This window comes from Lampetra fluviatilis, chromosome 50, assembly GCF_964198595.1.
Source record: "Lampetra fluviatilis chromosome 50, kcLamFluv1.1, whole genome shotgun sequence".
In the NCBI taxonomy this organism is placed as follows: domain Eukaryota; kingdom Metazoa; phylum Chordata; class Hyperoartia; order Petromyzontiformes; family Petromyzontidae; genus Lampetra; species Lampetra fluviatilis.
The window spans coordinates 8,894,355-9,023,155 of record NC_136324.1 but is presented as its reverse complement, the minus strand read 5'-3'; the positions used below and the strand labels follow the sequence as shown (position 1 = coordinate 9,023,155).

The window sequence follows — 128,801 nt, the reverse complement described above, 5'->3', positions numbered from 1 at the left end:
AACCACCTTGGTTTTATTGCTGAGAGGGAGATTCGAGTACAGTAGCTATACTTACAAAATGACAGTCGGGTTTTTTCTTGTTGTAATTTAGTTAAGTATTATAATAATTCACAGGCCTTTGTCAGTCGACTGCTGGATGAAAGCCACCTCATATGAGCCTTGTTTGACCATATTTCACCCTACATGCTTGGTGAAGACCCAGGACCTTTGCAAATATCTCTTGCTACTGATGTTGGCAATGAATGGGAATTTGAGGTCACTGTTTTCATGGCACAGTGCATTAACCACTGTGCCACTGCAACACCACACTGTTTTAGAAAAATGTGTGATTTGTGCTGAATACGCATATAATGTTCACGCATTATTTAATAATGTGTACAATACTGCACATTATTATAATAACTTATCAACAGATTATGCTTACATGTAGGCTGCAACAAAATCTGGACATGGTGAGGTTCTGTGACGACAACCCTCAAAGGTCGAGTCATTGCTGGATCTGACAGAAGGTAGGAAGCGATGGCGAGGTGTCATGGCATCAACGGCATTGGCCGTGATGCCCTCTCTTGTAGGTTGTAAAATGCATCAACAGACACGTGCGGATAATTGTAAAGTTGGATGGGGCTGAGTATCAATGGGGATCCATGTCCAGTAGCCGAGGGGCCATTGAAGGCCATTTAGAGGGAAGCGCATTAGGCTTGACTTCCCTATACACGTGAGGAGCACCTTCTCTCTCTATGTCCTCAATGTCCATATGCCCGGGTGCTCGGCATATGCATTGTCAGTGGTGAGCATTAGCTAATGATACACGTGCGTACACATTGTAAACATGAGTGTTTTGAGACTTTTCTGAACAAGCAGATGCAGCATTCCCAGCAGAGTATGCGTCCTTGCAAAGATGCAAGTTTCCAATTATTTTTGTTGTTGTAAAATTTACCAGCAAAGAGTCAATTTGGATAAGCCAGAGATTATAGTGCATAGCGTATCAATGTAAAATACAATATTAGCGAAGTCCGTGTCCTTTGTCAGAGTCTTATTTCCACAGACACTGTACCGTGTTCACGGTGTGCGTAAGTGAACCGTTGTATGAAGAATGAGTTTGCGGGAAAAAAATATATATATTTATGAACATTCAATTTACGAAGTTTCGCGTTAACGCAATTGACAAATTATGGACACTTCAATCAACACAATCGAATTTCCGCGTTAACGAAATTTCACGACGGCACGCGCCATGAGATCAAACAAGAAGCGGCTGCATCATCCATCCGTGACAGTGTCATGGTACCCCGACAGTGCAACGGTAACGCATCCAGATCATCTTTCCAGTAATTCCAACATGCAGATAATTTGCTGAGTTCCCTGTAAAGGTAACACTTTTTTTTTATTACTATTTAATCGTTTTAATATTTGTATGTGTATATATGTTGAACTTCTTTTGCACCGTACGTAGCTCATCAAAAGTGATATAGGTGTATAATTTCAGGTGAGGAGTAGACTTGGAAGGACTGTCCAAAACATATCCCTACATTTCATATCAAATAATGGGAAAAGTCATTGCGATTTACGAAATGTCGTCTTAAGAGTGTTTTATTGAAGAACGCATCACTTTCGTAAAATCTAGGAATACTTGTACTGCATATAAGATTTTCAAGGACAATTTAGGATTTTTTTCTAGGATTTTCAGAATTTCAAATGATTTGTGATATGGAAAAAAGAGTAAGTGATGTCGTTTCGTCATATAACAAAAGTGATATCACCCTTTGGCACGTGCCACCACTTTCTGTGGGAAAAGCAGGGAAGTGACCTAATAAACAATATTACGCTATTTCCAGTGACGTATTTCTTATAGATGAATCTGAAATAACAAAAATCGGATTACCCAGCATCCTAGTTGGTCCAACGTTGATCCAAAATTTCCAATCACAAGCTCTGACCCCCCCCCCCCAAAAAAAAAAACATGCTTCAAATCTCTTTAAACTATTGTCAGTGTAGTGCGTATTTAATGTGCCGCTGCACTCTGATGTTTATCAAAAAGTATATTTAATTAAGTAGAACGTGTTATCTATATTTATTTAAAGTTGCACATTTTGATGTGACGTCACATTTCTCAACCCCCCCCCCTCGTCACACATCGTCACAAATGTCTGACCCCCCCCCCCTAGCTGCGTGACGTCATTTATGGAAGGCCCCAAAACCTGGAACATTCTAATCACGCAAGTAACGATACACCAGCCCCCACCAGCGCCACTTACCCTTACCGAACCTCTGCCTCCTGCGATTTCATCGTCACGAGTCGATTCATTAAATTATTATTTTTGTCTTTTTTTTTGTCCCCGTCTCACATGTTCTCTCCTGTTTTTTGGCGGCGCGTTCTGCCTTGTTTGCTCCATCTAGTGTCACTTAAATCGCTAACTTTTGGGTGCTTAGACGCACGAATAAAACCGCGCATCATGAACACAATAATCTATTCGAATCGTTACGTGCTTCATACGGAACATTCCAGCACAGTACATTCTCAGTGTGAAGGTTGGCACCTCCTACGGCAGAATAGCCTTCAGCATAATGCCACCCCAGACCTATGCCCTCCATTTTTTGCCTCCCACCCATTAAGGGGCCGTCCATAAATGACGTCACGCACCTAGGGGGGAGGGGGAGTCAGATATTTGTGACGATGTGTGACGAGGGGGGGGGGGTGAGAAATGTGACGTCACATCAAAATGCGCAACTTTAAATAAATATAGACAACACGTTCTACTTAATTAAATATACTTTTAATAAATGTTTTCTCCTACAACATCAGAGTGCAGCGCCATATTAAATACGCACTACAATGACAATAGTTTAAAGCGATTTGAAGCATGTTTTATTTGGGGGGGGGCAGCTTTGTGACGTCATATTTGAGGGGAGGGGGTCTGACTTTTTGTGACGCCGTGTGACGAACGAGGGGGGGTCAAAAATCGTCAAAAATCGCGTGACGTCATTTATGGACGGCCCCTAACCCGCTACATCATACCTACCACACAGCACTTATTCTCGTCATCTACAGTACAGCACACTACTGCGTTTTAAAGGTTGTACTGGGGTTTATGTATTCATGCAACCCAGCGTGGTGACATTGCTCCACAGGCGTAAACTGAAAATTAAGAACACTGTGTGCTTGGAGAATGGATTTTCGCAGGCGTGGTAAGGGAGAGACGAAAAAAAATCACGCACCGAGAAAACGTGTTTGTGAATGCAACACGTGCTTCGTAACGTGGTTAGACGATTTACTGCTGCTGCCTGGTGTCACTGCTTCAGACAGTGGCCAAGACTTTAAATATCGCGCACATTTCATAACAAAAGCGGGCCTAAATATAGGGGAGCCGGCGTGCATGAGCCGCTGCGATGGGAGCGAATCAATGAGGGCTTGTGGGGGGGGGAGAAGTGTGCGAGGTCCCTTTTAACATTTCTGGTATTTAGTCAGGAAGTAGGAGCTTGTGACAGGCAGGCACAGCGTGAACCCCCCCACTGAGCTGCGCATGACATTGTGGTGGCTGTTGGTTCTGTGTGGGTGTGTGTGCCTGTGTGCGGTGAAAGTGCGTGTTTTGGGTGTGTGTGTGTTTTTTTGACATTGTGCACTGCTGTATGTATGTACACACATGTTTTTTTGACAACAATGCTTGTAAATTGGGAGGCAGAGTTTGTGTTCATCCTTAAAGGAGAACTCTTATTTTGGGGGAGCCACTATCCGAGATCCTATTTTGTCTGCAGGGTTATCCATGAAATGTATGCCACTTATCCACCGGATAATTGTAATTTGACACTAAAGCCTAGATTTAAAAATAATTTCTTTAGAACTGATTTTTGTGTTTAGTTTGTTGTCTTTCCCCTGCACCTCCGATTAGGACGGTTGGATACATACGGTGCAAAGAAATCCAACATGTTAAGCCCAATTAATTATCAGTTAAAAATGCATGAATAATTGGAGTCGCAGATAAAATGGTAACAGATCAGAGGAGTTCTGTACTTTTCAGTGACATTATTTGTTTCGTCATTTGTAATGATATATCTGTGTGCATATATTCTTAAACTTTATAAAGTAGTATTCAATGGGACTGCAAACAATGTGTACATCATTCTATTGTGCACTGTAGTATATATGCTGGTTATGTTACAATAATTATACTGTGTATAATAATAATCATCATCAGTCATGGTCAGGGGTCGGCAACCTGTTGTTCCGGAGTCGCGTGTGGCTCTCATAAGGACTTGCTTCGTGACGTTATTCATTGTGGACCACCGTATCGTATTCACCACCGCAGTGCATTGTGGCTCTTGAAAAATTGAGTTTTTTTTTTACCGAATTCGATAAAAAATGCATCTCCTTGTTATTTTGGTGGAAGATCCCTGGTGATGGTCAATCCACTGCTGGATGAAGGCCTTCCCCCAAGCCTCCACCATTTCTCACCATCCTGCGATGTAATCACTCAACAAGCTCCCACACACGAGCTGATAATACAATACGGTATTAAAATACTTATTGTTGCTACATTGCAGAATTACAATGTTGCAGTCGCTGTATTATTTCCAGGTCATTGTATTTGTGTTTTATTCTCGCAATATTAGAGGCTATCGTAGTTCTTGGCTCGGGACCACCAATAGAGATGAGCTGCTGCCACCAACAATTATTTGTGCAGGGAGACACTTGACCTGACTTTGACTGTGACTGCATTATTTTTTATATTTGAACCGCGTGTGTCTCTCCCACATATGCAGCGCACATATTGCTAGATTACACAAGTGGCTTATGATGGCAGCTGTGTTGACACAGAGTAGATTGGGAGACACCACAAGGCGGTCTCTGCAGATACAATGAAATGAGTGTTTGTTTGAAAATGTTTGTTAACACTTGTGAACACAATGCGTGCCTGAACACTGCACACATCATATTACTGCAATATACATTGAAAATCCAGGAACCAATAAACGTTGATCTGAATGTACTATTTAAAGCTTACTTTACATGATCGTGTGGCCATACCCGAAAACCTGGGTTGTGTGCTGAGTCAAACGCAATTCGGTCAAGCTGTGCCTCTGATACTAATTTGCATAAAGTTGGATTTTCATCTCAGAACATGTTGCTTTGCACATGCATAACTAAGTGAGGGTATGCAGTAGATTGGCTGTTTTTTCCCCATGATATCTTGTGACCTAAATATTTCACATTTGTGTACATTTTTAGTTTATATTTTGTTTTGGTCCGCAAACTTTTATTTTGGGTTAAGAAATGTCCACCCCATCCCCTCCCCCCATTTCTATTCCACATGTGTCATGAAATTAAGAACTGTCCACTGTGGAACCGTGGCTTGCAAGTTCATTAACCTGGGATAGAGGACAACCCCAGAAGATCACAGGAAAACTTCTAGAGTAATTGCAAAAAGGCCTTTCTATCAACACGTCAATAAATCCAAGTATGTATTTGGACACCTTTAGCTCTAAAAAGTGATATGACAGAAAGTGTTTTTATGAAAGTTTATTTAATTTTTGGCCAATAATTTGTGACTGGCTGAAACCATCAAACTCGCGACGCTTGAGAACCTGGTTTAATCACGGGTGGCTGACTGGATTCAAATGCTACATCTCAGAGCTCTCAGCGAGTGCTCTGACCTCTGAGCCACCCAGGCACACCTCGTTCATGGGGATTGTTATTGATTGAAAAAAGGCTTGAATCAGAAACCCCGAAGGTGTCACTACCGCCATGGATTGTGTACGAATACGCGATCATTGAAACAGCAATCTTGAGTTGACATAGGTTTAACCTTTAATACAGGTACTGTAACAAATGGGTCTAAACCGAATCATTATAAACTCACCACAGTCAAACGATAGCGTGTGGAAACCAGGCTTAATGCATATTCAAGGATGAGGCTGTGTGTGAGGCTGTTGATATTCCTGGCAGTGATGTCCATTGATATATGGGTGCCAGGCACTTACCGCGTGCCTGCATTGATGCCAACAATTGCTGCCAGCTTTCCCAAATACTGGGATAGCATTTGGGAATATATACTTTGTTGAAAAGCGAAAGCTGGCTCAGTTAAATTTCCCCATCCACAGTGACGTATTGCATACTACGCGCTCAAACTCAAACCACTTTGCTGCAGGAGTGTAGTCACAATAGTTATTGTGGTTCAGAATGTGCGAAATAAGTTGACATATACTGCAGTAAATATGGGAATATCAGCAAATATCTGCATTCAAATTCGAATTAGGCTATCGTGAAAATATTTAGTTTTATAGAGATTAATGCATAAGTGTGCTGTGTTCACAACGTATCACACTGTATATTCATGCGCTACTGTATTAAAACAGCCTCATGCATGTTTATGTAACACCAACTTAAAAGTCAACCAGAGTAAAACCCCATCAAAGGTAGAATTTATGACTTGGAAATGCAACGCCCGTGAAAAATGTGCGTGTGAATGTAAAATGTTGTGTAATTGAGTTGCACAGTGCCACTTTATTGATAAATAAAATCCAGGAAATACGAGTCCTTATTCCGATAGGGTTGTATTGCTCAGTGGATCTGTGCGCACATGTCGCTGTGTGTGTCAGATTCTTGAAATTCAATGAAAGTGCCCGGCTGAGGCAGCGTGCCACACTCAGGCTAATGAGACAGAACAGCAGTGCGAGGCGTTAAGAGCAAGATGTCTGGCCACAACAATTGATGACACTGAAGTGACATTTAAAAAAAAACAAGAGGTTAAGTTTGCATTACAGTGTTGTATAACTGTGTGTAGCAACATACAGTATACAGGTCGACAAGAATTTAAAATGAGGACCACACATAGTTCGGTCAATAACAGCAATCGAAATACAAAGACAACCAACCAAAGTTCTGGCCACACCACTCCGTCATACATGTGTCTGGAATAGAATTTATAGGTACTCAGTACAGAACGTAATTGTCCCAACAATCTGTTGGAGATCTCTGCGTATGTTCAATGCGATCGTACATTCACTCACAGTATGGATACATCAAATACGAATCAAGTATGATTCACTCTGTAACCAAAATGCTGTCATGGCTATATATATACACAAGTGACCAAGTCAGCAGGCTTTAGCTACTGTCTATTGGCGTTAGTATCATAATTCACAGAAGGTAAATTGCTTTGTCCACTGATAACGGCCATATAGAGTAATCTAAACTTGTAGTACATGACTTAAACCTCGAACTCTGGGCTGACCCTGGCCGATAAGGGAAAGCAATCAACCATGCTAAAAAAATTGGGCCCCAATTGTAAGTATTTGTTACGATTTTTCTAGTAATGAATAAAGCACAGACTCGACCACATTTGTCCCCTGATTTTAGCTTTTCATCACTTACTGGGACATCACTAGACTCGTATAAGCAATCTTAGAATGTACATGAATCGCTCCCATAATAATCACTCTGTACATAAAAACGCGTGTATTTATTTGTATGTATATCGGAATCCGCGAGATTATGCATTCATGGAAATTGCCCGTGAGCTTCTGTTTATGCGTTGATTGACCAAGTATGAACACCACATGCTGCTACACGGGTGTCCCTGCTTTTCTCGCCACTCTTGGTAACAATATACATGTCTGTAACACACACACACATAATATTTACCTGTACACTTCATGCGAACAGCAATGGGCAGTGCTGTATATATATGCGAGGGTGTCTGCTGTGTGTACACCCAAATTGCCGTAACCTTTATAGGAGCATTATTACAGCCGGTTTTAAACGTCTTGCATTTCATGGGGGAGACCTGGGGGGAAAGCTAGGATTTATTCTACACGTTTGCAGCAGCAGCAGCAGCAGAACGATTATGTACTCCATAACACAGGTTTTTTGGCGGGGGAGAGGGGTTGTTAGATCGTGTAAATATATAAATGTGCCGTTAAACCCGCCACCACCCGACACAGCCAATTCGTAAGGTTTGCCACGTGCCACATTCGCTACTAGGACAGCACTAACCGCTGATGATGAACTACTACATTGTGGCCCCTGCCTTTGGTGGTGGGTTTGTCAGTGGGTGTGCTGATGTCAATTCGGGCGGTGTTCTCCAATCTCTCTGTGTGTGTGGTGTGTGGGGAGCGGTAGTGTTGTGGTTAGAGCGCTGCGGCTAACCAACAGCAGCGACGATTATCTGAACCGGTCTTGCCCCCCCCCCCTAGGTCGACTCAGCCTCGAATAAGTACCCGGTGCGGTGTGTAGTAAACATCGCCACTGGGGGAGACAAAGGCGGCCGGGTGTGGTTGCTGGCCACCCCTTCGTGTGCCGTTCTGGCCTTCTTCATGAAGGTGTTCGCTCACGGCGCCTGCCCCCCCCCAGTCTGTCCAGGCTACACGGGAAATCGTTGTCTCTGTGTGTGTGAACGTCTCGCGTTGTCTTTGAAATCATTTTTATGTTAAGCCGACAGGGGGTAATCGGTTTAACTACGTCAATTTTGCAAGGGATATCTGAAGAAACAACAGGATACGTTTTTTTTAACCTCACGCTTGTGCATTTTAGTTTAGGCGCCGTTGACAAACCCACTGTTGCCAGGACTATGAGCGCGTTCTCCACAATCGGAGTCATTGTTGTCAATCCACTGCTGGATGAGAGCCTGTGCGGGTTATTTGACCATACTTCACCACTCTGGGGGGGGGCACTGACGCGCAGTGTAACAATGGCTCTGGCTGCACTGCCCTCTACTGGGACAGTCAATTGGTGGCAGGAACAACAAAGACAATTGGCCACAATTGGGAACGTCTCGTTTCATTTTTTAAGTATCATTTCCAAATGCCTCCCATGACTTAACCCTAGCCCCCCAACACCAACCTTAACTTTAACCCTAGCACCGTAACCCAACTTTAATCCTGACCATATAATTGAACTCTAGTTAGAATATCGATTAAAACGCTGTTCTCAAAAAGAAAAGCATTACAAACGTGGCAGTCTAAATTCTAACACACAACGGGGGAAATGAATGTGTATATCCAGGACAACTGTAGAGGCTGTACTGTACGACAGCAATGGAGAATTGTGCACGTGGTGGGACTGAAATGCCGGACATGGCAGGCGGGCTGTAGTGGTGGAACGATGGGCGAGGAGGGCTGCTTTGTAGCAGGGGAGGAGAGGCAGAGACATGGGATGGGAAGACGGTGAGATGGGTTAGGTTGGTTGTAGCAGAGGGGGAGGAGAGGCAGAGAGATGGGTGGGAAGATGATGAGATGGGTTAGGTTGGTTGTAGCAGGGGAGGATAGGCAGAGAGGGGGGGTGGGAAGACGGTGAGATGGGTTAGGTTGGTTGTAGCAGGGAGGGGGGAGAGGCAGAGAGATGGGATGGGAAGACGGTGAGATGGGTTAGGTTGGTTGTAGCAGGGGGGAGAGGTAGAGAGGAGGGGATGGGAAAACAGTGAGATGTGTTAGGTTGGTTGTAGCAGGGGGGAGAGGCAGAGAGATGGGATGGGAAGACGGTGAGATGGGTTAGGTTGGTTGTAGCAGGGGGGGAGAGGATGAGAGATGGGATGGGAAGACGGTGAGTTGGGTTAGGTTGGTTGTAGCAGGGGGGAGAGGCAGAGAGGAGGGGATGGGAAAACAGTGAGATGGGTTAGGTTGGTTGTAGCAGGGGGGAGAGGCAGAGAGAGAGGATGGGAAGACGGTGAGATGGGTTAGGTTGGTTGTAGCAGGGGGGGAGGATAGGCAGAGAGAGATGGGATGGGAAGACGGTGAGATGGGTTAGGTTGGTTGTAGCAGAGGGGGAGGAGAGGCAGAGAGATGGGATGGCAAGACGGTGAGATGGGTTAGGTTGGTTGTAGCAGGGGGGAGGAGAGGCAGAGAGAGGGGGGATGGCAAGACGGTGAGATGGGTTAGGTTGGTTGTAGCAGGGGGGAGGAGAGGCAGAGAGAGAGGGGATGGGAAGACGGTGAGATGGGTTAGGTTGGTTGTAGCAGGGGAGGAGAGGCAGAGAGAGGGGATGGGAAGACGGTGAGATGGGTTAGGTTGGTTGTAGCAGAGGGGGAGAGGCAGAGAGATGGGTGGGAAGATGGTGAGATGGGTTAGGTTGGTTGTAGCAGGGGAGGAGAGAGATGAGATGGGAAGACGATGAGATGGGTTAGGTTGGTTGTAGCAGGGGGGGAGGAGAGGCAGAGAGATGGGATGGGAAGACAGTGAGATGGGTTAGGTTGGTTGTAGCAGAGGGGGAGGAGAGGCAGAGAGGAGTGGATGGGAAGACAGTGAGATGGGCTCTGGCGTGCCAGATTTGAGGGAGACAGAGAAGTGGTGGTGGTGTGTGGCGAGGGAAGCCAGTGAACTGGGGTTAAGCTCGTGTGGCGGGGGAGGAGAGAGAGAGGGGGGCTCGGAAGCCAGTACAGTACGTAGTGAACTGAGGTTAGGCTGGTGTGGTGGCGGGGGAGTAGAGAAGGGGATGGATAGCCAGTGAATCTGGGTTGAGGCTGGCTGTGGCGAAGAAGGAGAAGAGAGACAAGAGGGCATCTGGCGTGGCGGAGAATCCAGTGAGATGGGATTAGGCCGGTGTGGCAAGGGGAGAGAGGAGAGTGGACTGGCAATGTAGTGGCGTGGTGAGCTGTGGGTTAGGCTGGGTTGGTGTGGAAGGGGGAGGAGAGAGAGAGAGGCTGGTAAACAAACAGGCTTTCCGCTCTAGCGGACGCGCTTTCACAGCGAAATACGAGCGCCCTCCACATCATCACGCCAGCGCTGTGCTCAGCTCCCCGCCCAGCACTGTACTCACTCTATTTAATCACGTCCCCCTCCACCACAGGCCCGCAGTAAATATTAACTGAGTGTGCCGTGTGCTTAGGCGTATGATGTATGGTGATACCAGTTGTGCGTGGTGTTGATTTGTGTGAATGTGTATCGTGAAAGCAAGGGGACGTTGGTGGCAGAATGGAGTTTAATGCCACCACCCCCCACCACCACCACCGCAGCTCTTGAGAGTTCCAGCCGGCTCGAGTTTTTGACTCTCGGTTGTTAGGGATGGGTGGCAAATGTGGTCTTACGGCTGGCATTAGTCTCCCCCCATAAGGCCTTCCCGGTCTAAACAGGAGAAGCTGGTGGTTGAGGTTGTTGCCGACGGCCGAGTAAGGGAGACAAAGTGGGCTAGCTGTGTGTGGGTTTGAGGCCACACGACGCACGTGTATTTTAACTGTTGTTATCGGCCCTAATAGGCTCACTAAAACATGGTGACGATTGTGTTAAAGGGGTCGTTTTGGTCTTATTGTTTGATAACGTGGTGAGTTTACCAAAAAATGTTTATCACAATAATATGAATATGTTACGTTAGTACAGTATGTTCCACATTTCAGGTGACAAGATGGGGAGGGGGGGTGACAGTGATTCGTGCACGACACCATGAAACCAGTGTTTGCTTGAGCTCGATTCCCAGCCATGGCTATCACAGAAGCAAGCTTTATCTGAATTGATGGCACCATCTGCACCAACCAGCACTGGCCAGCCTGGCGAAGTATGGCCAAACAATACGCAGCAGGCCTTCGTCCAACAGTGGATCGATGAAGGGCAAAAGTATGACAATTATATATGGCAGATGACTTTTGGGGCATGAAACCTATGGCTCTTAAAATTGGTGTCCAAACCTCAATATTTTGTTTTATGTCCACAGCCGAGTCAACCAATGAACTGCACGAAAACCCATTAGACTAAATCTGTAATTGCACTCAGCGGTGAGGAGTCGCCAAATACTCATGTCAACATCTTGATAGCGCCATCTAATGGGCAGATAAATTGACCAATTGAAACAAATTGATGCAGGCCTGCAATTGTTTCTTTCCAAGGCTGTTCCCTCATGGAGATAAATGACCCTGCTGTCTTGTAAGGCAGTGCTGCAAATTGAATGACGCACCACTCTAAATTTGAGTGAGCACTGAATGAAAAATGTAAAACTCCTTCAGTACAGTATTTGGGTTATGCTGTATGCTGATGTGTTTTTATGCTGTCATATATGTGTGTGTGTGTTCTCCTACGTGAATGAAAAGTTGGCAAGCCAGGTTGTCAAGAATTAGATTTCACGGAAACTTACTTCTCTCTACTGACCTGATGAGCCTGCTTGGAATCCCCAAAATGTGTCCATCTGCCATAAACTGTGGACTCTAAAAGGCCCTCTGACATAATTTGCAAGAGTATGTATGATGTCACGGTGTAAATTAGCAACCACTAATTAAAACATATATGCTGTATTAATAACAATTATCAATTCATACTTTAAATATTATCAATCTTGCAAGAGTTGATGAATCTTAATTAGCGCTCAATTATGGGACAAATTATGACTTGGTTCGTGTGCTGGTGGTTTATGGCAAGAACGCATGTTGTGCTGGTGTTGATTGAATGTACTCCATGTGGGGGCTTGCTATTGTGGATAAATTACCGCGTGTACAAAATGTTTTTCATTCAAATATTATTACGTCCTTTTACCACCTTACATTTTTTTTTAAACCTCAATACTGTAACATTTTCAATTGCATCTGGCTCAATAAAGGAAACTTATTTTTTTAATCCACATATTTACGTGGCACATGCATTTTATTTTGTGGCATTCGTCTCAATGGTGTGAATGTATTTTAGAAACCCACATTTTAATTACACGCAAGGGTTAACAGTACAGTACACCCTAAGCAGCAGCTACATATAAAGTGCACGCATGTTGACATCCCTGGACTCTCCATGTAGATGCTACAGCAGTGCCTAAGTTAAGCTCACGCTGGAATGAAAAATGAAGGGCAATGCGAGTACTCGACCGCATTCACGCAAATAACGTAAAAACACAAGGCCCACAAAGGCTACACAAAGGCACCCCACACACACAACAACACACACACACGGGCCTCTGGTCGCAGTGGCGCCATTGCAGCCTATTAAAATAAAGCACGGCTAAGATGGACGCAGCAGCAGCAGGCAAACACTCGTGCCGATGTTTCTCGTGGCTTTATTCGCTTCATTCCGAGGGAATGCTCGTCGTGTAGGATGCACGAGCGAGTTTGTTGGTGCGAGGATGAGGAGAGGGGAGTGCGGTGTAAGCCCGTTTGAGTTTAGTGCGGAATTGAGGCCACGCTAATGAGCGAACAACCGCCGCGCTACCCTGGAATGCGTGAATCGCCCCGCGCAGCCACCCCGCCGCAAATAGTGCGGCCCCTGTTTGCCTTTGTGCGGGGGGGGGGGTGAAGCCGTCCCGCCCTCGCCGCGCTTTTTTCATTTTGTTTTAAACCGCAAAGACGTTGTTTGTGTGTGTGTCCCTTGCGCGCGACGAGCGAATGCCCTCGCCCGAGCGACATTCGGCGGTCAGGGACAGCGACGGAGTTTGGAGGGGAAGGGGTTAGGGTGAGCGGGGGACTTTGTCGCGCATGGATTCGGGTTTCCCCCCCCCCTAGCTACGCGCGCGCGCGCGGAAGGATACCCACCCAACCTCCCTTCCCCCACCCCCACCAACGGAGCCCAGAGCCGCATCACCGCCTGCGATAACACACGGAGCGGCCCCCGGTGCGACGCGAATCCCGGAGCGCGGATCGGCGCCCAAAATGGGGCACTCGGATCTGGCGAGCGCACAATCGTCAACAACAACTCTCACACAGACAGATTCGTGCGGCGAAATCATCGTGGTCGTCGCGGGCTGTTAGTCGCGAATCAAAGGACGGCGAGTAGAATCATTTTGTAAGTGGCGGCGGTGAGAAAGAGGGAGAAGAAGGGCGGTGCTAAAGCGAACCGGAATCCTGGCCGCCCCGAGGGAGCGTCGATCCGTTCCGGCTCTTGCGCGCCGCTGTTTTTAATAATAGAAGTACAGTAATGGATAGGAGTAGTTGTGCTCTAAGTCCTCATGCCAGGCGGCAGGCCAACAACTCGCTGCATGGACTCCTCTTGGGGTCGCCTCGTTGAATCGCGCACACGCGGGAGGGACTTCGCGACGACTAGCAGGGGACGGGAGAGACGCCACGCAGCACAGGCTTAGTCCCCCGTCCGTCAACGAAGGCGGTGATATGTAAAGTTTAAAGGAGGGGAGAGAGAGAGGGGGAACAAGAAGGCGGGCTCGCAGAGAAGGCGGACAAAAGCGGCGGACGCCCCTTTCTCTTTCACGCGCCTCGTCCCTCCGTCCCGTGCGACCCCCGTCCGTAGGCACCTCTTGTTTAGTGTCAGACGCGAGGAGATCGAAACGACGAGGAGAAGGAAGAGGACGAGAGGGAGACGAGCAAGAGGAGAGGAGGAGGAGCAGGAGGAGAGACGGTGGAGGACGAGGAGGCATGGCCGCCCAAGTGAAGCTGGTGGGCGGCCTCGGGCGGGACTCTGATCGCAGCCCGCTGCTCGGCAGGGCGAGCGCCGAGCACCCGGGCGGCGCGGGGGAGCAGCAGCAGCAGCAGCAGCAGCCCACGTCGCTGCTGCTCTCGGACGAGGCCACGGGCAGGAAAGTGCGGGCGGGCGCCGAGCAGAGCGGCGACAACAGCGGCAGCAACAATAGCAACAGCAATGGAGACCAACAACATGGAGTGCGGGCCAAGGACGGCGGAGGCAGCAACGGCAGAGGAGGAGGAGGCGGTGGTGGTGGCGGCGGCGGTGGTGGTGATGCCGGTGGAGTTCCCGACACGTCTTCGTCATCGTCCTCGTCGTCGTCTTCGTCGTCCGAGAGGGAGGCTGGGGTCTCTGCCACGGAGGCAACGGGGCCTAGTGGGCCGCATCATGGCGGAGAGACCCCGGGCTCGGCTGGAAGCTCCGCCGAGCCCGGGGCGAGGGGGCCCGGCGGCCTGAACTCTCACGGTGACGGGGTTTACGGGGTCGGTGGTGGCGGGGGTTACGGCTACGACGGAGCCCGCTCGGGCTATGGGCCCGGCTTCTCGGGGGCTCACTCGCCCCGAGGAGCGGGAGGAGCCGGAGCGGTGGGGCTCAACCAGCAGCAGGACGTAATGATGATGATGGCGGGTGGTGGAGGAAGGGCGAACAGCAGCGTGGCCGGCTATCCGCACCACCACCATCAGCACCATCACCACCAGCAGCAGCATCAGCAGCACCATCAGCACCACCACCACCATCAGCAGCAGCAGCAGCAGCAACAGGGCAGGCTGATGGGCGGACAGTCGTCTCATTCGGCGCAGTCTTCGTCGCAGTCGGCCGAGACGCCAACACTGAACCAGCTGCTCACATCATCCAACCCCGCCCGGGTATACAGCGCCATGGCCGCTGGGCAAGGTCCGGGGCCGGCTTCTTCATCATCATCAACAGCAGCAGCAGCGGGAGCTTCGTCAGCAGCAGCAGGAGGAGGAGGGCGACCAGCGGCCACGGCGAGTCCTCAGCCACCCAACAAACAGGTGAGAGTGAGAGAGTTTTAGGTAAACAGAAAAACAACGACCCAAGTTGTATTTCGTGTGGCTGAAGCCCCTCGTGGTCGTAGTGATTACTGTGATGTAATGCTCGTGTTCAGGAACGGCTCGCAGAGCCTGGTGACCCATTTTTAAGAGTGTCTTTCGTTGATATGTTCGTCGAGTTTATTAGTGTTATCATTAAAATGCGTTGATTTGCATGTGGGGGGGGGACACCCCAAATTTACTCGGAGGAAACCCAACCAACCTGCTGTCTACATGGTAGGTTTTACACCCTCAGAGGTCCGCACACACGGGTTCACGAACCCTCACTTTTATGTCTACGAGCCGACCACCCAAGTGTGTATGGCTAACTCGCACGTCTCTGCGTGATCCACCAACCCTTGCCTCCGAAAGCGCCGGCTTCGAACACGTTATCTGCTAACTGCGGTGGCATTGGGAGCACGCGCGCTAATAAACTCAAAACGCGACCCGAAATAAAAAGAAAACCCCCCGATGTCATTAGGCGACGTTCCGGGCTGTGGCCCTTCATAGCACACAGATGGGAGTTCGTCTCACAGACGTGCGCCACCACCGTGGTGTGGCGGTGGTGGAGGCAGCAGCAGCAAGCAACGTGCTTTGCTCCAAGAACAAAGGGGGACCCCTCTGACTTTTTACTGTCTCTTGCTTTCGTCGTCTGCTCGTTCGGGCGGCCTTATAGGCTCATTTCTCCCCCTTTTAGGCGATTTGCGGTGGCCCTGGGTGGGATTTGTGTGTGTCGGTTGGTGGAGTTCGCGTCGTGGTTTTTGTGTGCGCTGGATGAGCCCGTGGAGGTTTGAAAGCGGCGTGAGAGTTTGTCCCACCGCCACTAGCTCCCTTTGGCCGCGCCGCGCTAATGGTGATGGTGGCTTGCCTACTGCTGTATTCATTGGGCCCTCCATGTGCGTGGCTGGTGTGTTTTTTTTTGGAGGGGGGATTAAATTTGTTCATTTCGTGGCTGCTTTTTTCACCGAGTTGTCACTGGCGTCAGTTTTTTTCATGTTTTTATTTACACGGTGACTGAGATCGTTGTCGAGTTCATCCGTCCAGATATGAGACATTTTTTTAAAAATGTTGCATCGATAAATGTGGTCGTGAAAGTCGCAACAGGAAAACAAATAATATTCGAATCTGTGTGTACACGTTCAGTGGCTACGATGAAAAACATGAATGAATGCCATTCGGGCCTTAAGTGTGTGCACGTTAATAAAACTGCTGTACACAAGGTTGCACTCTTTTCGTTATCCATCAGAAACAGTACGGTAATACAAAAAAAATGCATGTTGACTAATTGAGTGCCGAATTATAGAATCAAGAAGTGCACCCAAATAAGTCAATAGACTTTAGAAGCAGACGAAATGAAAATTAACGTAATAGCTAAAAAATGTAAGTATGTATCCCAAGTGATTTTCAGACATCAATGACGTATAAAAAACATTTGCCCTGTTATTAAATGGAATTAGTTTTTTTCAAAATTCAGGTTCTGTATACATTAATGTATTCGTATGACCGATTTCCGCACTTTTTTCCATCGAAATAAACGTCTTTTAATCCAACAACAAAAAAACTAAGCCAAAATTTGAAACCTAGTGATACATTGGACTCGTCGTGATGTGCAAGCCGTGGGGGAGATCCCTCGTGTGTGAGTGAGGGAGCGAGCAAAGGGGATTGTTTGTAAACACAGGCGAATATCTGAACTTGATTGAACTAATGCACAATGGGGCACACGTGGCGCTGACGACTGCAACGCCCCTAATGGGATGAGATGCCTCAATTGCCGCTGCAATTTTGAGATTGCCACCAAGGGTGCTTTAGGAATATTTTGACTGCACATGGGGGCTGTGCACAATGTTTCCATTAAAAAGGAAGGTTTTTTTATGGCGGGTATTAAGACAAAAAATTTGTTTCCACACAATCAGAACCAATTTGTTAATGCTATGTTTTTTCTCAAATTTTAAGGGTACGAATTTGTTTTGATATTCAGTCATGTAAATAAAATGAATGCAGTATTGGTTCTTGCACGGTTTATCTAGATTGGTTGCTGTTCTCATCCCAATGGCCTGTTAAAATCTTTTGCCCCTTCTTGCAAGTGAAAAGTCTCCCTGGGTCAATGTAGCATGAAATGAACATCCAGTACTACGACGTGGACTCCGGGTAGAATTTGGGTTCTGGTCCCCGGAAATTAATGTGCACTAGTAACACTGGCTCAAACTCGATTTGAAGCTTTCGTGATTGCAGGAATTACTCTTTGGTTCTTTCGGTAAAGTCACGTAGAAAGAAAATAAGTTAAATAAAGAGTAACACTGGCTCGCTTTGCATTACATAAGTGCTCTCTTTGCCTTTGGCCTTTTACCCTATTTCCCCACTGGAGTCACAGCCCAAAGAGGATCACGGTTTGATTCCCAGGCAGAACAGTTGTTACATTTTGGGCGAGCTGCCTTATGCACCATTGCCCCTGCCTACTCAGCTGTAATGTGGATTAAGCTAGAAAAGAAGTGTATGGGCATATCGCTTCATGTAAGGCGTAGCGTAAGCAGCATGCAGTCCTATTTCAAACCCAGTGTGTGCAAGAGTTTGGTAAATGTGCCCTGTCGAGGTCTTCTATGGTGTATTTCGCACACATTTTTATTTTGGCCTAATGGACTGGCTTACACTACTGTAATTGTAATACACTAGTAGATGTGAAACGTCAACCACGTGTCTTATAGCATCTTAACATCAATGCTGAGGTCCACCATCCAGGAACCAAGCATGCGGTGCTGCCATTTTCTCGTGTGCCTGGTAAGTCGCCGGTTGCTTGTTTGGCTGGACAACTTTCAGAGAGGGGAAAGGACGAGTTTGTAATGTCCCTTTTCCACTGGTACATCCGAGCCAAGGTGGTATTCCACTTGCTGTTAGCCCTGCTGTGCCGGAACTCTACTGCTTTGCTGGCCTCACAAGGCATCTGAATCTGGCTCTTGGTCGAGCAGGGTCAGGGGCGGGCATGATGACACATTAATTACCTGGGAAATGTAAACACAAATTAAATAGCATCGTTGCATCATGTACATGCATCCAAACACATTATGTGAAGTCGGCGGTATGGCTAGCCTTCTGCAGTTGAAACGCATCCTATCACCCCCTGAACTACACTCGGCTGGCTTGGCGAGGCTCTGGCACGGCTTGGTTGTCCAGTGGAAATGACGTATACGTTGCCCTGTAAAACGACTTAAAGTGTGCTGTAGTTCGTACCTCAATGGCATTACCATTGCCCCCTCTAAATCGGCGCCTCTTCTGAGACTGGTTGAATGAGCCAGGTTCATCTTAGACGTGCGTGGTGATGAGTGTCCAGCATCATTCGCGTTGTCATCGTTAACAGGTCACCAACTTTTCTGATTTCATATGTTCTGAACAATTGAGAATTTTGCACACCTACACCTAATCAGCAAGACAAAAAACACCTTTTGCTCATTTAATGCTTGTTATGTGTTGAGTGTACATCACATTGTGGAAGGAAGTTTTTGGCACATTATTTGAAACGTGCTCAACAATGCACTTTCACGTCTGGACCGACAGAAAGCTGATGTCTTGTCGGTGTTTATCACGCGCAAGCGATTTGTTGAAAGCCTTTTCAGATGTCCAGCACCCATGGGTAGCACTGCAGGTAAGAATGCACATTAAAATCCCATGTAACAACATTCGAGGCTAATTTTGCAAGTACAGTACCGTAAGTGATTTCCATAAACAAAATCCATTGTTACAGAAAACTATTGAAGTGTATATTTAGCTCCAAGCCTATTTTCATTGGTCCAAAAAGTTCTTAGATTGACAGAGCTACCCATGATTGGCTGCTCTTCCACACATCAAACAACTTTATAGTCGCAAGTGAAAACATTACATGCTTTTCCTTGTTGATATTTCACTTTTTTTTAGTAACTCTTACACGCTTCCTGATTCTAATGCAGTGGCTAGTAAGGCCTCTGGAAGTATCTATCTTGCATCCAAATGTTGACAAGTAGATTCGTAAATTCTGGGTTTTTTTTACATGACATTTGGTGTCTGTATATATGTGCCTCTAATATGTCCAGCTTACTTTCGAGGCGAGGCTGGCGTGTTGAATCTCACTTAAGCCTTAAAGCAGTGTATCCAGATTCAGAGATAAAACTACAAGTTTTATTCAGTCCAGGTTCACATTCTTGTTTGATTAGGCATGCATCCTTACATGCATCCTTAATGAAAATAGTTTGTAGTTGGGATTGGTTTTAAAGTTAACATTTTGGAAGCTCTTAATTTTGTTTTTCATTTTTCAGTGTTTAGTTTTAGAAATTCTCAGTTTTGATTAACAGCATGAATTTATCAGCAACTTGTGCTTTAAAACAATTAGCAAAGACTGCGCTTCTTGATGCGCTTATTATATTATTCATGATGTCATTTGTATACTATAAAAAATGAATGTTCAAACGACTTGACAATCTTGGCCAATCAAATGGTGTAAGGAAACACCGGCGTGACTCCACCGAGATGTTTATAATCGGGATGTTTGGGTGGGTGCAAGCTTGTGCAAATGACCTAACAAAATTAAAGGATTGAACTTGGCTTCTAATGCGGGTTCAGACCAACTAAATACGTTGAGTTGGTTCAATTTGCACACTAATAAACAGTGCCCTGCCCCGTAATGCATTTACAAAAGCAGTTGGTATTGAACATTTGTTGCGCTGTTTTTGATTTGAATTGCATTACTGAATGTGGCGAACTGTCATTTACATTTACCAAGGGCAATGTGTTTGATGTAATAATATTTTCTATAGGTTGATTACCCGATGGTGGAGGATTGTGCATAATTCAGTATTTCATACCTGGACGTATTACACCAACGATGTGCAATAACAAATCCTGCTTGTTACGATTTCTACCCTGTGGCCATTCAAGTCACCAGAAGTATGGCGAGGTGGGGGAAAAATGTTATCGCCCAACTGAATTGATGATGCAGGTGCAGTCATGGGATCATCATTACTCGCTGCACTTAAGCACTTTCGAAAATTTGGAATTAATTGTTTGTCTATTCTGGACAATAAAATTAAAGGTATATAGTAAGAATAAAAAATCCACAAAATGTCACATGCATGTTTGAAAAAATGAACAATTTAGTGTTGATAATGGACACATTTGCTGGATACACTGCATATTTAAAATGCACTTAATTTTGCGTACATTAATTATACTCGACAAAAAAAAACTAGGATGGCGCCTATTTTAGGTGTAGTCCTGGATGGGCTCTGCAAGCGCACGCCATTTGTCAACGTGAAGGAAGCCGATGTCTCACCTGAGGGGAGTACTCCTGGGGGTTTGTGCCGACTGGGGAAGGGGAAGGTGTTGCGTTAATTGTTAGTGGCGAAGGAAAGCTTGTGCGAACCGACAATTTAGGCACGCATGCCGTTAACTCTCACCGGGGTGGTTCCGGAGCAAAGAACTTGCCTCCTGAAGGCGAAGAATGCTTGACTGCCGCTAATTCACAAGCACATTTTTTTTGTTAATTCACATTAAGTTCACGGCCTAATTAGCTATTATATCAGGAATGCAAAACCCTCCTTTTTGAAATCCAGGAATAACTCGTCATCATTTTGATGTAGGCGAGAGAACACAGCTCGTGGTCATGGGCAGGTCAGGCAGTCACTCCGCTGGGGAGAGTTCAATACAGCTTTCAGCATTTCACACGTTTTCCTTGTTTAATAATACTCGACGAGCCTTTTACAATTTGCCTGGATATTTTGGATGTTACTTGTGCATACAGTTGGTCTTGGATGCCAGCCATAGAGCGGTGTATTCTAGTAGGTGCAAATTGCTCGCTTCAAAAAAAGGAATAATGTTTACGTACCTCACCTGGTTAGGACTACCCATTTAATATTTTGAGCTGCAGTAGTTATTCGTTTTTCTGGGCACCACGTAGAAGTTTGTAGTTTCATCTGCTTGCATGAAAGGAAAGTTAGCCGAAGTTGTTTATCTAAAATACGTGGAACGCATGTTTTTGCTCTCTTTTGGTGATCGCGCTTTTGTTAGCGTGGGACCCAAGCTATGGAACGCCTTGCCACTTGAAATCAGGAAATCGGAGTCGGTAGATTTTTTTAAAAGTCTGCTTTGAAAACCCATGTCTTTAAAGTGGCCTTCCCTCTTCAGTTTGGTCGGTTGCCCTGGCTCTGTTTTTGCTTCTTGCTTTTCATGCATTTGCTCATAGGGATCCTAGGATGGAATGCGCGTTATACATTTTAATTATGTTGATTTACAAAAACGTGCGCTTCACAACGCACCGGTAGGAAGTGACTGCCTGTGAATGATGGACAGCTTGAGGCTTCCTTTGTAGTCTTTTGATTGTTGACAATTACTGGTGAGCAGTGACCCCGACGTTGTTAAGAGTCAATAAGGCAACGGGCCCCGCATTATTTGGTGTTTATTTACAATGGGGCTTATGACGGCCCTGCTTGAATGTGAAATGTTAACAGGCCAGCTGACCTCTATAAATATTAGACTGGTGTCAGCCTCGGCAGTAACATAATATGAAAACAACCTAGTGCCCCCCATGTATTTCACGACTCGTGCCCTTAAATAGATTTGGCATGTGGGGGTTTACCGGCACAACAAATACAACAAAAAGAAAAATGGGAATATAGTTCAGTATTTCGATTTGAACCATTTCGCTCGGACGATATTTCCGTTCACATTATCGTAGACGTTCACGCATTTTTATGACGACTAACAACCAGATTTGCACATTCAGAAATCTTTGGCCTCCCCCCTCTTACAAGGAGCCTCGAGCCAGCTTGGACCTTAAACTGATTTCAAATGCAAAATGCATGTCTGGCGCGTCTTTGCTTCGTAGCCTGTGGCAGAGTGGGTTTCGTGCCAGGCTATTATGACGTCACTCCATCCTTGCTCATCACAGCCGTAAATGGCTTAATATGTGGACTTGAAGCAGGTTAAAAATATATAAAAAAAATAGTGCAGTTTTACACTGTATGTGTTAGGTAAATCGAAAGCATTGTTGTTGACATTAAGTTTTGAGGTTGAGACTGGCTTTGTGTGCCATTTAGTTGCATTAAATTTACTCCTTTTTGAATGTTACAAATACTCGATCGGAAAATTATTTTCGTATCCCCACATTGTGCGCAGTTGGAGTGGGTTATTGCATTGCCATCTTTTGGTCGGGCTCTGCACTCTGGCGGGCTCCCCCTGCTGGCTCGCAATATTTATTTCCCTGACTCTGCAACTGTCACCCATTTTGTGCTCACAGATGGGGCATGACCGAATCAAGGGCAACCGCACACATTTTAGGGCAGGATAGTGGCGTTCGAAGTTTTTAAATGACCGTTTCACGTGGGTTTGTTTTTTTAAGTTACTGCCCAATGCTATCGAAGTGTCTTTAAACAAATTAACGATCGTGTGCATTTTTTTTTACGAATGGGGGAAAAAATGACGTTAAACATAACGACACGAAAATAAACGTGAAATTGTAAATTTATAACAATGTATCGTGGATTGCTAATAAATGTATGTGCGGGTGCCTTCAAAACCTCTAATGTATAAAAAATGCCTAAGCACTCGTACTTGTCAAGAAGAGCTGTTGGTGTTTCTGTACGGATCAGGAGGGTTCTTCCTGCTAATGACAGGTTTAGCTGGAAACGGACGCTCGGTTTCTGTTGGTCTATCTTGGGGCATAGCCACGTTCGTCTTGAATTCTCACAACATTTATTTTCCATTTCGGTTTTTTTACAGTGATGTTGGCAGGTCAGTATTCAAAGCATGATGCTTTATTGGTCATTGTTTTAAATGCCAAACAAGAACGGGACATGTGCTGAAAATGGAGACTTATAAAAAACAATCTGTCTCCCCATAATCTCTTCATTATTTATAGGCCACAAAGTGAAGCTGGTCCATCAGCCGAAAACCCAGAATTCAAAACATGATTTCACATTCACGAATGGATGTACGTTAATGCGGAGTGGTATGCGTTAGAAATACACATGGGTTACATGTGCTAATATCTGGTCAACACCAGCTAATTTTAAAACCTTTTTCCCTTCCATACCACTCGCGTAGACTGCACAGAACTGGCGTAGTTTTTTGTTTGTTTTTATTTTTGTACTGGCAGAGGTAGCAGGAAAAGCCAGGTTTTTCGCATAGCGAGCCATCCCCTCCCTATTCCTCCCCTCCGTAAACAGCTCCTTGGGAATTCCAAAATATTTGTGACTGCAACAGGAGAACCGACTACAATCGTAAATGAGAGACTGGAGGAGGCCGGACCTGGGGCGGGTCGCAGCATTCTAGCAATTTCGGTAGCTTAAAATATAAATCTTGAGATAAGCAAATGAATGGGCTCCTAAAGTTGGACATATACTTCCTTCTGCTTGTTGTAACTGGTAAGATTCTCCGGATTAAAGGGGGCACGTGCACGAGCCTAATCTCTCACCCCTGCGCATGTGTATCTCCACGCCTTATTGCCCGACAGGTGCCGGTACAACTTATCCAGTGCCACTTGCCAAACAAAACACGTAAACATTTTTTCCCGATAATGCACGCCCTTGCCAGCGTCGGTGCAGCCCAGTGGAAGAATAGTATGTGCCTGTGGATAGTGTTTAAAAAGAGAAAATCCATTTGGGCCCCGGCTAAACTGTTTTTTGTGACCGTAGAAACTTTGGAACACCATAATTGATGATTGCTTGCTCTCGTAGACGATTGGCTGTGTAAATGAAGTAAGAATGCGTTATTGATTTTTCAAAGTGGCCGCCCATTCATTAGGCCCTGAAGACAACGGGCCAGGCTGCCGAAATTCAATAATGAGCCAAGTTGGGCATCGCACTGTACACGCAACTGGCTGTGCTCCCAGCGTGACATAAACTTTCCACCCCTCCCTTCCACGTCTTCTTGCAGTCACGAAGAAAATGTTGGGAGTTTGATGTTCGGTGCCTTCATACATTTTGGAGAAGAAAAAAAACGAGGAGCATAATGAAAATATGAGTGTATTACCCTAATCGTGCACTTGTTCAGTCTGGCCATGGCAGAGTTTATTCCTCCGGAGACGTAATGACCCCCGCTGAGATTTGTTACTGCAGTTTGTGTTAATTTTGTTGGAACCTTGTGACTTTTCAGAGGCTATTGCTGCTCGACGTGTTCTTTTTTTTATACATGCCGCGGTTAACCCATTATAATTGTAATCTAATCTGGATCGGATGTTTATTTCCCCGAGTCAAGCCCCCGTTGAGCTTGAGACACGTAATTGACAGACGTGTCAGTCCAGTGCTGGATGAAGAAAGCCTTATCATTCTGTTGGTCAGTGGCGGTCATTACCATACTTGACCACACTGGTCAGTGTGGGGTAGAGGGGGGGCCTTGGACTAAGGTGCTATAGAAATCCATAAGAATCAGAATATTTATACTGGAGGAATGCGATGAGCTATAAAGCTCTTATTTACAGATGTCCAGTCGGGGCGGGTAAGAACGTTACAACAACAAACAATACAAAAACATGATAGTGTGCAAAGTACAACAAAAGTAAACATCACCCAAACACAGACAAGTAAAACTAAACCATCCCCATACTATCGGGCAAAGCCCACTGAGGTATTACCTTTTTCAGAAGCAACCTGGCCACAAATGATAGCTCATATATAAGAAGATAAGGACTCGTTCAGAAACCACTCAAAACTGAGGTTAGCCTTGGCTGGGAACCTAAGTTGGGTTGCAAGGTTCGTAGTTCTGGGCGCTAACCCACTGCGCACCGCCGCGTCACGGTTCACCCATTGCAGAGAGGATATTCTGTGGTCCCCCCACATCATTTTGTTTGTTCGTTTAAATTTAATGTAGCATCTGAGAGCCACTAGGCGGCACTCTTCGCAAGATGTTGTTTACTGTTTTTTGTACGTCTTTGAAATACGGTGGGACTCCCCCGCCAAAAATGTCAATTGTCTTTTTGGATCCGGATTGAGCAATTATAGAGGGTTTAATAGGGAAATAAATAGGGAGCATATGGCATTTAATGTTTAATGTATACAAGCATATGGTGTGTGCCAGTGGCCCGTGCGTGATTGAAGTGAACGGTGTTTAATTATATACCATGTCTTCAAACACTGTACGAGTGGCTTAAAATAAATGTTGAATTGGTGGGGATTTGCAAAACGTTTCCATTTAATTAGCCTCCCTTTGCAAGACAGATCTGCATGGGTTGTCACCTGGTTTTAAATAATTTTTTTAGCGAAACTTGCGAAAGTTATTTATTTGTTCTTGCCCACGTCCCGCATGTAGCCCACGATGCCTGCGTTACCCAGAATACAATTGTGCAAATGTGCGTGGTTTACGCATGTACGTTTGTATGTATGAATTTGACGACTTGAAATGCAAAGCTTTTTGGTTTACTCAAACAAGCTAAACATAATGTATATGGGGGGTAGAGCAGTGCTCGCATTGGTTAGGGGCAGAGGTGTGGACTCGAGTCATGTGACTTGGACTCGAGTCAGACTCGAGTCATGAATTTGATGACTTGCGACTCGACTTGGACTTGCATAACAATGACTTTGTCCCACCTCTGGTTAGGGGACTGAATTATGAACTCGACGAAGCTGAGTTCGATTCCCAGGGACACCCATACATTGTTGGTAATTGATATCTGAACTGGTCCTGGGCACCCCCCATTTCCCCTTGACCGGCATGGTGAATCATGGTCGTAACAACCTTGGACGATGGCGTGAGGATGCCTTTATCCAGTAGTGGTTATCAAAATTAATGTTGTAGTCAAACATTCTTCGATATATATATGCTCCATTGCATGCAGCAATGAACTAAACTAGAGATTTCTTCCCCGTTTCAGACTCGGTGGAGGTCAGAGGTCAATGGCATATTCTCGGGTATATGCCGTGGGTATCTGGGTTCCGATGATAGCCGAGCTGCGTTGGCATGTACGTTCAAAGCGTCCTCATTATTTTCTGACGTTTGTAGTGGGCATTGGCGACATCTCCCAAAGGGAGTGTCGTGAGTGTCGCATCCCTTAAGCACACAGCCATGCTCGACACGAATCTATCTCCGATAAATTACATCAACTATATAACTCCATAAATTTGCGATATTGTCTTCTTAGTATTAATGGCAGTTTTGCTTTTACCTTCTCTCCCACTATAGTACACCGTGTACGCCCAGTATGCTGTTTACATCATGTCATGAGGTGAAAACGATTGTTTGGAACTTTTATTTTGAGCACTGTGCGTCACCTGTGTCAAGAGCACAGCCTCGGAAGATTACATCACGTAACTATTTCTGAATCCCTTCAATAGACCCTAATCCGGTCCTGTGTGGTACATCTTGTTTGTTAGCCCTTTAAAAGAAAGTCACATGCCAAAACTGAAATGTATAATCCTTAAGAGCTGGAGTATGTAAAATTGAGTGACAGACCAATTGAACTAGATTTTTTGTTGTCATCTGGACCACGAACTTGTTACACGTACGATAACCAGTTTAAGCACTGGGGTAGCTAAAATTTGGACTTGTACACTGTGAAGCGGATGTGCCTGCTCCATTATCCGACTTGTTATTAGCCCCCTGAGCAGCCTGTCTTACCTCCTTTTTGAGTTAATTTACTAAAATAAAACAACCCAAATGTAAACAAACCATAAAATGCACCCTGTAAAAAAATTGCTATCAAAGCAGCAGCAATAACACTGCTCGTTTTTTCCCCATGCACCCTAACGTCGGGTGTGGCCAAAAGACTTAATTGAATGATTGGTGGCTTTCCCACGCAAATCCCATTAAATATATTGGCCAAGATGGCCTTTGGCAGGCATGAAAACCTGGACTGGCTCATTTGGCTAATTAAAGTGGAATTATTTCATTTGCTGAAAGTGCTCCTTGTGCTACAAACAGATTTGCCTAATTGTGAATTAATTAGCTCAAGACATTAATTTGTCAGGAATTATAATGTTCGTATCCCTTCAGTATTTGTGTGTGTGGTACACTGCATAATGAATTTGGATGAAAATCCCCGTTGCTAGACATAAAACGAGTAAGTTGTTTATCGTAAGGGTCTCTCCTCTAATAAAACGAGTGATTAAAAAGTACACCATATCTAAAAAAACATTTCACACTGTCTCGCCAATATTAATTGAAAATTAAGTGATGTGAAATACGTTGGGTGAATAATTGTCAACCTTAAATTGGTGCTATTTCTTCTTGAGTCAACGTCTCTTAATTCCTGAAGTCAGTAATTTAATATCATTTGGTTGAGATGGTCAATACACGGCAGCAATGTTTTTTAGAATTAATAATACGTGTTGCCTGGCGTCGTGTAGTCTTTGTTGGCACTTTGTGCCAAGAAGGAGAAAGTAACAAACTGCGAATGCCCCCGTGTTTTTGGTTTCCGGAACTAATTTCACCTCCTTTGGCAGCGCCTGTGCTTCTTGCACGGTCTTGTTAGGGTGTTAGGGCCTTTCCTCCTGCGGATGGGGCCCCCTGCTGGGCCCTGATAAGTGTTCATCTTCACCTCGACCTGCTCATGTGCTCTTTGGAGCCCGAGTTTAGTAGAGCAGAGCAGTGTGGTGTTTTTGTTGGCTTTGTGTGAAATTTTCTGGCTTTCTTTTGGTAACTAAATCAGCCCCTGCCTTCAGCCCATTATCACGATATGCCACATCGGTACCCTGACACTTTTGTTGGGAAACATTTGTTGAAGGAAAATATGAATGTACCACCATTTCCCATGTGGCCACGTTATCAGTTCTTAAATAATCTTAAAAAGATGGTTGTGCATCACTGCAATACTTGTAAACTAATAGATTATTGTGATTGCCATATACTGAGATTTTGGAGTTTGTCATTATTAATGTTTTATACTAATATTACCGTTTTTTTTATGATATACAAAGGAAATTAACAACTTCAGTTCATGACATAGGCATGTAGTGATTCGGACATTAAAGTTTACTTTTGAGCTCAGTGTATGCTTTTCATTGAATTGGTACGTGTAGAAATCGATGACAAGATGTAGGCAAATGATAAGTTAATTTTAGGATACTGAAACGAATTACAATATACTGGATGAATAATAAGTTTGCAGAAACAAAATAAAAATTATGAAAAATAGAATCCATATAAACCCGAATCATGGAAATTAATCAAATTGTTGTATGGTTGAATTATTACATCTCTAGTTAACAAAAACATCAGTTTAATTCGGTGCATTTTTAAAGGCGTTGTTACCTGTTGTAGTAACACTTTGCTAGCAGTATTCCAAACTAAATGGCATTGTAACAGAGCAGAGCAACATTATTGCGTCTGGAATTGTAATAGCTTTGTTAGAAAAAACTCGATTGCGATTAAAACATCCTCCTGCTTCAGGCAAGAAACAATATAGTTGTGGTTTTTATCCCAAGTGAAGATGTGATAAAGAAACCTATGGAGTTAAACATAAAAAAAGATTAATATACTTTTAGATGTGCTGAATTTATAATTGTATCCGCTTCTTTGATATAAATAACGTAGCCTTGTTTGTTTAAGCTCCACAGTTTTTTCAGTATATCACGCCTCTACAAAAGGTTTGAAATGCTAAATATTTGAATGTTATATTTTGTCAAGTAAATTTTTTTCTTTGTGCTTTTGGAAATTGTCATTTCCTGTCGTTGCGGTGTGTGCCCTACTTGCAATAAGGAGTTACATTTTGTCATAAAAAAATAATTTAAAGGCTCTGCATTAAAAAATCTTAAATTAACTTCAATATATAAATCTCAAATGTTAATTTAAAATAAATCAACTTTTTAATTGCATACTTTGAATATATTGCTTCTACTTTCGCCATCCAAGTTAATAGGACTAACTCTAATCCTTAATCACACTGCTGTCTTTGGTTCACACGTTCAGAGCACAATTGAACGTTTCTGGGTTACTTATTTTTACATGGTCATCCTTGCTGGTTGGCGGTGTTCTAAATGTTACAATTATTGAAATACATCGAATACTCAATCCATTGTGGGTGGAATGTGTCTGATAATAGTTTAACACGTCGGCTTTCACGACAGGTTTTTTGGGTTAGATCGTGTATATATAATAGTGTCGTTAAAACCACCACCCGACAGCCAATTAATTAGTGAGGTTTGGCACGTAAACAGAACATGCCAATTCGTTATTAGTACAGCACACCGGTGTGTTGGAGAGCAAATCCACAACATTTACAATCTGAGTACGACGTTTGGCCAGTAATTATAGCTAGCATCTTCAGGCGGCCAGCCACATTTTTGGAGAAATCTTACTGGAATCTTGATTTGAAGCTTTCGTGACTGCAAATGTTGGAAATGTTGTTGATTTGCTCTCCAACACCGGTGTGCTGTACGTGAAAAACCTTACTAATTGGCTGTTTCGGGTAGTGGCAGGTTGAAGGACATCTATATTTAAGCGATCTAACCCAAAAAAATTGTATTATGGATGTCTGATAATAGTTTACAAGGATGAATAAATAGAATGTGCCTGGGTAGATGTTATTTTTGGGGTTAGATCTCGTAAATATGCAAGGTGAACATGTGAGCAAACCTTACTTAATTGGCTGTCGGGTGGCAGTGGTTTAATGACGCATTGTATATTCATGCGATGTAACCCATGAATAATATTGGTCGCGAAAAATCCCGGCGTGTTTAATACCGGTAGATGTTAGCTGTGTAAAATTAGTATCAGCTGCTCCGCATATGGGCTATTGACTTTTAAGTGGGCTCCGTCCGCACGTGGCGGCTGATGTTGACACGCATCTTGACAGCGTAAACAACCCTACTGTGCATTTGGAAACATAAACTTTTGTCGGAGGTGGGAGGGGTTGGTGATCATTTTGTCGGTGAAGGCGGCGAGAGAGAGATGAGCGTGCGTGGTTTCTCTTTTTTTGTTGGTTTCGCCGTCTGTGTCACCTCGCTCTAGCCAAGGGGAGCAGACTTGACAGACAACGGCGTGAACATTAATGTTTACACAAAAAAATGAATGAACACAGGGGTTTTTTTGGTTATAGAAAATACATGATTGAAATACAATAGGGGGGGGGGAAACCTTTCTTGACCCCCCCCACTTCCCCTCCGGTTATAATCCCACAACCTCGATTCTGAGCACGGCAGGCTGGCTTTTCCACAAGATGCGTTTTCGTTGCTAGAATCTCAACCATCGTCGGTTGTCAGTCGGGTAGTGTTGGTGGAAGGGGTTGAGGGGGGGGGTTGCAGGGGGGGGGGTAGCCATGATCACATACTGCTAGATGAATAGGATTTGCAATGCTGATGCGGTTGTTCGTGCGTGGAGGAGGCATGCCATCCCTCGTACGGGTCGCCACAATGTCGCCGCTCCCATCTACGGGCTCGGCTCGCTCCTTCCCTTCCACACACCCCGTGCGTTGCTCTGAATCGAGTGCCTGGGAGCTCCTAAAATGGCGGTTGTGTTCACGGTGTGACTTGCTGCTGCTGCCGCTGGGTGGGAAGAGCCGGCTATGGGGCTGCCCCCTATGAATGAGAGTGAGAGAGGCGGGGGGGGGGCAGTGTGTGTGCCTCCCGTTAAAACGCCGAGAGCACCCGACCATCGGGGGGGGGGGGTACTGGAGCGGCCGGGGTTTTAAGGACTGGTGATGGTGGGCTTGGCTGCTGTTTTTGTTGTGCGCATTTGTGGGGAGCGGTGGTGTGGTGGTTAGCGCGCGCTGCGCTACAAACCCTGGGCGACCCGAGTTTGATTCCCGCTCACGGCCAACACCAGTGGTGATTATCCGAGCTGGTCCTGGTGCCGAGTGCGGTGCTGTAAACATCGCCATTGGGGAGACAAAGGCGGACGGGCGTGGTGCTGGCCATCCCACCCCCCTCGTGTGCCGTGCCGGTCTTCATCGGTGCTACTCGCTAATAGCACTTGCCCCAACAATCTGTTAAGGTTATACGGGGGATCTTTGTCTTCGTTTTGTGGTGTGCGCGCTTGTGTGACTGCTGACACACCACACACGCTGCCATTTTCACATTCTTTGCTCTGTGTTCCGGCCAGGGGGGGCAAGCGTCGTCACACAACCGCGAGCTCTGAACTTGTTCTTCCCCCACCCCCCCTACGGCTGGCTGTTCTAAAGTACTTAACAATTGCCGTAAATTATTTTTGTTGTCCAGCTCGGTAATGTCACAGCATCGACATTGGTTGTATTGATATTACTGTAGGTGATTTAATTCTTGCTTGCTGGTTGTTGATATCGTCAAAGCTTGGCTATTGGGGTTGAACATCTCTTAGAGGCAGACAGACCTCCGTGTGGGTCAATATTTGAAATATTATTTCATTTATATTCAGGAATTAGACTGTAGTAATTGAGATAATCACGGCGCTGTACGTCTTGTCGGAAGCAGTGTGTGTGCGCGCGTGGATAGGTTTGAAACGTTGGGTAGTGTTGCTGGTGTGCGTTGGTGCGTGTCGCGAGTGGCTTGTGACATGCCTTGTTTAATTGAGCGCCCGGTTTTTTTGCACAGACGTTCACCCTTCGTAAATATGCAGCCAAACTTGTTTTCTGTCTTCTTCCTTATACCAAATCACTGCCCCCTCCCTCCACCATACTCGCAGCATCCTTACCTCCCCCACCCCCTCATTGGCCAGACTTGAGGAATTTCTCATCCGTGTCCAAACAGTCTTTTCAAGCGCACGCGGCAGAACAATGAAAATGAAAGGGTTAAGCCGCCACGCCGATGGGCTATTGTGTTTCAAGCTCGGTGCAATGTCCAGCGGTGTCTGAGAGTCCCCGGGGCTGTCAAGTTTCAGGCAGTGGGGTTGGGGGAAGGGCGGCAGAACACTCGACCTTGGAGTTATGCAGATTAGCCACGCGGCGGCCGCCGGCTTATTATTTTGCTGGAGTAGTGGATGGCTCCAGAGGTGCTGCATTCTTGGCACGGGGTTAGACGGATGGAGAGGTGGGAGGGGAGCCAAAGGGGGGAAGGAGGGAGAGAGAGGCTGGAGCAATCGGCCTCTGAGAGATGGTGATCGAGCAGGAAGGAGGGGGGAGAGAGAGCACAAGCGGGAAGGAGGGGAGGGCAAGTCAGATGAATTACAGACAAGCATTTTGAAATCCAATATCCATTGCCGTGGTTACTATACACATTGAGGCACTCGTAAATTCTCGGCAAAAACTACCGCTCAAACTCGCGCGGCCGTTTTTATTGTGTGGTTCCTTAATCGAGCATTCGGGGGGGTGGGGGTTAATTTTGTTGTTGATCACGCGATTCCACTTGACTCTGGCTTCGCTGGCCTAAGATTTTTCGACGCACACATGCATTGGCCATTGAGCAAGAGACGTGAAAAGGAACCACGAGATGCGGACACAAATGCATTAGTGTGCAAATGTTGAGTGATGGACACACGTGGATGCACAATGACCCAGGCGGGGGAGTTGCTTTGGGGCCCACCTGAGATGGGGAGAGAAGCATAAAGAGACTTGGGAGATATAGAGTAATGGCCACACAGAGGTGGACAAACAGACGAAGAGCTACAAGAGAGAAGGGCATAACAAGACGCTGATGCAAACAGAAAGTTGCTCCACCTATTGACCAATATTGTGTGGGGAAAATGTGCATAATTTGAAGTGGATAATTTTGGTGTGAGCGAAGGGATGATTCTGGAGCCCGGTTAATGTGTGGTTGTGTTTTTGCAATGATTGTTGCTTATTGAACACAAGTGGCAACACACTGGGCATCACAACAAATGTAGCATACATTGTGCGTGGAATCCTTTTTGAACGTTAAATTTCTTTAATAGTTTGCAATTCTACTGCAAAAGAAAACGGAAGGAAATCTGAATAGTGCACAGAAACATGGAGAAAAGCATGCTTGCAAATGACATTGAGATAAATACAGAGGAACACATTAACCAAATGAAAATTAGACATAATTGGTGCTGTATAAAAGTAACAGGGCTTAGGCAAGACGTCTCTGTCTCTTCCATCGGCCATCAAGAGATGATTGCCGTTGAAAGAGACGGTCGAAGGAGAATATGGAATGGTTGCCAAAGGAGCAGATGACCATTTGGAAATGCAGTGATGAGATCAACTCTGCTTCAGGAGTGAGATGGCTTTTGGTTATTGAGGAACCGTGTGCTGACTAAAGTTGTGAGGCCTTCACCCAGCAGTTGATTGACCATGGACTGTGAGTGCTTGGGAGCAGTATTTGAAGTTACTGCACTGCTTATCCTGTTACTTAGGGTTTGGTTCATAATGGTGATGCAGAAAACCATCGGCAATTAATATCAGAATTTGATCTGAGCCTCATACAATGACATTACAAACCAGCAATATTTAACAAAGCTCGCTGCTGATGAAACCCAACGGATTGAAACCAATTTATAGTTTTCCTGTCTAAATAAAAGCTGCTGGTTAGCATTTCTTGAAGGCCAGTATGCCGACAGACGAAGATAATTTTTTTTATTGGAAAACAATGCAGGTTTATACCCAGAATGTGCAACAACGAAATAATACATTTTTACAATGTTACTACGCTTGATGACATCTGCCTAACCCGGCAATCTTTACACAGCCAGACCTCGGATGGGACCACAAAGTTGAAACTGGTCGACAGTTGGTTTGTTTTGAACAATTCTGCTGACCGATGTTGATCTGCAGAGCCCCTACGTAGCACAAGAGGCTAAACAACATTTTAAATCTGTAGAGCAGAAATGATGGTCCTATTGTAGGTCACCTCAAACTAGAATGGGTGTATGTCAACCTTAGTGCTTGGGGAGACAAAGGCAAGATGTTAGCACTACATCTTTGCTGTCCTCGTAATAGGTGGTCATGTAAAGTACTAGTGTGTGCAACGGTCTCTCTGTGCCCCTACCATGATGTGTTTTTATTAAACGTGAATGTTAAGTGACAGTCGTGCAAACCACTGGCCTTCAACACCATTGACCCAGGCAAGATGCCCCTTGAGGCTCTGAACATAAACACCACACCATGTTACTGTTTAAGATGAGTGCCTTCTAGAAGATTTTAAGTAAATTCTCATTCATTAATCTTGGGTGGCTTATTGTGGAGTGATGTTGTTGGGCACTTGGCACAGCATCTTCTCATCCGCACAAAGGGGTAGTCTGCAAGCGCTTGTTAAACGCGCCTCACTTTGCCCACCCCAGTAGTGCTGCCAGAGATGTCAGCCTCATTGCAGGATAGTGGTGCTGTCAGGCGCTGTTTAATGAAGCCCATCGCATCACTACGGTTAAAATTGTGATTTCACGTTGTAAGCATTCGTGCTTCCGCAAGACCGTTTTGGACCCTGCTGGGGAGACAAAAAAGAATGTGTGCACGCATGCAGAAACGAAAACATAAATGAGATGCATCCCAGTTGTGCCCTTGAAGGCTGTTCAACAAACATCTCACCACAGGTGTACCGATATCGTGCGCTTTAATAATCACGCGCAAGTTAAATATTTTTGTATGACGCTTCTCTGTTGCAGGTTCTGTTGGCTGCACATGTGAAGATGTCGTCCCAAGCTGGCGGGAGTGGCCATTGTTACAGCGTGTGTTTTCTGTGCTGTCTCCATGTGTGTGCGCAGATGGGAGTGATGGACTCCATGGTTGCCAAAAGAGCTCCTCCATACCCAGGTGGAAATGGGCAGCAGCCGCCCGGCACCTTCCCTGACCACGCTCAGGTACGCCGGAATTGCTTAACGCACACAGGTTTATTCACATGAACGCAGTGTTCCTCTTGATAATGATCATGGCGTGTTGGGAACGCTGCTTGATTTTTGATAGAGGGAAGTTGCTCTCATGAGATTTATACTTTGACTTAAATCGTGTGTGGACTTCAGTAGATGCTGGATTTAGCTTGCAGCATTATTATAAGTAAATTAATTAATTTGGGTAGTGCTGTGGTTAAAGAGGAAGTGAAAATTCTGGTTGGTGTTGACTCAAACTTTCACACCACAATGTACAGCCTTTTATCAGTCCACTGCTGGATGAAGGTCTCCCCATGCCTTGTGGTCATCGGAATTTGACCATACTTCACCATGCTGGTCAATGTAGATTGAAGAAGGGGGGGTGGTGCCCAGGAGCGCTTCAGATATTACTCGCTACCAAGGTTAGCCGTGGCAAGGGAATCAAACTGTATTCTTGGTTCTTTCGGTAAAGTCACGTAGATGGAAAATAAAAATAAAATTTTATTTGAAATTAAAGCAAAAAACCACGACGTTTCAATCGCAACACAAGCGGTCATCTCTCCGTCTGATGAAGGCCGCTTTTGTTGCGATTGAAACGTCGTGGTTTTTTGGTTTTATTTTTAATTAAATTTTTCTTTTCTATCTACGTGAATTTACAGAAAGAACCAAGAATATGAATTCGTGCAGTCACGAAAGGTTTAAGTCGGAATCAAACTGGTTCGCTGAATTCATAGAGCAGTGCGCTATCCTGAGCGCCACTGCTCCACCGCTTTTTGATGGTTGGCTACTTGATTATAGAAAAACATATTTTTTATTTTTGGTAATTCCACAGTAGTTGTTTTATGGTTCGACTTGTCACCACAGCAGGAATGTGGTAGTTTCCCCATTGGCTCAGGCCTGTAACCAGGTGTTGCACACTACTTGCCATTTGTTGGGCCTTGCTTGGAATGAACTGACTGGCTGATTAAAGCAAGAACTACTTTTGACTTTTGACGATTTGATTACACATCATGGGCAATTCAAACACATTTCTTGCGTATAAAATTCTTATCTTTCCAGGTAGCCTTGGGGTTCGCTCCGTCAACTGTGAAAAACAAACATTTTTCAAGCACTTGCCAAACCCCCCGAGTTGCAGAGCCCACCCCGAGGTTGGATAAAATTGGCAGGACATTGAGTGGGGGCTGGTGGTAAAGCTGCGTGTGGCGCGCGCGCGCGTGTGTAGGGTCAGGCGTACGGTGGCCCAAGCCCTGGCTACACGGGGCAGGGCCAGTACGGGCCTCCGGGTGGGGGTCCACACCGCTACGGCTCGACGACCCAGGGCATGCCATCTCGGCCGCCTGGGCCTGGCAACCCCATGAGCTACCCTCACCAGCAGGTAAGGGAGCAGTAGGGAATGGTAGAGTTTTGAATGCAATAATGCTCTTTACTTACCCAGGAAAATCCTTGCAGAGTCTTTCTTTTGAGCAGTGGCCTGCATTGGTTTGGAGGCTTGGATAGTTATTTGAATGAATGTTAGTAAAACCACAGTTTCTGAGTACAGTTCTGTCCTGCCATCTCTTAACCACCTCACATGTCCAAGACTACAACATTTAGTATTTCCAGAGACAGTCTCCCATCCGAATACTAACCAGGATCAATCATCTTTAGCTTCCGAGATCTTGACGATATTGGGCTCATTCAGAGCGATTTGGCCACATTGGTGGAGGTCTAGCCAATACCTCTGCGTGTTGTTACGGAATGCCGCTGATTTCCAGCAGACTTCTGAGTGCAAGGCCTGGCGCACGGGCAGGCAAAGGCTATGAAAGAAATGGTTGGAAAATGAGGGGCAATTGCCTCCCATGCATTCAGATGAAATTGCTTGCACAGGCTTGAGGATCGCTTCCATACGGAAAAGTCAAAATAAGCATTGTATCACGTTTGTTTTTTATTTATTTACGTCTTGTCTCTTGTATGAGCAGGCTTTTTCATTTCAGGGGGCCCTTTGAGGTCACGTAAATCGAGTACTTTTCGGTGGGTGGCTTGGCTTTAAATGTTTTGACATTTTTGTGGAATTGGCTCTTTTTTGCAAATGCTTTTTGGGAAGACGCTGAAATGGGCCACCGTGCGGTGTAACCTTTTTGTGAACGATTGTGTGGCTGCTCGAGTATTTCCCGTGAGTCCTGGCTCACCGGGATTTTTTTTTCCGCGAAAATAGTCGGCCAATCGCATCCGATTATCAGTGGCATTGCCGCATTTTTTTTAAAGCAAAAAAAGGCACGCGCAAAGGAATGGCAGAGCTCTTAAGTGGTATCCTTTTACATACTTAATCCGTTTCTTGCATATTTATGTTTGTCCACGTATGTTGGTGTGCATTGACTGCACGTAATTTCGGGCTTAACTGTTTTGCGTGACCAATTAGGGAGTACTGCTTTATAAAAAAAATGTCTTGATTTTTTTACCAGAATTCTTCGGGGGGAAGTGGGGGGGGGGACCATTAAATTAACTGTGTTCGTTTTTTCGTGGCAAGAAGGCGTTCGAAGTGATCGGCTTGTGCTCGCTCACCTTGGGGTTCAAGATTCACCAGTTAACGTACATCGTGAACATTTGGCTAAACCCGTTGCTCGTGGAGCACCGTTGTTAGAGAGATAAACCCCTCCGCTAATTTTGTGTGGACCTGCATGACCTGACACTCAAGTAGACCATTGTGTGAAGAATTACCCACTATTAGAGAAATTGTCAAAATCGTTCCTTCCTGAACACTTGTAAGGTCCAAAGGGCTTCTCCCCGAGACAGAAGCAAGTCGTCTGAATAAAGCCACTCTTGAGACAATATCCGGCAGACGTGCACTGAAAACATTCAGTGTATCCGCCATCGCAAACTTTCAGATTGCTCTTTGCTTTGGAGCATTGTATTATATAATGCCAGGTCACCGGTGTAATGTTATTAATGTGTGAAAATGAGGGGGGGGAGGAAGAACTTAACTACAGAGTCTACATAATAATAGGTGATGATTGTGTCCGCGTGTCTCCGACAAAATGTGAAGATTGTTGTTAATGTCCTGAAAAAAGTTGCCTATTTTGCAATTGACCTGTGCCTAATTGGATATCCCTTTCCTCGGAGCAATGCTGGCTTCATTTACACATTCCCGACATCTCGACCACATTAGCATTTATTTATCATGCTTTGTTGCTGTGGCGCTATGTTTTCTCTTCCTGGAGTATCTCGCCCCTGCTCGTATTTTTGGGCTGCCTTGACCATCGTCTGGGAAATGATGCCATGTCACAGCTAATTCGATTTTACGAGATAATGGTTGAAATTTAAAAGGTGATTTTGAGGTGGGGGAGCCTCTCTTGCCATGCGATTCGCTGCTCACCACTGCGGATGAGGGGGTGTCTAGATTTTGACAGGAATTCTGACTTGTCCTAGTTTACATTGAGTGTTATTTTACCTCAAACACAGCTGTTGCAATCATTATTTATTTAAAGTCTAATGAACGCATGACAAAATATTTTTTTGTAGACTGTCATCTTCGTGGTCTTTTTTAGTCACCGCTTCTTTAATCTACTACTCGCTTCCAGCGGCTATTCGGTGTTCATAAATGAACAAATGATGATATTAAAGCAGTGAACACCGATGGAGATGAAATGTTGATAATCATTCACATCCCCATCGATTAGTTGAATCGTCACGATTTAGAATTGCGATTCAATTTTAGAATTTTAGCAACATTTTTTTGTTTTTTGTGGCAATTCCAGAAGCTGCGGGGGGGGGGGGGGCGGACATGAGCTAAATACATTCAATTAATGAATTGAATGATTGATTAGGAATTGATTTTAGTCTGAATTAATACATCGTAATATCACTGAGACGATGCCAATGATGTTATAGTTGGTGTGGCTTGTGTCGTTCTAACGGTGGCTGGTCAATTACATGTGGACATCCCTTTGTGTCTTCCCCTGCAGGAGATGGTGTCCCAGTACAACCAGCAGGGCATGGGAGGCAACCCACAGCACCGGCAGCAGGGCTACTACAACCAGCCACCAAGCCACTACAATCAGCAGCAGCACCAGCCATACCCGCAGAGCCACTACAGCCAGCAGACACCCACCCAATACAACCAGCAGCCCCACATGCCTCCAGCCCACTACAGTCAGCAGCCTCCTGGGCAGTACGCCACGCAGCAGCAGCAACAGCAGCAGCAGACGGGGCACTACAACACGCAGCAGCAGCAGCAGCAGCAGCACCAAGGGCAGTACAACCAGCAGCCGCCGGCGCCGTACAACCAGCACGCGCAGCAGCCGCCAGGACATTATGGCCAACAACCCCAGGGGCACTACAATGCGCAGCATCCGGCGGCGGCGGCGGCGTACGGGCAGCAGGGCTCGGTGCAGTACGGCCCACAAGGCTACAACGCCCCCGGTGCCTACAGCCAGCAGCCGCCGGGGCACTACAACCAGCAGCCGTCGGTGGGCTTCCCACAGAGATATCAGCTGCAGCCGGTGAGTGTGTGCCCGCGCTGGCCCCTTCTTGCTCGGTGTACGCGTATCGGCTCCTTTCCTCCGTTGCGGTCGTTTTTGTCTGAATGGCTCTGCGCACTTTTGTTCTGCTTCACTGTCCTTTGGCGTTTTTAGAAAGACTTTCTACCTTGGGAGGTTGCATAATAATATAGGGTAATATATGCTATATGCTTTTAAGTTAACTTAAATGTAATGTTTTCAATGTATTCGCTCGATTCTGTTATAAATTATTCCGTTAATGTGTAAAGGGAACTTCATATTTTGGATTGTGATTACATTTTTCTATATTTCTCAGTCCTTTCAGAATCATGACATTGTCATTTTCTGTTCAACTCTAAGTCATGATCCTCTTAACCTGTCTTTGTCTGCTCTGAAGGCAATGCCATCACCTGAAACCTCAACTTGTGTATTTTAAGTTGTGAAGAAGTACTTATTTATGATTATTGGCAGCCCAAGTTAGAGATGTGTGGCTGGGTGACTGTGAAAAATAAAGCATCTGGCAGATAAATTAACCTCTGTACACAGATTTTGTAACTGGCTGTCAAATTTACATCTTGTAAAAAATTGCGTGGATGAAAAAATACGTCCTCCCAAAATAGCATCCTCTCAAACAACATTATAATTTGTGATTCATTGCTTTCCGTGCCGCGGTGGCGAGATGTTCACTACTTCACCTGGTTTGTCGGAGATGGTGGGTTCGATCCGGACCCTGATGCCTGCTGTATATGTGGAGTTTGTTCTCCCCGTGGTCGCGTGGATTTTTCTCCAGGTCCTCTGGTTTTTTCCCTCCACATTTTAGAAACATGCATTTAGAGTATTTGGCCATGATGCAAGTCCACGTGATAAGCCACTTCATTGAGCTATCATTTGTGGCCATGTTGCTTCTGACAAATCTTAATAGCCGTAATAATAAGCAAGTGGCAACATCCCTATTAAAGATACTCCTCGGCAACAAAAAAAAAATACTGTAACATTACATGAATTGTAGTGAACCAATCACCTATGCAAAAGGAATAATTCCAACTTTTAAAATGGTAAGTTACTGAAAATAAACAAACGGGACCATTCTGACTCGCATTAGCAAGTTTATTCTCCACTACGAAATAATAACCCAGTGAGTACTTCTGAATGAAACAGTTGTGCTTAATGTATTTTGTGTACGCACACACCACACTTCACTTCCTTCGTGTAAAGAAGGGGACGGGGATTATATTGACGGCCGTGTGTTTGTGTATGATACTTTTAAGACTTCTCTCTGAACCTTGTTGGCAAGCGTTTACACGTTGCGTTGTCTTGGTTCTGGTCATTATTAACCGTGAAAAAATGCCATTCACAAAAAATTGTTTGGCACTGCTGCTGTGGATGTGGCTGGGACACAAGCGGGCTCGCACACGTGCATCGTTTGCTTGTACATTTGCAGATGATATTATTACAAACCCATCCCCAAGGGTACATTATCTTTGTACTACACCACTAGTTTTCTCTACACGCTTACATGTGGACGTCCTCCAAAACTGACGAGCTGCAACGCCCATTAGGTTTTCTTTCGAGGAATTCCTCCTGAAAACACTTTTATTATGGGCTGTGAAGGAGAGCCATTGCCTGAAACGTTGCCTGTTGTATACATTTCCTTTTAAGGCAGTGTTATTGACGAATATAGTTTTTTTGTTATTTGTGCTTGTGCACTACTGTCAGCGCAGCATTGCCTCATATTTTGTTTAATTTCACACTTAATTATAGCTGTTGGGGGGTGGCCTATGTGGCTCAGCGGACACCAAGGTCTGCATTGCTGGGAAACCTCGGTTTGACTTAAGGTGTGATTCATTCAGCCTTAAACCCAATTCTTATTTGTCGTGCTCAAAGTCAAGTTTGGGTGGCTTTCAATCTTTAATTGTTTCGATTTAAAGCTTTCGTTATTTTTATAGTAAAACCCTCTCAATCAAACTATTTGGGGGAGCGCCTTTCTGGTCATGGGGGATAATGACTATCTAAATATTTGCAATGAAATATTTCCAATATAAAAACAAATGACTACTGTACAGTTTAATTTGACTCCTTTGACCATGGCCATGAAGCAGAGGCTGCTTCTTATGGGCTTGCAGAGTTAATTTTTTTGTTAAATGTCAAAAATTAGAGCGCGCGTGAGAGCTTTAAGCAATTCGCGTGGATGAGCGTGACGTTCAAGAGCCCCCAACGGGTTCACTGAATTCCATATAACAAATACACCCCTGTACACGTGTGGTTTTAGAATTGCTCGCGCACATGTGCACGCCGTTTCCACCTGCTGCGCGCAACGTAATTTGGCGTGCGCGCGGCGTGTTCCGCTTAGATTTCTCTTTTTGGGGTGGGGGGTTGGGGTGGGGGCAGTGCGTTGCCCTCCCCTGTGTTTGGCGCTAGACGATTAAAACCATTGTTTCTAATTCTCATAGAACTGGAATTTAGCGCAGAAGAAACAAATTAAATCTGATGGGTTTTTTTGTGCAGCCGTTGGTAACCAGGCTGAGGCCAACAGCTTTGCTCACTTCAGAACCCGGTTTTAAGCAAAGGTGGCTGCCTGGATTTTAAACCCCAGGATTTTTGCCACACCTAGTTTGAGTCCTTTGACCTTCTTAGCTGCCCGGCCACCACAAATTCGGAGCTCTGTGTGGGTGTTATTCCGTGGTGTGTAACCGGCCTGTATGTGCGTGCCTGATTGTGCCGCAGGAGACCGGCGTGCCAGACAATTACGCACGTGCCGTGGCGGCTGGAAACGCAGGCCCCGGAAAGCCGGGCCCTGACGACCCTGCCCAGCACAGCCGGCCGCCCAGCCTGCCGGTACGGGTGTGTGGTGGGAAGCAGGGGGCATGACAGTTAACGAGACTGCTGCAGTCACAGTCCCCAGCCACCCAGATGTTACAGGGTGATCCATGCATAGATTCCTCGCTAAAATAATAATGGGAATACGCGATGGAGAAAACAAAATTATTAAGCCTCACAGCCTCGATCCGTTTTCCACCAATCTCGATGCGCTTAGTACATCTTTTAAAATAATTTTCCATATACTTAGTTGAATATAGCCGGTGTGTTTTGCTTACGTGTTTGAGAAGAACGTAAGAACGTAAGAGCGGGGATTCTACAAATGGATCGTGCTGTATTATTGCACTGAATAGGATTTAATTCCCTGTGGTGTTGGAACCAACCTTGGGTCTGTCCTCGTTGAAATAGTCGATTGGCCACTGGTGAGACAGAGGTGGCTAAGTGTGTGTTTCGAGCCACACCACATTTAACTGGGAACAACGACACTTGCCTTGAAAATCTTTAAAGATGAACTGTGGTCTTCGCATTTCGACAATTACAATGTAGCCAGTTCAAGAAAGTGTTGGTGGCCTCAGCTGCAATCAAATGTAAATCTTTTATTTTCATGTATACCTGCAGACACGCGCACTCGTTCACGACCTGTAAAACCACACGCACGAAATTGAAGCAAGTCCTGAAATTGCCAAAAAATGGTATCTCTCCGGTTGCCACTGGGAAAAGCCCTTGTCAGCCGATGTTCACCCGTGCGTGTCCTGTGGCGATAATCATTGGGTCCTTGTGAGAAAAGCAAAAGTGATGGATGTCCTTTTTAAAAAAAAAATCATTTCTGTTTTTTTTTGCCGTTTGGGCCGTGGCGAGGCCCCCCCTGCCCCCCCGTGTGTCTATCATGCGGCAGACAGACAGGCGGCCCCGTGACATGCAGGAGAATTCCCCTACTGCTTGATTGCGCCAGTGGCGGCGAGCGCAATAATGGTGGGAGCGAGGGGGGGCCCTGTTGAGACAAGAGTGGACACCCGCATAGTTGCAGGAGCTCGTACTGTCCAGAAGAGCAAAAATTGAGTGAACAAAAGTTAGGCTTGGTGTGTGAACAGTCCTCGGCGGGCTCGTTTCCCTGCCGCCTTTGCTCAAGCTAAATATCATGGCTCTTCAAACCGGGCGGCAGCCGAAATCGGCCTGACCGCATGACTGCAGCAGCTGGTAACGTGTTGGCCTTCGTGACAAGAATCGGACTTAAAATATGGCTGAGAAAAAAAAGAACCGTTTTTTAAGTCTTAAAATGATGCATTTGGACAAGACTAAAGTGCTATTAGACGTGGTGCTTTCAGCTCCCAAAGTTGTTAAAATAACGCCGACGCAAAGTTCAGAAGACGTCGCAGAGAACTCCTACCTTTAATGCGGCCGTCATGTGACAGTGATTGGCCTAATGCCTCGTTTTGGCTGGGATCCCAGTTCCACTCGTGTGAGCTTTGTGCCATGGAAGAAAGGTGTGGCGTCGGTTTGAAAGCCCACTTGCAGCCTGCTTTTATATCGGAGCCCTTTGATTATTCAGAGGCAAGGTCTTTTTATTATTTCACAACGATTGCGTTTTAAAGAGGAATCGGTTTAGGTAAGATAAGCTCTTCAGTTTACAGTGTTCCTAATCGTGAGACGATAAGTTTTCTTCCCAGCTTGGGGTCGACTCAGCCCATCATTATCTCGTCAGGGTCATTAAGATGAGAAGTCGGCGTCGGTAGTTGTCCCGTGAAAAGGCTGATCCAAAAAACGGGAATATGATAAAAAAAAAAATTACATTCTAGCTTGGTGCATTTTTTAACACTTGAAAGCGGCTGTTGAATATGTTGGTGGGGATCGGTGGCAAAGTGATTTGCACACTGCTGTGAATTTGGCAAACCTGAGTTTGATTCATGGCCATGGCTAAAAATTCGCACTTCCAACCCTTTATCAAACCCACACTAGGTATGGTTAAACAGCTCTCATAACTGACACGATATGGGGAGGCTTACAACTGGCAGTGGATTGACGTAGAGACCACTGTAAATTATCATTAGTTACATCAAATTCATCCTCACGAGGATATTATTGCAATATGTGTGCAAGTACATGTAAGTAAGTAAGTCTACTCTAAGCATTTGTTGTACCCACAACACTTGCATACTCAACGAATATCATACTAATGCTTGTGGCAGTGTCAAAAACTTGACCAGTCGGTACCCAAATAAGCATATTATTGTGGTTCCCTTGAGGAAGAAGCCAAAAGTGGCCTGAGCCATAACGGTAAAGTATAAAAACTGAAGTAGAAAAAGCAACTATTGCTGCAGTCTTTCTTGCTGTTGGCTCACAGCTGTTTGATTGGACAAACTGCCGAAGTCGACTCCAACTTATGTTTTGTGTACTCTGCCGACAGGAAGAAAATAATGTTGTTTATTTTCACTGCCTCACTTTGGAACTCTAAAAGTCGGTCAACTACGTATGAATAAAATGCAGTGCCTTCGAAGGCCATGGCTTTTCTGCTTTACGCGTAATGGTGTCGGCTTATAAAAAAATGCGCAAAATAACCGTGTAAAATTAAAATAATTGTGGAAAAACACACGAATCAGCGAGTGGAAAGAACATTCATTTTAACCCAGCGTTGGAGAATAGGGTCTCGATTCTTCCTGTATAAATAATCTATGACTGTCGACTTCAAGGAACAAAAGCTTCCTGGTTCTGATGCTTTGCCAGATACTAAATGGCACAAGGTGGCGTTGGCAGGAAAAATGTTGCACTCGTGAGGGTGCAGCCATGTTTTAAATAAAGGGAGACGTTTTAAAATTGTTCTTTTAAAGGTTTAAAAAATATATCTTACGTCCCTCCAACTAACTCGGTCAAATATCTTGAGAGTTTAAGATGAAAGCAAATGCTCTTGGCTCTTCTCATCCTTAGTATTGCTTTATCCGGCTCGTGAGACTTAATTTCTTACTTGGAATTCTTGGAACGAGGTGTATACCACTTGTGTATCACAGACGGCCTTAGGAGTTGAAATATGCAAGTCGCTTAAGCAGACCTCTTTATTTAAACTTGGGAACACCTTATATGGCAAAAACCCATGTTTTTTTCTAAGAACTGGATTCAGCTGAATATTGCGAACAACAAAATATGCTTGATTATGGTATTTAGCAAGGAAATGGACTGAGACCATACATTAACTATATTTTGGGAGTATTTAATTCGTGAGTGACTGAATTCTGAATTCTAACCTATAATATCTTAGTGTGTCGCTCCCCTGTGCGCCCTTCCCATGACATCATTACGCTCGAAGTCTTATAACAACATGACACGTCATATGTGTCATCCCATTGTATAGGTTGGGAGTTAACATCACGATTTGCATACTTCAGAGGAAAAATATGCTTGTTGTGTTCGTATGTACGTTGAACTTTTTTCGTACCGTACATAGCCAACCGTGCTAATTGTAGGTGCGGGAAAGCATTGCAGAAGCCGCACACGTGCCTGATTTTCTTCCGTGCCTGTAATTGCAGGACCTCTCCGGGAAGATAGACGACCTGACGATGTGCGGAGACGACGTGGCGGCATCACAGGGCGACTCTGGCTCGAGCCGCTCCGCTCCGTCTCCATTCTCCCCGCGCTTGCCCGGCTCGGCGGGCACCGGAGCCGGACCCGTGTCCGCAGGGGCATCTGCGGCTGCGGCGTCGGCACAGTCGCCACACACGCACACCACCCAATCGTCGCCGCACCCACACGCCGGCCCACGCCCGTCCTCCCAGTCGCCACGCCCGCTGTCGGCTGTGCCGCACTCGCCGCACGTCACGGCGGCATCGTCGCGTTCCCACTCGCCGCACGTTGCCGTGCCGCCCTCCCCGCACGCCCAGCAGCAGCAGAACGCGGCGGCCGCGGCGGCCGCGGCGGTGGCGGCGGCCGCTATGGGCCCAGCGGGACCCGCGGCGTCGCCGTCCATGTCCCCGTCTCCGCACCACGTGCCCTCGCAGTCGCCTCGGCCGCCCGCCGTGGGGGCCTCTCCTTCGCCGCACCCGTCCGTGGGCGGCCCCTCGCCTGTGTGCTCGCCCGCCGGCTCGCGAAGCGGTCCGCTGTCACCCGCAGGGCACGTGGGTACGTAACGGATGTTGTGTCCCATGGATACGCGATGCACTCGCCCGAGTTCTGGGTGGGGGCTGCTGGAGAGCTTGGTGGTCTGTATGGCGTTACCCCCACTGGCAGGGCAAAATACATGGTGTTTGCACGCAGGTGGAGGTCAAGCAAGTGGATCTTGATTATCCTAGCATTGTTAGCAGCATTGGTGTTTTTTCTCAAGGCACCCTGGTTTTTCACACATTTGAAAATACAGGGTGATCTGATTATGGATACCCCACTGAAAAATTGAAAAATTATAGCAAAAGCAACATTATTTTATATATGTCCCCCACCAATCTCAATACACTTTGTTAAATATTTTAACATGTAATATTGTTTTCTTGCCAGTGTAAGCATTGTCCAGGTTTCAAACATTATTTGACTCAACTTCATCTACACACCGCCCCCCCCCACCCTCTTCCCCTACTTTGAAAACACAAAATATTCCCCATTTATAAATAATGATATCCAGGCAGAATAGTTATTCAGTAATAAATTAGGAACTAATGTAAAGTGATTATACTGCCACATGCTGTGCTGGCTGTCATCATCCACAGTCACTTTAAATAGCACTGTTAATAATCATAATCATGGCTGTGTAGATTTTTTCACAAGTAGCCTAATTGTTTTCATGTTAACGCTCTAAAAAGGCTGTTACTAATTCTATGCTTACATTGCCTTTTTCTCATTCCTGCTTAATTAAGGCAGCATTTCAACAACGAGCATTTCGTAGCTTTCTCACCTTATAACAAAGGCTAATTTCCTGCACAGTGACAATCCACAGGATTATTCGACGTGTTTACATCGATAAAACTCATGTTGACATCGTCATCTGTGATTTTATGGATCCTAATTAGCCAACACTAACCATTCTGGTTTTTCACTGATTATATTATTGCATCTACATCCTTTAGAAACATTGCATGATGCCTACTAGGAGCAATAAATAAACATCCCACATTGAAATGTATGTTAGCTCTCGGAAGCTACAAAACAATTAACTAACTTTTTATTAAGTTAGCGTGCCGAATTTAGAACTTACAAACATAACAATTGTTTCTGCTAATTGAACAGCTTTGCTTGTGGGTACATTTGCCATTTAAATGGTTTCTGTGTGAAGGCATTGTTGTGCACATTCGGGCCTAACCGTGCGATTTTCAGAGCTCGTTTTGAAACGTGAAACTCCACAATCTGGAGCCAACTCTTCCGCTCTGGTGTTTCCGTGGCTGTTAATTGGATGTGTTGAATTTCCTTTGAACTATCATTTGAATGCATTCGTTTTGCACGTTTTTATTCTGATGCCAAATTTGAGAGCTCTCCCTAAAAACCCCACCCCCGTCCCATCAGCTTGTCGGCATTCGAATTGTAACCCCCGAGTACATTTGTTTTTTTTTCCCGAAAAGCCAGCGCTGCCATTTTGGGTGATGTACACTGCGACAGCTTTCCTCGTTATTGTTGCAGTAAATCCCCGAGTTTGACGTCACCATCTGCTCGAAAATAAATTGGGGGAGAGGCATTTTGCGAAATGTGTGTCCGCAGCACTTAAGAGCAACCAGTCCACGTAAATCATTACGCAATGCCCACCTACTGCTCGAGCCATCAATTTGGGTACGGCGTGGAATTCGCATCGAGAGCGTTCCGATGCGAATACACAAAATGGTGCCGGAAACGGCCATGCCCCAAAAATGGCCGTCTTGGCTTCACCGAAACACCGTTGATGGTAGCACGCGTTTTGCTGCTTTGTGGTTCCGTCCTTGACTTGGCGCCAATGCACTAACACCTCGCTGTCTCCTTGCTTTCTGCACCTTTGCTGCTCCTCCCTCCTTTCGTCATGTGCTTGTGCCCCCCCCCTCTCCCGTGCCACTGCCCGTTGCTAAGCAGGCAATCAGATGACCCCTCAGTCCACCGGTAACCTGTCAGATTCGGGCTCGGTCAGCCAGTCCCCACGGCCCCAGGAGCGAGGTTTGTATTCCTCGGAACTGTCTTTGGGTCGGATTGACAAGTTCCTCCCTACTGCTGCCCTTTTCTGTACTCCCCCAGCCCTTTATCCGCCCCTGATTTGGCCGATTTTGATTCACAATTTAACTAATTATTAAGCCAGTTCCCATGTCCCCCATGTGCTGCACTGTGCATTTAGCTGAACGCATTGTTGTGCACATTCAGGCCTAACCCTTTGAAAGTTAAAGTGAGATGAACTCCGATGGCAATTGAATATTTCTGCTGCACATTGAGGAGTTTATTTTATAACCCATTCTCAAATACTGCACACAAGAAACCAGAAAATGATGCATGATTCTTAATCTCTTTTTCGGTCTTGTCCGATGCCTAACCATTGCTCTCAGCCCTGCAATAAAAATGCGCATGTGGCATGTACTCTTAATGTAAAAATGTAGGTTCTTAAGTTCATAATACGTATATGCCACCATCTTGTATTGACTGCAAGTATCATATGGAAGAGCCAGTGCCCCCCCAACCAGGAGTGCGCATCCATCTTGTTAATTTTAATTTTGCGCAATTACCGTAATGGAGAGGATTGTGTGCATGTTACTTGTTAAGAAGTAGGCTAATGCATTATATATCAAAATTAGTGTGCTATTGTGTATTGGGGTGGGAATAATATTGTCATTGTTGGTATACTGCATGACCATGCCAGCAACCATCTTTCACAACACATAATTTGGTGAATGAACCTAGCTTGGCCTTCCAAGAGTGCAACGAAGTCTCAAATGAGTCATATTTTTTGGGGGGTCAGCATCTGCAAAGGTCAGACGAAAATTGGGCAGATATTCGTGATGCTGAATTTAACAACTTTAAAAGATGGGCGACTACCTTGATTGGTGCTTGCTAATGTGACGTAAATCCAATTTGAGTTCATAAAGCTTCCAAATGCAATGTTATCTTTAGCTGCTTTACAGTCGCACAACGGAATCTGGATAACAGTGAAGAAACTATGAATGGGAAATTCAAGTGATGAATTTGAAAATATATATTTAGAAATGAATGAAAAGTTAATGCAGTATTATTAATAATGAAACATAAATATTGCAGGCAGTTCATCATAAGCGGTAAACAGATGCGGTATCGAGCTTCTTGCACCTGGTATCGCAAGGCTCAGCAGGAGGGGTGCTCCGTGTCTGTGTCGGTCACGCAGGATACCCAAAGGGCTCGGGGACGCCCCAGGGAGCTGCCGGGATGACTCCGCTTTCCCCACGACCGTCCCAAGCTGGCTCGGGCTACCTGGCTGCCCCAGCCGCCCCCTTTCCGCATGCGCAGCACCAGGGGGGGCCGTACCCCCGCACGGCGCCGAGCCAGTACTACGGGGGGCAGCAGTATCCCCAACAGCAACAGCAGCAGCCACCACAGCAGCAGCAACAGCAGCCTCCGCAGCAACAGCAGCAGCAACCGCCACAGCCGCAGTACCCCGGTTACGGACAGCAATACGGGCCGCAGGGAGGTCAGCCCACGGGGCAGTACGGGCCGCCATCGGCACCCAGTCAGTTCGCCGGCGGACAGCAGCCCCCTCCTGCCCCCCAGGGAGCGCAGTACCCACCGCAGTACGCGGGGCAACAGGGAGTTGGCGGCGGCGGCAGCGGCGGAGGAGGAGGGCCGTACCAGTCGCAGCAGGGAGGGCAGTATGCGGTGCAGTACGGGCAACAGGCGGGGCCGTATAGTGGCCACGCAGGACAGTTTGGGCCTCAAGGTAAGAAACTGTTTTGCAGCTGTCTCTTCGTTTTTCACTTTAAAGTACTTTAGCTCTGTCTTGATTTAAATGACCAATAAGTCTAACTTGCCAAACTCTATTCCCCCTCATTTCGATTTGTCAATGAATAAAATGTAGTCCTCTTGGGAATTATGGGGTTTTGTTGGGGAAAAAACTATTATACCGGAGCACCCCACTCCTGAATTGACCTGGTATTATTTCTAGGTTATGGTTTAGGTTTGGAATCTGGATCATGATTAGATGCGCACAATTCATCTGCTTTGCCCACATTGCTGGGTTGGCCATGACCATGGTACCCAGTAGGAGGGGAGAGTGTTCAGGCTTTAAGTAGTAGTGCTGGGTGATTCCTGCAGGAATTGTTAAAAAATTCTACAATTCCACCATTGACGATAGCTAAAGAATGAAAACAATTCTGATATGATTAATTTCTCCATACACTTAAATGGGATGCCACCAGGGTCAGTGTGCCATCTCGTGGTGATTCTTGGAATTGCAAATAGAATTTCGCTCATTTTAATAGACCCAGGAATCGAAATTAGAATAATGGATTATGTTAACCATTTCCAACTTGTCAGAATCCCCATTCTTTTTGATGGCGATTCATATGCTTCCATTACAAGTAATGATATTCCATTTAACAATACTTAGGCTGTCATATAATCCCATTAATTAGAATGGAGATGCACGAGTCTCCATTGAAAGAAGTGGGCTTTCTCCGACAGCACAGTAATAACCTTTAGACTCCTCATATATTGTCTAAGGTACTCTTAAAATCACTGGAATTCTAGCGGTGATTCCAGGAATCTCCACGAGCTGGCTTGCTTTTGGCCTGCTAAAGTAAAAATACCGACCATTCCACAATTCCATGAATTCCACGACCCCTGTTCAGAATCGTGTTCAATTCCAGGGATCTCATCACGATTGCTGTCTTGGGATTGTGAGACTGCCCCATTACTAAATCGCATTGGCTACACCTGACAATTGATAACGGTGCAAACCTGCTCTGTTGTGTGGAGCCTGAGCACTGGAGGGGAAGCGTGTTTGGTACCGTGTGAGAATACATTACTAAGGTGTGGGGTACACCGTTGTGAGCCATTGTACTGCGTGTGTGTATTTTGTGAACAGTGTTCCCTCGTTATTCGCGAGGGATATGCTCCTTACCTTGCATAAATATACGAATAAGCTATTCAAAATATGCAAATTATCATAACAAAAAATGGTGATAACGGTAAATAAATATGAAAGTGTTCAATTTAAATGAACTTACCTTAAATTATGATACCATGCATCATTACTTTATCATCACTTCATCTCATCCCTTTTTTGCATCACGTTCTCTCGTCACATTCTCTCGTCACTTTCTTTCTCTCTCGATGCAATTCGTGTATAGTCCCAGATGCGATTTCGCACACAGGCAGAATAATCACACATAGCAAGAGGATCCTGTACACGCCTGTGCTCATGCCCGTCGCTGCCGTGCTTCTGCTCCACAGCAGTCAACGCGAGTAACTGCATGCCGCCGGGCTACGGCGGTTTCCCGGACGGGAGCTCGAGCAGTGATGGTTTGAGCCCTGGTGGCGAGGGCATGGGTCAGGCTCCGCCAGCGGGAGGCTACGGTGGCCCCGTGAGCCGCGCGCTGTCCCGTCCCTACGGCGGAAGCAACACCCCCGACGCGCAGATGGGCCTCAACGGCATGCCACCCGGGCCGCCCAACAGCAGGTGGCCGCCATACATCCGTCGTGTTCACTCTTCCTTGGTCCTTGAGATCGGCCGTCAGAATGAATCAGCTCTAGTCCCCTCTGACGAAGCGGATGAGGGGGGGTGGGGTGACTCCTGGATTTTGTTACGTGTTTAAAACATTGCCAAAATTTTTCACGTGATGTAATTGCGTGAAATGTTGGTATTTTACACGACGTTCTCAATCGTCCACACCAACGGAGGGCATAATTCCTGTGCAGATGAGCTTACAATGAATGAAAGCAACTGTAGCAGACTGATGCCTACCGTGGGAATAATACATTTCTTCCACCGAGTCAGGGTGGAAAATAGAGATGAGCATCCCCCTCCTTTGCTCGTTTGGGCATTTTGAGGATTCGGCATGAATTTAGCTGCTCGTATGTTGAACCTTTTTTGCACCGTATGTAGCCAACCACGCTAATCGGAGGTGTGGGAAATGGGTAGAGGAACTGGATTAAGGGGGAATGATAGTGTGGGGGGTGACTGCTGAATTTTGTTTTACATAATGCATTGACATTAAAAAGTAATCCTTTTACTGTACATGTGTGCGGTAGAACAAAGGGTGGTAGCATAAAATATCTATACGGCTTCTGGGTGCCTCTACGGTGTTTGTAAAATGATTTTGTGCGAAGAGTGCCAGGAAACCCAGCGGCATTTGTTTTTACAGGCAACACCATGCAGGTTTTTATTGCCTGCTTCAATGGAATACTTTTAAAAAATGTTGCATTCGTGTCTTTTGGCTTATGGACCTGAATATAGTTTTATATAGTTTAAAGTTTTGTCAAACTGCAGTATATTCACCCCATTCATGGTGTGCAGCCTTCCAGGAAGGGGGGAGGGGCATGCTTTCCAATTGATATGCCTCCACTGCATATTGCATGCATGTCCTTGGCTGGTAATTGGGAAAAGCATATCACGGCGGTTGCAAGGACTGCAGTTTGGTAAACACTTATATAGTACATTGAGTGGTATGTTTATTTTATAAAAAAAAAGACTTGTGTTCTGTGGTCTGGTGGGCTGTGTATCAATTCCATCGTTGTATTATACTCTACACACCTGTGCTCCCTGCCTTCAACCTGTCCTGACCAGCGTGGTGAATTACGGTTAAATGATTCCCTCCCACTCCCTGCGCCCCCCTCACGATCGTCACGGTGAGGGGGAGTCGCTCATTCATCACCGGATTGACAAAAATCTGTACGTTTTATATATATATGTATATTTTATGCGTTGTGCATCGCAGGGCTGGCGTGTACGAGGGCGGTGCAATGGGTCCCGGGGTGCCGCCCTACGGCCACGGTGGCTATCCCCAGCAGCAGGCCATGATGAGCCCATCCGGCCCTGTCATGCCCAACAGCCTGCCAGGTACGAGGCCGCAAATGAAACACAAGACCTCGCTGATCTCGTTAAGGAGCAATTAACCACTTCGCAAACTCCGGTCTCTCCCCGGAGCAGATTTTTGGCTACTCATCGAACAAAGACGGGTGCCGCATCGTGCGCGCTTTCAGATGCATTTCTGTGGCCGTCTGGAACACTTCTTCCTTGCGATATTAGGAATCCACCGGGAGCTATCTAGATTAAAAACCCATTTCTTTCGAACGGCTTTATATGTGTTTAGTTGTCTTTCCCCTGCACCTCCAATTAGCACGGTTGGCTACGTACGGTGCAAAAGAAGTTCAATGTATATTCACAAATTGACGGGAAAATTTGTTGGACGGTGGAAGCTTTTGTAAGCTTTGCACAAGTTAGCCATTTGCACAGGCTATGAGGTTTACCGATGTGTGTTTGTTTATTGTCAGGTTTAGAGATGTTTATGGACAGTGATATATTTCATTAGATAGTTTTTTTTTATTGTGTTAAGATTATTAGCGTTCATTTATGAATGAGTTACGATTCATATTGCCACTGTTGACATTGTTTTATTGCGCACTTCGTTATTTTGTTTTCAACGGTTTAATTACTGAGCTGACATTGTTAGTAAAAGCAAGCACGAATAACCTTCACTTTTCATGACATTTGTTTCTAATGCATTGCTTTGTCAAATTGCAGTTCATAGGTTTAATGCATTTCTAAAGATGAGTAACATACAGTGGCATAGAGAGCAGTAGCCAAAGGGATCTTGTGTTAAAATAATAACAGCAGTGCACATGTAGGGTCCAGGTGACCAAGTTGTGTCTGGATGTTGCTTCCCCCCCCCCCAATCTGCTGCTGACTGCCACATAAATCCACGATTGCTCTGACCAATCAGGAGGCTACGCGGCGCCCCCCTCTGGGCTGGCACCCGAGGCAAAGCTTCCAGCGAAAGGGAAGGGAGACAAACCTGCCAGCGACGTCAAGTCCAAGGTACGGTGCACAACCCGCCCCCGACTGGACATCTGTGAAAAAGAGCTTTCTAGCTCATCGGATTTTCCCATTATAAATATGCTTGTTCTGAACCGCCCTTTGACTCTAACTGCAGCCCCCCCCCCCATCACCACCACCACCACAACGCCCTTCGATAACAGTATTAACAAAATGAATTTCTTCCAGGTAATGCACGTTGGCCTATAAGCCGTAGACGTATAGTTAGCACTTGGAGCCCTGGAGGGCACTTCAATTTACCTGGTTTATAATAATTAAATATGCAGCATGCGGCCAAGTTGCTCGACAGATTTCGAAATTCTCTTCTTATACTTGTGGAAAAGATGATTCTTTATCCGGTAGATCCGATCCCATTTGTTAAATGGTGTGTTGGTTTATTTACCAAATTTTTTGACACATTTAGGTAATTTGGAGGTTGAACAAATGAGAATATAACTTGTTGAACAATGGCTCATGCTCTCAACTTGGCCATCTGCTGGTTACAAAAGCCTTGAGCAAGCGATATGATTTTGGCTTGTATACCGCACGGCATCAGAAGCCAAATATGGGCAAAGTTTTTCAAAAGTTACACTTGCTGTTAACCTTCAACCAAGGGTTCTTGCGATTTAAACATTGCAGCATTTCCAGGGTTACTGACAAATTCAAGTAAAGCCTAAGACACCAGGTGCATATTCAGACTTAAAAGTGATTTGTGTAATAAAGTGTAGTGCATGTCTGTTAAATTTGTAGTTTCAGTGTTTACAAGTTGCTGTCTCCAGCATATTACATGGTCTGTTTTTTTTCTTCGTAATATAAATTTTTTGGGGTTAGATCGTGTAAATATAAATGTGTCGTTGAACCCGCCACCACCCGACACAGCCAATTAGTAATGTTTGTCACGTGAACAAAATGTGTCAATTAGATAATAGTTCGGCACACTGGTTAGGAGAGCAAATCCACAACATTTACAATCTCTCTAACACACCGGTGTGTTGTACTCGTAACGAATTGGCATGTTCTGTTTACGTGACGAACCTTAATGATTTGCTATGTCGGGTGATGGCGGGTTTAACGACACATCTATATTTACGCAATATAACCCAAAAATCTATATTATGGGATGATTTTGGTCGTGACAGCCTACGTGGTTTTTTTTTCTAGACCTTTACCGGGTTCCCTTCGGGATTGCTGGTGTGAATGCCGATATACAAAATTCTGTGACTAGGGCTAGTATTGAATCAGGGTGGAGAGGGGGAGAGGTCTTTACTGTTTGTTCACAGCATTTTTGAGGATTTGACCATTTTACTCAGTGGACATTTGAAATGTACTTTGGAAGCTTTTTGGCCAAATATTTTTTGAGCAGTTGATACCACATCGTCGTAACTGCACTTGACACTTGGGCGGTGTTGGAAAATTGATCTGCAACGTGGGCTGCTTTGCCTGCGTTTATGTGACAAACAACAGGTGTGTGTGGAGGAAGAGTCTTACAATTTGTGATGTCATCATGTCGGCTTGTAAAATGATCCTTTGACTTTGCAAATGAACAGCAGAGAATTCTGATGAAACGCTTTTTTCCCGGAGGCGTGGTTTGAACGTTTTTTCGGCTGTGCCTCATTCTGCCACCAGTAATGACTTTACTCTCTGCTCTCCAACCTCCTCTTGTTCTTGTGCCCTCTTTCTCCCCTGTAATGTGGCTCGCCACTTTGGTGACCCTTCCGCCCAAGTCTTTGTCGCTGTGTGGGGGGTCTTTTGAACTGGCTCGCTAATGCCACGTGCGACTTTTGTGATCTTGCTCTTAGCGCGGCGTTCTGCAGGCCGAGATGGTCGTGCGCGTTGGGAAGGCCGTGGGTCGTGGCGCTCATAAAAATAACTTATCAAGTGAAATAAAAATTAGGGTGTTGTTTTCAGCCACTGAAACGTAATTTACGTTCACGTTGAATTAGAACTCGAGATAGATTATTGGCTCGTGTATGTTCAATATTACATCTTTGAACTTTGAAAAATAATTGTGTCATGTTTTAGTTTGATCATTCCATTTTTTTTATTTACGCTGGGATGGTGACTTTTCATTTCATACTTTTTGCCCTTTGCAGTGTGCGTCATCGAGTTGAAGTTTAAGGCATTCATTTCTGACAAATGCCTTTAAACCATTAACTGCATATATTAACGCGTTAAGTTATTGCAAGGAGTAGTATATTATTAATGTTCAATTCGTTAATGAGATCCGCTAGGTTGACTTGACCTTAAAATGAGCTTCCAGTGCGGATCTCCCCTGGGTCAGCATGACCTGAAATGAGTGCTTGCCAGAGCTCTACAGTAGTGAGCTGTCGAGTCAGCTGTGCGTAGACCACAGGCCACACTCTGCTCTTGAGCGAGGGAGAAGCAGTTGGGCTGTGCGTTATCCACGTGGCTCATGAGACTTGCATGACTCACCACTTGTTGTTCGACAGTCATCTGTTCTCCAAGCATTTCTGTGTTCGGTAGTCAATTCTTTTTTACAACTCCTCTCGGGGGCATTGCTCAAGCTGTGCACTAGGTTTCACATGGCCTCCAGTCTTCCACATGCAACATTAAACCCTCCGTAAGAATATAACGTTTCATTTTGGGGGTGCTCACTTTGTGCTGGGTGGATAGCTTGAATCGATTTGCTTTCATTAAAAAAGTGGATTCGAGCAGTTTTTTTTTACAATACTGAGAATTTTGAATTGTTCCAATTTTTTGGGGAATTATGAAAATTGCAAATCCAATAAACCTCCCCTCCCCCCTCTGCTCTCCGCACCTGATTGATGACGTCATCTTGCTATATTTAAGATCGGAAGCAGGTGGATTGCTTCATTATTCTGGAAAATTGCCCAATGATGCTAGATATAATTACCAACGAAACGTCGTACTAGAATTATAAATGTTGTGGATTTACTCTCCAATACACCATTGGGCTGAAGTAGTCACTAATTGACACGCGTTGTTTACGCGACAAATCTTACTGGCCTTGTCGGGTGGTGGGTTATGACACATTCATACTTGTGCGATCTAACCCAACAACTTTTATTATTAATTGCAAATCCTTTTTTAGACAAATTTCAGGTTTTTGTTAAAAATTAATTTCAGTCTCATTCAGGTGTGGCTTTTCCATGAGCATCGTCTCCCTCTTGATCATTGTTTTTCACCACCTTTGCTGTCATTTTAATTTAAAGCGCCGCTTTTACTGCCTTCCTCATACGCAAGCTTTTAACAACCCACACATGTGCAAATAACTCAGAAGTCAAATTACCCCCTGCCATTGACACAAAGTAAAGTGATAAAATACAAAGTTTTAACATCATAAGTCGTGTAGCTTGTTACGATTCGCAATACCAATGCATGTTGCTTAGCATTAGACACCGCTCAACCTTTTCAAACTATCGCTTGAGCAAAAACAAATTCTGCGGCTCTACATTTGGCCAAGCGCCACTTAGGTGCGGGACTGCGCGCAGACGCGCACCGCTCCTCCTCGTGAAACCCAGCGAGGTTCTAGGGCTTTGTTTTCCCACCCCCACTCTACGTTTGGGTGCCGTTTTACCCGCCACTACTGCAGCCCCCGACGTGCGCCGCTGTCTCGGCTCGCGTTGCCGCCCTGCGCGCACACTTTGGTTTACCGTTGTGTTGTCGTGTTGCGTGACCGCAGGCTAGCGGCAGCTCCCAGCCCTACCCCTTGGCACACCCGCCCGCCCCCTCCCTTAAGTCCCCCGGCACCTGTAGCCTTTCCTGCCGCTCAGCCGACGATAGCCCTGTAAGTGTGCCCACTCGCCCAACCAACAGCGATAACCCGCACTCCTGTGTGTGTGCGCGTGCATCTCGTTTGCGGCCGGTGATCCGCGGCATCGTGGTTTTCCTTGTTTTCTCTACGTGGTTTTGCTTTGCTGCGACTGTGTTCGTCCCAAGCACATGACAACGCATGCGCTTTTTTTTAATACTCGCCTAGACGTTGTGCTTGCGTGCGTATGAGAACGAGCGATGTGTGTGTGTGCGTCCACACAACCTTCTGCAGCTGGCTTTGTTGCTAAGTCACGGGTAACAATGAGATGCGGGGTTGGGTATAAGGTGGTTCTCATTTCGTAATGGAAAATAATTTCACTCTTCAGCAGATAAAGCGTTCACCTTCTCGTTTACTTAAAATACAGTCGTCCTGTAACTTGATTTTAAAATACAGCTAAATGGTTAATTGGCTGGGTGAAAGCTCAGGAAAAATATCCCTTGTGGTGTTGAACACTCATAGTTGCACTTTTTGTTTGGTGGGATAACTTCTTTGATGGTGTTTAAAACCAGCTAAGCTTTGAGGAAACCACACAAGGTCCTCCTTGCTCGGTAAACTGTAATTGACCCCAGACTTGCGCCCGCGGTCTATCGTCTGCAGGATTCACGCACTTTGAAGTGGGATATTTATTTGTATGGTTGGTGGGGGGGAGGCTGGCAGGCTGTGGGCAAGGGGTAAATTACCGTGATTGCTGCCACCGTGCTCTGGTCGTCTCCCTCCCTTCCTCTCGCACTCCCTCCGCCCTCGCATCTTGTCAAGACGATGGCGAAGAGTACTTCAATTTGATTAACAAAACAAGGCAATTCCGTTAATGGAGTGTGACCCACATTGCGTTGTACAGCTCTCATTAAATCTGAGTATAAAATTTGTACGAGGAAGAAATTCAAGCCGCCTGCTTTTACCAATGAGGAGTGGTTGTGTGTCCCCCAGTGTTTAAATGGCCGCTGGTGTCTCCTTCACTATTGTGCTTCAAGCATCCTCGGCTTCACGGTGCTTCTGCTGCTGTTGCTAAATTATTTGTATTCATTTCTTTTACCTTTTACCGTCGCTTACCGAGATTCATTTTTCCCGTTCTTGAAAGACATGGCCAGGGGAAGGGGGATGGATGGTGGTGTGTGCTTATCGGGCAACTGGAGCAGCTCATTCTTTTAATCCCAGCAAATAAAGTGCAACTGTGATGGCCGTTAAATCGCAAAAAATATTCCATTTAACAAATAAAATTGTTTAATTATTAGTTATGGCAACAACAAGCAATTCAGGTGAATTGCTTTTTTTTTGCTAGATTTAGCCTTTCAAGTATTTATGGATTCCCAGCCTACGTCCCATTTCATGAATGGTTGTGAGTGCGATCAGGCGTGTCACGTGTGTGCGTGTGCTAAGAAGGAAATCGCATTCCGTCAGGTTCATGTCTTCGAAGCTGAACGGTAATTTCTCTTCCTCGTCTGCTCAAGCTCGGGACTTGTAAACACACTCCCACGTGGAGACTGCTTAACAGTGGAGATGAAACTTGATCTTAAAAGCCGCTGCATGCTCTGTTGACACACTCAAGAATTTCAAATCATATCTTGCCATTCCTATTTTGTCCCAAAATTGGTTAAATTGTTGTCCTGGGTGTGCTGTTTTATATAGCATTTTTGCCCGTAGGCTTGAGTAATTATGTTTGTTGCTGACGGGACAGAATGCACATGATAGCTGAATCAAGTTTGTACCGCAGATAAAATCCTGTCATTTTTAATACAATGAGTCAACGCTTCCACGCTCATTGATTTGACCGTAAAGAAGGAAGTTTTTAAATCATACAAACGTCATAGGTCAGACCAAATCTTTATATCTTACTTGGTCCTATACATGTTTTTACTCTAACTTAGCAATATAATTAAAATCTAACCTGGTCTCATGTAAGTCTATGGACTTCTATCTTGACTTGTGTTTACATGTTCACATGCAGAGATAAAGAAACCCAACACAAGTAGATTTTTTGCACAATGAGAATCTGCTCATGGTTTCTTCAGGGGAGGAAATTATTTGGGTGTCATCGGTACGGTCAGTTCGTCGCTCTTCATTTCAACACGTTCACTTCATCGCATCTGTTTTGTGGCGCAGCTCTTTTGGGACGTCATTTCCCTGTCTGTTTGTTTTGTCCCAGTTTTTATAGTCTCGTATTCATTTCCCTATCGTGCATTCACTTCGTCGCACGTAGACCCTGGTGCTAACCAAAATCCCCCGTGATGTAATTTAAACTTGTCCCCCAAAAAGCTGAAGCCTAGCACCAAGGCAGTGTGTCTCGTCTTGAAACGACGTGGGCACCAAGCGGAGAACCGCCAAACAGCCGCGCGGTGAAACGTTTGCGACGAAGTGAATGCGGTGAGATGAGTCCTGGACATACTGATCGGATGGATGTACCGGCGCATAGCAGGGGGTTGAAGTTGTAGGTTTTTGCTGGGCAAGATGGCATGGGTTGGGGGGGCGTGTGGAAGTTTAAGAGGCCACGTGCGGGTGGTGGGCGGGGACGATTGACCCACAACGCGTGCGTGCGTCTGCCCCTGTTGTCGCGCAGTCGGGATCGTCCACCACGACGGGGGAGAGCATCATGCGCCTCTACGAGCTGGGGCCTGAGCCCGAGCGACGCCTCTGGGTTGACCGCTACCTGGGCTTCATGGAGCAACGTGGCTCGCCCGTCGCGCTCCTGCCCGCTGTTGGCAAGAACCCGCTTGATCTCTTCCGCCTATACGCCTCGGCCAAGGCGTACGGTGGCTTTGTGCAGGTAAGTCGGACCAGCGGAGGGGGGTTCAAACTAGTAAGTGGAGCACGGCATTCCAGGCATCTTGCCGTTCAGCCACGCATCTCACGAAAGTAGTTCATTGTCGATCGCTTTAGAAACCGTGTTTATAAGGGTTAGCGGAATGTGCACCGTTTTAACACGAGCACCATCTACGCAACACAAGCAACCGTCTTCAGGTGAAAAAACACAGCAGGCGAACTGCTGAGGCAGGAGAAATATATTATTATTTCTCCTGCCTCAGCAGTTCACCTGAAGACGTTTGCTTGTGTTGCGATCGAAACGTCATGATTTTAATTTTATTTTTCTATCTACGTGACTTTACCGAAATTACCCAAAGAGTGTGAGTAGGATATGGTACATACAATAGGGGATTCTCCCGTTTGTCCTTTACGTGGAGCTGGCCCTTCTGGCTGTGTAACACTAACCCCCCCCCCTCTTCCCACTGCCGCACCCCTACCGCACTTTTACCCCCGTCGACCGCAGGTAAACAAGAAGAAGAAATGGCGTGAGCTGTCGACGCAGCTGGCTGTGGGCACGTCCAGCAGCTCGGCCAGCTCGCTCAAGAAGCAGTACATCCAGTTCCTGTTTGCCTTTGAGTGCAAGACGGAGCGCGGCGAGGAGCCGCCACCTGAGATTCTCAACCCCTCCGACAACAAGAAGACACCCAAGATCCAGCCGCCCTCTCCGGGTACCTTTACAGCCATATCACACCACCACTGTCACCGGTGGTTGGATTCATACGTTCCGCTGAATATTTGTTTCTCCCAGAGGCTGAATATTAATTTCTCCCAAGGGAACCAGTGTTTGGAAGTTGCCATTTCACTTGGGAATATCTGTATGCTATTATTCGTTTATAACAAAGTAATATTTGTTTTGCGAGTCTCACCGTCTTTTCAAATGAGGCTAACTTTTAAGACTACTTTCCAAAAATGGTTGCTTACAGCGTTAGTTTGAACTTTTTCATACCATTTGTTTTGTCTGGACTTTTTCCCCAAGCAAACCTCGCTGTTTTGTCCTAACCTATGTAACTTGACCTAACCCTAAATAGGGAGGATTTCTCGTTGCTGGAGGAAACCAATTTTCGTTTCCCCAGTGGGGAGAGGGGGCAGTATAAATATTTACTGGCAAAAATATAATTTTACATTGGCCCTGGGTCCTCCCCCCCTCCCAACCCTCTCGACTGTGACCCAGTGCACACCCTTTCTGGCCATCCTCAGCCCAATTATAGCGGGGGTGCAAAAAGATTGTGTTAATTTATTTTTACAGAAAACCCCGACTGAGTCCTTTAGACTCTTTTTTTTTTCCCTAGGATAGCCGCTGCATTGGGATGTTCCAGCCAGGTCCATTTTAATGAGTTTGGTTTGTGTATGTGAAAACTGGAGTACCCAGAGAAACAACGCACACAGAGCAGATGTAACAACGGTCCGCACAGATGGGTTTACTGGGACCTCGTCCCAGTGAGTTTGTGGTTTTTGACAGGCGTGATCCACCAACCATTTCCTCCGAAGCCATGAATCATGAGCCTGCTCCGCCTCGCCCAATTCGGGTGCATTATATAGCACTTATCCGGGAATGTCTGAAGATTGTGGGTTCATAACGGTAAATGGTTGTGCCTCGTGGCGCCAAGGTGAGGTGAACCAATATGGCTTTTGCAGTGTTTTACTTGGGTAAGTTAGACCGGTGTAGAGTATACAGTTATGGTGACAGATGGGGGGGGGGGAGGGATTACCGCCCCCATTGTAACACAAAGTGGCAAAGAAAACAGAACACATCTTGTTTTTTAACGTGAGGATAATCATTCATCGCTTTAACTGCTTCCTCCCGTGGCATTTCATGTTTGCTTGGGTCTCGTCGAGTAACAGTTTAGCAGTTCTGTCCTGTCGGCAACTGAATGTATCTTTAAGATCACTTAGCTTTGTGTATTCAGTTCTAACTCTAGTGGTATCACTTGTGTACCTAGGTCTCCCTTGCAAAAGTGACCGAATTGTCCAAATTGGTTCTCACCTTGTGAAATGAACATAATTTAATTAGCTTTGGTCCATGGGCTAGATTAGAGGTAAGCACCGCCTCAGGTGGCAAAACGTTATTGGTATCAGTTTATTTGTATGGTCATGCAATGGTGTAGTGACATTTACTAACTTTCCATGGTTATTCCATCCAAATGTCAATTTTAGTCATTCACCTTTACAAAAAAGCTACATTTTTACCACTTTTGGCAGTGTGAGCAAGTGACATTTCTTATTCGGGGCCCGTGGAATATATTGGGGCTCACTCAGAGTGAAGGGGAAGATGCCACAGAAAATACAAACTGCTCTCATCTTGAATTACATGAACTATTGCTGTGTCCCGGGCTGTCTCACATGAGTTTGAAGCTTCTATAATGAGGGTGAAAAATAATTGAAAATCGAAGTGAGAGGAGCGATCTAGTGATGTCACTTGGGGGCGGGGGGGGCGGTTCGCACGCGCATTTCTTTCACGACCACCTCTGGCTGTCCCTTTTCAGTAACGAGGCTTCAAATAGGCCTCGGCAAGGTAAAGTAATTTACCCTTTTTACCGGGTAAAAGGGTAAAGGTAAAGGGTAAAGGTGTCGACATGCCAAGGGGTAAGGTAAAGGGTAGGGTGAAGGTAGCTCGGAAGAATTACCCGGTAGGGTAAAGGATAGCGCGAATTATTACCCGGTAAATACGGTGCCTTGTTTACCGCTAAAAGCTCCGTGGCGCAGTCCGTGGCCTCCATTTAATAAGTAATATTTAAAAAAACTTTTTTTTAAACACTTTTTTATTAAATGTACGAGTAATGGCGGAACTCCACGACTCCAGGAAGTGGCCCCGAAGCTTGCCATAACTTAAGGGACCGTGGCCAATTACAGCCAACGTCAGTTGACCGTGGACAATTAGACCCAAGCCGAAACATAACATATAAAAAATAATGTTAAGAAATATATATTTGTTTAATGATATAATATAGTATTGTTATCAGTATGATATAAGTATACGAAGTTTGCAGTCGATACCACATTAGGAAGTGGGTAGAGACGACGACAACGACAACAACAGACAGTGAGTTAATAGAAAGCGTGTAAAATTGGAATCATCGAGAGTATTCTATATTAATAAAGCGCTCTACCTAGCATTTACCGTTATAAACCTTGTTGATGTGTAGTTCCCTAGTAATTACCCTGTAATCGGGTAATTTGTATGGGGTAAGGGTAAAAGGTAGGCTCATTGCTTTTTACCTTTTACCTTACCTGCTGAAGGGTAAAAGGTAGGGTAGAGTGATTGTATTGTGGTAAGGTAAAAGGTAGGGTAAAGGTAGGCTCGTTGTTTTTACCTTTTAACTTTTACCTTACCTTACCTTGCCGAGGCCTAGCTTCAAACACGTGTCTTGGACAGCGTGGGCCACGCAGGCTGGATGCGTGCACGCAAACAGTTCTTGTTCTTTCCGGGGGTACCCCTTCCTGTGTAGAGAGTCGTGCAAATATCCACGTAACGCTGCACACCATCCTGTGACAGCAATGAGAGAGCGGCGCCTGCTCCACCATTAATCTTGCAGCCACAAAAACGCTTTGTCTGCCCCCTACCGCCCGTGCGAAACACGACGCTGTTTTGTCAGCCCGGTCGGGTGCTCTTATTTTTATTATTAATATTATTATTCGAGAGAGAAAGAATTTGCCGCTTCCCACGGGCTGGGGTTAAAATTGTGTCAGTGTGTCATTAGGCACATCACGGTTTGCCTTTCCTTATTTTCAGCAGCTGCGGCGCACAGAGTTGGCGTTTCGTCGCCAAGTCTAAAGTTGGCAACGGCGTCTTCTAAAAATAGATCTCTCCGCACTTGACCTAAAATAAGCAACCCGCTTACCCACCCCCCCAATCACATCCCACCACCTACCCATCCCCCAACCCTCGCCTCACCCCTCCCTCGTTCAATTCGCACTACACCCACACACGCGCGCACACTGTCCCCCCCCGTCCAAGATATACATCTGGCTCGAGACTCTGCTCCTGAAATGCTGTTTCTTTTTTTGTCGTGCGATAAACGGTGCTTTCTGTATTATTTCACATGCTGAGTTGGGTCTGTCCGATCGCAAGGAATGTTTCATTGAAATAAGCGATTGCCTGATTTAAAAAGTGCTCGGCTATTCCTTGCGAGATGACTTTGTTTTTTTCAAATCTCTACTTAGCTCATGTACAGTTTTTAATTTTAAGCACAGTTCTCAAAAAATGTTGCCGCGCCACAGAATAAATGGCCTTTGCGCGCAGTAGTTTGACTCGTAATTAATAATCAAAGTATTTTCGGATATTTTCAAGGCAATTCATTTGCTTCAAAGATTACACTTAAGGAGGCTTCATGTGATGTCGCTTGGCCAAACTGCATAACATATAAGATGCACGCACGCATAGGCAAGGTACTGGAGATTTAACAACGAGCGAGACACTTGAGTTAAAACGAACAGAATGCAATTACCCTTGCACTACCATCACGCGCGGTACTTGGACGGACTGCGGTTTTATTAAAAAAAAGGATCTGTTTTCTTGCCCCACTGCAGCCGGCTCCAGCTCTACGCAGGGCCCCCTGACCCCGCAGCCGCTGGAGGGACTGAGTGACATGAAGCCACCCACCCCGGTGTCGACGCCGCGGCCCCACGTGCCCCCTGCCCACCAGAACCGGTGAGGCTCTCTTGTGAGCCGGCGTTGCAACAACAACAGCAAATTAAATCCACCTCATGCGGATTTTGTTTTTCGCCATCGCGGGGGAATCATCCTGCTGATTTAGAGTTTCGTGTGGGGAGACTGCCACGGGTGGATTCGACAAAGTGTCATGATTATAAAGTCGTGATTCGATTCAAGGATCACTTTTTGCCTCTTCTGTGTTTGTTTTAATGCTTTATCTCTCCCTTGTGAGTTCTGATGGCCTTATCACCACCTTGCATTGTACTAGCCTCATCAGGTGTTTGCCAACATCACTTCCTTTGAACACTGTTAGGCCATCTATCCTATTTTACATCTTATCAATGAGCTATTGCTATTACTTTGGTCTCACGAAGCACAACAGTGATATTGCTACTAGGACCACTCAAGCAACCAACACCAATATTGGCACACATGCGATCAATCATCTTATTTTTATTTGAATAGCGCCTTGACCAACAGAAGTAGCATTACAGTTCATTTATTTGGAGTAGCCCTGTGAGCCATTCGGCTCTTGAATCGGGTGCAACTGCAACAAACAAAGACATGAACAAGAAACATCTTAAAGTGACTCTGCGCAACAGAAAAATCCAGGAAAAAACAGCAAAGCTTTCCAGAAAAAGCACCGTACATCAATGCTGTGTGCAAAAATCTCAGTGGGATGCAAGTCAAACAATAACAACCATAAGACAATCTTAGATTAATGTTATCAGTCTAACTCTGTACTACAATAAACAAATATGGCTAAACCAAAACGTTTTCGAAATCACCAAGATAAAGCTATGAAAACAATGTAACAGTAATCATAGGAACTGTGATTAAAATTTTACAATAAACGATATACATAGCATGTATGACCAAACTTTGCAGCCATAGCTGTCAGCATGAGTCACTCCATAACAGCAGGAGTATCAGTAGGAGGATCAACATTTTTCCATGCACCTTTAAAGATCAGCACACTATAGTCAAAACTCAAGATCATACTTGGCAGCGGTCATCCAGAGCAATACATTTGATTTCAGGACACTGGATAGCAGTGGCAGCTAGGGGTGTACAACTCTAGAGCAGTTTTGAGTGAAGATCTCACAGGTAGTGATCCAAGTTGAAGTTGATTGGCGATAGCATTCCAGACCCTGGGGGCATCAATAGCAAATGCCCTTCCTCCATTATTTGTACAGCAATAAGGAATGTGAAGCTGGTAAATGAGCGAAGACATTAGGTCACATTTGTTCTTCGAAACAGTGAGGAGATCCAGCAGGTAGTCTGCCGATTTTTTTGTAAGTACATCGTGAATAAATAAGATCTGATGCACGAGCCGTCGATCATTAAGAGATGTTAAGTTTGACACATTGTAGAGATCATAGTGGTGGGTCCTATATGGGCAGTTCAATGCAAATCTTAAGGCCTAGTACAGGAGAACCCCCTCTTAACAACCACCCCGGTTAACGACAAATCGCTTAACAACCAGCCTCCATAGAGCCCAGTGTGTTCGTTTATTGACCATTCCCCTGTTAATGACTGGATGTTGTAGGTATAGTAAATATTCATGCATTGATTAACCATTTTTCTTTTAATATTATGTGGTTTATAATGTTAGTATCTTCATGTATTAATATCCATTTAAATATTGTAAAGTTCGTTTTTTGGGTTAAAAAGGTTAACTTTCGTTGCTATCGGAACGAATGATGTATTTTCTATACTCTCTTAATGACCAAATCACCTAACGACTGGTTTCATGGAACAATGAACGACGTTCGGAGGGTTTTTACTGCCACCATCAGCAATCATTTACATCATCTTATTTTAACATAGTTTCTCTTTAAGCCTATTTGTAATCTTGCAGCTGATCCCCACAACCAGAATATCGGCTGTGTTTGTGTCATCGGCAGAGGTGGCAGTTTTTAATGCACGTGTCCATATTATTGACTCCTGTTCAATCTTGTGCTGCCCTCTGTATCTTCAGGTACGGTGGCATGCCCAGCAGTGAGCCATACCCTGGGGGAGCCGATCCAGCGTATCAGAGACCCTACGACGGATATCCGCCCCGGAGAGGTGAGGGCCGCAGGGCATAGTTGGTAGCATTCGATGTCATTTTATTTTTGCGTAATGGTCTGTGCCTCTTGTCAGGAGCCATTTGGAGCCTCCATTCATCTTGCTCGAATGACTTTCAGTCCTTTGTGTCCTCTGAACATAGGGCCACTCACCATTTGCATTTGTGGAAATGAGACTTCCCTATGGGGTACAAGAGCCTGCAATGACGGACGGGTGGGGGGTGTGGTGTGCATGTGTGCGCAGGTGCGGAGGGCTATGGAGGCGGTCCGGGAGACCCCTACAGCCAGGGACCAAGACCACACCTTCAGTATCCTCCAAGTTACGAACGACGGTAACAGGAGTTTGTGTTTTCATTCATATTGAGTTGGTGATTGTTATTGGATTTCAAGAAACCCGAGTGAATTAACATTGTAACGACATGCAACCCAACTAGCTTAATGCAGTTGGTTACGGAAGCTTAACCATAGCTCAGGCATACACTAGACTGATGAAACCCTTGCCTGTTTATAAAACACATTTCAAACGAAGCTGCAATTCACATCATTCAAGTCCATCTATACATATGAATTAGAAAAGCAAAACATTTATCGATAGAAATTCTTCAAGTATCGAAAACACATCTATTGAGCAGTGTGCAGTATAATCATGGTGCTCTTATTTAAAATATAGATATCCCAAAAGTGTGTTATCACTTGTTACGACCGGATTTGAATAAACGTCGATCTATAAACCTAAAGGCAAGAGATTGAACTTGAGGCTGCTCAGGAGTCCCGCTTTTAAGCAATAGGTTTTTGTGGTGGTCTTCGTGACATATTCAAATTGTGCTCAACATTTGTCGTCTCGGTTTTCACCGTGGTGCAGGCCAGAGCAGATGATGGGTTCAGAGGGTGGAGGTGGAGGGGGTGGCGCAGGAGGAGGTGGCATGGCCTCGCAGAACTCGACATCCGACCCTGGCCTGTACTCCCCCAAGTTTCCTCCTGGAAGCCAACAATGGTAGAGCTAACCAGTGTCAGAAGCACCATTAGAAACCACCACAACCGATATGCACACTGCCGCTATCATCACCTTCGTCATGATCAACACTTATTGCCGCAAGCACTACCAAATAACACCATAACCACTAGCTGTCATGATCGGCATCTACACATGCCACTATCATCATTGTCATCGGCACCCATTGCTATTAAAATTATTAAAATGCCACCATTGTTGGCACACAATTGTATTGATTTTTTAAAAAGTGCTTTCCTTCACATAGTCATGGACTCTAAATAGAAAATGTATTTCTTTAGAACTGCTTTTTGTGTTTAGTTTGTTCTCCTTCCCCCGCACCTCCGATTAGCATGGTTGGCTATGTGCGGTAAAAAAAAGGTTCTACATACGTACATACTGTGAATTATGGGATCTGCTCATGTTCTTGTTGCATCGGTGACCGTTGTCGCTGTGCCATTGTTGCTGTTTTCTGTGGCAGGTCGGACCAGTGCGGCACTGGATACATGACGCAGGGGCCGCCACCGTACCCACCCAATCAGCCCGGCGTGTTTCCGCAGCAGGCGAGTAACCCACACCACCAGCATTGCACTACCATAAACCATCACCGCAGCTCGGAGAATCGCACATTTCGGCAGGGCCCACGTGCTGCTCTAGAGGACTCCCATCAGAAGTTGTGCTGACGTAATGACACTGTTCTCAAGCGGTGAAGAGATTTGAATACATGGCATATCACACGGATGCATTACAAAGTGGTGCCGGTATTCGTATGTGTTTTGAAGAGTTTATCAATGCCTCGTCAGGTACACTTGTTTCCTTTGTTGGGACATTAGCTGGATTACGTCGATGCCACCGTTCACAGGTCGTCTGTGGACGTCACTGCCATCCACAGGAACCAGACTACCAGAGTAAACCCTAGCATATGGGAAAATAACATAACAGGAGTCCCTCAGTTAATAATGACTTTAATCCTTTCCACGAAAACTGTTAACCGAAATAACTGTAAATCGGAATATAGGTTAAACTATCTACACTCCCCTCATTTCCTTCTCCTGACTCGATATCATTAGTAGTCTTTACATTTCTACAATAATTTCCGTACCTTTGAATATCCTAGTCGAGGAATCCTTGACATTGGTAGCTTGAATTTTGTCCTTATGTTGCAAAATTGAAAAAATGGTGGATTGGGTCAACCCAAACTCATAAGTGCACTGTTTTTACTCTGTTTTTCATGCTTATACACTTTTCCTTTGCGAATTCACTTTAGGGGCCATTGCTATCACTATTATTTCACTTGCAAAGTGAAAAATAAGTAAAAATCACTGAGTCTGCAAGAGAGCTGTTTCCACTACCAAAACAGAAATCATGATGTAAATAAAGCTAGTCAAGGTCTAAAGGCTCACAAATGGGCATCGCTGATTGGCTGAGGGCATGGCTCGGCCCACTTACGAGTGTTCGAATTGGCCGAAATTGGCGCCCGCATGCATGACGTAAGCATACCGCTAATCAAAATGTTAACGTTAGTCGAAACCGTAGGGTCCTATGGGAGGCGAAACGTTAACCGATGTCACTTTTAACCGACGAACTACTTTACAAAAAATATTCATGGCTAGATGATTAATATACTTTGCTTTGTTATCTCACCTAGCACTGCCATCTACTGGCTGCCCAGTAGCCCTGCAGGTTACGACTGGCATGATCCACCGACTGCTGCCTCCAGAGCAAATGGGGTGGCACTACCGCACATAAAAACCATGGAACTCAAAGAACTTATGTCGCGGAACTGGCATTGTGACACTGGGCTGATGTGTGATGCGAGCCCATTGTGAGGTCAATTGTGGTCTCTAACATTGCAAAGTTTGGTGGATATATATATTAATAAAGTAATGTCATTTATGATCCAGAAACCTGTGGTGGCGTGTTGGGCCAGATTCTTTTAAGGACTGTTTTGCATGTGGGAGAACTAAATAATTTGAGAAAACGTGCTGGGGGGATAACAGATCGATGGGTCCCCACAGATTTGTTTCCTGTACTGACACGTAGGCTTACGCAACCAATATTTATAATATCGTTTTTTTGGGTTAGATCTCGTAAATACAAATGTGGTGTTAACCCACCACCTAATTTGTAAGGTTTCACGAGTAATTACATCCAGCATCATCGGGCGATTTTTTTTTTTGCCAATTCTGGAAAACCTTACTTAATTGGCTGTTGGGTGGTGGTGGGTTAAATACACATTCATACTTATGCGATATAACCCAAAAAACGTTTAATATCAATTTTGCTGGACTGTCATCTCCTGGAGTTCATTGAAGACCAGCTAGGCCTTGTTGTGTCTCAAATCTGTCACCCACCCAACCCATGTGTGTGCCGCTAGGCACACCTGCAGCCCCATGTACACACAAGGTCATCAACACTTTGCTGTATGCAACTTGTACCGCAGGCCTACAAGCGCCCTGCGGACGGAGGCTACGAAGGCCCCCCGGCCAAGAGGCAGGAAACCGATGCCGTTTACAACTCCCACTACAGCAACAACCAGCAGCTGTCGCAGCAGGCTCCCCCTCCTCCTCAGCAGCAGCAGCAACAACAGCAGCAGGGCCAGTACGGCTCTTACGAGCCGGGCTTTCCTGGTCCAGATCACAGGGCGGCATCGGGTCCGTACTCTCAGGTGTACGGCCGCCCGGTGGCCCCAACGGCCACAGCTCAGGCGGCGGGCACGGCTGGTGGGCCTCTCCCTCCAGGCGGTGTGGCTGTCCCACAGGGCCCAGGGGGCCCGGTCTCTCAGGAGGTCGCCCAGGGCCCTGTCGTAGCCGGGTCCAGTCAGGATCTGGGAGCGTTGAGCCGTGAGCACGGAGCGCCGGGGCAGCCAGTTCCGGCGAACCAAGCATCCGGGCTGGCGCCCTCTGCCAATGCCGCGCCTGCCGGACAGTGTCCCAGCCCCATGATGAGCCAGGCGCCTGGCGGTGTCGCCGGAGCCATGGGCCAGCCCGCCATGGGGGTGTCTCGCCCCTCTGGTGACCCCACCATGCAGCCAAGTGTGTGGGCCAGCCGGGGCGAACCCCCCTACCCCTATCAGGCACGGCAGCAAGGGATGCCGGGCCCGCATGGACCTCCTTACGCCGTTCCTCCGCGTTCCGAGGAAATGATGGATCAAGCGCGTGGCCCCTGGCAGCAGGGGCAGGGGCAGCAGCAGCCGCAGACGCCGGTGCAGCAGCAGCAGCCGCCGCAGCAACAGCAGCAGCGCCTGCCGCAAAGCTCGATGTCCGGATCGCCGTACCCGCGCCCAACCCTGCATCACAGCTACCACCAGCAGCCGCCGTACCCGGGCCACGGAACTCCCGCGTCGGGCGCGTACCACCGCTCGCTGTCGCCAGGCCGCTCTCCGTATGTAAGCGGCATGGTTGCCCCCACGCCGCCTGGTGCCCGCATGATTCACCGCGCCGGGCACCCGGTGCCGGCCACACAGCTGGGTCCGTCGGGCTGCTTGGCCATGCCGACTGTGCGGCGCGAGCTCTGCTTCCCGGCGCGATCCGTCGAGGCCACGCAACCCACGTACAAGCCTCGCCGAAAACTGACGTCCAAGGAAGTCGGTGAGCCTTGCGGTGGTCGCGTTGTTCGTTTGTTGTTATATTTAAACCACGTGAGAGCTCATTGAGACCAACGGTCTCTGTCAGGGATAACTTGGGTGAAATGAGTACAGCATAAAAAAAAATCCTACGTGCTGCAGTGGGTTTTCTTGACAATGCCAGTGCTTCTGGGCTATGTAATGATTTACCCCTTCCCTCCCATGCTATTTGATGAATTGCCACGATCTGTGGCCACGAATTGACTCAAGAATCGATGGTAGCTTTATTACTTCTCTCCCTTTTGCACTTGGATTGCATCCCAGTGTTTTTAGTACAGTAAAACTGTGCAATGAAGATGGAGAAACGGTGTCGCAGATTAAAGGATTAGTAGCGGATAAGAGGTTGGTAGGAACGAGGGGGGGGGTTAGTGGTGGTGACGGTGCTGGGGCATTGAAGCAACACTGGTTTCTGAAGGATGGGCATCATCATGTGGCCGCATCTTCCTCCCCAGGCTCCCCGGAGGCGTGGCGCGTGCTCATGTCTCTCAAGTCAGGGCTGCTCGCCGAGAGCGCCTGGGCCGTCGACACCGTCAACGTGCTCCTCTACGACGACACCAGCGTCTCCAGCTTCAACCTCAGCCAGGTGCGCACCGCCACGACCACGCAGAGTCGTCGTCGCCCCTCCGCAGGGGTAGTGTGCGACGCCGCGCAGCTCTTGAATGGCGTGGCAGTAGGTTTGTGCGTGTGTGGTGTCTTGTGAAAATGTGCGAGTCGCGTTGATGTTTGTGAAATGTATTAGCACTTGGGAGACAAAGGATACTGGGCGTGGTGCATGTCAAACCACTCCCCGTGTACCCGTGCCAGCCTTAATATTAGAGGTCGACCAAAACTGAATTTCTGGTTTCGGCCGAAAACGAAACCAGACCGAAAGTTAAAAATTGACTTTCGGCCGACACCTAAAGTATGCCGAAAGAGGCCATTTGCCAACTTTCCGAGTCGAAACCGAATTTCGGTTGGCCTCTACTTAATACGCTCTGGCTAACAGCATTTTCCCCAACAGTCTGTATGAATGAGCGTGTGAAGTGTGTATTGTGTGAAGTCGTGCATGTCTTTGCCATAATGTTTGTACTTTGTGGCGTGTGATGTTTGTGTTGTGTGCTGCGTAAAATGTCTGCTCCAGTGGAGCTGTATAGAAGTTCACCAAGGACCTACAACTAGTCGAGACATTCAATGCTGTCAAGGGGCCAAAGCTTTGGATTATTATTTATTCCTGATCTAGTCATCCTTCAGGACCTTCATGATGGGAAGGGCTGGCCTGGGTAAAGCCATGTGGCTGGGAGTCGGGAGCCATTTCCTGTTCACCTTGTGGTGCATCAGGGAAAGTCATTTAATCCCCTTACACTATTCATCATCTCTCTTTGAGAATCATTTACTTTGAGAATCATTCCATGCTCTTTGGTTCTTTCGGTAAAGTCACGTAGGTGAAAATCAAATAAAAATATTTTATTTGTATTTTTACTTTATTTTCACCTACGTGACTTTACCGAAAGAACCAAAGAGTATGGATCCTTGCAGTCACGAAAACATCAAATCTAGAATTAATTCTTCCATGGCTATACCAGTGTATTTTTTCTTTTGGGGAAAATACATTGGAAAGGCTGATCAACAGGTGCAGTCAAGGAATGGTATAGGATTTTACTCTTTTTGGCAATAAAACAGGCGTTAAGATGTTCAAACACCAAATAGATCCCTTTTGCAAGGATTCAAGTCTGCATTAACCACACATACTTGTGGCAAAACATGCAAACAAACATGCTCTGATAATATATGCATTGTCTTTGAAACTGATTAGCCTACACCAGGGATATCCTTTTTGTTTCCTTGTCTCACCGTTGTCAGACCAGAGAACGCCAAAAGGCGGACAGTACTCAGACAATGCACCTATCAGAGCATTTGTAGCTCGGGTTGAGGAGTAATATCGTGTGGTTAATGCAAACTTGATTCATTGCAACAGGTATCTATTTGGTATTTGAACATCTTAACACCTGTTCTATTGCCATACTTTTGTACTGGGAATAAAATATCCCAGGATGGGACCTTACTCGTCCAACAGTGTTATGTCTGCTCACGATGACTTGGTGTAACTGCTGCCCGTTCGGAGGAGGAATTCTGCTCAAAGTGCAGTGCTTTCTACACCAAACTAAGTCACCTGCCTGTTTACTCTGAACACTCAACCCTCTCCACTGTCCATGAATAATGCTGTGGTGGAGGAGTTTACATTCCTGGTTGGTGTGCTCATGGCCAGCTCAGGTTTGCGAGCAGAGGTCTCCGAATCAGTCAAGTGGCATTATCTTTTAATACGATATGTAAAGCTGTGTGGATTATACGTGGTTTTTCACTCCATACGGCCACTCTTGGTCTGCTCTGCCACAATCTCACACCTTCTCTGTTTGCGAAATTTGGCCTCTTTTTAAAGGAAGAGACTGGACTGGCTTGATACATTCCTGTTGGCCTGGATTTATCTGGATTGGATTGCATGCGAGGAGCTCGCAGATCCTTGAACGATCTCAACATTGTTGGTATTACGGTTGTTTACGCAAGTAATCTTTACTGAGTCTCAATCTTTTGGAGGAAGGTTCTGACAAGTTTTGTAGGAGAGCAATTTCTTCAGGATTGGGATGTTTGTCCAATACCAGTTATTACATCATGACCAGATCTTAGTCCGCTATGTCTCACCACCGCATGTCTTAAGTAGATTTTTTTTGGCCAGATAGAGAGGACTAAATTGTAATGGCGTTTGCTACAGAAGAGATGTGCAGATTTGGTTCCCTGGAGGATTTGGAGCTGAGTGGACTTGCCGATGACTGGTACTGTCAGTGTCGTTTTAGCCTCTTTGGATGGGGGACGTGAAAGACTGAACTGGTTAGTTGAATGCAGTTGCCCGCCAGCAACAATGGGAGGCAGAGAAGCCAAATTTGAGAAAAGTCACACTGTGAAAGGTGACAGTGGGAGGAGCACAGGTGGTGCATCTGCTAGCCATTTAATTCTCTTAACCCATAACACCTGGGCCTGTCACCATGACCTGTTCGTGCGCTTTCGACACTTTAACGTGACACGTTTGCATTCTGGTCAATGGTGGTGGTTTTTGTTTTGTGTGTGTTATTGCTTGTGAAAGTTGTTTGACTGCTTGGATCTGTTGCTGTAGACCCTGTACCGTTCCTGTTCCGTTGCAATGTGCACTGATGCCTACTTTATCGAGAGCGATATTGGCACGTAAAATAATGATTGAACATATGTGTCATGTTATACATGTCGTCTTGATAATTATTGCCTTGCATGTCACGATGCTTGTATATTGTGTCGTGGTGTGCGTATTGTATAGAACTTACTTTTATTGTGCTGTCCACGTCATGTTTCGGGACACTTGTGTACCTCGCAATGTACCGTGTGTGTTGTTGTTCTTCTGACCCTGACCCCCCCCCCCGCTCCGATCTCGCACAGCTGCCCGGCCTGCTCGAGCTGCTGGTCGAGCATTTCCGTCGCTGCCTCATCGACATCTTCGGTATCCTGGAGGAGTACGAGCTCGGCAACTCCGAGAAGAAGTCCCTTCTCGACGGGAAGCTCTTTGCCAAGGCGCAGGACTCTGTGCGGCTCGGCCTCAACGGTGATGCTGACAAGTCGGATGACGAGGAGGATGGTGGCGGCGGTGGCGCCGGTGACGAGAACACAAACGACGACTCCGGCACGGACCGCAACAGCTCGGCCATGGATCTGGAGGACGCGCCGGCGCAGCCCGACTCGGAGGAGACCATGGAGACGACAACGACGCCTGCAGCGTCCTCGTCGTCTTTCCCGCCGCTCGCATTGGCGGCAGCGTCGTCGTCGTCGGAAAAGAGCGAGGGCGTCAAGGGTGCCACCCCGGCGCCTGCAAATGGGGAGGACGCGGTGTCGGCACGCTCGCTCGCGGCGAGCACGTTCGACCGCCTGCCCATCAAGGTGGTGGAGAAGGCGGAGGAGTTTGTGGTGGAGCGGCCGGACTGCGCCGGCACCCGACTCCCGGATGGCGAGTGCGGGCGGCTGCACTGGCAGCTGGGCGGCGGCGACACGACAGAGCACATCCAGACGCTGTTCGAGAGTCGGACGGGCAGGACGGCCCTGCTGCACCGTAGCCTCAAGCGGAGGCAGCGGGGAGCGGAGCCACCCAAGGCCCCGCGACCCCCCGGCACGGTGGAAAACGGCGACGGCACGGACGCGCGGAGGGCGGCTGCGGAGGCGGTGCCGGCGGCTGGCGCCGATGGATTTTGCGACCTCGGTTTGCCCAACGGGCTGCATTCCTCGCTCGATGAGAAGCTGAAGGGCGCAGGCAGGCTGCTGGAGGATGAGCCGGAGTGCAAGGACGACCCCCCGCTGTGTACGTTCGAGGACTGGCAGGAGGCGCTGTCGCGGCGCTGCGTTTGCATCTCCAACACGCTGCGCAGCCTCTCGTTCGTGCCGGGCAACGACGCGGAGATGTCGCGGAACCCAGCGCTGCTCGCGATTCTCGGCCGCCTGATCCTCCTGCACCACCGTCACCCTGAGCGGCGGCGTGGGCGCATGCACCCGCACGACGGGCCGCTCACCGGCTGCAACGCCGCCGCCGGTACCACCGAGAGAGAGCGTGACGCCCGGAAGGAGGTGGACGCGGACAGGATGAATCGAAACGAGGATGACGAGGATGCAAAAGACGACGACGAAGAAGAAGAGGAAAAGGAGGAGGGCAGGAAGAGCTCGCTGTTGAATGGCGATGGAAAGGAAGCGGATGCCGAGACGGGAGAGGCTCAGGAGTCGGGGCGCGGTGGCGGCGAAGCAAAGCCAAGTATGCACGGTTTTGGTGGCCCGGTTGCCAGCGGCGATGCTGACGATCACGAGTCAAGCGAGCGCCACTGGTGGTGGGACTGCCTGCAGAGCCTGCGGGAAAACGCCTTTGTGACACTGGCCAACATCGCGGGCCAGCTGGACCTCTCCGCGTACCACGAGAGCCTCGTGTTCCCGCTGCTCGACGGGCTCCTGCACTGGGCCGTGTGCCCGTCGGCGGAGGCACGTGACCCCTTCCCCAGCGCGGGCCCCACCTCGATGCTGTCTCCGCAGCGCCTCGTGCTCGAGTGCCTCTCCAAGCTGAGCACGCAGGACGGTAACGTGGACCTCATGCTGGCGACGCCGCCGTTCGGCAGGCTGCGCCGGCTCTGCGGCACGCTGGTGACGCTGGTGAGCGAGCGGCGCGAGCAGGTTTGCCGCGAGATGGCGCTGGCCCTGCTCGCCAACCTGGCGCAAGCAGATGGGCTGGCGGCGCGCGCAATCGCGCTGCAGCGTGGTTCGGTGCCCACGGTGTTGGGCTTCCTCGAGGACTGCCTGGTAGCGCTGATCCACCAGCAGAGCCCCGCCGCCATGCTGCAGCACGCGCCGCCCCCCGCCGTGCAACATCCGAGCCACGACATGATGCGGCGCGCCGCCACTGCGCTGCTCGCTATGGCGCGTGCGCCCGAGAACCGGCCGCACTTCCTCCTGCAGCAGGGCCGGCTTCTGGACGTGTCCATGTCCAGCATGCTGCACCCCAGCATCGCCGCCATCCTGGGCGATGTCCTCTACAGGGTGGCACAGGCCTGAGCGGCTTTCTTTGGCGAAGCGGGTGGGGGTGGGGGTGTGGGGGAGGTGGTGGTGGCGGCGGCGCCAGCGGTGCGGGGTGCTGGTGGGGGCCGGGAGACGCGGTTGGGTGGGTGCAACGCCACTCTCAACTCGATCCCCGCTCCGCTCGTGTGCCCGGGGGGGGGCACGCTTTGTCAAGAAAAATAAAAGCAGGAGAAATGTAATTTTATTTAGGTAATTATAATAAAATGCTGCTTTGCTGCTATGCGTGAGGCTTGTGCCTGCCGCTGTGCGCTGCACGAAGCGTTGAACGGCACCAGGGAGCCGTCCCGGCCCTGCCCTCGGTTGGTTGCGGGGGGCGCGCCTTGACTTGCTGTGCCCAACCGTGAGTCGCAGCGAACGAATGGAGCAGCTACATCCGTGGTTCCTTTTCGCACGGCGCTTATCTCCCCGGACTTAACAGCGCCGTTTCCATTGAACTTTTCCTCAAGGGGATTTGCCATCTCCTGGATAATCCGTCGCTTGGTGTAGCTTGGATCGGGGGGCGGGGGGGGGAGGTCACGGCCGAGAAGTGGAGGAAAATTTTGGGAGCGCGGAGCAGTTGCAAGAGAGGGGGGGGTGTGGGGTTGTCGGGACTGTCACGTAGTCGACACCACTCCCATACTGGAACAGTTTTCCCTTGTACGTATCCTTACGGTAGCAACCGAATTTATTATTTTTAAAATTGTAACCGCAAGGAGCACCTGGGGTGGGGGAGGGGACTAATGGTTTGAACGCTGTGTTCATGTTTAGTTTCCAAACGTGGCCCATGAGCGTGTGGTGGCGGAAGTTTTTCGCACAGGGACACCCCCACCGGAATGCCTGTATCGGTTTACCGCTCTTGGCTGCACGAGTTCAAACCGCGATGGTAAAGAGAGACCCCACCCCACCTCCCTCACCTTCTATGGCGGGCTACGATTTTGTGCCGAGGTTACGCGCGTGCGTGAGTGGGATACACGCAACCGCAAAAAATCCCATGGCTGCCTCCACAGCCCCCCCCCCGCTTTCTCAAGACCTCACTCGGCAGCCAACTTCCAAAAGAAAATCGTGCGTCGCTCTTTTGTTTTGGAGCCACAGTTCCTGGGAGGTTACACATTCTTTTATTTTTTTTGCATTCGGAAAACTTTTTTAACTCAGCATGTGTGTTGAATGTCAAAATTTAAGGCCTAGTCCTCGACATACCAAGTTTAGTGCGTAATAAGTGCCGAATCATTTCACGCGTTTTTTATCGCGGTGTCGGCTTGCGGGGTGGATGGGTGGGTGGGGGGGGGACAGGCAGAAATCTTCGTGCGTTGCTCGTCCGGCCCAACGAAACCGCGTGTGCGCGCGTCACGTTTTACCGGCCCCGCTTTGCCGCCTCCGCTCCAGCTCTTCTTGATTTCAACATCCGCCTCCTGCATTTGATGGTGACCGCTTGATTTAACGCCTTTTTAAGGGTTCATGTTTTTTTTGTTCCTGTCCTGTAAATTTAGTAGCAGAGCGTTGCTTTATTTTTTTATTCCTCCACTTGCGACGTTGGAGGTGTTTTTTGCCTTCTCATCGAGCAGTGTTCTGCTGCCCCTTTTCCTCTACTGTTAGCCAAGCTTTCCTCACTCCCCTTTGTGACCAGACATAGGATGAAACATTAGATGTCATCATATGGGTGTTCTGTGTGTGCTTTTTTTACACTGTAGTTTATTTTGTTCATGTTCTTTAAAAAAAACGATGAAAAAAAGACTATTCCTTGGTTTTTATTTGTGCCTCTGATAGAAGATGTAATATTCTACGCTCGTAAATTAAAACACGCGGAAGAGCGGAGCATTGTAACGACAAAATGTTCTGTTTTGTGGTTATTGATATAAAATTTGATGGCGTGTGTCTACTAAAAAAAAGCGCATAAATTAACAGCAAAAGTAGATGAAAGTAACGGTGGTGAATTTAAAATAAACACGTGGATACGGAGAAGCGAAGGGCTCGCTCTATCGTGACTCACAACCTCTGGCTTCCTCTTGTCTCGTGATGAACTTTTGGAGATTTATTATTTTTTAAAACAAGAACTTTTTTAATGAAAAGAGGGGGAGAGAAGGGGGGTTGGGGGGGGGCTTTTGCCATCGTGGGGTGGGTGGGGGGGCTCAGAGTTGAGGAGCCCGGCGGCGGAGCCGAGAAGGCCGGTGATTTTGGTCACTGCCACGTCGATCCGGAGGGGGCAGACTTTTGAGTCGTGCGGAGCGTCGTCAAACGCGTCGACCTACTTTAAAGTAAAAAAAAATATTAAGTCTTTTAACAAAACCGTGTCTTTTAAATTAGTCAAAGGCAAAGCCCTCCGATGTTGTCGAGTGTCCGTGGCATCTCGGTGAAATGCGGGTTGATGGCACACGCGCGTGAGATCTTAAGCTCCTTGTGTAAGTAATAAAGGAAAGTAGTCGATTAAAAACGCGCACACACACAAAAAATAAAGGCAAAAAAAACCGAGAAAAACGGGAAAAAAAATACACATTTTTTTAAAAACAAAACTATATACACACTTAGCAATGTAGAGTTTGAAAACACGAGTTAAAAAAATAAGTTGAAATAATATTAATGGAATAAAAGTAAAATAAACCAAAAAATGTGTGGAATGTTTGCCAGCCAATGAATGAATGTGAATGAGGGGGCAAGGGGTGGGGGTATGTTGGGACTCTGGGGGGGGGAGTGGTGTTGTCAGCTTGGGTGATGGGGGGGTGGCGGGGTTAAAGCTCAATGCTGGGTGAGCACGGAGAGCTTCATTGTAGAGGAATACTCCTATAGGTCGTACCCGGACTAAAGATTTGAACTGCTTGAGCAAGTTCACAAAGCTATGCTGGTCGATGAGGGGGGGGGGGGTGGAAGGGCGGGGGAGTTTGGCCTTCGTTTCATTTACGTTTTGTGTACTTTTTTTTCTACAGCCTTGTGAAAAGTTTGGGTTGGGCACCGTTCCGTGTGTGTGTGCGCGTGCGCGCGTGTGTACATATTAAGATAAAAACGAAAAAAAAAATTAGAAAAGTAAAACCACAAAAAAATAGAAACAAAAACCAACCCTTGTATACTATATAAAACTTTACTCATTACGTTTTCTGTAGAACAATAGATCGACTGTCGTAAATCAGCTATTAGCATTAGCCGTATATCCATCTCAATTATTAATATTTTATTTTTATTATTTTCTTTTGGAAGTTTTACCTTTCTGTATTTAGAGGGGATTTGTAAACCTGAGTATTTTATTTTATTTCTAAGGCGTTGCGCTCTGTTAATAGAGCACATTTAACTGAATCTGTTGATCATGGTGTTTGTTATTAAATGGAGTATAAAGCTGCAAAAAGATGATCCACGTTGCTCAGTGATTAATATGACCGGCTTATTTGTATGAGCTACGTAGGGGAAAAAAGTCGATGTAAATCAATCATTTGTTTTCCTACAGGCTTATGAGTGTCAATTCCTCGGTGCGAAAAAATCTTTTTACTGTATGTCTCACGGTGAAAATAAATGTACATGAAATCTTGGTAACATTGGCCCACTTGCCTTGTGTCTCGTGTTGGCACAGGGTAACAAAAAGGCTTTGGGCTTCATTATGAAGCCCGTCAGCCACGGTGTGGTTGCGGTGCACACCCTATAATCCAGCGACTTGGAGGCAAGAGGTTGGTGGATCGTGCAGATGTTGAAACCTTGGCATACATGACACCCCCCCTTCCCACCTGCAGGGGGTCAAGTGGGAAGGGCTGTAAGAGGCAGGAGAGCCAAGTCGTTTTCAGGTGGACTGCCTGTGTAATGGAATGGGAGCTTTCCCTTGGCTTTCATGAGATTCTTTGATTTGCCTTCCATAAGCAAAACAAAATCAATCGAAAGTTTAAATACACAGTCACACATTGTCATTGAGGTTTTCCATGGTAAAATAATCCTACTTTGGTTCGAGTTACTCTGCTTTTGGTTTTCTCATCTCAAGTGGCACATGCAGGTGACTGGATATTGAAAACGCTAAAACACCACGAGGCACCAAGGGTTGGGCTCTCACCAGAAGAGCTTTCCTGGGAGTCTACAGCCTGCATACACCGATTAGCACGGTTGGCTACGTACGGTTGTGGAAGAAGTTCGACGTACATACAGAGCACTAAAGCATTCCAGTTGCTCAACGCTTCCGCGTTGGGGGCTTCCCAGTTGTGCTGTTCCTTGCTCTCCTGACGTGCACCTTCCATGAAATGGAGCAAACCTTCCAAAATACCAAGCAGCATTCACTTACGGCCCGAAAACATTTCGTAGATCAACGCCATTCCACATGTGCTTGTCACCTGAAACTCAGGGAAAACCCAGTCGGTCACGTGCTGCCCGACGCACAGCACTCGACATTTCCATCATATTGAGTTAAGGGCCCATTCTGAATGTAAAGAACCAGGGACATCGCAGGGTCTTGAGGAATGACCCATTCATGACATGGGCTTTTTATTTTCAAGTAAATTGCACGAGATTTGTAGAAGGCAGTAAACATTTTCCCCTTGCTCTTATTTTTGAGTTGAGACATTGGAAATGGTGACGGGCAGGGAAAATCCTGGTTACGTGGTACAGGCAATTTGGAGTCTTTTTGGGGGGGGGAGGGCACTCATAAATGGCATTTCAAGGGCATTTTACATTCCAATGCGTATTGAACAAGCGCAAGTCAAGAAGTTAGTTCAACATACACAGGGAATATGCACTCTTTTTAATCCACGCACTCCGGGTGTTTTGGAGGAACATAGAGACCTGCCGTGTCTGCACAAGGGACATTCATTTTTTTTGCAGACACCGGCGGGGGTGGGGTGGTGGTCACGGACGCGTAATTATTGCTCGCACGCGTGTCCCAGAAGCCCACGAGTCTTTTGTTGGGCGAAAGCAAAACAACCCTCGCCGTTGGGTTCAACCAAAGGAGGAAAGTGTGCCGCCAATACCGATGCCGCAAATCGACAATTCCCGTTGTCCGCACCTGTCCGTGCAACAAGGACAGCAGTCGTCTTGCATATGGGGAGGGGCGGGTCACCCGATGGAGAGAGCTCTCACCTGCTTATCAACTGCATGCCAAGTATCTTGGTGGCAATGGTGCTGAGCACAAGGCCCCCCGAGCTTGCCCAAGTTTGTAATGACACGGATACTCAAATCAATGGGATGCCGATGCATATTTGTCGTTTTAAGCACGTGATTATTTCAAGTTAGGATGGTCGGTCGATTTACTGTGGTTAATTTACTACACATTTAATCAACTGCTCCATTGTGATGGAATTTTTCAAATTGTTGCGGTCAGTTGGGTCCCGGAAATGATAGGCTGACCTCCAGCCTCCAAATGGTCGGGGGGGAAAAAATCCCCGTATGACGCAACGACCAAGGATGACGTGCATGGTGATGCGATGACGTCACCAAGGCCCACCCATTACCTCCCGTGCGGAGGGAACAGGTGAGGAATTGAATCCCGGATGATTTGTTAATTGTCAAGCCATCGGTACTCGTCACGATTGATGCGCTTAAAACCCTCGACGCCAAGCAGCCAGAAGCAAACGGCTGCAAGTGCAGATAAATCGGAGTTTGTAATCGTTTCTGGAATTAAGCAACATTTGAAGAACTTCGGGGGTGGGGGGGGGGAAGCGAGGATGGGGGGGGGATTTGCGCGGAAAGCGAAGTGTGACCTGCAGTGTGATGATTGAACGCGGCAGTAAATTAGATGCAACGGTCTCGCAGAGAAGAGTCCTCAACCATGGCTCTTCAAGATTCGCCGAGTGAAGTTCATGGCAACGGTGGCAATGGTACTAGCGATACGAGAGTGATAGGGGCCGTCCATAAATGACGTCACGCACCTGTGGGGGGGGAGGGGAGTTGAGAAATGTGACGTCACATCAAAATGCGCAACTTTAAATAAATAGACACGTTCTACATAATTAAATATACTTTTTAATAAATGTGTTCTCCTACAACAGTGCAGCGCCACATTAAATATGCACTACAATGACAATAGTTTAAAACAATTTGAAGCATGCTTTTTGGGGGGGGGGGGGGCAGAGCTTTGACGTCATATTTGAGGGGGGGTCTGACTTTTTGTGACGCCGTTTGACGATGGGGGGGGGGGGGTCAAAAATCGTCCAAAATCGCGTGACGTCATTTATGGACGGCCCCTAACGTGCCCAAAGTTTGTCCATTTCTATTTCACGAATAGGGCCTCGAGTGGAAGACTGGGACTGATCTCTCTCAGGACGGACGTGTTTGATATTTTGGCTGTCCATGGTACCTGTATGATTCTTCTCCAGCGCCACATCTGAAAAGCGCCGGTCCTCTTTCGCTCGCTCAATCTCGGCGTCCACGACTCGCGTCCATGTCGGGCAACAGAGAACATCAGAGCTTTGACGAGCCTCTGCTTTGTGTTTATGATAACGCTCTTGTCTCTCCACATCTTATTGAGCTGTGACGTGGCTGTTCTACCGAGCACCAGCCGCCTTCTAATCTCGTGGCTACAGACTAAATGAGTTTAGTTCTATCAGTTTCATTTATTTGGTATAGCCCTGTGAGCCATTCGGCTCTTGAATCGGGTGCAACCGCAACAAACGAAAAACAAAAACATGAACAAGAAAACATCTAAAATGACTACGTGCAAACAGAAAAATCCAGGAAAAAACAGCAAAAACTTCCAGAAAAAGCACCGTGTACTAACGCTGTGTGAAAAAATCCCAGTGGGATGCAAGTCCAACAACAACAACAGCCACAAGACAACTTTTTGAAATCACCAAAATAAAGGCATAAAAGCAATGTAACAGTGATCATAGGAACTGACCGAAATTTCACAATAAACGACAAACAACATCTACCACCAGCTATATAGCCATAGCTGGCTACATGAGTCACTCCACAACAGCAGGAGTATCAACATTTTTCAATGCACCTTTAAAGATCAGCACACTAAATCAAAACACAAGATCATACTTTGCAGCTGTCATTTGGAGCGAAACATTTGATTTTAGGCCACTGAATAGCAGTGGCAGCTAGGGGTGTACAACTCCTCTAGAGCAGTTTTGAGTGAAGATTTCGCCATCACCTTCGTCTTTTTGGAGAGTCCAGCCTTCTCACTCACTTCTTTAACATTTACTAACAGCTTGGCTATTTGCGAGTAGGTCAGTGTCATCAGCACATCTTAAGTTGTGCATTCTTCTGCCTCCAATCTTCACGCCTGCTTCGATGGAAATCCATGCCTGCCTCCTGCATAATACGCTCACTGTACACATTGAACAGGTAAGGAGACAGTACACAGCCCTGTGTCTTAACTCCTTTCCTAATGTCAAATTCTTGTCTCCCCATACTCTGTTCTCACCGTTGCTTTTTGGTTGGAATATAGATTACGTAACAGGCACACGAGGTGAGTTGGGGTTCACCATCTCCTTCATTGTGATCCACATCAGTTCGTGGTCCACATCAATCAAAATATGTTGCTGTAGTCAATGGAGCAGAGGTGCAGCCGTTGCCGGTATTCATTTGATCTTCCCATTTATCTGTCCGATGTTCGCAATTTGGTCTCTTGCTCTTCTTTTTCTGAAGCTTGCATAGACGACATCCTGCCGTTCTCTTTCTGCACAGCTCTCCATTCTATGATGAATAATCTTAAGCGAAGCCTTGCTGGTCCGGGCTTTGAGAGCTCTACAGTACGGTTGTTGGAGCATTCTCTGGGGGTCGCCTTTCTTATGTAACGCTATATGTAATGAACCCTGCCAGTCTCTGGGCCACTCGCCACTAGACAAAATCTGTTTAACACGTAGGTTTTCGCGACCAATGTCCACAGAGGTTTTTTGAGTTAGATCGCGTAAATATAAATGCGTCGTTAAACCCGCCACCACACGACACAACCAATTAGTAAGGTTTGGCACGTAAACAGATCGTGACAATTCAGTACTAGTACAGCACTAACCGGAGAGCAAATCCACAACATTTACAATCTGAGTACGACGTTTGGCCAGTAATTATAGCTAGCATCTTCAGGCAGACAGCCAGATTTGCAGATAAATCTTCCTGTAAATGTTGTAGATTTGCTTTCCAACACCGGTGTGGTGGAAGTGACAACCCTTACTAGTTGGCTGTTTCGGGTGGTGGCGGGTTTAACGACACATTTTCGCGATCTAACCCCAAAAAACCTGTATTATAGACCAAATCTGTTGGCACAAAATGTATCTTAATAGCCCCATCTGCTCCCTTGATGGGCTCACGAGGTGTGCCATCTCCTCCCGGGGCTTTGTTGTTTGCGAGCTCCTTCGGGGGCTTTGTGTACTTCGCACTCGATCACAGGAGATTCTCGTTCGTACTTCCCTACATCACATCTTTTGTTAATGAAGACTAGGCCCTGGCGTAAGAACCTGGAATTCTCTCTCCATCTGCTCTCTACTACTTCTTCCAGAAGATTCTATCCCATGGCGTGCTTCGGGCCACTTATTCTTGGGGTAAATCTGCCAGTGATCTCTGCTTTTCCTAACGATATTTCACGTCCTTGCGACGCCACTGGATGGTATCGTTCTTAGTTAAAAACCAAGCTCACGGACTCTTATGATTACGCTTCGAACAAGTGTTGCTACTCCGGAGACGTATCACGGATGGAACGTGTCCATAAGGGGGCAGTGTAAGGCAGCTGGACGCAGAACGGTCAAGATCCGGGTGGTTTGACATCGAAGTAAATGAATTATCGACGACCCGCGTCTGTGCATACGATGGCGCTGTTTGACACACATTGAGGCGCCCACTGAGGCTCCCCGTGTCGACAAGAGGGGGGTTGTTGAACACGTCGTAGGCTTGCGCCACCAATATCCATAATACAGGTATTTTTTGTTTGTTTAGATCGGGTAAATATAAATGTGTCGCCACTACCGACACAGCCAATTAGTAAGGTTGTGCACATAAACAGACCAATGCCAATAAATTCGTCACTAGTACAGCACTAACCGGTGTGTTGGAGAGCAAATCCGCAACATTTACAATCTGAGTGCGACTTTTCGTCGGTAATTACAACTCGCATCATCAGGCGGACAGCCAGATTTGTGGAGAGGGTTTGCGGGCAAAAGTGGTTTTCGGTGCCAGTGAAGATCTCTCTCTCTTTTCCCCCCGTGAACAAAGCAGTCTGCATGACGCGTTCCGAAGGAGACGATGCTTCAGTTTCGTTGATGGCAGAATCCGCGCGAGGCCCGAGACGTTACATGTACAATGCTCGGTGACGTAACTAGTGGAATATTTTTTTGGTAATTTAAATAATATAATTACTCATCTGTACAGGCTTCTTTCACATAGACGATGATAACATTCGCCTAATCACCAGAAAAGTCAATGCACCCTTTACTCAAATTAGCATTGAGCAACGCGTATTCCCATTGTGGTTCTATTCACTCTTTTGTATATTTTCTTCACGTGGAGATACAGATATAATGAAGGAGATGCTCATTATGTCAATTGTATTCGTCGCGACGTCGGGAATTGTTATTTTAAGTTAGGTATGATATAATGTTGCATTAACCTAGGACCCATGTCTTAAAGAGAGGGTACTCAAGAGGAATGGATATTCGGACAACAAAATCCGTAAAGCCATCAACCCAACCGTGGGGAGAGAACCATTTGAGGACCCAATAAAAACCATCACCTTGCCATACATAGCAGGGGTCACCAAGAAGATTTCCAAAATCATGAGCAAACAAGATCCAAGTACGATTTAACGCAGTACATAAAATCCGTGATTTGATCCCATCTGTGAAGGATGCGATCCCCGATATGCAATACCCCGGTGTCTACAAACTAAGCTGTGGCTGCGGCAGCAGTTACATTGGGTAAACTCAGCGACATGTCTCGGACCGGGTCCATGAACATAAGGCAGATCTGAAACACGGTAGGACGAATACCTTAGCCGTGGCTGATCATAATTTTAACGCTGTGGGCATACACGAAATTGATTTTGTCAAGACGAAGGTACTCTGCAAACCCACTGGCTATCAACAAAGATTCGTACATTAAGCCATCCAGATATAGAAACACAGACACAATTTCAACCGAGAAGATGAGTACAAACTGAGCAATCATTGGAAGGACGTTATTAACAAGTTTCAGTCATAACTGGCTGTGATATTCCTATCCTACCTACCCATGTTAGCAGTTATTTTCGACTCTCTGAGTTACATTCACTAACACAGCCACCGTTAGCTGTGTTAGTAAATGGCGGCTTGCCATTCTTTTCCACCTCCATGCGGCCACTGCGCTGTCCGAGCTCTCGCCGAGCTTCAAATTTCTTACATTGACATGCTAATCTCTCACAATACAATGGCCACCCCCCACAGCTCCGTAGTACCTCTCCTCCATTGGCATTAGCTGCCGCGCCCATCTTTAAACCATTTGTAAACAGCTCTTTGATTGGTGTAGACTAGTGACGTGCGGTGAGGTCAATGGCTGAGGAGGCACTGGCTAGAGCCAAATTCACACACTGAAGGGGGCGTGTTAGACACGTCGCCCTCAGTGAGGCAGATGTGATAGCTGCCTCCCCTGGTGCTTTTTCATTGTAGTTTCATGATAAAACCAGCGAGCCTAAATATATTTATACATATGCGTGAAATAAGTTACCTGGAGTATGGAAGGCGAGGACATGAAATGAAGGGGTCTACAAACATTACATTGGTGACATACTGAGATAGTAACAGGCACGCACTTATTGCCCGCGCTCCATCCAGTTACTGAGGGGTTGCGCAATCAGAGGGGAGGCTGAGCTCGTTGCTGCCTCACCTCTCGTCTCTTCCTGTATTTGCAGCGGAGCTCTGCAAATTTGGCGATTTTTACTTTAAAAATTATTGGAATCGTACAGAAATGACATTTATAATACAGATCAGTGGAAAAATCTTAATATATATTTTATTTGATTATTCTTTTTTTTTACTTTTCGTAACAGCTATTTTCATTGAAGTATGACAGATTAGGCTCTGCCTCCCCTGCCTCCCCTGCCTCCCCTGACCGCACGTCCCTGGTGTAGACCTACTGCAGGTTACGGAGACCTCTCCTACATTAAAACATTAGCTGCCCCGCCCATCTCTAAACCTTTATAAACAGCCTGCCTCGTCAGATTTCCCCCTCTTTTTAAATCCTTTATATTAAGTTCGCGTGCTTGCTTGCTTGCTTGCGTGCTTGCTTGCTTGCTTACGACCGTGCAAATCTTTCGGTCGTTTTTTAACCCACTTCCCGTGATCCAATCGAGCTGACATTTTCCACACAGACTCGTTGTGCGAGACAATTAATGTTCGTGAAAAAAAATTCCCAACATTTTACACTTTTTAGGCAAAAAAAATGTATTTTACATATATTCAAATAGAACGCACAGTGTAAGAGCCCAGAGTGTAACCCCTCCACAGGCCGTGGCGGAGTAGCGCAGTTGGTAGCGCCCTCGCTTCCCATGCCAAAGGTCGCGGGATCGATCCCCGCGTTCTCCACAGGCGAGTATATTTTTAAATCCTTTATCTTAAGTTCGCTGCCACGCATATAAAGGATTTATAGTGAAAAACTTTGTTTTACGGGTTATACTTATTAAATCCTTTATATTAAGTTCGCTTGCTTGCTTACGACCGTGCAAATCTTTAGGTCGTTTTTTAACCCACTTCCCGTGATCCAATCGAGCTGACATTTTCCACACAGACTCGTTGTGCGTGACAATTAATGTTCGTGAAATTTTTTTCCCAAAATTTTACACTTTTTAGGACAAAAATATAATATTTAATTACCAATTGCTTAATGGTGCAATGCAATCATCTGACCCATAGGTGGCAGCCATCTCAAGCCAGAGGACGAGAGGACTCTAGCCGCCACGCATATAAAGGATTTATAGTGAAAAACTTTGTTTTTACGGGTTATACTTGTTTCACCTGAAGATGATTTCTGGTGTTGCGATCGAAACGTCGTGATATTGTTATTATTTTGATAATGTTTCTATCTACGTGGCTTTACCGAAAGACCCAAAGAATAGGGTACTCATCGTTAACATTTTGCAAGTTTACCAACATTAGCTTTGCTGATGTGTCGAAAACGGGTCCAGGGTTTGCGCGTAGTGAATACATGCTACTTGAATTATTCACTCCCGTAAGGCCGTGTGGCCGATGGGTTATGTAAACTATACTTTGATTTGTTTTTTCCTGTCAAGACTTACATGAAGGGGACATTTTCTGCTTATCTATTTTCTCATTGGTAGTGTTGAAGGATTGGTGTCAATTCCGCGTTCTTACGCCATGGCCTAGTCTTTAACGTACATTAACCACTGTTCATATCCACATATTTTATCGACCCTATAAGAAGGATGGGACTGAGTCAACCTCGAACTAGGATTTTTACTTTGCGAGCGAGTATAGCACTTGAATCATGTAGCCACGTGATAGTGTTTATGTTTGTCCAACACATAACTCACAAAAAACAATTGGTTAATTTCACAAGACTTGCTGTAAGGGGCCGTCCATAAATGACGTCACGCACTTAGGGGGGGGGGGGGGGTCAGACATTTGTGACGATGTGTGACGAAGGGGGAGGGGAGGTTTGAGAAATGTGACGTCCCACTTCAGCAGACATTTTTATTGCTGTGGTTTTCCCACCTGATGATTGCTTGTGTTGCAATCGAAACGTGATTTATTTATTTTATTTTCTACCTACGTGACTTTACCGAAAGAACCAAAGAGTAAGGATCCCTGCAGTCACGAAAACTTCAAACTTAGATTTAACACTAATTTTGATACATTTTCATTATTAACTATTTGATGATTTAAATTTACTAAGGTCACCTTTTATTTATTCCATGAAGGAGCATTTTGCTTCTCCATGGTAGAATGGAGAAGCATTCATTTAGTAATTTTTTTGAATGATTGTTAATAGACATTTTTATTTTAATTATTCTACCAGGGCTTTTCATTCTGTGGAATGAATATGTGATTGTTTTAATTGTACTCTCCATTTTGCTTCGTTATCCTACAAAGTTTAAAGTATATTTTAAAAGTTAATATTACTTTTAATATTTTATAATTATGAGATCATTTCAATATTGAATATTCTGAACATCTGCAGTTTTAGTTAGACGATGAATATTTTCAAGTGAATTGTATGCTAAATTTCAGCTTTCCAACGCCTCCTATGTAATAAATGTTTTCTCCTACAACATCAGATTGCAGCGCCACATTAAATACGCACTACAATGGCAATAGTTTAAAGTGATTTGAAGCATATTTTATTTTTAAAATGGAAATATGGTTTTGGGGGGGGGGCAGAGATTTGTGACGTCATATTTGAGGGGGTCTGACTTTTTGTGACGCCGTGTGACGAGGGGGGGAGGGGGGGGTCAAAAATAGGCCATAATTCGCGTGACGTCAACAAATGTATTTTAGTGTTTCAACGCTTAGTTTGAGGTCGTGTCGTTGTTCATGCAAATTGCATTTCACAATCACTGAGGAAACGTGGGTAAGCTGGAGGAGGGGAGCAGTCAGGCGATGAGTTGGCGCTACGAACAATTGCACAACCCCTTCGCTGCATATATTAATCTGCTTTCGGCCAATTAATGAGTGTGTACAAGTGGGAGGAAACCGGAGGGAAATTACGTCGCATATCCGACTGTCACACTACCTGACCAATTAACCGCCAGCGCCCAACAGAGCTTTTTGTACGCGGTCTGTAACACAATGTCCTGCAGATGTTCACAACGCCGACCGTTTCACATATCCGCCCATACCGCAGTTTCCCCCATCGAGCCAGTTGGATACGAGACGTCGCACTTGGGAGTTGATGAATACGTGCCAAGAGTTCAAAAGTCTTCAGTTGTCTCCATCTCAAAGGAGCACGGCATGGCCACGCACCCCGTTTACATCCCAGCCAGGTGTGGAAATAGCGAGTTCACTGGAATATAAGAGACTCCGGAAAGTTAAAAATGATTTCCCCAAACTCGTGCCCACTGTCAGTGTCATGCAAATTTTTTATATCTCACACGCACGCACCTAACGGATATTAAGACTTACCTCCATAATTATTTTAAAGTACAATTTACAATTGTAAACTTACAATTTTCAATGTTGTGGGTTCACTCTCCAACACACCGGTGTGCTGAACTAGTAACTAATTGGAAGTTTTGTTTACGTGACAAACCTTACTAATTGGTTCTGTTGGGTGGTGGTCGGCTTCACGACACATTTACATGATCTAATCCCAAGAAAACCTCTTGTTGATAATATTAGTCGCGAAAGCCTACTACGTGTTAAACTGATTTAAGCAAATTGCATTGTGTCCTCAATAAGTTGAACAATGAAGTACGGTGCTCGTAAGTCCGTGCAAAAGTGGCTGCTAGGAGACTTGTCAACCCAATACAAACTTCATTATCCATCCGTACCAGTCAACATACCGCGGGCATGGGGAGGGTGTTATGAAATTGCCCTGCGGTAAAATATTTTGCCTACATCAAGTGATTCCTGCAAAATGTGACGACACCACGGTACCTTTCGTGTTGCTATGAAAGTTGCACAGTCTGTTGTGACGAGGCCACGTGGTTATAAACGCAAATTTATAGAAGGATGGGAAGTTTGACTAGGACGTAAAAATACAAGGCCACGGACAAAGAGGGTTATCTTGCGTTATCTTATCAAGGAGTGTTATCTTGCATGCGTCACAGCCATACGTTTCTCGGGAAGTTACAATTCATCGCCCCAGGTCATTCTTGTAAATGTAACCGTATTTGAAAAAAACTTGGCTCGACATGATGTATTGATGCCGGGGACGGGGGGGTCGTATGGGTGTCGATAATCATTCACTGGAAATCGGTGCAGACCAGGGCACGCTGCTACAATATTTTATTCTGTTCAAAATAATATTGTTTTGCGTGGTTTTTTTTTGTATAAATCTCGTGGCACACGTGAGCAATAGCGTCAACCCATTGCTTAAAAAAGGGACCCAACTTTTTGTCCATGCCTCATTTCCTCGTGCCAAGCGGTCACGCGCACACACAAAGACCCCCCGTATGGCCCTGAGCAGACTGCTCGGGCAAGTGCTGTTAGCGAGCACCAATGAAGGCGGGAACGGCACAAGAGGGGATGGGTGGCCAGCCCCACGCCCGGCCGCCTTTGTCTCCCGAGTGGCGATGTTTACACACCGCACCTGGTACTCATTTGAGGCCCCGGACCGGGTCAGATACAAGTCACTGGCGTCGGCCGTGAGCAGGAAATCTAACCTCGTATCGTAGGGTGCTAATCACTACACAACCGCGCACACACACGCACACACCATGGATACGACTTTTATTGCACGCAAACACGGCTCGCTGTGCCGTTGCACCTGACGAGGTGCCCTTTGTCTGAGAGTGCCGTTGGCCTTACCAACATCCACCCCACCCCCCACACCTCACAACAGTCGCGCAGAGGAAGTTGTCCCCCCGAGACAACCCCGAGCACAACACCGCGTGCCAGACAGCGCCGTGTCAAGGACCCAACGAGTGGTGGCGAATGTGACTTCACGTGTGCGCCGGTGCAAGGAGGTTTAAAGACGGGTTAAGCAAACGTTGGACATGCGCACGCACGCACGCAGGGGTACTGGGAGTGATATTGGGAAGCTGTCGATCCCGTGTTGTCTGGCCAGAGAAAGGACTTTTCTCGTCTTTTCTCCTGTTCAAATGTTTTTGTTGTTGTTCATGGGGCCCTTTTTGCTAGGATCTAAAGCTAGTTCATTAAGCCTGTCTTCGCCAGGCAAAAGTTTTCAATAAATATAACAATCAACCTGATATGATTGTTTTTGAAATTTGTATCTACGGTCAGACACTAAAAAACTACTGGAAAAAATGTGTATTTTTCTGCAAAAAACACATTGTTGACAACTTGATTCAACTTCTTATATTTAAAGACGTGCCCAATTTAAAGCTTCCGTTATTTTTTTTTATTAGAACAAAAACATCATTAGCCTAATTCTAAGAGGGGAAACTCCTGTATTTTTACCGTTTTTTATTATTCAGATTTCAACATTATAAAATGCGTTTTTTTCGTTCAAAACCGATTAAATCCGAAATATCTCAACAACAATAAAAGATAGAACAATGGTTCTCGCTTACATTTTGTTTTGCTGTTTAACGCTCTATCAAAGGAAAAACACGCAACCTGATTAAGGCCTTTATTTTTTATAGATGATGGAAAAATGAGAATAGGTTTTACCCTTTCTGGCAATAAAACAGGTGTTAAGATATTCAAACACCAAATAGAAACATTACAAGGCATCAAGTCTGCATTAACCACACGTACTTGTGGCAAAACATGCAAAGATGGTCTCATAAAATATGCATTGGCTTTGAAGTCCGATTGGCCTACATGAACTAAATTTCTAAGCTCCACTGCCTGTTGAAGCTCAAGCAACTTTGGGGCGAAACGTCGTCTTACAGTGAGGGAAAACAGTATTTGATCCCCTGCTGATTTTGTACGTTTGCCCACTGACAAAGAAATGATCCGTCTATAAATTTAATGGTAGGTTTATTTGAACAGTGAGAGACAGAACAACAGAATCCAGAAAAATGCATGTCAAAAATGTTATAAATTGATTTGCATTTTAATGAGGGAAATAAGTATTTGACCCCCTCTCAATCAGAAAGATTTCTGGCTCCCAGGTGTGTTTTATACAGGTAACGAGCTGAGATTAGGAGCACACTCTTAAAGGGAGTGCTCCTAATCTCAGCTTGTTGCCTGTATAAAAGACACCTTTTCACAGAAGCAATCAATCAATCAGATTCCAAACTCTCCACCATGGCCAAGACCAAAGAGCTCTCCAAGGATGTCAGGAACAAGATTGTAGACCTACACAAGGCTGAAATGGGCTACAAGACTATCGCCAAGCAGCTTGGTAAGAAGGTGACAACAGTTGGTGCGATTATTCGCAAATGGAAGAAACACAAAATAACTGTCAATCTCCCTTGGCCTGGGGCTCCATGCAAGATCTCACCTCGTGGAGTTGCAATGATCATGAGAACGGTGAGGAATCAGCCCAGAACTACACGGGAGGATCTTGTCAATGATCTCAAGGCAGCTGGGACCATAGTCATCAAGAAAACAGCTGGTAACACACTACGCCATGAAGGACTGAAATCCTGCAGTGCCCGCAAGGTCCCCCTGCACATATACATGCCCGTCTGAAGTTTGCCAATGAACATCTGAATGATTCAGAGGACAACTGGGTGAAAGTGTTGTTGTCAGATGAGACGAAAATGGAGCTCTTTGGCATCAACTCAACTTGCCTTGTTTGGAGGAGGAGGAATGCTGCCTATGACCCCAAGAACACCATCCCCACCGTCAAACATGGAGGTGGAAACATTATGCTTTGGGGGTGTTTTTCTGCTAAGGGAACAGGACAACTTCACCGCATCAAAGGGACGATGGACGGGGCCATGTACCGTCAAATCCTGGGTGAGAACCTCCTTCCCTCAGCCAGAGCATTGAAAATAGGTCGTGGATGGGTATTCCAGCATGACAATGACCCAAAACACACGGCCAATGCAACAAAGGAGTGGCTCAGGAAGAAGCACATTATGGTCCTGAAGTGGCCTAGCCAGTCTCCAGACCTTAATCCCATAGAAAATCTGTGGAGGGAGCTGAAGGTTCGAGTTGCCAAACGTCAGCCTCGAAACCTTATTGACTTGGAAAAGATCTGCAAAGAGGAGTGGGACAAAATTCCTCCTGAGATGTGTGCAAACCTGGTGGCCAACTACAAGAAACGTCTGACCTCTGTGATTGCCAACAAGGGTTTTGCCACCAAGTACTAAGTGATGTTTTGCAGAGGGGTCAAATACTTATTTCCCTCATTAAAATGCAAATCAATTCATAACATTTTTGACATGCGTTTTTCTGGATTTTGTTGTTGTTATTCTGTCTATCACTGTTCAAATAAACCTACCATTAAAATTATAGACTGATCATATCTTTGTCATTGGGCAAACGTACAAAATCATCAGGGGATCAAATACTTTTTTTCCTCACTGTATGTTGACGTTGAATTCGGTTTTTGTGAAAAGTCTTAATCCACAGATGAGCAGCGTTTATTGGTCATAATTTATTAACACATTAATTGGCACGTGTGTAGTGTCAGTGATTCGGAGACAAGGTTTGTAGGAGGCACATTCTTTATTATCAACGTTCACGGTCTTGTCCACACACTCTCCACAGTTGCTTAGCCTAGCCTGTAAACAACACTAGCCGTCTAACGCTGACGGCACTAACTGAGACAGCCAACTACTATCTTGCAGCACAATATCTAGCGAAGACGGCAGCGATGATGGCGAGGACGGCAACGAGACGACAGCGACGACGAGACGAGTCCACTCCCAGAACCGGCAGCCTCGAGCTCCCTCTCTCGGCTCCTTTTATCCTACCAGCGCGGCCTGGCTCTGTCCAGATTTGAGAATCCGGTCATGCCCTTGTGTAATTGAGGTGCAGACAAGGATTTTTTTTACTAAGATGGCACTGCCCAACCTCTAACTTCCTCAAACTCCTGAATCTACCTCTTACCACTCACTCTACGTTGTTCACATTCTATTTTCCCCGTTTCTCATTCTACTTGCCTTCGATTCTGCAGAACATTGCTTTTGGGATGATGTTGCACTTGTCATTCAAAGGCCATGCGAATTTTGAGGCTCTATGAAAAGAAAGTGCTGATGATGTACCGATATGGCTTTTGATTTCTCCCGTCTAAAATGTAGATGTGTGGCACATTAGGAATGGACCACTCTTTTAATTATTTATTTGTGCAGCAAGGGAGTAAAGTGTGGTTTTATGAAAGTCCTGATGTGCTGTGTAGTACATCGATGCATGTGTGTACACCAGCATGCGATAACGGAGTTGGGCCTGTAGGGGGCTGGCAGGGTTATTGAATAACCACTTGTACACCAGCCACATGGTTAATGGCGACTCGGTTGAATAATTGCTCTGTGTGACACGTGCTGTTGCATCTTACAGGTAAAGGACCCAAAGGTTGTTTTTGATTGTTATAGAAATGTTCTAGACTTGTTCTAGACTTGTTCTAGACTTGTTCTAGACTTCAACCTTGGCTTTGAATTGTTAGTTTGTGATATATTCAATTGGAGGGGGTTTATCACTCTGCATTGGAAAGGATGACGCACTGTAATTACATACTGTAATTGTAATTCTCTAACCCTAATACTGTTTAGTCTATAACCATGCACATGCACCCAGAGTATGACTACTTGCAATGCTATTGAGAATAGAACACATGCATAGTCGTATGTGGTACAATGGCGACACGTACAGTACGTATATTGTACACATACAGTACAGGTGTAGTGACATAGAACGGTCACTACTGTGTCGGCCCGTACGAGGGCTGGGGGCCCCAACGGGGTGCCTGGGGGGTCACGTGGTGGAGGGATCCGGACCTTCCCAGAGGTGGGGGGAAGGGAGGCATGGCCTGGGAAGGGAGGCGTGGCCTGGACTGAGCCAGCCACGCCTGGGCGGAGCCGGCCACGCCAGAGCAGATATAAGCGTGGTGTGAACGCAGAGCGAGGCTGTTGTACTGTACTCCGAAGTGAAGACATCATCGGTCGTAAAGTCCCGAGTCGTCGTCCTGGGCCAGGCAGGCCGTTGCCTGCCTGGTCCAGCCTGTGTCGCGTTCCAGAGTGTTAGTGAGTTGAGGAAGGTGGTCACCACCTCATGTACAGTGTTATATTATTTACCGTTTAATAAATAGTGTTGCCTCCAAGCTGTGTGTGTGTGCACCTAATTCGAACCCACTACACAGGTAATGGGTGTAAGATACCGATATAAGTCGATGGTATAGATAGACATACAGCTTAGGATTAAAGTAATATGTGAATAGTGAAGTTCAAAGGTTATTGTCAAAGACAAAGATGGCTTATCAGTAGTAGATTTGGGTTTAAGAAAACTGTTATTAATTAACGGCACTTGTACACCAGTCAAATAGTTAATGGCGACTCGGTTGAAGAATTGCTGTGTGTGACACACGTGCTGTTGCATTTTACAGATTAACCACAATACATGTGTTTGCCCTTGATTTGGGCACCTGCCCACGTCCTTCATTTCGAGTGTGCAACAGATGCATACATTAACAGGACAAAGACGATATCCTAGAAACAACGTTATGGGAGCCAGAGCCTAAGGAAACGGGCCTCCCAGACAACGGGTGTCCTTTGGTACTTCCATCAGCGCGGTTGGCGTATACACGGTGCGAAAGAAGCTTAATATACGTACGTACAACACACTTCAAATGTGTGCATACAAAATCCCCAAAGCGTGCCCTGCGGGACATTCATCCTACGACGAACACTACAGCCCAACAATGTCACATTAGGGTTTTCAAGTAGACACAGACTAAGGCTGTCATCTCTCTACCCTGGTAAAGCCTCCAGTTCTGTGTACCAGTTTCAGTTTAATTTATTAGGATTTACCCTGTGAGCCATTCGGCTCTTGATTTGGGTTTAACCACAACAAACAATAAAATTACAAGATACACCTAAAATTAATTGTACACAAATCTGAACATCACATACGTAAACAATAAAATCGTACACAAAAAGCACAACCCGTCCATGCTGCGTACAGAAAGGGCAAAACAATCAATTTCGATGTTTGATCCCAATAACAATCAGAATACAATACAGATACAAATTTTAAGTATAAATCTATACTAAATAAAAAAAATCGGGCCAAACCAAGCCCCTCTAAAACTTACTAAAACAATGCTATGTAAACAACGTAACAGTTTTTTCAACAGATGTGATTAAAAGTTTACAATAGCGACACACACAACACACATCACTAAACCTAGCACCCTTTGCTAGCTGCATAAGTCAATCCATAACAGCCGGATTAACAATAGCTGTAACAGCGCACTATAATCAAAATACATAATAAGTTCATACGTCGGTCATTTATAGCTATATTTTTAATTTCAGGCCACAGGATAAGTGTAATTTTAAACACTTTACACTAGTCCCTCGGTTAACAATGACATCGGTTAACGTTTTTTCGGTAAACGTTTTGCCTCTCATAGGACCCCATGGTTTGGACTAACGTTAACATTTTTATTTGCGTTATGTGTTTACATTTTGCACGCGGGGTTAGATCGCGTAAATATAAATGTGTCATTAAACCTGCCACCACCCGACACAGCCAATTAGTAAGGTTTGTCACAAAAACAAAACATGTAAATTAGTTATTAGTTCAGCACATCGGTGTGTTGGAGAGTGAACACATACCCGAATGGGACCGAAACGGGGTGCATGGCCATGCCGTGCTCATTTGAGATGGAGACGACTGAAGACTTTTGAACTCTTGGCACGTGTTCATCAACTCCCAAGTGCTACATCTCGTATCCAACTGACTCATGGGGGACACTGCGGTATGGGCGGATATGTGAAACGGTCGGCGTTGTGAACATCTGCAGGACATTGTGTTACAGACCACGTACAAAACACTGTGTTGGGCGCGGGCGGTTAATTGGTCAGGTAGTGTGATGGTCGGAAATGCGACGAAATTTCACTCCGGTTTCCTCCCACGTGTACCCACGCTTATTAATTGGCCGAAAGCAGATTAAACACTAAAACACATTTTCTGACTCTTTGGATCACAGCAAGTCTTTTGAAATGAAACAATTGGTTTTTGTGAGATATGTGTTGGACGAACACAAACACCATCACGTGGCTACATGATTCAAGTGCTCGATTCGCTCGCAAAGTAAAAATCCTAGTTCGGGGTTGACTCAGCCCCATCATTCTTATCGGATCGATAAAATAGGTACCACCTTGTAGGATTTGAACAGTGGTTAATGTACATGAAAGACTGGGCCCTGGTGTAAGAACGTGGAATTTCCACTACTCCTTCACCACTACCAATGAGAAAATAGATAGGCAACAATGCCTCCTTCATGTAAGTCTTGACAGGAAAAATAAAGCAAAGCACGGCCTTATGGGAGTGAATAATTAAAGTAGCATTTATTCACTACGTGAAAACCCTGGACCCGTTTCGACACATCAGCAAAGTCAGGCTTGCTCGCATTAATGCTGGTAAATTTGCCAAATATCAACGATAAGGACCCTCTCTTTAAGAAATGGGTCCTAGGTTAACGCAAAGTTATATAATACGTAACTTAAAATAATAATTTCTGACGTTGCGGAAAATATAATTAACAACATAATCAGCGTCTCCTTCATTATATCTGTATCTCCATGTGAAAAAAAATATTCACAAGTGTTGATTAAACCACAAAGGGAATGAGCGTTACCCAATGCTAATTTCGGAAGTCGGGCTGAGGCATGCCCTTAGCCAATCAGCGACGCCCCTTTGTGAGCCGTTTCGACCACGGCTAGCTTTGTTTAATATGATACATTTTCTGTTATCGACAGTGGGAAGACAGCTCTCTTCTTGCAGACTCGGTGATTATTTTTTACAGATTTTTCAACTTATAAGTGGATTCAATTAAGTTATTTCGGTTGACAGTATTCTTAGAACGGATTAAAAACATTAACCGAGGGACGTCCGGAATACATTCGTTTTTCTGACGGTTCTGGGATTCTGTGGCTGGGCAATGTTTACTTTTTTTCATTCAAACTAAAAAAAATTAACAGACGTAAGGCCCTGGCCACAAATAACACTGGTCTACAATTTCACCTTATGACGGGTCCCCGGGATCCCGAATAAACGGCAGTCAAAAGCGCAATTAATGAAGTAATTAATTAATTTTTGGTGACTCTGTCCCACCGCGCACATAAAACCGTGACCCACCTGGTGCGGATCATTCTGTTGTCATGTCTTTCAAGCGCAGCGAAGACGACTGCGCAGTAGAAACAAAACGTTTAAACTATGATTAGTGCATCGTGTAGAGCTCGTCGAGAGGAATAGATTGCCGTATCATTCGCCTTCAACAGACATAAAATTACATCGCAACGAAGTTCATGCGAGAGCCGAGGGCTTGTGGGACCCCGGGGTCCCGCCATGAGGTTCATTACTGTTTCTGTGCTTGGTTTATCCTTAATCCTCATAACCTCACCAAGCACCGCCCATTTCCTCCCACCCAGCGGCACAAGGAACAGAGGTTACACTTTTCCAAACAGTTTGTTGTGTGTTATCCGATTTAATTTAAGTTAATCGAACCGATAACGGGTCCAGTAAATTATTACATATTTTAATAATTGAATAGCCGGGCTGTCATGATAGGGTGTCAGTTTTGGCTTACGACAGAGAATTATGGGTACCAAAAAAACATGTCTCGTTGGTGCGTCTTTCCATGCCGGTCAAAACATTCACCTGCACATTGATTGAGGCGAGTGTTGTTTCAATGTAAATTGGCGAATGTGGAAAGATTAGTTTTTTTAGGTCCTTGATGTCTAACGTTATTGTGCTGCCTTCTAAGACTGCATTGTCTCCCTTAAAAACACTGCAGACTATAGCGGCTGTCAACGCAGTGCTGTAACGTGTGTATATCGGATGGGTTTTGTTACCGCGGTAGTGTTAATGGCAGCAATGGAGTTTTGGAATGACTGGACTAGCCTAGCAGGTCATGAATGTACTTATGGTGGTGGCATCAGGTGCACCTGATGCAACTCTGAAACACCATCAATGGGTTGCATTGATTCGTTGCGGCCAACTAGCTGGGAACTAGGTCCTTCAAAGCGGTGACTTTCGGGTACCTCGGTGGCCAGATGTTAACTCCCTCGCCTGGTATACAGGAGGTCGTGGATTTGATCCAGACCCTGACACCTGCTGTATATTCGGAGTTTGCGTGTTCTTCCCGTGGTCGCATGAATTTTCCTCCGGTACGTCCGGTTTTTCCCTCCACATTTAGAATCAACGTGTGGTTTAGAGTATTTGGCTACTGTAAATGTCCACATGATGAGCCACTTCACTCAGCGATCATTCGTGGTGGCCAGGTCGCTTCTGAAAAAGAGCTACAAAGTTCAGTGGTCCTTTTACCTGGTAAAATAAAATTGTGTACTGATCCCTGAAAGCCCGTGAGAGACGAGTAGGGATGGACACCAGAGTGAATGAAGCGGTGGCCGGAGAGACGACTGGGGATGGACACCAGAGTGGATGAAGCAGTGACTGGGGAGACGATTGGGGAAGGACACCAGAGTGGATGAAGCAGTGACCGGGGAGACGACTGGGGAAGGACACCAGAGTGGATGAAGCAGTGGCCGGAGAGACGACTGGGTGATGGACACCAGAGTGGATGAAGCGGTGGCCGGGGAGACGACTGGGGATGGACACCAGAGTGGATGAAGAGGTGGCCAGGGAGACGACTGGGTGATGGACACCAGAGTGGATGAAGCAGTGGCCGGAGAAACGACTGGGAATGGACACCAGAGTGGATGAAGCGGTGGCCAGGGAGACGACTGGGTGATGGACACCAGAGTGGATGAAGCAGTGGTCGGGGAGACGACTGGGGATGGACACCAGAGTGGATGAAGCAGTGACCGGGGAGACGACTGGGGAAGGACACCAGAGTGGATGAAGCAGTGGCCAGAGAGACGACTGGGTGATGGACACCAGAGTGGATGAAGTGGTGGCCGGGGAGACGACTGGGGATGGACACCAGAGTGGATGAAGAGGTGGCCAGGGAGACGACTGGGTGATGGACACCAGAGTGGATGAAGCAGTGGCCAGAGAAACGACTGGGAATGGACACCAGAGTGGATGAAGCGGTGGCCAGGGAGACGACTGGGTGATGGACACCAGAGTGGATGAAGCAGTGGTCGGGGAGACGACTGGGGATGGACACCAGAGTGGATGAAGCAGTGACCGGGGAGACGACTGGCGATGGACACCAGAGTGGATGAAGCAGTGACCGGGGAGACGACTGGGTGATGGACACCAAAGTGGATGAAGCGGTGGCCGGGGAGACGACTGGGGATAGACACCAAAGTGGATGAAGTGGTGGCATTCGCCAGACTCCGGCAGTGCCTGTAATGTGAAGGGAGGTCCTTGCTTGGACTTATTTAATCTGCTTGGTCTGGTTGATTTTTCTGATTTTACTTTTTTCTATAACTTGTATTCTCTTGCAGACGTGTTTCAGTTTTTGGAACCATTGTTGGAGTGTTGAGTTCATTTTGCTTTTGGGTCGTTCATTCAGCTTAATATTCCCATCATTTCCTGTTGTCATGTATGACAGAATAAGCCCTCTCATCTCTGTGAACGAGGCCAGAATGTATCTCTTTTGTCAGAATAATCGAGCTGTAGACACATTACTACCCGCTCAGGATACCCGACTTCAAAGATGCTGCATACCAGGGTGCATTGTGGGTTAGAAGCGCCGTGTTGCAGCAGCTGGCTCCTCCAGAAGGCTTTGATACCTTACCACGGTTGTGTGTGTGAAATGGCCGAGATAACAGACTGCTTACCTGAAACAAGTGTACGGTCAGACAAACAATCAGAAAGTAGGCCAAGGCCTGCCATTGGTGCAGAGAAGCCTCCACAGTGCTTGGTTGGGAGGCGCTGATCGAAAGGGATTGGAAGAAATATTTGAAAGGTAAAAAAGGCGGGAAAGCGAGTGGTGGACTGTAGGCAGAACCGTTGTTCTGCCTCACGGCAGGCGTGGGGGTATGTGTACACAGAAATTTCCTGTTTTGATGTTGGATTTGGTTACCTGACCCGGAAGTTACGATTGGACATCCTCTCAGCCACGCGTCAGGGTGTCAGCCATTACACAGAGTACAAAATGGTGGCACAAATAGCGTCCCAGTGAAGACAGGTACAACTGTTCATTGTGGGACTTTGTCTGTAAGTTCGTTTATGTTCTTATAATACTGGGAATGCTGGTATGATGTTAGAATGACCGTTATAATGCTGTAAATGCCTTTATAATGCTGTTAAATTGTTATGATAAATATGAGGCCTAGTTATCAACGAAGCCTGCCACTTGCCTTATTGTAAATGTTACTTGTAATTGAATAAGTCGAGTCAGACTTGTACCCATGTAACCTTGTTGCGATCTTGAGAGCAAGGATGACGAAATATCTCATCCACAGTTCAGTGTTATTTGTAGTGCTGTACATTTAGGCTGCAGTATGGTGATTACACGATGCGCCCTTAATTAACACAGTAGCTTATTCTCAGTACTAATGTAAGTGCCTGGTCCATCCAGGATCTATTGTTGAGTTTCATGTTATCTAAGATAATGTTATGATGCTGTAGTTTTCATTCATTGTATTGCTATTCCCAAGTATTAACTGTATTTGTGCTGTGTTTTTCCATCAGTTTTACCTCATTCAATTCATTAAATACGTTTGGAGTAGGATGTTCAACCTGGCTCTGAAGGTTTAGTGAATGCGAGGTTATCTACTCAGATAGTGGTGCAACGCAGTGCACAGCGAGGCCGAGACAACTGTTGGTGGGGAAGGGTCGGGATTGGCCAAAGGGAGTGGTGTGATGGAAGCTTCCAGAGAGGGGGGCTTGGGAGGTATAAAAGGAGACAGCACGAGGAGAGAGGGGATGTTCAAGAACCAACCCTGGGCATCATTACTGAATAAAGGCGACGTGTGTTGGCGTCACAACACGTGTATTGCACGCGGTGTCCTCGTTACATTTCTCATTGGCAACACGTGATTTGTTGACCTGTTGACGTTTTCATGGCGAGGCAAAGTCTTGCTCAACTCAACGACCCCCCCCCCCCTCGGTGATGATGAGCCAGTGGTGGAAATTCCATGTTCTGTCCACAGTATGACCTCAGCTCTCCTCCCACACACTTCGTACTGATTTTATCAACCCCAATCCCCACCCCCCTCCCCGAGAGAGATTATCAGCTGAAGTAAACCCCTCGCACGACTTGAACGCACATGACCCTAACTGACGTAAGAGTTTGATTGGGTGCACACATTTGTAAATCTAGTGCTAGGCAGAAATTACGCTAAAAAAGCATAATAATATTAATACATTGTTAATCTTGTGGATTTACTCTGCAACACACCGGTGGGCTGACGTTAGTAACTGATTAGCACGTTTTGTTTATGTGACAAACCTTACTGGCTGTGTCGGGTGATGGAGGGTTATGACACATTCATACTTATGCGATCTAAACCAAAAACCTTTATAATGGATAATAATTTCGGTCATATATCTCAACATTCGATGCAATTGCATCTCGCAAACGCTGTCCAATAATGAAATCCATAATCGCATTGAGGGCACTAAATCCTACTTGTTCAACGTACATGTTTTGTTTTTAATGTGCCCGATTTGTTGTGCGGAATGAGTAGGAGGCCCCCACCGTGCCTGTGAAAATGTTTCCCCAACAGACAATCAGTAGCCAGGAGGGGTGACGCCACGGTGGCTAGGAGATGTTAAGTCCCTCGCTTGCTATACAGGATGTTGTGGATTCAATGTCGATCCTGACGCCTGGATATTTGGAGTTTGCATGTTCTCTCTCCGCGTGGTCACGTGAATTTTTTCTCCGAGTCCTCCAGGTTTCCCCCTCCATATTTAGAATCAATATCATGCATTTTGAGTATTTAGCTGCTGTAAATGTCCACGTGATTTCAAGCCACTTCGTTGAACTATCATTTGTCATAGCCAGGTCGATTCTAAAAATATATATCTATATAGCTCAGAGGGCTTTACCTGGTAAACAAATAAAAATAGTTGAAATAGTTTGTTTTAGTCCGCATGCTTGCCCCCGCCGACAGAGTGAGCCGGCCTTTCTTGCTCGGTGTGAGACCGACCATCGCTCCACCTTGCACCAAGAGGTTCTGCTATTATAGAGCTCACCCCAAATATGGCTTAGCACCACTTAGAAACGATGATGGTGACGACAACGATGATTGTTCTGCCCCACGGCAGATATGGGGGTGTGTTTACACAGTAACTTAATGATATGATGGTGTTGAGTTTGGTCACGTGACCAGGAAGTTACGAGTTAAGGGTCTGTAAGTCACGAGGCCAGGCGGGGGTGTCAGCCATTATACAGAGGACAAAATGGAGGCACAATTAGCATCTCAGTGAAGACGGGTGCATCTGTTCATTGCGGGATTTTGTCTGTAAGTTCGTTCATGTTTTTATAATACTGGGAATGCTGTTATAATGTTAGGATTCATCTTCTTGTTTTTTTTTGTAAAGTCACGTAGAAGGGAAGTAATAAAATAATAAAAATAAAACATAATAAAATAATTCTCACGACGTTTCGGCTACAACGCAAGCAGCCGTCTTCAGGTGAAGAATGAGACATTGCCAAGCTAGGAGCTTATATATAAGCTGGGTTGGAGGTGGAAGAAGAGCGCCTTAACAAAAGAATGTGCATATCAAGAGGAATTTAGCATATTCATGGGAAATGCGTAGGATAATTATTTTATTATGTTTTATTTTTATTATTTTTATTATTTTATTACTTCCCTTCTACGTGACTTTACCGAAAAAAAAACCAAGAAGATGAATCCCTGCAGTCACGAAAGCTTTAAATCGAAATTTAATGTTAGGATTGCCGTTATAATGCTGTAAATACCTTTATAATGCTGTTACATTGTTATGATGAATATGGGGCCTAGTTAACAATGAAGGCTGCCACTTGCATTATTGTGAAAGTTATTTGTAGTTGGACACGTCGAGCCAGACTTGTGCCCATGTAACTTTAATGCATTCTTGAGAGCAAGGATGAAGAAGTATCTCATCCACAGTTCAGTGTTGTATGCAGCACTCTACACTTAGACTGCAGTATGGTGATTACATAAAGTGACCTCATTTAACACAGTCGCTTATTCTCTTGTTGTATAGCTATTCAGTGCTAATGTAGGTGCCTGGTCCATCCAAGACCTATTGTTGAGATTCATATTATCTAAGACAATGTTATGATGCTGCAGTGTTCATTCATTGTATTGATATTGCAAGTATTAACAGATGCTGTATTTTGTGTTGTGTTTTTCCGTAAGTTTTACCTAGTTTTATTTATTAAATACGTTGGAGTCGGATGTTTACCCTGGCTCTGAAGGTTTATTGAATGCGAGGTTAACTTCTTGGATAGTGGTGCAACGCTGCGCACAGCGAGGCCGAGACAACGATGTTGAAAATGACGAACAGGATATTGTTGATTTTTTTAACCTATACATGTCATTCTTTGTCTGTCTGTGTGTGTGCGACCCGAAACTTGCGAAGGATTTGGCTCGCGAACCCTGGGGTTTATGTAAAAAAAAAGTAGCCAGGTACCACGCCACAAGCCCCGTGCTGAGCCAGCGCTATTGCAATTTAGAGTCCGTCACCTTTAAAGTAGTTTAATTAGCAATTTAGTGCTGTTTTCGTTTATTTATTACATAGCGCGCGCTCGACCATACCAACTTACACGCGTTCGCTGGGGGTGAGGGGGAAATTTTATTTCGCGTTAAAAATGCAATTAAAATACACAAAACGCTGAGGTAAATTCTTCACAGTGTGATGTCCTCTCCCCCCCCACCCCAATGTGTGCAGTTACTACTATAGAGTCGGTAGATGCTGAGTGGTAAGGGGGGGGGGGGGGTTGTGGGTGGGAGGGGTGAGGGATAGCAGCCCAGCCCCAGCCTGCCATGGTGCCACCTTGGCCGGCTGGGAATCTAGGCGAGGCCGGGGACTCTGCAATGGACTAGGCCTCACCACAGCAATGTTAAGTACTATTTTCCTATTTTCCTGCTTCTTTCGCTAATTTTTAAACAAGATGTTTCATTACACCAGATATACTCTACGTAACACACTTTCTTCCCCTGCATACTAATTGCTCTATTCCATTTTGGCTAGGGCAACACAATACAGCCATTGTGTCTTTTGCCTCACAAACTTTCCTCTTGCAAGCAGGATTTTGTCACTAACTGTTACATTTTTCACTTTCGCTCGCCGCTATCTTTTTAAACAACATGTTTGATTACAGCAGATATACACTACATAACACGCTTTTTTCCCCTGGATACTAACTGCTCTATTTCATTTACTTAAGACAACAAAGTACAGCCATTGTGTCTGTTGCCTCACAAACTTTCCTCTTGTGAGCAGGACTTTATGTCACGAACCATTATGAGTTTGTTCTTATGGTGGGTGAGGAACATGGTAAGAGAGACATTGTGCTTCGATACCAAGACAACACCATCAAACGAATTCCTGAGACAAACAGAGCATATGATGCCCTACAATACCCCATTACACTGTGGCAAGGCCAAGATGGGTACCACGTCCAGATTCCTCAAATTATCAAAGCTACAGGACAAAGATATCCTCACAAAACTGTCTCCTCTAAATACTTCTATTCCTTCATGATCATGGACAGAGAAGGAGGAAACCACATATTAAGGTGCGCCAACCTTTTTCACCAGTATGTTGTCGATGAGTATGCCAAAATTGAGAGTGAGCGCCTTCTTTACATTCAACTGATTCAAAAACGCCTGCGTGTAGAACAGTATGCTCATCTCAAGGACGCTATCAATGCTGATGAAGCTGCAAATGCTCAGAATGTGGGGAGATTAGTTATTTTGCCTTGATCCTTCACAGGTGGGCCAAGATACATGCATGAAAAGACTCAGAATGCCATGACGAACATCAGGCAATATGGCAGGCCCGATCCTGGGTAGTAAGTGTTATTTCCTAATTGCTTATGCCTCAAAAATACAGAAAATGGCTGTTATTCCCCACAAACTTTTCTTTTGTGACCAGAACAGTGATATTTAGAAATTTACCTATTTTCAATGAGAAAACGTGTGCATTTGTGTCATTCCTTCACGTGAAGTTTTGGTCACAAAAGCAAAGTTTGTGTGGAATAATACCCATTTTCTATACTTTTGAGGCATAAGCAATTAGAAAACAACACTACCCAGGAACAAAAATCTTCTTACATCGTGTCATCGTTTAAATGATAAATTAATATGATGGTGATGATTTATTGACGATAATGGTAAATTATTATGTTGTTGATAAACTGATGCTTGTGCATGATGAATATGATAGTGGTAATGGTGATAAAAGATGATGATGACTATTTTGTTGATAATTGTGCTGATCATGAGAATACATGGATGCTGCTGCTCAACGAGATGGTTCTGGTTTTAATGACAATCTTCTTTTCGAGTCTTCTGTTGCTGTCCATCAACTCCCCCCGCCCCGGTCGGTCTGCACACAAAGCACATCGATTGTTCGAAATAGCTACAGAGATGGAGTTTAATTTACCGAGCATTCGATTTTTATTACATTTGTAACTACCTAGCAAAGCCTCGACGAGTGTCATGACTTTCTCTCAGGAGGATCTTGGCAATATTTTGCCATTAAGGGGGGGGGGGGTGATAATAGCAGTGTGTAATCCAAAATTGAGTAATTTGTGATGCAATTTCATTTTTGAATTTGGCAGGTTGACGAATGACATCACGGCATCTTTAACGTCCGCTTTGAAGCCAATGGACGTTAAATAATGCCGCTTCTGCTGCCGCTGATGATATTGACGACAACGATGATTATGATGCAGTAGAGATTGTGGTCCCGAGACAGCCAGGCTGTGTTTCTAAATCTCGTTTTAATTGAAGCATGTTTGACATGTGGGGAAACACGTCAGTGTCCATGGGAATCCCTGGAAGGGATGACACGTCCACACGACACGAGTTCAGTATCTGAACTGATTCTGACCTCCCACCTCCTCCCCGAGCAATCTATACTCACCAGCGTGGTAAAGTATGGTCAAACAAGCCCGATGACTGACGTGGCTTGGGGCGGCCTTCATCCAGTTGTGGCTTGGTAAACGACATTGTCTAATCTCATTTATATTCTAAGAGCGCCTTTACTCAAGGCGCTTGGCATAGCTTACAAAAACGGTGACAGAATGCAATGATTTAGAAGGCACGGGGCGTATAAGAGTTGAGGAATGAGTGGCAGCGATAGAGGGGTACTTAGGGATCACAAACGGGTACAGGGGAGGGACAGGAAGTAGTGGAGGGACACGCGGAGGAAAAGAAAGAGAAGAGAAGAAGTAATTGATGAGAAATTTTTATCAGCAGGAATATATAACGCTTTGTCGTCAAACTTTTTATTGCAATGTCACATTGGCAAACATTTGCAGAAGTAAATGGCATGGCCGGGTTGGGAGGCGTGTTTATAAATAGCCAGGTTTTACGACAGAAAAGATAAGAAACCGAAAGCTATTTAAGCAGGAGTCAGATTACAAGGATCTCAATCCTTTTTTTAAAAGCGAGATCGCCTGAGATCACAGCTTACATCTCCAGCTCAGACACAGTCGGAGTGAAGACGCACGTGAACATAAGATTTAACGTAACTGCTTTTTCTGAAGTCACTGTTGCTGCTCATTTTCAAAGCAGACATGAAGACCTCCACAATCCTACTGCTGCTAATCGTTTTGCCAGCGTTCCTCCAAGTGATTTCGGCTGCTGTAAGCATAAACGTCTTGTTATTTTCACCTCCGTGGGCTCTTAGAAGTGTTGCTCTGAAATGTTGTTAAACGATTGTACTGACTTTTGAGGGCCGATGATGTGTTGTTTATTGTACAAAGGAATATACATTTGCCTGAATCCATCATCACCAGCATGCATGTAACGTTGTGGGTTCTTCGTGCCATGCAGTAAATGTGGTTAAATGATCTGCAGATTTGTGCAATGAATCGACTCTACTCTCTCTTCGTCTATCTATATTGAGAATGTAGATTTGCAAGTGGCGAAAATAAATTATTGTATAAATTGGGGTAACCAAAGAATGGGATTTCATTCAGCATAGAGTCGTACAAAATAGCACATTTAATCTCCGACAAAGCATTTCTGGTGAGCCGTCCCCTTGACGATTGTGTGACGATGTACTTTAAATATAATATCAACAGTTATGTTTAGGCAAATATTGTAAATGTTTGACTCTCTCTGATCTTTGTTGATTGTATGGGGGAAGGGCGGGGGGTTCGTAGCCGATTCAGTGGCAGCTTACTTGGAGCGGCTGGGGAGGTATTCGATTTAAAATGAAGAGTTCATCGTGACCAGCGCTGTTAATGCCATCACCAGACCTTGTTGCCATTGCTTCCTTCTTTCTTCCTTTCCTTTGTTGCCAGATCCCGAAGCAGTTGCAGTTAACAGTTGACCTTCAAGGTCTACTCTTAGAGTAAAATTTCACTTCGGCACTGATGGGATCTTAGACTGAGGGTGTGGCCGTGGGTGCCCGCACCACAACCCTCGCCCTCCACTCCACATCGGTGGTGTTGTCGGTTTTCTGCGAGTATCTTAGAATCGCCGCCCCTGTCTCTGATGTGCGATTCCTTTCCTTCAAGTAGAAGAAGAAGAAAATAATAATAATAAGTAACCTTTTTCAAGGGACTCGTCTTTAAGATTACAATTCTTAAAGACGATTTAGTTGAAAAAGGTTTATTCTTCTTCTTTAAGCGAATGCACATTTGTCCCACGTTAGAGTTGGGAGGGTGGTGGCGCATGCCTGTCGTTCAGCCATTTGGAAGCTGGCCTGGCGGATAACGCAGAGATGGAGGCGACTTGCGACGAGATCGAGACGAGATTGCGGCCATTTCTGACGATGCCATCACACCTCACCATCACCTCATTCTGCTCGATCTCTGAGATTTTGCTAAACCTCCAATATCCTCTCGGATAGCTTCGTCATCATCATCATCAGCAGCACGCGAATGTAGGTCTTTCCCTTGGCCATGACCTCTGGGTGCCATTGCAATGGCCATCTCGGTCACCTGCCCTCTTCTAGGCTGCACAAGTATCCCACCCATCACAAACCATCGTTCGTGAATGCATCTATAACACTTTCTTTTTACGCTCTATTCCGAACTTCCAAGTTGCTTACCCGATCCTTCAAATGTAATTCATTACATTCTCTTTCAACATGCATGCATAGCCAAATGTCAGAAGCTTTATTTTATAGTTGTTTGCCTCGTGAAGTAATTGCAGTCGTATTATTTGCATGGTGTTCGATCTGCTCGGGCAAATGTTTATTCTTAGTTTTTATTAACTAAAGTTAGACGTTTACTATCTCCATAATAGAGGTTTTTCGATTAGATCGCGTAAATATAAATGCGTCGTTAAACCCGCCACCACCCGACACAGCCAATTAGTAAGGTTTGTTACGCAAACACAACATGTAAATTGGTTGTGTCGGGTGGTGGCGGGTTTAACGACATATTTATATTCACGCGATCTGACCCAAAGGCCTCTATTGTGGATAACACTGGTCGTGAAAGCCCTGCTACAATTACCACTACGTGTTAAACGTTCACTATCTATTTACTTGTGTCGCGGAAAAATCACCCCCGTGGTCCAGTCCACGGTGGCAGTTTGCCAACATCACGAAGGCGAGGTTATCAATTGTCCACTGCAGAACAACACCACGGCCGGCGGCAACGCCACGGCGAGCACCAGTGCCAAGCCCAGCACGCTCGCCACGTCGACCATCACGGTGTCAACGTCAGCGCCGAAAACGACCCCCTCCTCTGCGTCGACGCCCATCCCGGCGCTGGGCTTGCTACTACTCACCCTCCTGGTCCCCCAGGCGTTCATGCGTGGACTCTGAGTCGCTTGTCCATCTCCAGCGCAGCCTCCGATGAGCACGGTTGGCTACGCATGGGTGCGGACGGAGTGCCACCACGCAACCATCGCGTTCGGCGTGGACACCACCACCATCTCTCCACCACCACGTCCACCACCATCTCTCCACCACCGCCACCATCACCACCACACCACCTCTCCACCACCATCTCTCCACCACTACCATCTCTCCACCACCACGTCCACCACCATTTCTCCACCGCCGCCACCATCTCCACCACCACACCACCTCTTCACCACCGCCATCTCTCCACCACTACCATCAAACTCCACTCGCCCCATTCTCCTAACCATGCCAACTAACCACTTATTCACACATGTTCGAAGGCTGCTTTAAATATTAATCTTCAAAGCAGCTTGGTGTGATTAAGTCATTCAAATGAAATGACAAATAAAATTCATTTTAAATAGTAAAGTTGTGCAATGGACGTTGGGAATATAAATCTTAAGGTTAAATTTGAATTCAAATTGTTAAGAGTGTGTTGATCTCAATTCCTATGATACAATCCTAACTTACATTTTTGACACGTATTATATAATTGTAATAATTTAGAAACCATTCGCTTTGGCTCTGGACACCACCACCCTGCTGTGTGTACGAGGAAAGGCTGCAACACCCATCACCTAATCGCACTCATGTTTGTACCAACACTTTCTTTGGGCTTGGCTATAATACGAATTTAGCAGGGCTGGGGCTCTTAGTCTTCAGTTGGTGTTGGTCTTGTATAGAACACTCCTCCACCTCCCCCCAAATCTATAGGGTTCTATACTATAAAAAACAAAGATCCCCCGTGTAGCCTTACACAAGCTGTTGGGGCAAGTGCTGTTAGCGAGTAGCACCTATGAAGGCCAGCTCGATACTCGAGAGGGCCAGCACCACGCCCGACCGCCTTTGTCTCCCCAGTGGCGATGTTTACTACACCACACCAGGTACTCATTTGAGGCTGAGTCGACCTAGGGGGAGGCCCAGGACCGGTTCAGATAACCGCCACCGGTGTTGGTGGCCGTGAACGGGAATCGAACTCGAGTCGCCGGGTTCGTACAGCATCGTAGCGCTTATCACTACACCACCGCTCCTCATACACGAGAGACACACGCGCGCTATTTTTTTTTATTTTTCTCACAGTTACACGGCACATTTTGGATGTAATTATTGACAAAGCGTGTGCAATGTAGAACTGCAAACACCGATGATTATCGAAGGGAAAGGAAATGAGCGCATTGGGAGCAACGATCGGTAACAGCGGTGAACATCTGTCCGCTTTAATCAAGACTCCCGCCGCGACTTTCCGTCACGTGGTCACTGTGCAAACAAAGTTGCGAAATTGATCGGATTCGGCTCCAGGTGAACGGTTTACAACAGCAGGGGATGTCGCCGTGGCAATGGGTCAAATGTACTGCGCTGTGCTGATGAGCCCACGCAAGGGGGACACCTGTGCAACAGCTGCAGAAGTTGCATCATTGCCTCAAATGTATGACCATGATCCTGGCTGTAAGGCTTTTACAAGGTGCTTTATATCGATTGCCTTTTCAATATCACCATCCCTTGAGAGCTCATTATCGTTTGCCACGGTGGCTATATGTTAACTACCTCGCCTGCGTACAGGAGGTCGTGACTTCGATTCCGACCGTGACGCCTGTTGGATATTTGGAGTTTGCATGTTCCCTCCGTGATCGCGTGGATTTTTTTCCGGTTTTTCCCCTCCACATTTAGAATCACGTATTTCGAGTATTTGGCTGCTGTAAATTTCCACGTGATGATAATAAGCCACTTCGTTGAGCTATCATTTGTGATATCCAGGTCGCTTCTGAAAAATAGCTTTCTAGCTCAGTTGGGCTTTACCTAGTAAAATAAACAAAGTTTCGTTTTGTTGCTTTAGCTTAGACATCGAATATAGATGTCCCTTAGTTAATGATGCAATTGAGTCCATCCCACAGCCGGTGTTATCCACGTTTGTGTTTTATTCCATGGACAATCAAATCAACAAAGTTCAATGAATTAAATAAAACTCATTCTTTTCAACGGTATGGATATTTGAAAATCTCAGTTTTGTTGTTGCGTACAAGGTGACGTGGCTTAATGTCTTGTCCGCTTTGCGCAGGTTTCGTATGAATAAAGAAAACCTGCTTAATGCATGTCGGTGAAATGTACTGCAGACGCGTGTGTGCATGTAATTTGCCTTGCTTTCTCTGCTTAAGACTATTTTTTTCTATTGTATCGCAGATCTGTAAACAATTCTATTAAAATATCAAACGACTTAAAATGCACACACCAAACACCGAGAGAGATTTGCATGATGTGGGAGATTTTTTTTTATTCAAGAACGTGACTTGGCCATATGCCACGTGTCCAATAAAAGACCAACCTTTTACTATACGATCATTGTGGGATTTGAAAAATCAATACTTCAAATACACGTCTACTTTAAAATGCTAAATTGTTTAGAAGGAATTACTTTTTTCCCCCTCTACATTTATAAATCTACATTTAGAGTATTTGGCTGCGAAACATTTCCACGTGATAATCCATTTCATTGACCTGTCATTTGTGGCCAGGTCGCTTATGAAAAAGAGCTCAGTGCATGGACCTTACCTGGTAAAAGAAAAACAAATGTTTAGTTTTAGTTTAACTGTTGATTTTTGCTCGTGTGGAAATGTTGATTATGTTGGGCATATTACCTATAATTATTTCACCATTCCATGTGTGCGTTTCGAGTATATTACGAGTTGCATTTACATAGCATATGAATGTAGATGCTGTACAACCCTGCCCTTGTGAACCAAATTGAACCAAGCAGCCCTAAGCACTAACTGGCCCTACCGTTAACCACAACTGCCAATAACACCGCAGCCCTATCTCTAACAACAGTAGCCACGTTAAAAGAACAGTTGTCATAACACGAGCAACCCAGTAACTAACACTTAGCCCTACCCCTAAACACACTAACGAACCAGCCTTTAACACTAGCCCTACCCAACCAGTTCTTAACACTAACCACAACACTGGTCTTAAGTAAACTGGCCGTTCAGCCCCAAACACTATATCCCCAACTCTAACCACACTAGCCATTCAGCACTTAACACGAACCATAAACACACTAGCCAACCAGGCCCTAACATTATCCCTATTCCTAAATGAACAAGTCAAACAGGCTTTGATACACTATTCCATCTTCTAGCCGCACGAGCCAACTAGCTCCCAACACAAGCCTGACTGCTAGTCCTAAATAAACTAGTCAACCTGTGCTAAAGATGTGCCCTAATGCTAACAGCCAAACAGACGTTAGCACAGTCCCCACGATGGCAGCCGCTCACACCCTGGATTACCCAAGCATTGCGTCTCCTAGTGCTACGTGATATGCCCAGTGTCATAAACATTTACGACATCACTGGGCAGGATTATTATCAGTCTAGTACCTGAGGGCACATTGACATTCTTTATCTCTGGAACAGGTGTTGTTTTCCATGACGGGATGCCATAAAATGAAGTTAAAGCTCCCCCCTGTTTTCTTGATCGGTTAAGTAAAAGTTACAGTCTCCAATCCTGTTCTACGCACTTGCACCAGCAACAAATTGAGCGCAGGCCGGCCATCATGATTAAATGATACATCGGTGTAAATGGGAAACACCTCCTACAGGCAGTGATATATTTGTTTCAAAATATTGCCAATGTAAGCAATTAAAGTACTTCAAAGGGCTGAACAGATACAAATCTACGGATGCCTAATCTGGGCTCTTCAGGATGGTCCACATGTCTTGTGACCCACATTTGATTCTCTAAAACTTAATATTTTTTAAAGTCAAGTTTGTTTAAAATAGAAATAAAAATGTTAGGGGTCAATTAGATGGGGTCACATGGCATCTGGACGACCCAGATGTCTGGGACCATCCTGTACAATGGATTGGATGGGGGTGCCACGGCGGCGAGATGTTAACTACCTCGCCTGGTATCCATGAGGTCGTGGGTTCTATCCTGACCCTGACGCCTGTATATTTGGAGTTTGGGTGTTCTCCCCGTGGTCGTGTGGATTTTTCTCCAGGTTTCCCTTCACGTTTAGAAACATGCGCTTAAGAGTATTTGGCTGCTATAAATGTGCACATAAGACACTTCATTGGGCTGTCATTTGTGGCCAGGTCGCTTCTTAAAAATAACTTTATAACTCAGTGGGCCTTACCTGATAAAATAAAAAAAATAGTAGGATGGCATAGTCCACTCAAGATGGTCCTCATGGTCACGTGCAGTCCGGCATTATCGGGCTCTGACATTGTCACGATGGAGAAGGACTTCTGTCATCTGACAAATATTGATTAAGCTCGTCACATGTGCGTGGATAAAACATTACAGATTAAAATGAATAGTTGCCATTAGTTTTGTGGTATGTCTGAAATATAAACAGAATGTATGGAAATATTTGTATGGCATTTGTGCCATAAACATTTTTGAAAATGGTATTTGTATTTTGATGGTGGAACATTGTCCGATATCGTAATCGTTCATGTGAAGTACAATATTGTATAGATTTTGAACATAATCAAAGAGTATAATCAAGATATTCGTCAATTGACCATTAATTGGTTTATGTGTGGGACAATTGATTGTGGCGTTATTAAAACAATGTATCCATGTCTGGTGTCATTAACATTAGAAATGCTCAATATAAAAATATATATTATACCACATACTAAGCGACTGTTTCAAGTATTATCATACTAAGTGCCATATCAATTTAAATTGATATTTGGGGCGGGCTGGGGAGGGCTAGCCATGGCACCTTGCCCCAGGCGCCAAGAAATGCCTGTGGTTTGTGGCTCTGGTTACCTCATTCGCATACTTTGCGTCATTCACGCGCTGGTCACACATCCACCTTCATCCTGAAAAAACTCACGTCCTTGGGTCCAGAGTGTAAAGGTCATACCGAAGGGGTGAGGGGTGAAGGGCACGCCGAGGTGAAGTGGGGGAACACGGCACCACAGGCAAGACGATGGGGGGTGGGGTCACGCAGGGACGCGGGACCCCACCCGAAGGCAAATAACGAATGAAAAGCAAAGGCGCGCGAAAATGGAGATAGGGAGTTTGGAGATAACGCAAAGGAGAGATATATTGCAGGAAGTGAAGAGGCTGATAGGGATTGGTGGAAGGTTTTAGCAGGGGTGGGCGGGAGGGTAGAATCGATAAGGGGTGTGTTCTGAACGTTTGAGGCTCAGGTAGGGTACTGCGGTGGCGGGATGTTAATTACCTCGCCTGGTATACAGGAAGCCGTGGGTTCGAACCCGACCCTGACAACTGTATATCTGAAGTTGGCATCTCTCTTCCCATGGTCGCATGGATTTATCTCCGGGTCCTCTGGTCTTCCTCTCCACATTTAGAATCATCATGCGCTTAGCGTATTTGACTGCTGCCATAAATTTCCACGTAATAAGCCACTTCGTTGAGCTATCATTTTTGGTTAGGTCGCTTCTGAAAAAGAGCTATGTAGCTCAGTGGGCCTTACCTTGTAAAATAATTTTTTTTAAATTTTGTAGTTGTAAAAGTTGGTGAATAACGAGGTTGCTACGAGTGTGGGTTACCGAGTTCGTGTTACGAAGTGCGCGTTACTGGAACAATAAAGTTCCCTCAGCAGGACGACTCGCTTCGACTCTCTTTCAAGGGTACACTTTGCTCAGCTGAAGTCAGTGTACCCTTTGGTAGCATTCAGAATAGTGGCACGATTAGTATGTGGGCGATTTGTTAACTTTAAACTGGAAGTGCCGCATCAGTATCAATTTCATAGCTAAAATAATGAACAAAGTTATTTTAATACCAACAAACGTAACATCTTGTTCAATCAACCTGTGGGTTTTTCCAGAATCAAGTGCAAACCAATTAATGGCATTATTTTGGCTGTTATTCTGCCACTTTTTGGCAAAGTGATTACTTTTTGACCCATTACTAAAATTGACCCCATTCCACGTTTTGCAAATTCATTCAGGGTCGTCTCTGGAACCAGGGATGAATTGCATCTGTTCCGCCACAATTTCTTCAATGCAGCCAAAATTGCGAATAGTGAGGCAGCGTTAGGATGGAGCCAACAATGGAAGAAAGTTTCCACATTGTTCTGTGCCAGGGGTCGGCAACCTGCGGCTCCAGAGCCGCATGCGGTGGCTCTTTAAGGACTGCAGCGCGGCTCTTGAAATTCTAACCAAAAAAATGTCACTTCTTGTTAAGTTGGTTGCCGACCCTTGACCATGGAAGTCCAGTTCACCATGGAAGTCCAGTTTACCATGGAAGTCCTGTTCACCATGGAAGTCCAGTTCACCATGGAAGTCCTGTTCACCATGGAAGTCCTGTTTACCATGGAAGTCCAGTTCACCATGGAAGTCCACTTCACCACGGAGCCGCATGCTGCTAATCAATAACTGTTTCGTGACCGTTATTTATTAAGGATCACTGTCTCATTCCCATTGCATTGCGGCTCTTGAAAGAAGTATTTTTTGACCGAACTTGAATAAAATGGCTCTTCTTGTTATTTTGGTTCCCGATACCTGCTGCAGTGCGGATTCATGTCGATTACACTCGGGGGGGGGTGTGGTTTGTGCCAGGAATGTTGACAGGGCATCGCCACTCATTCCACCACAATTAAAACATTTCCTGGAACCTCACGATTAGTTGGTTCAGTGTCTCATTGCAGGGGCAAGCGTGCCGGCAAAATGCACGTGTTTTCACAACTCCGCTCGGCACTTCTCCTTGCAGCTTCTGATTGGCTGTGGGCCTTATGACCAACGGGCATCGTGTAACGAGCGTGGGGCAGGCTGGGAGTGCCTTGCCCCCTCCCCTGGTGGCCAAAGCGACGAGTTGGGGCACCGTTGACCACCACCGTGAGAAATGTTTTCAACAACAGTGTAAAAAGAACAACACATAAAAAATGCGGTTTCAATACATTTTTATGGAAATGCTTTCATTTACGTTCCACCTTTTAATTTAAGCAGTAACATTTGAAGAGCGTGCGAGACAAATCAAATATTCGGGGCTCCACCTGACCGATCGCCGCACGCCATTCTCCACTGGTCACCACCTATTATTTTCATGACAGTGAGGTCAAACACATTAAGTTGGCACAACCGCTATTGAGGAATGTCCAGCTAAAAACGGAAATATGAAAAAGTGCTAAACAATTTATGAATAGGGTTTCCCCTTTTTTATGGCAACAAAACAGGTGTTAAGATGTTAAAACACCAAACTGAAACCTTTTGCAAGGAATTATGTCGGCATTAACCACAGATACTTGTGGTGAAAATACAAAAAAAATCATTCTCTGACAAGGAAATGCATTGTCTTTGAAACTGATTGGTCCACACCAGAGACAGCTTTCTTTAGAGTCTGTCAAAAAACAGTGTTAGACCAGAGGACGCCAAAAGGCGAACAGCTGTTAACACTGTTTTTGACAATATGCTCTAAAGAAAGCTGTCCCTGGTGTGGACCAATCACTTTCAAAGACAATGCATATACTATCAGTTGATGTTTTTTGTTTGTATTTTCACCAAAAGTATCTGTGGTTAATGCAGACATGATACCTTGCAAAATGTTTCAGTTTGGTGTTATAACATCTTAACACCTGTTTTGTTGCCAGAAAAAAGGGGAAAACCTATACTTATATTTTTACACTGACAAAGGAGGTCCCATGATGATAAACAATTTGTTATTACTCGAATCCAGTCCTAATGAGTCTTGGCTTGTTAAATAAATGCTGCTAGGTTGCCGAGTGTTATAGGAAATAGCTCACCATGGACGCTATGATGTTGAGTCAGCATTGTAGTAATATTGTAAAGTTTATATCATACTAGCGGGAAATACCCGGCATTGCCCGGGTTAAAAATATAATTCAAAACTTCTCTTGAAAACATTACATATACATACACATATATTAAGCTATTGTGAAAGCCTGGTGGGACATTAGTCTGTCCATTTCTCCACCAACAAAATTATGAGAGTCACGTAGAAGGGAAGTAATAAAATAATAAAAATAAAACATAATAAATATATTATATTATTTTATTATGTTTTTTTTATTTTATTACTTCCCTTCTACGTGACTTTACCGAAAGAACCAAGAAGATGAATCCCTGCAGTCACGAAAGCTTTAAATCGAAAAATAAAATTATGAGAGGTTTACAGAAGTCCGAAAAGTTATAGACAGTGGGGGGTAAATAGTTAATATCAAAGGTTTCCGAAAATTGTCGACGCCGCACCTTAAAAAATATGTTTACCCCCGCGTAGGTATGTAGTGCTTGAGATACGCGTCACACGCTGAAGTCGGTGTGCGCGCACGCGGCGTACAGTGGGAGCAAATGAGGACACATTGGCTGGTCGTTGTTGTTGTCCCAAAGGAGGTGACGTGATGTCTGAGGATGGTAGCAGGTGGCAGGGAGTAATTAAGGGTGCAGGGCGCTGATTGGCAGAGAGGGTGTTGTTGTCGCAGAGTGGCGCCACATTGTCTGGAAAAACATGCCACATGGCAGCAGGAACTGGGGGCGAGTGGCGTCGCGGGGGATGCCCCTGATTAATCGGGAATTAATTGGCTGAAGACAGGGTTTTTCGGAGGAAACGAGAGTTTGCGCCTGGGAGGAGACAGAGGATGGAAGAGTCGGAGCAGCAGAGCTAGTAACAGTATAGGGTAGCAGTGGAGAAGCGTAGGGTAGCAGTGGAGAAGTGTAGAGTAACAGTGAGACGACGAAGCCAGTAGAAAGCGGCTGGAGTGTGGGAAGAGAAGCTGATGTAGTTACGACAGAGTGGGACGGTGGAGCTGATAAAGAGCAGCCGAACTGTGGCGGAGAGAGTGGAGAGGAGAGTCGACGAAGGAGCGAAGGGGAGCGAGTGAGGCCGGCGGAACGTGGCGAGCGAGCGGAGAGCGTGGAGGAGAACTGTGGATCGGTGTTAGCGGGAGGAACGTTGAGCGATGTTGGATGGAGGAGTGTTGAGCGAAATACGTGAAATAAAGTAACGAGGAAAGACAAGAAGCGGTCGTGTCGGTTCGAGCATGGCAGGTATATAAACGTACACACCCTATATACAACAGAGTAAGTATTATTTATTGACTGTAGTTGTATCTACTGACTACAGTAGTATTTACTGAGCCAGTAGTAGCTACCGACTGTATAGTAGTATTTACTGATTGTAGCAACTACTTACCGTAGTAGTATCTACTGGCCCTACAGTAGTATCTGACTGAAGTAGTAACTACTGACCATAGTAGTATCTACTGGACCTACAGTAGTATCTACAGATTCTATAGTAGTAACTACTAACTCTATAGCAGTATCTACTGACTCTATAGTAGTGTAGGGGTGTCAGGGGAAGGATTCCCACCAATAGATGGGTTAGGGGGAGGGGTGATCGAGGTGATATAAGGAGAGAACGGGCGGGAAAGGGGGGCCTTTGGCGGGAACGGGATTGGGACGGCTGGCGACAGGTGTGAATGGAAGGAAAGGAATAAAGGACGAGACCCCTGCAATCTCGTGTCGGCTCCTCTCTACATTTGGTGGCAGCGGTGGGATCCTAATGGCTACAAAGAAGAATCCTCGCGGGAGGGAGCCGAGGGAGGAGGAAGCAGGGGCCGGGGATCCTTCACATCCTGGGCAACAAGGGGGCCTGCTGTCAGAAGCAGCAGAAGGGGGCCCGGATCGCCTGGAGGATCGCATGGAGGACCGCATGGCCCGCGTGGAGAGGGCGCTCCAGGAGCTCTTGCAGAGGCTCCCTATGGGGGGCCCGCCGGCACCGGGACCCCCACCCCCACGCGTACTACGGGAGGAGAGGCCACGGGAACCGGACGCCGACCAGCCGGCCGGGCAGGAGCCGCAACCAACCTCGTCACGCCAGCCGCCGCCGCTCCCGCCAAAACCCCCAGGGCTAAACACCCAACACGGAGAGCAGGTGGCCGGACGGCCGCGTCGGCTGGGGCCCGTCGACAAGTTTGTGGCTGAGGAAGAAGATTGGGAGGAGTTTGTCCGCCGATTCGAGGCTGCCTTCCACGCTCTCGAGTGGACAGACGAAGAGGCCCTACGAGCGCTGCCATCTGTTCTGGGCAAAGAAGCACTCTCCTCTTACACCTCCCTTCCCTCGCACAGCAAGTCCACGCTACAGGCGGCCTACGAGGCTTTGGGGGAGATCTATTGCCCGGCGGAAGGAGCCTTTAAACGGTTCCAGGATCGCCAGCGAGGGGCTAAAGAATCCCCTTTAGCCTACAGGGGGGCGCTGCTCATGTTGGCGAGGAGAGCTTTCCCTCGCCTGGCTGAAGAAGCGCTCGAGGACCTCGTGGTCGAGCACCTCATCGCCTACGCTTGCCGCGCCGGCGTTGTAATGCCCGTAGTGACGCCGGAAGAACGCACCTCGCTGTGGGCTGCCCGGACCATCCAAGCCCACGAGCAGGTCATGGGCCGGGCGCCACCCGTGGGCCCGGTGGCTGGCGCGGCGGGGGGGAACAGCCGAGCCGTTGCCGCGGCGCTACTTGGTCCAGCGACACTAACCGCCGAACCTGCACCGTCACCACAGGCTGCCGGTGGGGCATCTGGGGACGGACCGCCGACGTCTGAGACGGAGCCATCGCTGCGGGAGGTGTACGCGGCGATCCGGGGACTGGCGGAGCAGAGGGACCAGCCGCCGCGTCGCTGGCAGCCGCCTCTACAACATCGCGCCGAGCCCCCCCGACGCAACGCCCCGTGGGTCTGCCACCGTTGTGGTCGCGAGGGGCATGTGGCGAGGGGGTGCCGCACGGAGCCGGAGGCCGCCAACGTCACCTGGAACCTGCCGGGGCCGAACGCCGACAGGAGCCAGGCGAGTGACGCCGTCCCACCCGGCCTCTCGGGCGGGCCGGGTAATTACAATTCCGACGCCGCGAACTCACCGGGAGTCTCCTCGGGGTGGGCGCCGGTGGTGTCGTTTCCCGGTCCCCGCTGTTCTGGTCGGGGGAAGGGGATAGCGCCGGGGCCTGTGGTCGCATCGCGACCCGGAGTGGCGTCGCGAACGGACGTGACGTTGCGTCCGGAAGTGACGTCGCGGTCGGAAGTGGTGTCGCGGATCGCGCCGGGAATTGCGCCGGGGCCGTGGACCGCGCCTGGAATCGCGCCGGGGCCAGGGACCGCGTCGGGGATCGCGCCGAGGCCGGGGACCGCGCCGGGAGTCGCGCCGACGCCGGGAGGGACGTCGCGGACGGAGGTGACGTCGCGGGCGGAGGTGACGTCGCGGGCGGAAGTGACGTCGCGGCCGGCAGCGACGTCGATGCCGGGCGTGACGTCGCGCGCGGGCGGGGTTTCGCGGGCGGGCGTGACGTCGCGGGTGGGCGTGGTTTCGCGGGCGGGCGTGGGTTCGCGGGCGGGCGTGACGTCACCGGCGGGCGTGACGTCGCCGGCGGGCGTGACGTCACCAGTTACCTGCAACGCCGGCGAGTTGCCAGGGGCAACGGCCCGGGGGCGGAGGCAGCCCACACGATTGACATTGCGCCCTGGAGCAATTCCACGACCCGCCTCACCACCGCTTTGCGACAGAGCGAGACGGAACCAGGGGGACCACGCCCCCGTGACAAAGGAAAGGGAGGGGCTCACGGGAAGGCCCACCCCCCAGTCCCCACCGCCCCCTACAATGGGGGGGCCCCCCCACACCACAAGGGGGGCCCATCCTACGTCACCTAGGGGGGGCAATTTGCACTACATAGAGAGCCCAGCCCGCAACCCAGGGGTAAGCCCACACTATGTAACAAGGGCGCGTTCACCCTGCTGTGACGCACTCCAAAGGGAGGAACCCCATCTTCAGTCCATCCACACCCACCCCCCATCATTTCACCATGCACCACAGGATAACGAGACGCCGCCTGGTCAGTGGCCGGACTCAGCCACACAATGGAGGAAGCTGGCAAGGCGGGTGGTAGCGGCCACGTCAGGAACCTCGGTCCTGGTCGGTGAAATCGCGGGAGTGTCGGCACGTATCTTGGTCGATACGGGGGCATCAGCCACGATCATCTCGAGCACCATGCATGAGATGCTGCCGGATAAAATCCGACCTTTAGTCCCCGTCAAGACAACGTTCATTGCAGCAAATGGAGGCAGCATGGGCTTCCTGGGCCAGGTTGAAGCCCCGATACAGATTGGGCAGCTTTCGGTAGCAGGACCCATCCTTGTCTCCGCAACGTTGCCCGTACCCTGCCTGTTGGGGACGGACTTTCTGAGGCGGATGCCAATGAAAATCGATCTGGCCAATGGGCGGGTGGAAGTCCAGGGAACGCATCTCCATTTCCTAAAGGCGGAGGGGGCCAGCCGGGGTGTACCCTACGTGCAGGCTCTGGTCAGTAAGTCTGTCTCCATTCCCCCGGCAGCCCAGATGCTGGTTCCGCTGCAATATCGGTCCCCCCTCGTGACAGCCCGACCAGACTCACCCATCCTGGTGTCTCCGGCGTCAGCGGCCATGGATCGTCATGCGCTGGTGGGGGCCGAAACTATTGTACAGAGGAACCAGCATCTGTTCATTCAGGTGCTGAACACCTCCGATAGAACAGCGACGGTGCAGGAGGGAACAGTTCTGGCCCACGTTAGTCCCTTGTCACTAGGAGCCCCAGGGACAGAGCCCGAGCTTGTAGGCAGCATCAGCCAGTCCGAGGACAGAGGGGCCAAATCGTCGATGGACCAGCTGGCGGGGCCTGAGCCGGGATTGCCGCCCGACCAGAAACAGCAGCTGCACTCGTTATTGCAGGAGTTCTCGGACGTGTTCAGCCGGGGACCGTTCGACCTAGGGCGCACAAATCTGTCACAGCACCACATCAACACGGGAGATGCCGCACCCCTGCGCCAAAACACATATAGAATGAGCCCAATGGAAAAAGGGCACATTCAACAAGCGGTGCAGGAGATGCTGCGGGCCGACATAATTTCTCCATCCTCGAGTCCCTGGGGGGCACCGGTGGTCCTAGTCAAGAAGTCAGATGGGTCACTGAGATTCTGTGTGGACTTCCGACGCCTCAATGCTGTCACGCTGGCCGACGCATATCCCCTACCACGTATCGACGACTCATTGGATGCACTGGCGGGAGCAAAATTTTTCAGTACGCTGGATTTGTTGTCCGGGTTCTGGCAGGTCCCACTAGACACGGACTTCCGGCCTAAAACAGCATTCCGGACACCACAGGGCCTGTTCGAGTTCAACTGCCTGCCTATGGGCCTCCAGACGGCGCCGGCAACGTTCCAACGCATAATGGAGTTGGCCTTGGCAGGCCTCCAATGGGAAACGTGCCTCATCTACCTGGACGACGTCATTGTTTTCAGCCGATCATTCGAGGAACACATTGACCGATTGCGTCAGGTGTTCCTGCGGTTCCGGAACGCGAACTTGAAGCTCAAGCCGTCGAAGTGCCACCTTATGCAGTCGTCGGTACGCTACTTGGGCCACGTCGTCAGTGAGTCGGGAGTGGCTACAGACCCGGAAAAGACGGCCTGCGTGAGGGCCTGGGCTGTTCCCACAACGGTTCCGGAGGTACGCCGGTTTGTGGGTTTCGTTTCTTACTACCGCCGGTTTGTGCCCAACTTCGCAACCATTGCCAAGCCCTTGCACGTGTTGACGGCGAAGAACCAGAGGTTTTATTGGGGCCCTCTGGAGGAAGAGGCATTCCAGCAGCTGCGCTCACGTCTGACAGATGCACCACCATTGGCCTTTCCGGATTTTGGCCTCCCCTTTATCCTGGACACGGACGCCAGCGATGTGGGCATCGGCAGTGTTTTGTCGCAAGTCCAGCAGGGTCGGGAGGTGGTTATCGCCTATGGTAGTCGCGTGCTTTCATCAGCGGAGCAGCGCTACTGCGTCACACGTAGGGAACTCTTGGCAGTCGTTCACTTTGTGCAGCAATTCCGACCCTACCTGTATGGTCGCAAATTTACGGTCCGCACTGACCACGCGGCCTTGCAGTATTCGCTCCGCATCGACCAGCCTTCGGGCCAGCTGGCCAGATGGATAGAACGCCTGCAGGAGTACAGGTACCAAGTAGTGCATCGCAAAGGGACCAGACATGCCAACGCAGACGCATTGTCCCGACTGGTGCCCCAGGGCCCTTGTGCATGCACCACAGGCGGGGCACGCTGCAAGGAGGCGAGGCCGGAGGGGACGGTCATCGCTCCTGTACGCACGGCGGAGGGCGCACAGGGTGAGGTCCAGCTGACCGACCACGACCTGGGGCTGACCTTGGACGATTGGAGACGGCTACAGCTGGAGGAAGCCCCACTGCGAACACTACGCACCTCAGCAGAGGCAGGGGGGGAGGAGTACATCGTATGGGAGGATCTCCTCATGCGATGGGACCCGACAGGGCGCCGGCGATGCCTGGTAGTTCCGGAGTCGCTGCGTCAACAATTGGTTATGGACGTACACGGCCGCCAGCTGCTGCACCTGGCAGGGCGGAAGACACTGCACACATTACAGGGTCGGTACTTTTGGCCAGGTATGACCGCTGACGTGCATCGATGGGTCGCTACCTGCGTCGAATGTGCGCGGCGAAAGCCGCCACCCCGGGTAAGCCGGGCGCCCCTACAGCCCATCACGGTGACCAGGGTCAACGAATTGGTTGCGTTGGACATCTTGGGACCGCTGCCGGTCACGCCACGGGGAAATAAATACCTGTTGGTCGGAGTCGAGTACTGCACGAGGTGGCCGATGGCGTGGGCCCTCCCGGACCAAACGGCACAGACCATCGCCGATGCCTTCGTGGGAGGCTATGTCCTTGATAAGGGGGCACCGGAGCGGTTGCTCACGGATCAGGGCAGGAATTTCTCCTCACAGCTATTGAAGGACGTCTGCTCTATCCTGGGCACTAAAAAGGTCCGAACATCTCCATATCATCCCCAGACCGATGGGATGGTAGAGCGGCTTAACCGCACCATAGCGGCCATGCTGTCCCAAGTGGTGGACGAAAACCATTCCGACTGGGACCTCCACATTCCATCGGTCTTAGCGGCGTACAGGGTGGCCCCACACGCGGCGACGGGGTTCTCGCCGTTTTTCCTGATGTACGGACGGGATCCCGTTCCGCCTATTGAGGTGCAGCTGACGGACATTCCGGCAAGAGCCGACGCATGGCCGAAGGCACTAAAGACCTCCCTCATTTATTTGAGAGAGGCCCGCCAAGCAGCCGAGGCCGCATCGGCCGCGAGCCAAGAGAGTAATGTACGGATACGGGAGAGGACAGTGACAGCCAAGCCCTTTAAAGTCGGGGACCAGGCATGGCTACACTGTCCTCAGGTGCCGGTTGGCCTCTCACCAAAGCTGCACCGACCCTGGAAAGGGCCGGTCGAGGTCATCAAAGCACTCCGACCGCAGTGCGTCCAGGTCCAACTGGGTAAGCGACGATGGTTTGTACACCCCACCCGCCTTAAGCCATACATCTCTCCACCGTCATCTTCACCAACATCACCACCAACATCACTGCCAACATCATCATCATCCCTACCCAGGCCAAGGTCGCCGACCACCACGCGCCGACCGGCAGGGGGTTCGGTGCCCTGTGTTCCCTTGTCACCTACAGCACCCCATGTGAGGCCTGACGGAGCGGCGGCACGAGCGGGGGCCGGAGAGACAGCGGCGCCAGGCAAGGCGACACCGGCACCACCGAACCAGGGACCGCGACGAGAGGGCCTTCGAAGGAGGGGGCCGCCACGGTCATCTGCTGCCTGTGGATGTCCGGGCTGTTACGGGATGCTGGCTGGAGACCTGGGCAGGCCGCGCAATTGATTTGTTGTGTTATATTGCATTGTATGGTTGTGGGGGGGGGTAAGGGCTGTCGTCACTGTCAGTGGTGGGAGGCATGGGGAGACTTAAATGGTCCATGGGGGAGGCAGAACCGAGGACGGTTATTTTTTCTCCGGGGGGGGGGGGTGATGTAGGGGTGTCAGGGGAAGGATTCCCACCAATAGATGGGTTAGGGGGAGGGGTGATCGAGGTGATATAAGGAGAGAACGGGCGGGAAAGGGGGGCCTTTGGCGGGAACGGGATTGGGACGGCTGGCGACAGGTGTGAATGGAAGGAAAGGAATAAAGGACGAGACCCCTGCAATCTCGTGTCGGCTCCTCTCTACAGTAGTATCTACTGACTCTATAGCAGTAGCTACTGACCATAGTAGTATCTACTGACTGTATAGTAGTATCTACTGATGGTAGCAGTATTAACTGACCGTAGTGGTATATACTGACTGTTTTAGTATCAACTGACTCTATATAGCAGTATCTACCAACTCGTTAGCAGTATCTACTATCATTGAAGCTGTGCATACTGACTGTGGTGGAACCTGCTATCACTGCAGCAGTGCATACTGACTGTGGTGTGACCTGCCATGACTACAGCAGCGCATATCGACTTTGGTGGTACCTGCTTTCATTGCAGCAGTGCACACTGACTGTGGTGGTACCTGATTTAACTACAGCAGTGCATACCGACTGTGCTGGTTCCTGCTATCACTACAGCAGTGCCTACTGACTGTGGTGGTACCTGCTTTCACTACAGCAGTGCATACTGTGGTGGTGCCTGCTATGATAACAGCAGTGCCTACTGCTCTGGTGGTTCCTGC

General features: G+C 46.7%; 2 protein-coding genes across 8 annotated transcripts; both read left to right on the top strand.

Moving 5' to 3' along the window:
- Nucleotides 1-13,460: 13,460 nt before the first annotated feature.
- LOC144948690 (AT-rich interactive domain-containing protein 1A-like) lies at nt 13,461-79,670 on the top strand. 7 transcript variants are annotated; one of them, XM_078878348.1, is made up of 21 exons: nt 13,461-15,323; nt 34,878-34,973; nt 36,202-36,354; nt 38,921-39,457; nt 42,179-42,289; nt 45,790-46,378; nt 48,278-48,361; nt 49,551-50,099; nt 51,617-51,839; nt 53,098-53,219; nt 54,103-54,197; nt 60,545-60,751; nt 61,253-61,457; nt 65,317-65,437; nt 67,422-67,510; nt 67,754-67,841; nt 68,372-68,503; nt 68,982-69,063; nt 70,944-72,090; nt 72,578-72,708; nt 75,567-79,670. In XM_078878348.1, exons 1-21 carry the CDS (start codon nt 14,265-14,267, stop codon nt 77,706-77,708), a joined length of 7,962 nt encoding a protein of 2,653 aa, XP_078734474.1. In that variant the 5' UTR covers nt 13,461-14,264; the 3' UTR covers nt 77,709-79,670. The 7 variants fall into 7 exon arrangements, with proteins under 7 accessions (XP_078734474.1, XP_078734477.1, XP_078734473.1 ...); XM_078878347.1 differs by having other exon boundaries at nt 13,462-15,323; nt 48,281-48,361; nt 51,614-51,839; XM_078878346.1 differs by having other exon boundaries at nt 13,462-15,323; nt 51,614-51,839.
- Nucleotides 79,671-122,467: 42,797 nt separating this feature from the next.
- Nucleotides 122,468-127,981, top strand: LOC144948557 (uncharacterized). The gene is made up of 2 exons (XM_078878126.1): nt 122,468-123,421; nt 127,764-127,981. Exons 1-2 carry the CDS (start codon nt 122,468-122,470, stop codon nt 127,773-127,775), a joined length of 966 nt encoding a protein of 321 aa, XP_078734252.1. The 3' UTR covers nt 127,776-127,981.
- The last annotated feature ends 820 nt before the right edge of the window (nt 127,982-128,801 follow it).

Bases quoted from the DNA above. Each gene is read 5' to 3' on its own strand.
- LOC144948690 (XM_078878346.1), top strand. From the start codon at position 14,265: ATGGCCGCCCAAGTGAAGCTGGTGGGCGGCCTCGGGCGGGACTCTGAT. The intron at 36,355-38,920 runs GTAAGGGAGCAG...CTTCCCCTGCAG, and splicing joins TGAGCTACCCTCACCAGCAG to GAGATGGTGTCCCAGTACAA. The intron at 46,379-48,277 runs GTACGTAACGGA...CCCGTTGCTAAG, and splicing joins GTCACCCGCAGGGCACGTGG to CAGGCAATCAGATGACCCCT.
- LOC144948557 (XM_078878126.1), top strand. From the start codon at position 122,468: ATGTTGGCGAGGAGAGCTTTCCCTCGCCTGGCTGAAGAAGCGCTCGAG.